At 43.4% G+C, this 113,974-nt stretch overlaps 3 protein-coding genes across 7 annotated transcripts; 2 read left to right on the forward strand and 1 right to left on the reverse strand.

Annotated features, from left to right (window-relative positions):
- Positions 1–374: 374 nt before the first annotated feature.
- CIB2 (calcium and integrin binding family member 2) lies at positions 375–43,959 on the forward strand. 5 transcript variants are annotated; one of them, XR_009758953.1, is made up of 7 exons: positions 375–548; positions 4,921–4,955; positions 26,241–26,352; positions 30,849–30,996; positions 35,663–35,858; positions 42,861–43,420; positions 43,643–43,959. XR_009758953.1 is itself a non-coding variant. In XM_061595159.1 (6 exons), exons 3-6 carry the CDS (start codon positions 26,275–26,277, stop codon positions 42,880–42,882), a joined length of 444 nt encoding a protein of 147 aa, XP_061451143.1. In that variant the 5' UTR covers positions 375–548; positions 4,921–4,955; positions 26,241–26,274; the 3' UTR covers positions 42,883–43,959. The 5 variants fall into 5 exon arrangements, 4 of the variants coding, with proteins under 4 accessions (XP_061451143.1, XP_061451146.1, XP_061451144.1 ...); XM_061595159.1 differs by having other exon boundaries at positions 42,861–43,959; XM_061595162.1 differs by lacking the exon at positions 4,921–4,955 and having other exon boundaries at positions 42,861–43,959.
- A 15,892-nt stretch (positions 43,960–59,851) lies between these two features.
- On the reverse strand, positions 59,852–72,957 carry SH2D7 (SH2 domain containing 7). The gene is given in 5 exon segments (XM_061595871.1): positions 59,852–60,805; positions 62,248–62,466; positions 65,030–65,204; positions 69,645–69,734; positions 72,782–72,957. Coding segments are annotated over 5 exon segments (1,614 nt in total).
- Positions 72,958–87,785: 14,828 nt separating this feature from the next.
- LOC133369706 (uncharacterized) lies at positions 87,786–103,988 on the forward strand. Its single transcript, XM_061595175.1, has 7 exons — positions 87,786–87,922; positions 92,133–92,495; positions 98,589–99,002; positions 100,460–100,564; positions 100,664–100,688; positions 100,796–100,827; positions 102,774–103,988. The coding sequence occupies exons 1-7, from the start codon at positions 87,874–87,876 to the stop codon at positions 102,968–102,970; spliced, it is 1,185 nt and encodes a 394-aa protein (XP_061451159.1). The 5' UTR covers positions 87,786–87,873; the 3' UTR covers positions 102,971–103,988.
- Positions 103,989–113,974: the final 9,986 nt, after the last annotated feature.

The raw sequence follows: 113,974 nt of genomic DNA on the forward strand, positions 1-113,974 counted from the left end.
AGAATATTATCAAAGGGAAAGAAAATTTTAGTGAAATTCTCAGGGGTGGTACGTGGGAGTTTTTTTTGGCCATGCTTTCCTTACTTCTAAGGTGGCTGAGGGATGTTTGTGATGATCCTTTCATTTATTCCACAGAGCATCTCACTGGTGGTGTGCACTATGCAGCCTCTCTGGCTTTCTGTGCTTCAGTTAAAGCCCAGGAGAAAATGTCCTGAGGTAGCTCCTCCCATGGGGCCTTTTGAGACCAGGAAGGCTGCAGAGTGCTGGATAAATATTTACAGGAAGGGGGGGGAAGCACCACCCTGGGCTACCTTGTAATTTGTAATGTAATGGACTGCCTTCAAGTCGATTCCGACTTATGGGCAACCCTATGAATAGGGTTTTCGTGGTAAGCGGTATTCAGAGGGGGTTTACCATTGCCTCCCTCTGAGGCTAAGAGGCAGTGACTGGCTCAAGGTCACCCAGTGAGCTTCATGGTTGTGTGGGGATTCGAACCCTGCTCTCCCAGGTCGTAGTTCAGCACCTTAACCAGTCCACCACACTGTAAGGTAAGACCATTATATACTAGGCAGGCACCTTCTCTATTGTCTTTTTGGCATCTGCTCAAGACGTTCCTCTTTCAACAAGCTTTCTAAAGGAGCTTTTAATCCCAGTTGTTATCTGTATTGGAGTTAATCAATTTAATATATGTTCTGTTGTTGTTTTAAACTTTTTTAAAAATTGCTTTTATATATGCAATTGTTTTAACTGTTTTTATATGTGTAACTGTTTGCTGTTTTTATTATATTGTAAATTGCTTCAGGATGCCTCATGGGAAGTGAGTCATAAAATAAATAAATAAATAAACTCAGAACTCCACATGTGCCAACATTCTAAAGAAATTCTCAAGAGCTCTGAAAATGAGGCAGAAAACCAGAAGCCCCATTTTCAGAATCAGGCACCCTCTGCATGCAAAGCAGGTGCTCTTCCACTGAGTTACAGCCCTTCCATTCAACACGGCAGGTGCTGACTCGAGAGAGAACTTTTTCAGTGATTCTGTGGCCAGCTTGTGTGATTCCCTCTCCGGGAAGCTGATGGCCATGGCTAACTTAGGCCCACTAATTTCAATGGGCAGGCCCAGTGCCAGTGGCTGGCCAGATCAGACACTTGTTGAGGGCCCTGTGGCTGGTCAAGGGCCCCTGCCGCTGGTCAAAGGCCCCTGCCACTGGGAGGGTGGACCTCTTGTTACATGATCCCCACCAGCATTGGGTTGCGGGTTGCAACTGAATAGCAGCACGGATTGCACAGCAGGAGCGCCACTCTCCCAGCCAACATCACTTGTGCATGTGCACCCAGCCGGCGGGCACTTAAATCCACCCGGTTGCTTCACCTTTTGTGTCAGTGCGCTGCCTACCATCACCCGAGATGGTGGTGGGGCCGACTTGGGTGATGGCAGGCATGTGTGCCTGTATGAGGTGAAGCAACAGGGTGTATTTAAGTGTGTGTGTGTATGCACATGGACAGGGAGTGCTGACCCTGTCAGTGGGCACTCTACTGCGAGTAAAACTTAGCTGGAGACAAGCCATTGTTTGGCTGCCCTATTGAACAAGTTTTTTTGTTCTCTCAATTCAGATTAATTTTAGTTACTGCCTTTTACCTAATTGCATTTTAATTGCATTTCTGGATTTGAACGGTATTTTGCATTTTTCTATTGTTTTGATTTGATACAAAGAGCTCTGCAAGTGTAAATGAAGGCAGATATATAAACCTCATAAAGAAACAATAACAATTATTTATAATTATCTCACGTCAGCCCAGTACCATCTAGATCAGTGGTTCCCAAACTCCCCCCCTCTCCACAGACCACTTGAGATTTGCTGGGGGCCTTGCCGGATCGTTTAATGATTTTTCTGCCTTATTGTAGCAATTCCGACGTGCTGTGCTTGATGCTGTATGATTTTTAATTGTATTTTTCTTGCTTCTTTTATGTCTTATACATTGTATTTTATTGGATTACAACTGGAATTCAAATTATAGTACATAAAATGCAAAAGAGATCAGAAACAAAAACAGCAATAAAAATACAATTAAAATCAATACAAACATTTAATGCATTGGATGTACCATCTCCTATCCTTAATCACAAATCCATAGGCAAGCCATGGACCTCCTGAATGAAGCTCGTGGTGGTCTGCGGACAACAGTTTGGGAACCCCTGATCTAGATGGAGAAATCATATGGATGGGGTGTATCACATTGTTGTCCTGAATGAAGCTCGTGGTGGTCTGCGGACAACAGTTTGGGAACCCCTGATCTAGATGGAGAAATCATATGGATGGGGTGTATCACATTGTTGTCCTGAATGAAGCTCGTGGTGGTCTGCGGACAACAGTTTGGGAACCCCTGATCTAGATGGAGAAATCATATGGATGGGGTGTATCACATTGTTGTCCTGAATGAAGCTCGTGGTGGTCTGCGGACAACAGTTTGGGAACCCCTGATCTAGATGGAGAAATCATATGGATGGGGTGTATCACATTGTTGTCCTGAATGAAGCTCGTGGTGGTCTGCGGACAACAGTTTGGGAACCCCTGATCTAGATGGAGAAATCATATGGATGGGGTGTATCACATTGTTGTCCTGAATGAAGCTCGTGGTGGTCTGCGGACAACAGTTTGGGAACCCCTGATCTAGATGGAGAAATCATATGGATGGGGTGTATCACATTGTTGTCCTGAATGAAGCTCGTGGTGGTCTGCGGACAACAGTTTGGGAACCCCTGATCTAGATGGAGAAATCATATGGATGGGGTGTATCACATTGTTGTCCTGAATGAAGCTCGTGGTGGTCTGCGGACAACAGTTTGGGAACCCCTGATCTAGATGGAGAAATCATATGGATGGGGTGTATCACATTGTTGCATCCCCCGCCCTCCTGTGGTGAGAGGTCTTGCTCACATCTGTTATTTGGTCTGTTTACCCAAGACAGCTGTTTAGTGGTTAGAGTGTTGGATTATGACCAGAGAGACATGGGTTTAAATCCCTACTCATCCAAGAAGCTCCCTGGGTGACCTTAGGCCAGTCAATCCTTCTCAGTCTAACCTACCTCACAGGTTTGTTGTGTGAATAAAAAGGAGGAGAGGGAAGAAGCACATATGCTGTCCTGAGCTCCTTGGATGGCTGGTGGGATGTAATAAATAAATAAAATATGGTGATATTCCCACTGGCGTACTTAATGGTGTTGTTGTAAAGAAGACTGAAATCACATTCATGAAGTACTTAGGACATTTTAAAGCAAAACATATGTATATACATCTGTAGATATTTTTATCTGTATGTGTGTATGCATGGTATAACCATGCTTATACTGGCTGAGTATGCCCAATATCCATGTGCTGGACAGTATGCTTACACAAGGGTCTATGCCAGAGGTGAGGAACATTTTTTCAGCCTGAGGGTTGCCTTCTAGAACCTTCTAGGGGCTACATGCTAGTGGTGGACAGGGCCAGAGGCAAAAGTGGGTGGAGGAACAACTGTTAATTGACTCACACACCCCTCTCTATCCTTCATCCAGGCAAGCAAGAAGCATTATCTGAATTCAAGGACATATTCCAGCCAGACGAGAACACTCAAAATGGGTGCAGAGCAGAGCTGATGAGGGGTGTGGCCTGGAGAGAGGGGGCATAGCTGAGAGGAAATGTGGCCTGGGGAGAGTCCCAATGGCCATATAGAGGCCTGGAGGGCTGCATTTGGTCCTGGCCTGAGGCTCCCCATCTCTGCCCTATACAAATCAGAGCTTGGAAAAGTTACTTTTTTGAACTACAGCTCCCATCAGCCTAATCCAGTGGCCATGTTGTCTAGGGCTGATGGGAGTTGTAGTTCAAAAAAGTAACTTTTCCAAGCTCTGATACAAATTTGTACTCTGCAAAATTGGACTGTACAGATCATAGGGCTGTATGCAGATAACTTTTACTCTTAGACCTGTTGAAATGTTAATTGCTGTAAACCGCCCGGAGAGCTTTGGCTATGGGGTGGTATATAAATAAAATAAATAAATAAAATAAAATAAAAAATGAAAGAACCTAAGTTGCCCATGACCATTAATTTCAGTGGGTCTGTTTTGAATCAACATTAATTGAATGCAACACCCACAGTTTGACCCCATACACATGTGCAAGTGCCAACACTCATGTGAGATTCAACACACATAGATGTTGGGTATTCCAAGGGGTCATGATGAGCCCAATTGCCCTGGCACATGATGGTGATCATGTAGGCTTAATGACAAAGCTCGTTTTCCCATAGCCCAATTCTGCTGCCTATTCCTTGTTGAGAAGAATTTTAGCATACCTTGACTTAGGGTTAGTTCTTGCTGGAGTGGTAAACTTGTGACTGTGCCCTACTACTTCAGGTGAGAACTTAAGTCATGGGTACCCAACATGGTGCCCTCCAGACATTGTGGGCTATAGCTCCCATAATCCATGAGCATTGGCCATGCTGGCTGTGGCTGATGGGACTTAGAATCCAACAACATCTGGAGGACACCACCTGACTTTTGTAACTGAATATTCATCCGTACAAACAGTTCCTTCCATGTGGAAAGCTAGATATTAGGGAGAGGGTTTCAAGTTTCCTAATCACAACTCTGCCAGGGTGGTTTTATAGACATAAGTAAGTTTTCCCCCACTGGGGGAGAATTCCCATCATGTGAACCCCTGCTGATAGTCTAAAGCGGTACTGTCCAAATGCAAGTTTACCACTTTAGGAGGACTAAGTGTTTGAGTGAAAAAGACACGGGGTCACTTAAACCAGATCTAATTTTGGACTGATACATGCTTATAGAAAGAAATCAACACTTATCTTACCACCTCCAGCAGCTTCTCTGCCCAAACTATCCCAATTAAAAAGGCTCATTTCCTTTCTCTTTTTGTCTCGTTTGCAGGATTGCACTTTCTTCACACGAAAGGAAATCCTTCGGTAAGCAGATCGCATTCCATTCTGCTGTGATCATTTGTACAGGGAGGGTCCAATCATGCCCAGTGGAGGGAATTCAGACAGTGTCCTTTCACTTTTTAGAGTAAAGAGCGTGTTAATCAGTTACAGAATGCCCTTTTTGTGTTGAGATGTAATGCATGGCGACAGGGAGGCCACCCAAGTGCCAATACATATCTGTTCAGTTTAAGAGGGAGGAGATGATCCCAACGGTGGCAAGCTACGACTCGCTGTTTTCTCTCAGGCTCTCTCCAAAATCAAACTGCAAATTACAAACTGCTTCTTTAGGTGTCTCTCTTTCTCTCCTCCAAACTCTGATAGGGTTCATAATCCAAAGTCTGGTGAGAGATTCCAGACCATTAAGGACAACTGTAGGACATAGGAAGCTACCATACTGAGTCAGGCCCATTGCTCCATCTAGCTCAGTACTGTCTACACTGACTGGCAGTAGGTCTGTGGGGTTTCAGACAGGATCCTCTTCCAGCTCTATCTGGAGATGCCCTGGACTGAATCTAGAACTTTTTGCATGCAAAACAGCTGCTCTACCACTAAGCTACAACCCTTCCCCAAATGCTCCTTTTGTTAAACCCCTGATCATCCCGTCATTGTTGGGCAGCAAAACTATCATGATAAGCCTATTCATAAAAACCAAGCAGCTAGACTTATAACAATACGTTAGGAAAAAAACCTGTTTCATCTTCAAGCAAACTTTCTTTACAGACCTCAAACTAAATAGAGTCTTCTCTATTTCTGAAGATCAGGGTGGGAGTGCCATTGCATATGTGGCCAAAACAGCCTCACCCATGCACAAGAGGAAAGTAACAGCAGGCTTGGGGGAGCCATGAAGTCTGCAGAAGCACAAAAACTCAGTAAGAAAAAACTCTAATGGGATAACTCCCCCCCCCCAATAGTACAAAATAGCCCAATGAAGACTGAGTGTCCTCAGTGGCCATGGAATGCTGACTTAGGCTGCATTCCAGTACACACCTACCTGGGAGTAAGTCCCATTGAACCCCATGGAACATACTTCTGAAGAGACATGCACTGGACTGCAGCCTTACTGTACAATCGAAACCCAAGATCTGCTGGGATAAGAGAGTTGGGTTTGGTGGATCTTGGGCTTTTGGTGCTGTGCTGTAGTTCTCACCCAGGATCCCTTAAGCTACTATAACTTCAGTATAGGTTAGGGCAGGTGGTGCATTGCCCCACCAACCTCAGTCTGCCCTATCCACCCCCCACCTGTCTGCCTTCTTACTTACAGTCAGTCCAGGAGGTGCAAGCACTCCCTGTCAGCTTCCTCTTCCTTAGAAGCAATATTGCCCTTGTAGAACTCAGCAGAGAGATGGGGACAAAGCTTGAATTAGTTGGCTCATCCTGTTACAGCAGAGTGTGCTGTCATTGGCTCTGCCTCTGCTTACAGTTCAGGCTCCCTGCATTTTGCCCCCTACCAGTCTTGATAGAAGTATCTCCCCCAAAGGGGTATTCCAGGGGCATGGTGGGGATGGGATGGGGCTGAGTTCTACAAGGGCAATATTGTGTCTAAGGAAGAGGAAGCTGACAGGGAGTGCTGCCACCTCCTGGACTGACTGGACTTAGGTGGATTTATATCTCACCCTTCCTCCCAGTAGGAGTCCAGGGCGGCAAACAAAAGCATTAAAAACACTTTAAAACATCATAAAAACAGATTTTAAAATATATTAAAACAAAACATATTTAAAAACATTTTTAAAAAGCTTTTAAAACATATTTTTTTAAAAAATGAAAAGGTTAAAAAACATATTAAAAAGCAATTCCAACACAAACACAGACTGGGATAAAGTCTCTACTTAAAGGCTTGTTGAAAGAGGAAAGTCTTCAGTAGGTGCCAAAAAGATTACAGAGATGGCACCTGTCTAATATTAAGGGGAGGGAGTTCCAAACAGTAGGTGCCACTACACTAAAGTTCTGTTTTCTAGGTTGTGCAGAATGGACCTCATAAGATGGTATCTGCAGGAGGCCGCCACCTGCACAGTGTAGTGACTGACTGGGTATATAAGGGGTAAGATGGTCTTTCAGGTATCCTGGTCCCAAGCTGTATAGGGCTTTTAACACCAAAACTAGAACGTTGGTAGCTAATAGGCAGCCAGTGCAATTCTTTCAGCAGCAGGTTGACATGTTGGCGATACCCTGCCCCCGTGAGCAGTCTTACTGCCGCATTTTGCACCAGCTGCAGCTGCAACCTCAAGGGCAGCCCCACATAGAGCTCATTACAGTAATCCAGCAATCTTTTGATTGTGCTATCAGCTTTATTAATGTAATCATTTCCTATATATCAGGGATGGGAAATCTGTGAGCCTTCAGTTGTTGTGGGGATCCAGCTCTCATCCGGCCAGACCATTGGCCATGCTGGATGTGATTTGGAGAATAGTAACATCTGGAGGGCCGTGGGTTCTCCTCCCGCATCATACATTCTGGAACAGATTTTATTTTCCAAAGCAGAGCATATGGCCAATTTAGTTGTCACTAGAAGATGCAATACAAGTGCCTGTGAACCTCTTGGTGCCACATGTTTAACATGATCCAAAAAACAAATCAGTGGGCAGACATATCATCAAATGCTGCTTCATACTTTGCCATATTCCTAAACTATAAAATTCTAATTCAGCAAGATGCTGATAAGGATCAGATCCTACCCACTCTGCTAAAAAATGAGCAACCATGTAGGAGGCATCATCTAATTGTTCTTTTTCTCTCCTCATGAATCCAAAGGCAAAAATTGCTGCCTACTCAGGTCACTAATTTGCAGAGCTCGGAAAAGTTACTTTTTTGAACTGCAACTCCCATCAGCCCAATCCAGTGGCCATGCTGGCTGGGGCTGATGGGAGTTGTAGTTTAAAAAAGTAACTTTTCCAAGCTCTGTAATCTGTTATAGCAAATATGTACTTTCACATTGCAAGGAGAAAATTGTGGGAATTTATGACACTCTTAGTCTTTTTGGTGTGGACAACTGTAGATTTCCCATGAGTAAAGCCATAAGATGCAGCGTTTCTGAAAAGAATGAAATGGACTGCCTTCAAGTCGATTCTGACTTATGGGCGACCCTATGAATAGGGTTTTCATGGTAAATTGAATTGAATTGAATTGAAACTTTATTTTTACCCCGCCCTTTTTCCAAACTGGAACTCAGGGCGGCTTACAAATAGAACTACATGTAGTTAAAAACATAGAAAAACATACAATTAAAATACAATTAAACTATGCACAACCTTAAAACCATAAAAGGCACTTAAAAATCTAAAAACAATTAAAAATAATACAAATAATAATATAAAACAATAAAACAAGCCTTGTAAAGCCCAATCCTAAACACCTTCTATCCCAAAAGCCTGTCAGAATAAAAAAATCTTTACTTGCCGACAGAAGGATGGCAAGGAGGGGGCCATTCATAAGGAAGGGAGTTCCAGAACATAGGAGCAGCCACCGAGAAGGCTCTATCTCACGTCCCCACCAATTGCACTTGTGAGGGTGTTGGGACTGAGAGAAGGGCCTCTCCTGAAGATCTCAGGGCCCGGGCAGGCTCGTACAGGGAGATACGGTCTGACAAATAGCCTGGACCTGGGCCATATAGGGCTTTAAAGGTCAAAACCAGCACTTTGAATTGTGACCGGAAACAAACTGGCAGCCAGTGGAGCTGTTGTAACAAGGGAGTTGTATGGTCCCTGTAACCAGCCCCTGTTAATACTCTGGCTGCAGCTCTTTGTACCAGTTTAAGTTTCCGAACAGTCTTCAAAGGCAGCCCCATGTAAAGCACATTACAGTAGTCTAAACGGGATGTAACTAAGGCATGCATCACCATAGTCAAATCAGGCATTTCCAGGAACGGGCGCAGCTGGTGTACTAGTCTTAACTGGGCAAAGGCACTCCTGGCCACTGCCGAGACCTGGGTCTCCAAGTTCAGAGCTGAGTCCAGGAGCACACCCAAACTGCGAACCTGTGTCTTCAGGGGGAGTGTAACCCCATCCACCACAGGCTGAATCCCTATTCCCTGATGTGTCCTTCAACTGACCAGGAGCACCTCTGTCTTGTCTGGATTTAGTTTCAATTTGTTCGCCCTCATCCAGTCCATCACTGATGCCAGGCACTGGTTCAGGACCAGGACAGCTTCCTTGGCTTTAGGTGGAAAGGAGAAGTAGAGTTGGGTGTCATCCGCATACTGATGGCACCGAACCCCAAACCCCCGGACAACCTCTCCCAGTGGTTTCATATAGATGTTACATAACATGGGGGACAAAACTGAACCCTGAGGGACCCCATAGGTCAACGGCCAAGGAGTCAAACAGGAGTCCCCCAGCACCACCTTCTGAGTTCGTCCCTCCAGAAAGGAATGGAGCCATCGTAACACGGTGCCCCCAAGTCCCATCCCAGCAAGGCGGTCCAGAAGAATACCATGGTCGATGGTATCGAAAACCGCTGAGAGGTCCAGTAAAACTAACAGGGACACACTCCCCCTGTCCAGCTCTCTGCGAAGGTCATCCACCAAGGCGACCAAAGCTGTCTCTGTCCCGTAACCAGGCCTGAAACCAGACTGAAATGGATCCAGATAATCCATTTCATCCAAGAATCTCTGGAGCTGGGCGGCCACCACACACTCTATTACCTTGCCCAAAAAGACTGGCCAATAATTTCCCATTAAGGAGGGATCCAGGGAGGGCTTTTTCAACAAAGGCCGTACAACTGCCTCTTTTAGGCATGATGGAATTCTGCCTTGTTGTAAAGAGGCATTAACCACTCCCCTCACCCACTCAGCCAGTCCCCCTCTGGCACTTTTGATGAGCCAGGAAGGGCAAGGATCCAGCAGACATGTGGCTCTCGCCTCTCCAAGGATCTTGTCCACATCCTCGTGCTGTACAAATTGAAAGGAATCCATTATTATTGGACAAGCAGGAGCCAAAGTTACATCCCCTGAGACTGTATCAATTTTAGCATCCAAGTCGGAGCGGATCTGAGCGACTTTATCTGCAAAGTGCTGTGCAAATTCTTGACAGCGGGTTGTTGAGTGGTCTATATTACCCTCCTGGGGCCAGAGTTTAAAAGACCCTTGACCACTCGAAACAGCTCCGCTAGATGGCTCCCAGCAGATGCAATGGTGGCAGAAAAGAAAAGTTTTTTCTTAGCCCGCACTGCCACAGAGTAGGCCTTCAGATAGGCTCTAGCCTGTGTTCGGTCAGACTCGCACCGAGTCTTCCACCAACGTCGCTCAAGTCCCCGTCTTATTCGTTTCATCGCCGCCAGCTCCACTCCGTAAGAGGGAATGCTCAGGAGCGATCGTGTCCACCGCCCTGGTCATTTCCCCATTCCAGAGGTTAACCAGGGCTTCGACAGAATCACCTGCCGCGGTCACAGGAAAATCTCCAAGAGTCATCAGAAAACCATCCGGATCCATCAGCCTCCTGGGGCGGACCATCCTAATCAGTCCCCCACCCCTGCAGAGGTTCTGAGTCCCAGTGAGTCTAAACCCAACCAGGTAAACAGTATTCAGAGGTGGTTTTACCATTGCCTTCCTCTGAGGCTGAGAGGCAGTGACTGGCCCAAGGTCACCAGGGAGCTTCATGGCTGTGTGGGGATTTGAACCCTGGTCTCTCAGGTCGTAGTCCAACACCTTAACTATTACACAGCATTCCTACACATGTATAAACACTGGGTTGTATCCAGTGCTAATCCTATTCACAGTAAACCCCTTGAAGTGAATGGACATGACCAAGGCTGCAATCCAATACTCACTTACCTGGGAGTATGTCCCATTGAACCCATGTATTGGATTGCAGCCTAACTGAGGTTCTTTAATTTCAAGCCACTGTTTCCCAGCATATGTAAGCACATGATTAATACACCTGCAGGAACATGTCACATTACAACTTTTATGCAGGATCTGCATTGTTCCCTGCAATGAAGCTAACTTTGTGTAAGAATTTGGTGGTGCGAGACAATGAACGTTTCTTCATGGGATGAATTAAGGGTATTTTTTTGCTTTTGGTTTCTGCTAAGATCACAGTGATCACCAGTGAAGAACAGTGCCTGCAAGACACTTTATCTCCCCAAAGTTAGTGACTTTTTTGTTAATTTATTTGAAAGGAAGGAAGAAGGGGAAAAAATCTGTGCTTTGCAACATGTTTTCTAGTGTAGACGTCCTAGGAATTATATGTATTTGTTTCAGCCCAAACAGAGGTGTTACTGCTGTTCAGTGTACCCAAAAGGTAAAATAAAACTGACTGATCATTCTCTGTCCAGCCAAGGCTATAGGACTTTCAGTTCCATCAAAGAACATAATACTTAGAGGAGAACAGAATGTGTCATGCAGGCACTGGAGTGCGGAACAAGGGGACTGTGCTAATGGATACAGATTTTTTGTTTTATGGATACTCTACCATGCTCACCCTTCCCCACAAATAGCTGCCCTTATGAAAAACCTATATTTTCTGTCTGCTGGTGTACTAGAACTACACATGGCTCAAACGATCTTCCCATTGTGCACAAGGCGTGCATGAATGCACACAGGTGTACTCCCAGACTGTGCTGTACCAAAACGTGTCCCCTAGTTTCTCAAAAGTGTTTGTTACCTGCAAAAGAGGCTTCAATTTTTCCCTTCCCTTTTGCATGGTTCTAGAATGTCTTTATACTTTTGCCAGCTGCAGGGTTGAACTTAATTTATCATTGCAAAGCAGTTCTTTCTTTTAAATGTTTAGGAGTATATTTTATTGATTTTCAAAACAAGAAATACAGGAACAATATGGATAAAATGAAATAACAAAGGATATAGGTAGGTAACCCCTCCTCCCTTTTCTGAGTAGAGGACTGCACTGTTAATCAGTAGATAAAATATTCCGTGGACCATGCTGTTCTGTGGACAATGCTGTCGGGCAATTGTCACCCCAGTTTTATTGATCTGTTCCAAGTAGTGTATTCAGTAGGTGTTTCTTGCATATTGGCATATTTGATTTTTTTTAAAGATTTTTCCCCACCACACTGTAGAGTTTTGGGCTTGAAGAATTGCCTAAGGCAGAGGTGAGGAACTCAGGCATGGGGGCCAAATGTGGCCCTCTCTGTTCTTCTGCTGACTTCCAGGCTACTTCCCCATTAGTATCTAATTGTTGTTCTAACACATTATACAAAAAAAATTGCCCTCTCCCCTGGGAAGGTGCCCCCATATTTGGCCTTTATTTGTCCATTTGGCCTTAAGGGACTTGGAAACTAATGCAGACTTAATACCCTGAAGCTAATGGAGGTTAAGGCACAATATAATGGTCAATGCAGGATGAGCAGATATTGCCCTCCTGGATGTTAGGGTGGAGGATGTGGCTCACTTTCCCGTAGAATGTCCTTTATATTCAGCAGACTCAAAAATGTCATGTCTTGCCCCCTTCATTGTTGGTTTCAGAGAAAATACCTTTTAAACAGATTTCTATGTGACTCACTGGGTTGCTGAATATGTTAAATTAGCACTAGAAAGGAGGAAAGTTGCTATTCTCTCTGGTGATAATCTATGTTCTGAGAGCCATTTTAATTGATCTACTGATTTAAATAATTAATTTGTGTGCTATTTTAGTATGTTTATAGAACTTATATCTTTTTAAAAATCTCTGTTATTAATCTGTCTTTTATGTATATGTTGGTTTTTCTGTATATGGAAAAAGCTGGTCGACTATTGCACGATAAACTGAACTGAACCTCCCCTTGGGACTCCTCTGAGGCTGTGCCCTTTCTTCAGGCACCACACCTTTGCAGGCCCTGCTCTGCACTCTCCTGGAATCCTTTTGCCTGTCTGGAATATCCCTTTGCACTCTGATTATGCCTCTTGCTTGCTTGGAGGGAGGACTGAGAGATGTATGGAGGTGGAGGCACAGAAACTCTTTCTTTTACATGGCTGGAATATAGCTGATTGCACAAAGGTAACAGTCACATCTGTGGCTCCACCCACTCTTGCCTCTGGCCACACCAACCACTGCCCCCCCCCCTGGTTGCCCATTAAGGAATGTGACACTCAGGGTGAAAACGTTTCCCCAACCCTGGTCTTAGGGGAGGGAGAAAATTTGACACTGCTCTGGAGTTCTGGGAAATGCTCTCTCCCTCCTTCCACCCACAAACAATTCTAAACATTTAGATTATTTTACTGGAAAAATGAAGCTGCAGCTAGGACATGATGAGACATGGGCTGGTCATGGCAGGCTCTCTGTCCTGCATTGGGACTTTATTAAAGTAAAACCCTATTAAAGAATCTATATCTGTTTCCTGTGGTTCTGCCATTAGGCAGAGTGTGGCAGTTGCCTCAGAAGACAGATGCTGGATGGGGTGGAGAAGGCAGCAGTGGCAGACTTTTGGCTGTTCCTCCTGAGCCCCCCCAGATGTTCCCCTCTTTTGGAGGGCCAGGCAGCCTGCCCTGCACCCCTTAGGCTAGCCTGCTGGCCCCAGGTATGGTAAAAGACACTGGTCACATCCACAGCCTACATTTAAATCATTATAATGCCACTGTAACAGTCATGGAGACTCCTGGGAACTGTAGTTTGTTAAGGGTGCTGAGAATGGTAGCCCTGTGAAGTCAGAACCCTTAACAAACTACAGTTCCCAGGATTCCCCATGACTGTTAGTGGTATAATAGTCCTTTAAATATATGCTATGGATGTGACCATTGTCCCATTGCCAGGGTTGAAGTGAGACTGATCTGCCTGTCCTTTGCCTCAGATAGCAAACTGTCTTGAGATGGCTCTGGATCCAGCTACATGTGTGCACAGATTCCAGGGCTGGGTCAGATTGGGCCTGGTCAGATTGCTGGCAATAGCACCAGGGGCAGTTTTGGGGCAGGAGTAGCTGTGTATTTGGCTGGTGGTGCTACTTCCATAATGCCTGCACTTAACGTTATGCTGGACTTGGTACTCACTGGGAGCCAGATTCAAAATCTAAGAACGGGTGAGGAACCTGTGGCCCTCCTGACAGTAGTAGTCAGTGGTGTGGCATGGGTGGGGCCACCTTGGTCTCCTGGCTTCCTAAGACAGTGAGTCACTGCCACTTACTGAGAGGGGAAGAGGTGAGGCGTGGGGGGCTCGGTGCATGGTGGCAGAGCCAATCTGCCGTTCCTGCCCCTGCCCACCACGCTGCACTCCCTGTGACTCACTCCTCCCCCTCTCGGTAAGCAGCAGCACCCTGTGGTGTTTGGAAGCCAAGAGAGTAAAGCAGCCTTACCCCGCTCCTCCCTGCTGTCCGTTACTGCCTCTAGATGTTTCTGGACTGCAACTCCCATCTCCCTGATCATTGGCTATGCTGGCTGAGGCTGATGGGTGTCAGGCTGCTTTCACACAGCACTTCATTCCATTATTCTGACAATTTCTTATGTGGTAATTTGCTCATTATAGTTGATCTTTCACATGACGTACAAGCTAGCTCTGGAATTCTAGTGCAAGTGTAGCACTAATTTTTGTGATAAATAATACCAGAAAGAATCTGTTCGAAAGCTTGGGAACCCAGAAAATTGTGGGAGTTTTTTGCTAGCTGTAACCACTCACATGACAGGCATCCCAGCATGTAGTGAGTTCCCACCCTTTAGACATGTGGGTTTTTTTGGGGGGGGGTTGCCTGACAAAAAAGTTACCAGTATTCCAGAGTAGTCGCAGGTACCAGCAGCATTTCCCACACCCCTGTGTCTATACTTACAACTAAAACAAATATGTCAAAGGGAGAGGGGTTGCATGGTGATGGGATGAGATCTTAGACCTCCTACACAGTGGGAGACTACAGTGTGCATGTGTATAATGGGTAAAGGACAAAAACAAGACATTCATTGTAGCCATGTGAAAGATGGATGCGCAAAATGCCAGTATATCGGCTGAAAAACCTACTGTTCCTTTATGCAACAGGTACTGCAGTGTGAAAGGAATTTTAGAAATTGGGACAGAAGAGCTGCCATTTTAATCTGTAAAACTAATACAATAAGCCCCATGTCTGAAAGCAGCTTCAGAGTCTGACAACATGTGGAGGACCAAAAGTTCCCCATCACTGCTTAAAAACATACAACAAGCCCTGCTAGATCAGACCAAGTGACCATCTAGTCCAACTTCCTGTTTCCCCCAGTGGTCAACTAGATGCCTCTGCGGAAAGCCCACAAGCAGCAACCCTTACTTGTCAATACTACTACTTTTCATTCATTGGCAATCATACGTGGCCGAGTAAGATTGTCTTCCAAGATAAGGTCTTTAAAGGTAGGTCCGTAAGTGACTGTGGAGGCCAATTCTGGATCCACACAGCCTCCCACAGTGAGGACATAGGTTTCCAGATGGAAGATGGTCACGCTGAGGATTTGCTTGACGTGCCTTCTGCTTAGCTCATTTGTCCCGTTCGCCCTGTATTCATGCTTCTTCGAAGTCCATAGCACCTTTGATAATGGCCAACTTCCATTTGGGACGTTCATGGGCCAAGACTCACCAGTTCTTGAAGCTCACGTTACATTTTTTTAGATTCGTTTTAAGAACATCTTTAAACCTCTTTTGCTATCCACCAGTATTCCATTTTCCATCCTTGTTGGGAGTAAAGTAGCTGCTTTGGAAGACAGTGATCAGGCATTCAAACAACATCACTGGTCCAGCGAAGTTGATGTTGAAGGATCATTGTTTCAACACTGGTAGTCTTTGCTTCTTCCAATACACTAACATTAGTCCGCCTATCTTCCCAAGTAATTTGCAGAATTTTCCGGAGGCAGCGTTGGTGGAATCTTTTAAGAAGTTGGGAGTGGCGTTTATAAATGGTCCATGTTTCACAGGCATACAGTAAGGTCGGTAGTACAATGGCTTTGTAAACAAGCATTTTGGTCTCCCTGTGAATATCCTGGTCCTCGAACACTCTACGGTTCATTCAGGAGAATGTGGCACTCGCAGAGCTCAGACGATGTTGAATTTCAGCATCGATGTCAGCTTTTACAGAGAGATGGCTGCCAAGATAAGAAAAGTTATCAACATTCTCCAGCGTCACCCCATTAAGCTGGATTGATGGTGCTACAGAGGGATTGGTTCGCACTTGCTGATGAAGCACTTTGGTTTTTTTGATGTTAAGCGAGAGGCCAAGCTTTTCCTATGCTTCTGCAAAGACATTTAGGATAGTTTGAAGATCTTTCTCTGAATGTGTGGAGACTACATTATCATCGGCATATTGAAGTTCTGTGACAGAAGTTGTAATTACCTTACATTTTGCTTTCGGCCTACTGAGATTAAAAAGCTTTCCATCTCTTCGATATGTGGTTTCCACTACAGTGGGAAGTTTCCCCTCAACAAGGTCTAGAATCATGGTGATGAAAATAGCAAATAAGGTCAGAGCAATGTCACATCCCTGACGCCTGATCCCACTTTGAATGGATCACTTTGAGAGCCATTGTTATCCAAAATTGTTGCCGTCATGTTGTCATGGAGGAGTCACAAGATATTCACAAATTTATCAGGGCATCCAATTTTCAGAAGGATGGTCCAGACAGCAGTTCGATTTACAGTATCAAAGGCCTTCGTCAAATCAATAAACACCATATACAGAGGTCGGTTTTGCTCCCTGCATTTTTCTTGAAGCTGTCGTGCAGTGAAGATCGTGTCCACTGTCCCCCTGGAAGGGCGGAAACCATTTTGGGATTCAGGGAGGATGTCTTTTGAGATAGATAGGAAGCAATTTGCAAGGATCCTTGCAAGGATTTTACCTGCGGTAGCAAGAAGACAGATGCCTCCGTAGTTCCCACAATCTGTTCTATCACTCTTCTTGAAAAGAGTGATAATTATGGCAACCCTAAAGTCTTTCGGGATCTCCTCCCTCATCCAGATTTTTTCGATGAGCTTATGAAGTTGTTGTGTAAGTTGAGGCCCACCTTCTTTAAAGACTTCAGCAGGAATCCCATCAGGTCCACTAGCTCTGTTATTCTTCATTTGATCAATGGCTTTACTGACTTCATCCAAATTAGGGGATACTGCAAGCTCATCTCTAATTTGTTGTTTTGGGATTTGCGAGAAGACATCACCAGCCACAATAGAGTTACGATTAAGGAGATTGTGGTAATGCTCTTTCCAACGCAGTGCAATAGACTCTTTGTCCTTTAGAAGTTTGGTACCATCTATTGAACGTAAGGGATTTGTACCATAATTTGTTGGTCCGTAGATGGCCTTTGTGGCATTAAAAAAGCCCCATGCACTGTGAGCATCTGCAAAATGCTGGATTTCTTGAGCTTTCTTTATCCACCAGGCCTTCTTAAGTTCTCTAGTTCCTGTTTGGACCTCAGCCTTTGCACTGGCATATATTTTTTTCTTAGCAGCACAGTTAATGTCTTTCTGCCATATCTGGAAAGCTTTCCTCTTCTTGTCGATGATATGTTCAATCTCGCTATCATTCTCATCAAACCAGTCCTGGTGTTTCTTAGTTTGGTGTCCAATAGTTTGTTCACATGCTGCAATAATGGAAGTCTTCAGTTTAATCCAGTGTTCCTCAACTACTACTACTGCTGCTACTACTACTTTTATTGGATTTCTTTATCTTTGGTGTCTTATATTGAAAGATATGTTGCCCCTAAAATTGGAGGTTCCATGTAGTCTCTATGATCAATAGCTGTCAATAGACCAGTTTTCCAACCATGTATCTTATCTTCTAATATCCAGTCCTTGGACTGCACAAATGGAAAAGTTATTTGAGAAAAGGGGCTAGCTGAGAAAGGAAGAGTGCCACAAATATGAAACTTACCTAAAGCCTTTCTGGTTCAGACCAAAGGTCCATCAAGCTTCCATTCAGCCTGCAAGGCCAGTTTGGTAAGGGTAGGTGGGTGTGGCCTGGCCAAAATGGCCTTGCAAGCCAAGTGGGCAGGCCTGGTGGGCCAAATAAGGCCTGTGGGCTGCAGGTTCCCCACCTCTGCCTTATATAATATCAGATATCAAAATGCATAGAATGAGCAAGATATTATGACTGGCCGATATTGTGTGATAGATCTTTACTTGTTCCGTTTCAGACTAATAGCTCAACAGTATCTTATGCAGCACTATTTAGTCAACAAAGAAAGTAGGTGATTATATGCACTCATACAAGTTCTCTCTAGTGCACTTTTTTCATGTTAGGCAAGGTTTCTTATATCCCATCCAGGCCCAGCGGCTGAATATAGTCTCCAGGCCTCTCCATCCAGCCCTCAAGACTGTCCCCAGGCCACATCCTTCACTGGCCCTGCTTCGGGCCTTCTGTGAGTGCTTATGCCAGTCTGGAATATGTCCTTGAAGTGTGATAATGCCTCTTGCTTCCCTGGATGGAAAGATGTGTGTGTGTGTGTGTGTGTTTGTACACCTCTGCCTTTTGTGTGGCTGGAATGCAGCCCACTGGACAGAGGGAAGAGTCACATCCGTTTGCCTCTGCCCACTTTCACCTCTGGTCTCACCTACTTTTTGCTTCTGGCCCCTCCACAATTGGAATGTGGCCCCTGGAAGGTTGCCCATGAGGAGAGGTGGCCCTTGTGCTGAAAAAGGATCCCCCACCCCCAAGTTAAATGGTTTCTCTCTTTCATTGCTGCTCCTCAGCGACTGGTATTCAGAACCTAGAGGTTATCTGCAGTCAATATGATGAGTAACGATCGATAGACTTTCACTCCAAGATTACATTTTTTGCCCTGTCTTGCTCTTCCTTGAAGGACCTCAGGTCAGTGTCCATGCTCCACCCCGCCCCTTATCCTTCCTAAAAATGTTCAAGACTGTGTAATAATTGAATCTGGGAGCCTGTCTCAGCTAATTGATTTTGTGGAAATCTGCCTGTCTTCTTTCTTCTTTTGATGCTAATTTGAAGAAAACTTTAATGAAGGAGGAGGATGTATGCTTGTCCATAGCAGAAAAATGTAATGTGATCTGAGATCCCATTAGCAATAACCCAAGAGTCAGTGGTAATGGATGGAGATAAAAAACAGACCTTCCAAGGAAGCTTAGCAGATGTATCAGTTGGAACAATGCTATGTGAAAGTTTATGTTGCACAATATCCACATGGTGTGGCTGCAGGAAACACTGGTGTTTGTCCAGAGTGCTGCTGCAGTTTAATTTTGGTAGGAGCAGCATTCTCCTACCACAGAATTCATGAAGGGGGTGGTTTTGCTTTCTCCTACTGAGTCAGATCATTGGTTCATTGTGTTGGGCTTAAATGAGATAGAAACAGTCTAGTAGTTCTGTCTCTTAGCAGAGTATCTTAGAAAAGCAGAATGAGAATTAACCAACCCACCTTCCCCTGATACAGACTAGCTGAATAAAAGCAACAGAGACAGTCTTGTTTGGTAAAAGTACTAAAATGTTTACTCATATATTCAGGAAACATAGGCTCTAGCTTGGACAGAAAATATAGAAGTAGGTAGCAGATTTTAGTCCATGATTGGGAAGTTCTGGGAGAGAACGCCTCTGAAGGCTCCTATCTCTTGTGTCTTAATTGAGATTATGCATATCAGGGAACAACAACTCTTAATAAAGAAGAGGAAGAGAAGGAGGAAATAACACGTGATTTACAGGAAGTCACATCACAGTAAACAAGCATAGAAGGGCTCCTTCACATAGAGACTTACTGTGAGATTGGTGCTACTTGCATCCCCTTTTAATTTGCATGGTTCACATGACGTTGCAGGCAATACAGCAGGCAATCAGCAGCCATCACAGTTTCCCTGTATCAAACCAATCCAATTCTAATCCAAAAAAGGAAGGAAAAAACGTCTCCACCTTGTATCTCTAGGGCTTGCAGATGCTTTGTTTAGGTGGGTGTGTCAGTTGTTCCCCTCTCCATGCCTCCTCCCTCCTCCTCCCTTTGTTCATGTCGTTTCCTGCTGGCTCCCATTCTGCAAGCGTGCTGCAAATGGTGCTTTATTTTTCTTTCCCCCCTAACTTGTGCAAAAAAGCATGACATTGTTCAAACAAATATTTGTATTTCAGCTGGATTGTGAAAATACAAATAATTGCACTTCAGTTTGTTTTTTTATGAAACTTACTCTGGAACAAACCAAGGTAATCAGAGGAAGTGAAATTTTGACCTTAAGAGGGCATGGTCATTAGGAAGCTGTGTGATTGATCCTTTCCTTTCAGTGTGAATGGAAAACAGTGGATTGGAAGGCAGGAATGTGAACCTTGAAAATCTGTTGCAATGGCAAAAGCTGCATCTTTTATCTGAAGTACAGCTCCAGTGTGAACCAGCCTGACAGTAGTAGTCAGTGGTGTGGCATGGGTGGGGCCACCTTGGTCTCCTGGCTTCCTAAGACTGTGAGTCACTGCCACTTACTGAGATACCAACCAGCCTGAAGTGTCCCAGTAGATACCAGTAAGATACCAACATGTGCACAATTATTTATTATTTATTATTATTTACTAAATTTATAAATCGCTTCCTATGAAGTGTCTCGAAGTGATTTCACAATATAATTTAAATCATACATAAAATAATTTTAATGTATAAAAACAATTAAAACAATTACATATATAAAATTGAAATTACATATGTAAAAATAATTGCATATATAAAACAATTTCAAATAAATTTAGATAGTGACTGGGATAAAAATCTCCACTTGGAAAGCTTGTCAAAAAAGGAAAGTCTCCAACAGGCACCGAAAAGATAATAGGTGCCTGTCTGATGTGTTATGGGAGAGAGGAAAGGTCCCACCACACTAAAGGCCCCGATTGCTATATTGTGCAGAACAGACCTCTTGATCAGATGGTATCTGCAGGGAGGCCGTCTCCTGTAGAATCCAGTGATGTATATAAGGTGTGAGATAATTTTTTAGGTATCCTGTTCCCAAGCTGTGTAGGGCTTTGTGTACCATATCAGCACCTTGAACTTAGCCTGGTAGCCAGTGCAATTCTTTCAGCAGTGGCATAAAATGGTGGTGATATTCCATGCCAGTGAGCAGCTGAGTTTAGAAATGCATCCATTACAATAAAATTCATATTTAAAGATGTATTTTGTGATCAAATGCATGTGATCAAATGCATTTATATCTGTAATTTTAATTTTTTTTGCAGATTAATGTGGAAATTTGACAAAATGGACTATTATTATTATTATTATTATTATTATTATTATCATGCCCTTCCTCCCAGTAGGAGCCCAGGGCAACTTGTAAATAAACATGTGCAAATCTGACACAGACTGGAAATAGACTGATCCATCCCCCGCACCTTGGGGCAGGTGGAAGGAAAGGCAGAGGCTGATGTGGTTTCAGGCGCAGTGGTTAAGGTGTTGGACTACAACCTGGGAGACCAGGGTTCGAATCCCCACACAGCCATGAAACTCACTGGGTGACCTTGGGCCAGTCACTGCCTCTCAGCCTCATGAAAATCCTATTCATAGGGTCGTCATAAGTCGGAATCGACTTGAAGGCAGTACATTTATATTGTTAAAGCTCCTGGCAGAGCATTGGTAGGAAGATCACATGCGGCATCACATCCCTGCCGGGGACACTGGCAGTCCAAGTTTCTAGTCCATGGCATGAAAAGACATATCCAAGAGCTCTCTAAAACCTGGAACTGGCACTAATGGGGAGGAAATAGGAGAAGACGGGGAGAACAGCACCAATAGAAAAGCCTCCTTTTATTTACCCAATCAATCACTGTGCTCTGCAGGTGAGGTCCTCTTGCAGACATCATCTTATCACCAGGGCTGTGCTGCACAATATAAGAATTGGGTCCTTAGTGTTGTGGCCAGTGGAGACTGGTGAATCCTATGTCAGTGTAGCTATGAATCCGTTCCGCATTTTCGTCTGGACTTTCAAGGAGCTGTCTAAGTTCAGGCTAAAACTCAGAGCAGATTCACAGCCCCACTGACATCAGAGCCACCAGTCACCACTGTTTGTGGCACCTACCCTTTGGACTTGACTCCCTTTAAATATTAGACAGGCACTTTCTCTGTTGTCTTTTCAGCACGTCTTTCAGATCTTCTTCCAACAAGCCTTTTAAGGAGAAATCTTTCCCAGTCAGAATTGGGACCGGAACTGCTTTTAGATGTTTTTGTTGTTTTATCCTTTGTGTTTCCCATTCTTGGCTCCTCTTGGGAGGAAGGGTGGGATAAAGGTTTAATAATCAATAAGCCCCCAAAGGAAAGAAGATCCTCTCCTTTCCTTAAAAAAGGGCAGTGACCCCATGAATTTGAGGAGAGGAGGCTGCTCTTTTTCTCGCATAAGGAGAGGTGAACCCCAAGTTGCTGAATATTGCTTTACTTGAAAAAAAAGAGAGAGTCTCTCGTATGGAAAATGAGAACATTTCATCGCCTCTCATGAAAAGCAGTTGAATAAAATTCATCGGGCACCAGAAAACATGCATGGGAGCACTTTTCAAATAAATATCATAAAGTGCCATTGGGTTTGCCTCTCCTTTTGGGGGTGTGTGTGTATGTGGGGGAAGGGGAGGGCCTTCCACAAATTCTAGGCTTTGGAAATGGTAAGTAATGTATTTTTTCTCTCTCCCCAGTGCAGGAAGGTATGCATATTCTTACATAAATAGTTTGCAATTGCTTCTTGGCATGCCAGCATTGACTGGCACTATTGTGGGCATTGTGGGACAGGTAATGAGATGTTTAGAATCTCTCAGGGCCTAATGGCCACTTAGGCCTTCCTAATCAATGAGCCATTAGCAGCTTTTATTGTTTGTTTCCAGAAGTTTGCCTTGCGGGAAACTTCATTGCACAGGCAGCCCAGGGCTGCACTGCTGGCTAGAATGCTATGTTGCCGCCTGGCAAGGACTGATAGGGCCAGGCTTAAAAAAGAAAACAAAAAGAGTTTGCCTTCTGCTTCAAAGCTAGCATCTCCCCAATGGGGTGGTTAGGGGGTGACCCATAGGCAAGGGCAGTGCCAGGCATGACTGGGTCCTTGGGCACCAGCCTGCTCTGGGCCCATGGCACCGTAGCCCAATACTCCCTCCCAATACAGGCATTATGGGGCTAATAAGCCTGTCTGTTTGCCCCACCTACCATTCGTTTCAATGTATATGATGTGCGCATGTAGTGCACATGCCCGCCATCTTCCAGGATGGTGGCAAGGGTGTCAACCCCTTAGGGAAGCCCATGCTGTCATCTTGAGTGATGGCAGGCATGCCCTCACAGCATGCATTGTGTGCACACTGACAGGAGAGGTAGGTGGGGCGCACAGGCAAGTTTATTGAAGCCTGCACTACCTGTAGGGGGGGGAGGGTGCCTGGAAGCTCCTGCCCTGCAATCTGCAACATGGAATGGGATCGACCCACCCTAAGGAAGTGCCCTTCAAAGACCCCTCTGGGCCACAGGGGCCCTTGGCCATGGCCCAACCTGCCTGCTCTCTGGTCCCGGGCCTGCCTATTGGGCCCAAATGCTAAAACCCCCTTTAAAAACTTTTTTCAAAAAAAAAACACCAAACCCACAACAGCTTTGCTTATAGCAGGCCAGCTGAGCTCACTGCTAAGCTTACATTTAGTTTATTTGACTGCAAACATCAGATACAGCAAAATGTTATCAAGACAACCATAGCAGAGAGAAAACACAATATACATGCACACAGACTGAGTCTTTTAAAATAAGAATGCCATGATCAGGAAGAAAATACTGACAATTCTGACTCAGAAGTCATCTTCCCTTTAACAATTGTGTCCTAGTTTTGATGTGTACAGCAAGGATATATTTTTATAAAACATAAAATTCACCCAAGTTCGCCAAGTGAGAAGAAAGTGCCATGGATACAAATCAGGATCTTATATCCCTAGAAAAATTACAATGTACAAGAACATGGGCTGGGAGAGCAACAGAGACCCAAAGGTGCTGTTACTGGCCAGTGGCCAAGATGCAAAGCAGCAATCGGGAAACTGGAGCAGGAGTTTAGGCCTTTCACTTATGAGCTGTTAGGACAGAGGCCAGGGTTTTATAGGGCCTGGTGGGCAGGGATTGGCTGGAGTATGTCAGCTGACAGAATGTTCAGGCAGGCTGGTATTTCAGCCTAGAGTGCGCCACCGAAGCAGAGAACTCAGTCTGCTGGGCTTGCAGAGTATTGTGATGTGTGGGTAGGAGATAGACAAGTACCACAAATAACAGAAATGGGCAGTGCTGCATGTGATTGATGATGGCATTTATGTAAAATTGGCAACATGGTCCACAGGGTAAAAAGAAAAAGAAAAATAGTTTCTCCCCCTTGAATTAACAGGAAATACAGCAAGAAATTCTAGTCCCTTTCTGAAATGGCCTCTGCTGCCAGTTCTCCATGTCTGAAGACGAATGCTGAACTAATATGTCTGTCTGAACTGATGGGGGCAGGGAATCATTCTTAACTGAGAAAAGCAACCCTCAGAGGCAGCCATCTGGGACAAGAAAACGAGAAGGAATGTGACAAAGGGAGGGAGGCCAAGAAGGTTCAGGAGTCATTTTGTCTACTTAGAGTTGCCTCCATAAAGCTGAGGAAGAGTTTGGCTGAAAGCCAATGGACTTTAGTTGTAGTTAACAGCATGTGAGTGCATTTAAGTAGATTATATGAGCTGATGCCTGGCCCAATAGCCACTGTGTGCATGACTCAGAGAGGAAAATAAACCTCTGTTTTCTGATTATGGAGTGCAGACAAACAAGCCCCTTACCCCTCCCATTCTGCATTGCTTCCTTTCTCTCCAGTTCTTCTTTGAGGTGCAATTTCTCACTTTTTTTCACGAAGTGTTTCCTAGCTCTTCTGAGACAACGAGGCCCCCTCCACTAGTCTGGCTGGGAGTATGGGACCAACTGCCTCCCAGTTAAGTCTCTTATCAGCAGACATCCCACCTGGCTGCATCAGAGGGAGAGGTGAGACAGCAAAGACCCCTCCATCAGCCTAGCTGGGACCAGCTGCATTGTTATGTTCTCTTCATCTGAAGGGCTGAAATGTGTATCCCCTTTAACTTCTGTGTCATTCAGGTGATGATGGTACCTATTAATATTCATTGTTCAATTCTTAACCTGACTCCCCCTTCTGATATATTTTAAAATCTCTATCACTTTAGTAAAGAACGGTGAATCTGGCTAGTCTGTTGCCTCAGGTAGGCAAAGAGTATTTTGCCACCAGCACACTGAAAAGCCGACCAAGGTGTGAAGTGAGGGGGAGCGGAGGAAGCAAAATAATTTGGTTAACTTCAAACAGGCTAACTGTAAGTTCAAGAACTCAGCAGACAGCAGCACTCAATGTGTAAAGATAAATTGGGCTCAGTTTCCAACTTTCAAAATTACATCACCCAACTGAGCGGGGGGGGGGGGAATCAGCTGCACAAGCCTCAATTAACTGTGTGTGGGGAAAAAAACTTTAATCTCCTCTCCTTGGACAGACAAGGACCCTCAGGCAAGATGCCTGGTTGATAAGCAATTACCTGGCTCATTGAGTTGTGAACTAAAAAAATGCAGGCTATTGTTGGAAAAAACAGAAACAATTACATTATTTTTCAGAAAAGGAAAAGATCAAAATGAAAAAAGCAGAAGATAACAAAGTGCTAATTACAGTGGATGGTAACTAGCTGCCAGTTCATCAAAATGACAATTGAACTGGCACCAAACTGTGAACTATATCTCTATTCCCTAACAACCCTTTCTCCCTATTTTATCATGCTCTATTAAATGGTAAATTATATTTTTAAGTGGTGAGCCCTCAGTGGCAAAGAGGCAGTTATAAACAGTCAATATATGGATATGGACTGCCTTCAAGTCGATTCCGACTTATGGGCAACCCTATGAATAGGGTTTTCATGGTAAGCAGTATTCAGAGGGGGTTTACCATTGCCTCCCTCTGAGGCTGAGAGGCCATGACTGGCTTAAAGTCACCCAGTGAGCTTCATGGCTGTGTTGGGGATTCGAACCCTGGTCGTAGTCCAGCATCTTAACCACTACACCACACTGGCTCTCAAACAGCCAATAAATACCTAAAAATGTATCCAAGGCAAACCTTGGTGCCATTCACATGGTGCCATTAATCAGTGTCCTACTTCTGATCTGGTTGCAAGAAAAGTGAGTACCTTGTGGAAGGGAAGAAGTGCTATTAAGAAGGTTATCCTAATTGGAACCGCTTGAGAATGTGTTCCTAATGTTCCTTTAGTTTTGCAAACAGCCCTTCAACACAGATGTTCGGGATAATTACGTGCCAGATCTTGGGTCATGCTTAAACACCTTTAAGAACAAGGCCTGGCTGCTCAATTCATGGATTATTTTGTTTGTAATAAAAAGGACTATAGAGCAGTATGTCCACCTGAGTTTGTCTACACTAAAGAATGGAAACAATTATAGACTTTTCTGTGTGTGTGTGTGCTTGTTTACAGGTTGCATGGCCGCTACCATGAACTGGCACCAAATATGGTACCCATGGACTATACAAGGAATCCAGATGTTAAACTACCTATGCAGCTCATAGTAAACATGCCAGAACTAAAGGTATTACTTTTCACAACTATAGTAAACATTCTGCCACTTGTTTGCAGCCCACACTCACAAAATGTTTGAACAGGGAGAGTGAATTTGGCTCTAAGCAGAGACCTTGCATGTCTTCCTTTTCATTACACTTCAGGTAGCAAGATAATCTATCACCATTCTTCCCTGATAGCTACTGTATATTCTGCCTTTCACTGTTGGATGCAAGATGCCTTTGAATACCACTTGCTGGGAATCGCAAAGGGGAAGAGTGCTATTGTGCCCACTCTTGCTTTTGGGCTTGTCATAGGCATAGGTTTGTGGGAAGAGATGGATATACAGGCTAGGATTCATAAGGCTGAAAGCATAACTTTCCCTCTCCACTGCTTGTGGGTAGATGTAACCAGCCTTTGCATTTTATTTACTTATTTATTAGATTTATATCGTGCCCTTCCTCCCAGTAGGAGCCCAGAAAGACCAAGAGTGACCCAAATTCTGTGCCGAAATTAGCAATTTCTGCACAAAAGTAGACTGATGACTGTTACCCCATCTCAATCAGAACATCATAGAATGGGAAAAGGTGCAGAAAAGGGCAAACAAAATGAATGGGGACTTGGTGTATCTATTCTACGAGGCATGGATAAACTAATGTAAACTTTTTTTCAGTTTAGATTGAAAAAGGTGACCAGGGTTGGGACAAACATGACAGAGGCTGGTAAAACTATGTACGGTGTGGAGAAAGTAAAGCTTTTCTCCCTCTCTGATGATGCTAGAATTCAGGACACTGATCAAACTGGCAGTAGATTTAGGATGGACAAGAAAAGTATTTCTTCCCACAAAGGAGTATCTATTTTTTTGTATTTTCCTATTTTGCTGTATGGGTACCTCCTGTTTTCCCTTTCTCCCCTGCTTCCATAAATTTGCAGGCCAGTCCCTGACTTCATCCAGAGCCTTTTCTCAAGCCACTGCAGCTTGGCTGCTTTGACCTGTTCTCAACCCTGAGGATTACTTTACATCATATCCATGGCCTTGTAACTTCATATATTCACAGGCAATTCACAGCTCAGGACAGTATACACCAGCGTTACCCAACCTTTTTTGACTCAACACCCCTTTGCAAAATCTTTTTGTGCCCAACGCCCCCCTCAGATTAAGTATATGCCAATGCTTCCTATTATACTTAATATACTTAATAACAAACTCATTCAGTTTACTGGCATTGTTTCATTAAACAAGTTCATTTAAACATCACAGAAACAACAGGTAGCGAGTGTGTCCCATTCCTGAAGAAAACCAGCAAATTACTGTCTGCATCACCTGTTTGCACACAGCACTCATCCGTTGGAAGAATGTGCCCTCCACCAATACACCCAGCTTATCAAACACTCTCTCATGATTGGTTCCAACATCCCTCAAGACAGCATCGGAACATTACCTAGTGCCGGGGCGTGGCTAATATCCCCATTCCTTGATATGACACTGGCTGCTATTCAGAATTTCTTTACTAAAGAGCACACACTATTTATATTGTTATTTCCATGAATTGAGACTATTAAATACATTCTAACTGGGGACAAAACAGTTTAAAAATTAATGATTTGTGTATTAAATAAAATTAAACTTAAATGCTTCAACTGTTGCATCAGACCGCCAAATGTCAACGCCCCCCTAAAGTTTGTAGTCACGCCAACGCCCCCCTGAAAGGCTGTAATGCCCCCCAGGGGGGCGCTAACGCCCACATTGGGAATCGCTGGTATACACAGAAGAGTAAATTCTTTGGCTGAGTCAACAGATGACATGGACAACAGACAAGAAGATAATTTTAACATTTTACAGGAAACTTTGGGATGATCAGTTACCGTATGCTATATTAATATGCTCAGTATGAAACAAAGAAAGGGGGAGGGAAGAAAAAGGGGCAAATTTAATCAGATTGCAGAATGGGAGAGCAGTATATGATAGGGACTCTAGAAAGCATGATGGTGGGCAGTGGCTCAAGCCAGTGTGCCATGAGGTTTTGATTGTAGGAACTGATGCCTCTGCATGGAAGATGGACTCACGGCTGCCATGATTTATGTCATAATGGCAGGTTGAAAAAGGGTTGCATGACTATGCATAGCACAATGGCCACCACATGGCCACCTCAGTTTGGAAGAAGGAGTTCATCATATGCAGCATCTCTATACAATTCTACCTGGCTCAGGAACACATCAAGTGGCCCACACACTGTTCTGTTCCAGGTGGAGGTCATAGCCTGATGATGGTTCACAGCATGAGTTCAAGTTCAAAGCAAGAGTTCAGGTTCAAGGTAGCACCCTGGACAGCTCCAAGTGGAACTCAGGTTGGCAGCTCCCACAAGCAGGCATGCACAATGCTTCAGCAGCAGACAACCCTCTACTGCAAAGGTAGCCAACATGATGCCCTCCAGATGTTGTTGGAGTAGAATTCCCACAACCCCTGATCATTGGCCATGCTAGCTGGGGAGGGTGCTAATGGGAGCTGGAGTCCAACAACAACTGGAGGTCACCACATTGGATATCTCTACTGAGAACAACAGATGCAGCTCAGTCTCAGTGGCTAGCTCCACCATTGGCTCCAACAGCATTGGGAAGACTCTGTCTCTGTCCTGGTCTCCATGCTGGAGTCCTTGGACTTGGAGAACAGTAGTGCAACCTCCTCAGGCTGGGAGATCGTAGTACAATGGGCTCTTCTTGTCCTGGAGTTTCTGGAGAAGTCAGGTCATCCATGGTCACCTGCCCCACTTTGTCACCTCTTCAGGATCCATGGCATCATCTTCTGAACACTTGTCTCCGAAGCCATTCTCCAAGCTCCTGGAGAGCAGGCTACACAAGTTCCCAGATGTATGAACTAGCCCTCCAAGCAGCCATTAGCCAAGGGCATTGTGTACACAAACCCCTTTAAATTCTCCAACTCTTGCCACTTTCAATTTTCTTTTTATATGAATGAAATTATAGGAATTTTTTTTACTGTATTTTGATACAAATTAAGTAGGGCCACCTGGGGCCAGATAAAATTGGTTTTCAGACGGGATGTCCTCTGTGCCACCCCTCGCCTTCCTGGTATAAGCATGCAGCAGTGATGTACAATCTAGTTCATTACCTGCTTCTGAATGTCCTTAATTCATCAGTTTGCGAACTGCAGTCACAGTAACTGGATCTAGTGGTAATGTACTCTCTTGTAAGAGAAACCAATTGGTAGCAGTGCAGGGACACAGAAAGAAGAGAGACTGTCGAAGCCCTGGTTTGTGTAGCAGGTTGTATCTGTGTACAGAAAATAACTGTTCAGATGGCTTTTGCTCATGTTCCCACCTGGGCATGGCTAGGATAGGGTGAAGTACGCCATGCTGCTGCTTGTTACAGAAATGCTTTGTATGCCAGTTCACTCCATCCTGGCCCATCAACCATATGGACTGGCAGAGGATGAGCATGGTCGGAAGGTAGTTGTACAGGGGGAGTGCAGGAAATAAAATATGCCCTGCATTGGATATCATAAGACCCATGGGGTTGTGCCCATAATAGAGGTGCCAACATAAGTTTAGGAGAAAGGCTGCAGCTCAGTGGTAGAAAACATACTTTGGATGCAGAATGTTTCAGGTTTGATCCCTGGTACTCCAGGTAGGGTTGCAAAAAGATGCCTTTCCTGAAATCCTGGAGAGCTGCTGCCAGTCATTGTAAACAGTATTGAGCTTATACTGCCTTATACTCTGACTCAGTATAAGGCAGCTTCCTGAATTTCTGTTTAAATCAGGCCTGCATTCAGAGCTATGAGGACTGGGATCTTACTTTATTTTTAACAGACGGACCAAACACAACTCAGCAGTAGAAAGATAGGGCACATGCAGAAGATCCCAAGTTGAATGCACCCTGTCTCCATGTAGGGCTGCAAAAAGACCCCTTCCTGAAACCTTGGAGAGCTGCTGCCAGACAGTGTTGAGCTACATGGACCAATGGTTTCACTCAGTGCAAGGCAGCTTTCTGTACAGCGGGAACAGGTTTACTTCTTAGGGAGGAATTATACTGAATTCTATCTGCATTTCACAGATTATCCTGTGGATTAGAACCCAAAATTATGGGAAGGAGCTCTGTTCTGTAACCAACTGAAGTTCTTGACAGTTGTTATAGTTTAATCTATTCAACTAGTAATTCCCAAGGAGTTACAATCCATCAATTATGCACAGGAGCTTGAGAAAGACTCATTATTGAAACATGCTTTTTCCCCGGTGATCTGTTGTGGGGATTCAAAATTCACTGGGATTTTGTATTTGGTTGTATACTTGTATTAGGTAATATACAGATACCATTTGGATATATACTTGGATCTTTTCATTTGTTGTGTAGATTATTACTGTGAGAACTTGTACAGTGTGTATTCAACTTGTAAGTCATTTAAAAACTTTTAGGAAAATTTTAAACAAGTGCTTTAACTAAAGTGATACCTGTTTTTTTTATTGAGATAAAAACCAAATCTGCAAGGAGCTCATGAGTTCTGTCTTTCTGCAGGAGAACCCCTTCAGGGAGAGGATTGTCCACTCTTTTGCTGAGGACGACGAGGGGAACCTCAGCTTTAACGACTTTGTTGACATGTTCTCCGTACTCAGCGAAACGGCTCCTCGAGAGCTAAAAGCAATCTATGCCTTTAAGATCTATGGTAAGGAGAGGAATGACATCAGATTAGGCACTGAGCTATGGTCCTTCATTCATGTGCTGCTCTGCTTAGCTACCATGTAGCCCAGTGTTGTCCACTCGGGCTGGTAGCTGCTGTCCAGGGATTTAGGCAATGGTCTTTCCTGCCCTCCTTGCTGAGATCCTGCAGACAGCTGGACATGGTGTCATGTTCAACAGCCTTGACCCATCTCAGGCTCAGAAGTTTCTGCGCCCTGCTGTTACAGGATTAACCCAGACTCATCCAATTCAGAGAAACCTGTTCCCAGTGCATTCCCATCAACCCTGTGTCTTAAGAACCAATGACTACTGAATTAGGCAATGGCCCTTTAAGATCCTAGGTAGCTAACAGCACTACCCTATCAGGCCAGCCAACCTTTAAAGCCCCAGAAGGCCTTTGCACACTGCTGCTAATTACAATATTGAAGGCAACAGGGAAGCCTTTACTTATGACGAGTTCCATGCATGTGTTGGAGCCTTCTGAATGCAGATCGGGGCTTCCGATTCAGGGTTATGCCCTGCAGTGTATGGAGAGGAATCTTGGTGATCCCATGAAGATAAGATTGCATCCAATGTAAGTCCTACTCAGAGCAGACCCACTGAAAGTAATAAACCTAAGAGAGTCATGGTCATTAACTTCAGTAGGTCTACTCTGAGTAGGACTAGGACTGGATACAACCCATGAAAATTTTCCATCCAGGCCTAGAAGCTACAAATGTGCCTTATGGAACCAATAACAATATTTTTTTTTACCTCTGTTGCTTCTCAGAAGCCCTTTATGAATGCCACAAAAATGCCATCAGCAGAGGCGTCACTGAGCATATAATTGATTTAGTATAACAGCTGGTCTCACATTTCACCAAAGCTTTTTTTTTGGGGGGGGGAGTGAGTATCAAGGCCAATATATTTTCTTTATTGCAGAATGACCCACCAGATGCCAGAGCGTTTGCAAATAAATCCATGCTGACTGTTTTACTGATGATTACCCAACATTCTAAATGTCATTTTGCAGCTTTATAATTAAATAGAGCTGATGCTAATCCTGCTTATTGAGCTAAAGACAATAAAACAAATGCTCACAATGGCCTTTTAATCGCCATTCTGTTATACATTTGCAAGATTAATCAGCAAGCACCTGATGAAGAGGAAAAAATAGGTCACCTTCGCCTGCTCTTTTGTAAACTGGAACAGGGTAGAGTTGCTGTGGTCATTTATTGTGCTGGTGGCTGCCTAGAAAAGTCAGCATTATAGCTCTGCCTTTGGGGAGAGATGATTACCTACAGCAGGGTTCCCAAACTGTGGCCTGTGGACCACCCATGGTCCACGAGTTTCATTCAGATGGTCCATAGCACGTCCACACTGAATATTCATATTTTTAATTGTATTTCTCTTGCTTCTTTTGTTTCTTATACTCTATTTCATTATATTACAATTTGAATTCTATGGAATGTAAATTGTCATACAATAAAATATTTATTATTTATTTTATTTATTAAATTTATACTATACTTGATTTTAGCCAAAAGGCTTATATCCCGCCATTCCTCCCAATAGGCACACAGGGTGGCAAACCAAAATACTAAAAGCACTCTGAAACATCTTAAAAACAGACTTTAAAATATATTTAAATAAAACATCTTTAAAAACAACTTTTAAAAAAAGCTTTAAAAACACCTTAAAAAGCAATTCCAACATAGATGCAGACTGGGATAAGGTTTGTACTTAAAAGGCTTGTTGAAACAGGAAGGTCTTCGGTAGGCGCCGAAAAGATAACAGAGATGGCGCCTGTCTGATGTTTAAGGGGAGGGAATTCCAAAAGATAGGTGCCACTACACTGCAGGTCTGTTTCCTATGTTGTGAGGAATGGACCTCCTGATAAGATGGTATCTGCAGGAGGCCCTCACCTGCACAGTGTAGTGACTGACTGGGCATATAAGGGGTAAGACGATCTTTCAGTTATCCTACTCCCAAGCTGTATAGGGCTTTGTACACCAAAACCAGAACTTTGAACTTGCCCCGGTAGCTCGGGCAGGCAGTGCAATTTTTTCAGCAGCAAGACATGTTGGCGATATGCTACCCCACTGAGCAGTCTCGCCACTGCATTTTGCACCAGCTGCAGCTTCTGGACTAACTTCAAAGGCAGCCACACATAGAGTAATCCAGCCTGGAGATTACCAGTGCATAGACAACAGTGGTCAGGCTATCCCAGAAACGGCTGCAGCTGTCTTATCAGCCAAAGCTGGTAAAAGGCATTCCTAGCCACAGAGGTCACCTGGGCCTCTAGCGACAAAGATGGATCCAGGAGCACCCCCAGACTACGGACCTGCTCTTTCAGAGGGAGTTGCCCATCCAAAGCAGGCAACTGACCTTATCCGAGCTCGGCTGCCACCAATCCACAGCACCTCTGCCTTGCTAGGATTCAGGGCAGTATAAGAAATAAAAGAAACAATAAAATTGCAATTAAAAATTATATAGCATCTAGCACAGCACATTACAATGGCTACAACAGGTAGAAAAATGATAATCATTGGGTAATCTGCCAGAAACCTCAGCAATTTTTTCATGGTTCATGGGAAAAAATGTTTGGGAACCACTGGCCTACAACATGGATGGGGAACCTCAGGCCTAGGCAGCAAATGCAGCCCTCCAGGCTTCTCTGTCTAGCCTCAGGACTTTCCCCAGGTCACAGCCCCTCCTTTTCAAGCCCACCCATGGTGGATCTTTTAAAGTCATCTTTTTTGCTGTCTGCTGGGGGAGACAACAATGAAGGCTTCATTAGGAGCTGCCAGAACTAGAACCAGGAAACTACATAACCACATAATGTGTTGTCAGCTCCACTCTTAATTTGGAAGTAAGCTCATGTTCTTTAACAAGTCTGGCTTGGAGTTATGCAAGATGTTACTGGAGCCGATTGTACCACAGGGAAGATGTGAATTCATATGTTCATCTGACTTTGAGTGATCCATTTATTTTCTCATGGCAAAAAATTGGATGTTGATAGACAAGAGGATTTTGCATGTTGATAGACAAGAGTCTGTTAGCCCTATCAAATTGTTCCTGCTCCCTTGTAGCCTTAGGATTTAATGTCACCTCTAGAAATGAATGTGCCCGTTATCTGTGTAAACTTTCTGCACCAAAATATAGGAGAGCATTCTTCCTGCCCAGGGACAACACCATGCCCTCTATGGTGATGGAAGGATGCTTTCAAGGTATACCCCATGACCAGAGAGTTTGTCAATGTGCCACAGGCGCAGTCGAGATTATAGCACACATGTTTTTGTATTGTGATTTTTATAAGGGTGCAGGGGCTAGATTGTTGCACCCCATTCTTGAATAGTTCCTGCTAGATCCAATGTAGCTCTCTGGGGCATGTATCTAAACAGTAATCGTCCTTTCGTTATTTGAAATGTTACCAAATTTTTAAATATTGTAATAAGGGCTAAAATGCTTGAAGATCATTAATTCATTGTGATCTCACTGCTATAATGCTTTTCTGATTGGTTGTAATGGTTGATGGATCAATAAACATATTTGATTTCATATCTGTGAGCTGTTGCCCCATGTTGTTGAGCCACCAGGGCCACAGATTTGAGCCTTCTCTTGGCAGTGAAGTAGATGAGGAGTGAAGGGAATAAGGATTCAGTAAAGTCATGGTTTATCCATTGCTCTTAACCATGATCAAATCCATGCTATGCATTTAAAGCACATGGAATCCCCCAAAGAATCCTTGTTTGGCTTGTTAAGGGTACTGGGAACTGTAGCTCTGTGAGGGGTAAACTACAGTTCCCTGTAGGGATGGGGGGAGAAATTCAATTCAGTTCACATTTAAAGTGAATCTATCAAATCCACACTTTCTGAAACAAGTTGAGAACCAAAATACAGCCATTCTTTGAAAAGCGCATGTATACAAATTTTGTGATGCAGTTCTCCACCCAACCAATCTTTTAAGAAATGGATGTATTAAGGGAAAATGTGCATAAAAATGAATATTTAGTGAAAATAACATATAAAATGCATTATATTAGGAGAAGCTCATAACAAACATGTACCTGTTAATTAAAACTGCATACAAAAATGTGTTTAAGAGAAAATCCCACTAAAATGCTGAAGAATTTTCATGCAGATTTTTTTGAAAACAAAAATAATAGCAAATTACTGCAGAACTGAATTTTAAGTTTGAAAAACATGAGAAACTGGGAGAAGTGAAATCAACAGATCCTCTCTAGCTCCAAAGATTCTGGGGGGGGGGGAAGCCATGTGCTTTAAAATGTGATTTAAATGTATGGTGTGGATGTAACCCATGATCGCTAAGAATGGAATCTTCATGTCTATCTCCGAATTCCAGTTACTGAGGGACAAATTTGGGGAAAGGCTGTTGCCTTCACAGTCCACTTGTGGGCTTTTCAGAGGCATCTGGTTGGCCATTGTGGAATGCAGGATTCTGGATAAATGGGCCTTTGGCCTAATCCAGCAGGGCTCTTTTAATGTTCTTGACTGAGACAGTGTGCACACATCCACAGGCCACAGAAAGAGGTGCCTTTAAGCATCTTTTAGTCATCTACCAATCTAGGGGTTGCCTTTTGGCTGAAGGCGACATTGGAGAAGAAGAGACATATTGACCACCTGTTTCTCCCCTGTCTTTGCATGCTTAGATTTTAACACGGACAACTTTATTTGCAAATCTGATCTGGAACAAACCCTCAACAAGTTGACAAAAGAAGAGCTCACTGAAGAAGAGGTTAGCCTGGTTTGCGAAAAAGTCATTGAAGAAGCTGATATGGATGGTGATGGGAAGCTTGGATTTTCTGATTTTGAAAACATGATTTCCAAAGCACCAGATTTTCTCAGGTATAAGAATGTGCACACACCCAGAATCGAAGAAAATCTTCCTTGCCTGGTGGGATGAGGGCATTACTGCTATAGGGTTGCCTGCGGATATGTGGCAAGGAGGAACAGAACATCAAAGAAAGGGCATTAGGATCCTGCAGATATTGGGTTGTATCCAATGTAGTGCTAAGTTAAAGTTACTTAGCAGAATACTTATTCAGTTGGCGAAATGTTTTGTCCCAGTAGAACGTTGTTGTGGAAGAGAATCCATAAGTTCTGGTAAGTTTGTCGTACAATAGATTGTACAGTCTGTTGCCTAATAAGTTTCCACCAACCCAACTGTTGGGTTGGATTCCTATGTTTTGCAACTATATTCATCTGCATGTGCTGTACCACTGAACTCCAACCTTACTCCCATGTTTAAAAGTGATTTAAATGTGCAGTGTAGACATAGGTTAATTCCACCTGGCTGCATTGGAAGGAGAGATGAGACAGTGAGGCATCCTCCATTGGCCAGGCTAGGACCTAATGCCACAATTCAAACCAGCAACTGTTCCACCTGGATTCATCACAGGGAGAGGCAAGTCCACTCCATAAGCCAGGACTAACTGTCCTTTCCCATAACTTTTCGGACTGGTCTCATGCAGCTGCCCTAATACCAGAACTCGCTTATTTTCTTCTTCCTGCTCTGCCCCGTTTGCATCATTCATTCCTATTAAATTAAATGGTTATCCCCAGTAGTGTAGTGGCAAATTCAAAAGTGCAGGGTCCTTTCATGATAGTCATACCATGCCCCCTCACAGGTACACCCCTCTCTCACTTGCCTGCTCTCGTTGTCATGTCCACACTCCTCAGTCCTTCCCGCACATGCTTTCTCCCGCAATGGCAGACACCCCTAGGAACCAATCAGCATGAAAAGGGAGTGTGTTAGCTACTTAGAAGAGTCTTCTCAGTGGCTGACTCATCTTCTTTCATTCTGATTGGCTCCAATCAGCATGTTAGAAGGTTCTTCTCAGTGGCTAATACAGTCCCCCTTCATGCTGATTGGCTCATATATAGGGACCTGGCTGGGAGCCTGCTCCAAAAAAGGGGTCTAAGACCCCCCGAGACCCCCTAGTTAGCCCTTATTTTAAACAAAACACCCTTGAATACATTGGCAGAAAGGCAGTATCTAAATGCACATAAAACAAATCATTAAGTAGGGATATGGGATGGGGGTGGGGACGGGGGAAAGAGAGCTATAACTCCTGAATTAGGTATCACCTACATTTCATTAATTTAAATTTCTTACCTGCCCTTCACAATAAGGTCCTAAGGCAAGTTACAACAGTACGGTATGTAGTTATAAAAACAGATAAAATGGCTACATTATATGCAGGAATGTTGGTTTGACTACATAAGGATGCACAGTCACCACTGGACTTTGGAAATAGAGGGAATAACTCATTTACATGGAAAACCAGCATGCCAGGGAGGAGAGTTATAGATCAGCCTTCTCTCTGACGTGCTAGTTTTCTATGTGCAGGGATTTTTTGGGCAGAGGTATGGATCAGCATTCAGTCATATCAGCCTCCCCACCCAACCACTTTGAAGTGATATAGCCCCGAGCCACGTTTACCACCCCATCAGCTTCTTGCGAAAAGTGGATGACCTTCTGGTGGATTAATTAATGGGCCAGCATTAGGACCCTGGATGGCAATCTGGGTAGAAAGCCTTGGAGGAGCTGATCAAATTGCAGATTGCAACCTGCAAGAAATTATCATTGGGGCTATATTCAGTGCTCATCTTTCTCAGAGTAGACCCACTGAAAATAATCTATTTAACTGGGTCATTTCCAATACCTTCAATAGGTCTACTCTGAGTAGGACGAGGATTGGATACAACCCTTGGTCTTTTGCATCCAAAATATTTGACTGGGCTTTATCACTTTTTTCTTCTGTTAAGTGCATTTGATCTCTGAGAAGGACAGCAATCTCAGAGCGGTTTCATATACTCCGTAAAATAGGAAGAGCTGGCGCCAGAGCAACCCACTCTCTTTGAGTTACTGTCTTGATGCTTCTGTATATTGTTACTTTCATTACTCCTTCTATTATCAGTCAGCTTCATCTCAGTGCATTTTGGTTGTCTCTGTTGATATTACACAGGGAATTTACCAGATCATTGCTACCTCTGTGTTTCCAGTTCTTGTGTGCATATTTTACACTGCATTTCACCACTTGAAATCTTGTATGGTTGTTCTCTGCCCCTCCTGCCTTAAAATAAAGATGCATAGAATTGTAAAGTTGGAGGGGGATCTTTTAGGTCATCTAGTCCAGCCCACAGAGTGCAGAAAATCCACAGCTAGAGCATCCCCAGCAGATGGCTGGCTGCAGGGCCATAGAAAACTGTCTTGTACTGAGTCAAACCATTGAACCATCTAGCTTAGTGTATTGTCTACGCCACTGTTCTTCAACCTTGCGGCCCCAGATGTTGTTGGGCTATGGCACCCATCAACACCAGCCAGCTTAGCCAATGGCCAAGGATGATGGGAGTTGTAATCCAATAACGTCTGGTTTACCCACGGCTGAAGAACAGTGGTCTACACTGACTGGCAGAGCTATCCAAGGTTTCAGATAGGGGACATTCCCAGCCCTACCTGGAGAAGCTGGGAATTGAACCTGGGACCTTCTGCATGCAAGTCAGATGCTCTACCGTTGAGCTATGGCCCTTCCCACTAAATGGGGAGGAAAGAAAACCTCAACAGCAAGCCATCTCTCTGCTCTAATAGCTGACCAGGACAGAGGAAATTGTCTGTGTTGGATAGAGTCCAGAAGTAGGAATAAGTTGTAAATGACCGAGGCAGTTGCTGGTTCAGAAAATTTGATCCCCATGGGTTTATTTCACTTTTTAAAAATGTTATCATTTTGAGGCTGCTTGTATTTTAATGGAACCATTAGCACTCAGAGCTGGCAGTCGCTAAGTGTTCTGTTCTACAAGACTGGTTACGTTTGCCACAGGAAATTGTTTTATAAATTATTGTGGAAGCTGAAAGTCTTTTTTTTTAAAAGAAAATACAACAGATCTGTACAGATGGTGCAGCAAGCATCCTCAAAAGAGGCAGACAGAGTGCCTTGGCCATAGTTATCCATGCACTGATATTATCCAGTCTTGATTACTGCCATGCATTGAATTTGTGGCTGCCCTTGAAAGCTATTTTTAGTTGGTTCAGAAAATGGTAGCCAGGTTATTGACTGGTACTGGCTGCTCAGAATGCATCTCTCCAATATTAAAATAATCTTTGCTGGTTTCCAATCTGCTTCCATTACAATTCAAGGTGCTGCCCCACCGCTGCCCTCAGGGACAATGCAAGTGTTTGAAAGGGGTGCTTGAAGATGTGAGCCCACTGTTCACATATTTGTGACCAATATTTAATCTGGTCCAGACCCATTTGAGTTTTGATTGGACTTAGCCCCTTCCCCCGCTGTCAGTCCTCCCCACTCCAGTATCACAAACAAAAGGAAAGGGATAGCCATTGGGGTAGCCATTGTCCATGTTGGCTGGGGCTGCTGGGGGTTCTAGTCCACAATGTCTGGAGGACACCACCTTAGCTACCCCTGGGCTATATGGCCAATGGTCTGACTCAGAGTAAGGCAACCTCATAAATTCATATAAGTGGTTTGGCAACCCCATTTTCACATACCGGACAGGCAGCTAAACGAGGAGTTTTGTTGCATCTTGGTGAGCCACCAGATACCGCTGCAGGGCTTGCAGCTCCTTCTGAATGATAATGCAGGAAGCCTCAGAAATGTGTATCCCCAGTGCAATTTGGCATCCTTGAATAGAATTAAGATTGCTCCTTGGTACAGCTTGATCAAATAGAAATAAACATGAATTTGAAGATTACTTGATCAAAATGCACAAATTCCTCTTGAGGAGAACTTTTACTATGTTCAGATTTCAATTAATGACTACCTTTGTCTTGAATGGGAAATATTCAGAATGTTACATAGAATTTACAGTTTTGCGTCTGTGGAAACAGTGAGGATCAGTTGCACTGTGCCATGGCCCTCTGCCTCGGGGACCCTGTGGCCCTCAAGATGATGTGGACTCCAGCTCCCATCAGCTGCAATCAGCATGATCAATGGTCAGGGATGGTGAGAGATGGAGTCCAGCAATATGCCAAGGCAACCATGTTGGTTACCTTGCAGAGTAACCTAGGATCTAGTCCAGTGGTGGCTAACCTGTGGCCCTGTTCTTGGAGTCCAACTTCCATTAGATCCAACATGGCCAACAGTCAGCGAAGATGGGACCAACATCTTCAACATGATTCAACAAGGTTGGAAGGCTGTAGGCTCCCCACACCTGGCATAAGTAATATAATATGTTTAATATTAAAATAATAATAATAAAGATTCATTAAATCTCAGAAAGAGATTTCTTGCTTGTCCGCAGATATATATGGCATTTGCTCAGAAAATGGTCTCATTCTGTAGAATAGAATGGAACCTTATGACTAGCCATCCAGGAGAAGAAGTACTTTCATTGCTCTACGCATAATTTACGGATGGGATTTGATGCCGCAGGCTTCTGTGGAAGGCAGGAGCCTAGATAGCTTTAAAAAGAGGCAAACTTATGAAGGACAGGCCTATCAGTAGCAATTGCCTGTGGTAGTGAAGAATAGGAGATCCACATCCAGAGAGTACCTTGTATATTGCCTAAGGCCATAGTACCCTGAACACGCCCGATCTCATCTGATCTCGGAAGCTAAGCAGGGTCAGGCCTGGATGGGAGACCACCTGGGAACATTGGGTGCTATAGGCTTAGAGGAAGGCAATGGTAAACCACCTCTGAATACCTCTTACCATGAAAACCCTATGAATATATATAAATTCATAGGGTTGCCATAAGTCGTAATCAACTTGAAGGCATATAACAACAACAACCTTGTATATCATGGGTAGCCAACATGGCGTCCTCCAAATGTGGTGGACTACAATTGCCATCAGCCCCAGCCAGCATGGCCAATGGCCAGAAGTGGTGGGAGCTGTAGTCCAATAATATCCAGAAGGCACCACATGGACTACTCTTGCTGCACAATAATACAAACTCATTTTCGTAGCCATCTTGGGTGATGACCTGAGCATGTTCAGTGACCACAGAATAGTTCAGGGTGAGGTAGGGAGCTGAACAGTATGGAGCTTTTCCCCCCCTATGTTGATTTAGTAGCATTGAAATTTCTGTATAACTGTGGGTATACCTAACGAAATACATTTCTGCAATTTGGTGCCAAAAGTTGTGGTGATAGCCAGGGTGATTACAGAGGGGGGGTACAAAGGGGGATTACAGAGATTAGATAAAGTGTCATCAAGAAGAAGAGGTCTAGCAATGACTAGTGGATAATATAACAAAATGGAAACTCCAGGATTCAAAGCAGTCTATCACTAAATAGCAGTTGCTTGGGAAGCACAGTGGGAGAGGCCTATTGCCTTTACTCTCTGCCTTGGGCTTCCTGGTGTCATCTGGTTGGCCACTGCAGGAAATAGGGTGATGGACCAGATCAGTGGTGGGCAACCTAATTTTGGCCAAGAGCCACTATCCCTGTCCTAGAGGATAATCTATTTGGGGCCATGTTTTGGCTGCAGGTAGAGCTGGAGAACCAAAAGTTCAGCTAGAGCGAAAGGTGGATGGGGCCATCCCTTCTCTCTCTCTCTCTCTCTCTCTCTCTCTCTCTCTCTCTCTTAAGAATGCAAACAGGCATTGTTTTCTGTTCTACCCTGTATTTTGTAGTAGGGATGGGGTTCGCTCCCTAGTTCCAATCTGCTTGTATTCCGATAGTCTGTTGTTTGATCCTGATCTGCCCTTTTTTTGTTCCCACTCGCTTTGACACTTGCCTATTCGATCTGCTGGGTGTTGGGTTTTTTTTTTTGTTTAGTTGCAAAAAAAATTGTGTAATTTTTAAAGCAAATGCTTATGTAAATGATCACAGTGTTCCACATGGTTTATTTTTTCCTATTTATCACACATACTGTTAACGAATGCATTAACGTAGAGGAAATGACAAAACTAATTACGTAAAATCGGAGGGGGGGATCGGGGGGGAAAATCCGTGCCAATTACAACCACAGCCTGCCACCAGAAATCAGTGCTGGTCCAAAAAGATAGCAAACTGTTGAATCCAGTCGGAATCCGGTACTAAGTCTGATGTAGTGGATATTCTCCCCTGTCCCTAATTTGTAGCATGCAGCACTGTTTCTGTTCCACTGCTGCTTGTTTTCCGCCCAAAACAATGTTATTCATCTCACTGTCTGCTGTGGCAAAATTAAATAACTTAGGTAATTAATTGTTTAAATTATGCAATCCCATTGTCATTATCAGCCTTTGGGTTGCCAGATGTGGTTGTCCTTGTCCTTTCATGCTGACTCTTCTCAGTAGCTAACACAGCCTCCCCTTTCATGTTGATTGGCTCCTAGGGACATCTGTTGTAGTGAAGTGTGGACTCGTGAGATTACAGGTAGAGCAAGGGAGATGAGGGAAAGTGGAAAGGGGGCGTGGCTGTGAGGGGGTGTGGTGTGATTATCATGAAGGGACCCTGCACTTCTGAATCTGCCACTACACTAGGAAATAAGAAAACTTTGGCGATTTCCACTCCATCAGGATTCTCAGGCATCCCTACATCTTTCTTTCTCTGTCTTCCACCTCTTTCTCTTCCCTTGTCCTTCCTTGCTACCCACATGAAATTAGGCCAAGGGTTGCATGAAGTTAGGCTGAGGGCCTTAAGGCCTCAGGCTGCCTATACTTTATGATTGGGAAAGAATGCTAAAGCAAAAGACTTTGTTAGATCTTGTAAGGCAGGGGTAGCTGATATGGTGCCCTCCAGATGTTGCTGGGCTACAGCTCCTATCAGCCCCGCCAGCATGCCCAATGGTCAGTGGCTATATAAGTTGTAGTTCCATCAACATTTGGAGGGCGCCATGTTGGCCACTCCTGTGAAGGCAATGCTTCTGCTGTTAAGTTATCTCATTTCTCTTTTATGTCTCTCTGCAGCACCTTCCATATACGAATCTGAAAATGTTGGGCTGAACCATTGGAAAGAATTGGACACCTCTCCTGCCTTTCAGAATCTCAGGCCCTGTGAGCATACGTCCTCCTCCTCCTCTGAATTCTGAAAGAAAGGACTCAAAGAATCTTGGACCATCATGGTGATGCTGAAGTACCACTGTTTTCCAAAACCTTTTTGGAATTATCCATGGAGGTGTTTGGCTTTTTAAAACCTTCGCCGTTGGTCAGCACTGTTGCAGGTGTGAAGTTGCTGGGTTGTTGTTTTTTTAACCAGACTTGATACTACTCAGTGTGCCTCCCTGTGATTTTTATATTTGTAAAGATTTGATATTATTGTCCCTCCAAGCAAAAACAAAACTAGACGAAGAGTGATCTAGAAGATATGCCGACTCTCCCAGAAGTTAACTGATTAAAAAACAAACAAACACTGGCCTTAACAGGAGCTGTCTCCATTGTTGCATAGCACAGCTGAAGGTCTGTCTGGAGCAGTAACCTGACGTTGATGGATATTGACTGCAATCATGTCTGTGCTTGCAGGGTGGAAGGTGATGTATATGCTGAATGTGCCATTGGGCTGGCTTTAGGTGCTTAAGCAATCAGTGTTGTGTGGATGCTCACATCCTTAATGAAACTTGAAACATTTCCCTTTTTAAAATGTCATGTGCATTAGCGAACAATTTCTTCTCCAAAGAGACTCTGAATTGTGTCGTTCAGCATCCAAGGAGGGTCTCGTTTATTCTCTTATCCTGATTCAATTATTCTGACAGGTTGCAAAAAACAAAAGATGAAGCCAAGAATATACCCAAGAAAAAATATCGAGGAAGCATATCACCAACAAGAAAGACATTTTCTGCTTTTTAAAAGAATGCCAGCTATGCAATCTTCCTCATCAAATGCATGACAGCAACTCTCCATTTTCACTCATGTACTCTCTCTTCAAAGCCAGCTTCATTAGTTTTGTTTTAAGTCCAGCTGAAAACTGGGACATGATGACAATCACACATGTACAATAACTGTTCTCTAACAGTCTTATAGAAGGGCTCTGATACATATTTGTGGCTTCTGTATCCAGATTATCCATGATTAAAACTTCCACTGATTTTGTTATTCTTGGTGGATTTTTGGCCCAAATTGAAAATTCAAGTCATTAAGAGCCCTTTTTCGTGTGTGCACTTGACGGATGTAGTTAATCTAAAATCTCTGCCGGGGGCGGAGGGTTAGAGAAGAAGAGAGATTGGATTAATTCAAATATCTGATTTCAAGCACCACTGTATGGTCTAATTCAGTCTTCTCCTACCTGGTGCTCTCCAGAGGTTTTGGATGCACTCTAATCAACCTTCTGCCAACATGACCAATGGTCAACAAATACAGTAGCTGTAATTCCACAACACCTAGAGGACATCAAATTGGGGAAGGCTATTGGTTAAGGCTAGCGGTTAAGGTGTTGGACTACGACCTGGGAGACCAGGGTTTGAATCCCCACATAGCCATGAAGCCAGAGCTTGGAAAAGTTACTTTTTTGAACTACAGCTCCCATCAGCCCCAGCCAGCATGGCCACTGGATTGGGCTGATGGGAGTTGTAGTTCAAAAAAGTAACTTTTCCAAGCTCTGCATGAAGCTCACTGGGTGACTTTGGGCCAGTCACTGCCTCTCAGCCTCATGAAAACCCTATTCATAGGGTCACCATAAGTCGGAATCGACTTGAAGGTGGTTTGTGTTAATTCATTTATTTAATTTCTATCCTGCCCTTCCTCCCAAAGGAACCCAGGGCAGCAAACAACAAGCAATAAAACAAAAAAACATGTTTAAAACAATTCCAGTTAAGATCTCTATTTAAAAGGCTTGTTGGAAGAGGAAGGTCTAGTAGTTGCTGAAAAGATGACAGCCTGTCTAATATTAAATGGGAGGGAATCCCAAAGGCCTGATTCTTATGTTCTGAGGAATAGACTTCCTGATGAGATGGTGTCTGCAGGAGGCCCTCACCTGCAGAGCACAGTGATCCATTGGGTATATAAAGTGTGAGACGATCTTTCAGATATCCTGGTCCCAAGCTGTATAGAGCTTTATACACCAAAACCAGCACCTTGAACTTAGCCTGGTAACTGATTGGCAGTCAGTGCAATTCTTTCAGCAGTGGGGTTACATGTTGGCAATATTCTGCACCAGTGAGCAGTAGAGCTGCTGTATTTCGCACCAGCTGAAGCTTCAGGACAGCCCCATATAGAGCACATTGCAGTAATCCAGTCTGGAGGTCACCAGTGCATGGATGACAATGGTCAGGTTATCCTGGTCCAGAAATGGCCGTAGCTACAGTATCTTATCAGCTGGAGCTGGTAAAAAGCACTGTTACCCACTATGGTCAACTGGGCCTCAAGCAACAAAATTAGACTCTGCTCCTGTGGAGAGTAGGGTTTGGAAAGCAAAAGGTGGTGGTGAGGTCGGTACCAACACCAATGTATCACCCAGGAGCCGGACCTGATTCAGAAGTTTGTATAAAGGCCAGAGAGTATCATCATCTCATCTCATCTGATCTTTTGGTGTGGTTTTCTGATGTGGCTGCAGTTCCCTACACTAGCCAGAGGAGGTGCGGGTGTGCAGAATGCATCCACATAAGAACCACCCTGCTGGATCAGGCGAAAGGTCCATCTGTGCCAGCTTCCTGTTTTCACAGTGGCCAGCCAGATGCCTAAAGGAAGCCCACAAGCAGGGTCTGAGTGCAACAGCACTCTCCTCACTTGTAATTCCCAGCAACTGATATTCAGAGGAACACTGTTTTTGACAGTTGAGGCAGAACATAGCCGTCATGACAAGTAGCCATTGATAGCCTTATTCTCCATAAACATGCCATTTTAAAGCCATCCAAGTTAGAAGCCATCACTGCCTCTTGTGGGAGCAAATTCCATAGTTTTTAACTATGTGCTGTGTGAAGAAGTATTTCCTTTTATCTGTCTTAAATTTCCCAACATTTCATTGGATGGCCCTGTTGTGAAAGAGGAAGAAAAACTTATCTCTATCCACTTTCTACACACAATTTTATACACCTCTGTCATGTCCACCCCCTTACTCATCTTTTCTCTAAAGTAAAATGTCCCAAATGTTGTAGCCTTTCCTCATAGGGGAGCTGCTCTAGCCCCATGATCATTTTTGTTGGCCTTTTCTGAAGTGTTTCCAGCCCTGCAATATCAGAATTCCAAGTGTGGTCTCACCATCAGTTTGTTTAATGGCATTAAGGACTTCCTGCAAGTTACTAGTTCAAGAGTAATGTGGATATGAGCCCTGAAGTATACTGAAGTTGTGGAAGGTTTTTTTTTTAAAGATGGTTTGTAATACTATACATTAGTATGGAGTAGGGATGGGGGAGATATTGAATACAGTTTGCATTTAAAGCTGAATTTATAAAATTAGCACTTTCTGAAACAATATGAGAACTGAAATGCAGCCATCCTTCGAAATTCGCACTTATCTAAATTTTGCGATGCGGCTCTCACCTAGTAATGCTTACAAAAATTCATATATTAGGGGGAGATGCGCACAGGATGAATATATTGGTGGAAATAACATACAAAAATGTATTAGGATAAATTGCTTGCAAAAATATGTACATTAGTCAAAACTGCATACAAAAATGTGTATTAGGAGAAATTCACACTAAAATGCTGAAGATTATATATATATGCATGTAATTGTGATTAACAAGACAGGTTTTTATTGTAATACCAAAATGTTTTGGCTCCTGCCTTCATCAGCTGTTAACATACAAATGCTGTTACCAAGGTGGCAGTTATAGAGCTTTGAGGATGGAATGCTCAGAGGGGCTTCATTTGCAGAAGCTAAGTAGTGGTGGTACTGTCTTCCAGGTTCAGGCCATGTGGTGCCAATGTGTCCAGAGAGTACAGTAGGGCCCTGCTTTACGGCGCTTCACTTTACAGTGATTCACTAATATAGCAGTCTCAATTAGACGCAAGCCCCATTCATACAGTGCTTGTTCCGCTTTTACGGCAGTTTTCAGGCATTGCAGCCATTCTATTCAATGAGTTCTGCTTTACAGCAGTTTTTGCTTTACAGTGGGGGTCTGGAACGGAACCCGCCGTATGAGAGGGGCCCTACTGTATATCCAAAAGTTCTCCCTTTTAGTCAATGTCCTGCCCAGAGCCTGAGACATGAGGAAGGCGAGGCTTGGTTTAATTCTCGTTTTATTAGTGTGATGGTTACATCCAAAGCAGTCTATTCTGACTCATTACTTGCCCTAACTAGTCTAGCTAAGCAGTCTCTGCAGCATGTGGGGAGAGTTGACTCAGCACTAGAGTCTGGGTGGGCACCTGCTTAAGTAGGGAAGGTCTTCGCCCTTAACCAACGGCTCCTCCACAGTTTCACCCTCTGAGAGTCCCGCTTCTCGTGCCTTCTCATGCGGGGTGAGGGGGGGCGAGCCTCTGATGCCCCATCCATCAGTGGGGGTTCACTAGGTGACAGCACGACCTCAGGGAGCAGGAAGCTGGTTGGCAGGGAAGCGTTTGAAGTGCCCGGCAGGGATTCTGGCGCGGGTGGAGTTGGTGCATGCAAAAGGTTGCTTCTGAATGGCTCAGAAGGGGAACTCGCAGACGGGGTGGGATCTGCCTCGACAGGAGGGATGGGTGAGGAAGTGTGCGGGCTGACAGAGCCCCCTCTCCTACAACATTGCCAGGGACCTCGTCCTCATCTGATTCCTCTTCCTGTTCTAACTCCCCTTGCACCTGGGGTGCAACAGTCAATGCTGCTGGATCTGTTGGCATCTCTATAGCTGTTATAGAAAAGTCCAACAGGCTGTGACCCTCAATGTTGAAATGTTTTTTTTTTAAGATTGCCGATTTGTGGTTTCTGAAGTGTGTGCTCTTGTCACAACCTGTTGGACTTTTCTGTAACAGCTATAGAGATGCCAACAGATCCAGCAGCATTGGCTAAAAGGGAGTTTTGGATATACTCTCTGGACACATTGGCACCACATGGCCTGAATCTGGAGGACAGTACAAACATTACTTAGCTTCTGCAAATGAAGCCCCTCTGAGCATTCTATCCTCAAAGCTCTATAACTGCCACCTTGGGAACAGTATTTGTATGTTAGCAGCTGATGAAGTCAGAAACCGAAACGTTTTGGTAATAAAATAAAAACCTCTGTTTTGTTAATCACATTTACATGCATACTTTTTGAGGTGATTAAAGGTATCCTTATAGGAATCCAGAGCAAACTTTGGTGTAGTTCTGTTTGTTGCTTTCAAAACTGTATTTATTTATTTATTTGATTTATATCCCACCCTTCCTCCCAGCAGAGCATGGAAGTAATTCATTACAAGTAATGAATTACTGGCAATTCATTACTTTTTTGAGGAACAAGTGGGTAATTGTAATAGGAGTAATTTTATTACTTTTGTGGAGTAATTGTAATGTTTCCAGCATTACTTTTGGGCATTGCTTGAGCGGGAGGGGGGGAAGCAGGGGAAGTCTTCTGCTCCTCTGATTTGTGGATGAAAATCATGTGCCTCAAACTGGGCTTCTGTGCAGCGTCACTCCTCCCTCATGCTCTGTGGGTGGGTAGGAGGCAATGGCGGAGGAGGTGGAGAGTGAGATGGCACGGAGTGGAGAAAACAATTGTTTAAAAAAATGGATGGTGGTGGTGAAGAATGGAGTGGAGGGAAAAAGGGGCCGGAGGGCAAGAACATGGATAAAGGAGGAGAAGGAGGCAGCAGCAGAATGGAGATAAAGAACTGTGGAGGTGAAAGATGGCAATGTGTGTGTGTGTGTGAATACTGTGTTTGCACTTGGCACACAAAGTGGCCTCCACCACCCTCTCTGGCTACTGTGCTGTATTTGCAGTATTTTATATTTTTGCATCTCAGGGGAAAATGTTTGCTTGGGTGAGTGTCCCTTAGTTGGTGGCAGTGCAGGGTCTGGGATGTGGTTAAGTGAGAGAGATTATGCTTGCTGACTGAGTGGGGGGGATGTTTGCACTTGGTTTGATGTGCAAAGATCTGAGTAGTGGCCTCTGACTCCCTTCCCACCTCCCATACCAGCAGAGAGACCACTGTTGCTATCTTATGGGAAAAAAAGAATTATTCTACTACCTCTGTATGTGTGTGTTTATTTTTAATCTACTTAAATGTGCAGCAGCCAAGGCCAGCACCTTGTAGGCAGTTTTTTAAAAAAGTAACTGAAATGTAACTGTAGTGATTACTTTTGAGAAAAAGTAATCAGTTACTTTCAGAGCAATTGTAATTGTAACGGTAATTACTACTTTTTTGGGCCATGTAATTGTAACTGTAATTTATTACTTTTTAAAAGTAGTCTTCCAAGCACTCCTAATGCTTTTTGTGCAGTGTTTTACACATACTCCAACACATTGATAAAAAACCACACAAAAAGAATCTTGATATAACTCTTGTGCAATCACACTATAATTGCTTTTGTGTGTATACATGCTGCAGCTTTTTTTTTTAAAATCAAATCAATGTCCACATGCACATTGGTGAGTGTGAGTAGAGGTGGGGGCAAGGAGGAGTTTTAAAAAATACCTGCTAATCACTCTGCATGCACAGCGCCTGATGCCACATTTGTAAAGAAACATATCAAAGGGGACAATGGAAGATCTGGAAATGTGTCCTGCTTTGGAAAGAAGAGCAGGTAATTCAGATCTCCAAAGCTAGGGGAGAAATTCAGGTGAGGAAAATTTTGGATGTCAAAGCACATCTGACCATAACAAGCATTCTCTGTCTAGCCTGTTACATTTGGAGGTAATTATCATGGCACTATCCCATCATACTGTGAATTTTCATGCTTCCCTCGAAGATCTGCCATCCCTGGAATGTCATATAACCTGCAATGTCATCTGAGAACTAACCATCTGAGAATTAACCAGGGTCAGATGATGTAGTCCAATAGTTTCAGGAGAGTACCACGCTGGCTACCCCTGCCCTACAACAAAAAGACTACAAAGTAAATTGGAGGGATGATCATGGTTTTATTGATGAAAATGTATAGCCTGAAGGATTGTACTTTGTCAGCTCAGGGAAATTGTCACGAGTCAATTGTGTCAAAATCTGAAGGACTGTAGAACTGGGAGCTTTTGAGTACTGTTAGCACACAGCAGGCAGTGGAATTAGATTTGATGATGAGAAGCAGTAGGTGTGCAAAGTCAACAAAAGCTAAGATTATTGGTGATGTCTGTATTTATTTATTTATTTATTTAATTTAATTTATATACCGCCCTAAGCCCAAGGGCTCTCTGGGCGGTGTACATAAAATAAAGCAATCAGGGATATATAAATACAATAAAACAATAGAATCAAACCAACAAAGGTAAACAAAAATAATCAAACAGTAGCAAAATACAACAATACATATAATAATACGCATTAAAATGCCTGGGAATATAAAAAGGTTTTCACCTGGCACCAAAAGGATAGCAGCGTCGGTGCCAGGCGCACCTCATCATAGGGACCATTCCATAGTTCGGGAGCCACAACCGAAAAGGCCCTATTTCTAGTCACCACCCTCCGAGCTTCTCGATGGGATGGTACTCGGAGGAGGGCCTTAGATGTTGAGCGCAGTGTACGGGTAGTTTCATATTGGGAGAGGCGCTCCACCAGGTATTGCGGTCCCATGCCGTGTAAGGCTTTATAGGTCAAAACCAGCACTTTGAATTTAGCCCGGAAACAAATAGGAAGCCAGTGCAGACGAGCCAGAACGGGTGTAATATGAGCGGACCTTCTTGTCCGCGTCAACAATCTGGCCGCTGCATTCTGGACTAACTGTAGTTTCCGAACTGTCTTCAAGGGCAGCCCAACGTAGAGCGCATTGCAGTAGTCCAATCTAGAAGTTACCAGAGCATGAACGACTGAGGCGAGGTCATCACTGTCCAGATAGGGACGTAGCTGGGCTACCAATCGGAGATGGTAGAAAGCATTCCTTGCCACTGAGGCTACCTGAGCCTCAAGAGACAAGGAAGAGTCGATAAGAACTCCCAAGCTACGAACCTGTTCTTTCAAGGGGAGTGTAACCCCATCCAGAACAGGGTGAACATCCACCATCTGGGCAGAGAAGGCACTCACTAACAGCGTCTCGGTCTTGTCTGGATTAAGCTTCAGTCTGTTAGCTCCCATCCAATCCATTATCGCGGCCAGGCAACGGTTTAGTACGTTAACAGCCTCACCTGAGGAAGATGAAAAGGAGAAATAGAGTTGCATGTCATCAGCGTACTGGTGACAACGCACTCCAAAACTCCTGATGACTGCACCCAGCGGCTTCATATAGATGTTGAAAAGCATGGGGGACAGTACCGATCCCTGTGGGACTCCACAATGGAGAGTCCAGGGTATCGAGCAGTGTTCCCCAAGCACTACCTTCTGTTGACGACCCACCAAGTAGGAGCGGAGCCACTGCCAAGCATTACCCCCAACTCCCAACTCCGTGAGCCTTCCCAGAAGGATACCATGGTCGATGGTATCAAAAGCAGCTGAGAGATCAAGGAGAATCAACAGGGTCACACTCCCCCTGTCCCTCTCCCGACAAAGGTCATCATACAGGGCGACCAAGGCTGTTTCGGTACCAAACCCAGGCCTAAAACCGGATTGAAACGGATCAAGATAATCAGTGTCATCCAAGAGCCCCTGGAGCTGGTCGGCCACCACCCGCTCCAGAACCTTGCCCAGGAACGGAACATTCGCCACAGGTCTATAGTTGTTCAAGTTATCTGGGTCCAAGGAGGGTTTCTTCAGGAGTGGTCTCACTACTGCCGCTTTTAGGCAGTCAGGAACCACTCCCTCTCGCAAAGAGGCATTGATTACCTCCTTGGCCCAGTCGGCGGTTCCGGTCCTACCAGCTTTCACCAGCCAAGAGGGGCAAGGATCCAGCACCGATGTAGAAATATGTCTGGGGCAGACATGAAAGGCGAAGCAAGTGGAAGCAAAAGCCTGCCTATTTCTGCCTGCCTCTATTCCTAACTACGTGAGTGTGCCCAGTATTTGTGATGATTTTGCCAGTTAGAAAGAGGAGCTCACCTTGGCTATAATTAAAAGGGTCATTGCTGTAGTAAATGCCTCCATAGGAATATAAAAAGAGCACCCCTGGATCTAGCCCATTTAATCCAGCTTCTTGTTCTCACAGTGGTCAACCAGATGCCTGTGGGAAGTACACAAGCAGAAGCTGAGGGCAACAGCACTCCCCCAATTGTGATTCCCAGAAACTGGCATTCAGAGGCTTTTTGCATCTGATACTGAAAGTAAAACATAGCCATTGTGGCTACTGGTAGCCTTTGATGGCCCTATTCTCCATGAAGTTGCCTAACCCTCCTTTAAAGCCATCCAGGGTGGTGACCATCACTACCTATTGTGGGAGTGAATTCCATCGTTTAGCTAGATGCTGTGTGAAGAAGGACTTTCTTTGTGTCTGTCCTGAATCTTCCAACATTCAGCACTGGATGTCCCTGAGTTTTGCTATTATGTGAAAGGGAAAAAGACTTCTCTGTGTCCACTTTCTCCACCCCAGGTTTTGCTCCTCTGGTATCTTTGTTAGGCCCCATCTGCATTATAATTTAAAGCAGCATCATACCACTTCTAACAGCCATGGCTCTCCCCCAAAGAATTCTGGGGACTGCTGAGAATTGTTAAGAGACCCCTATTCCTCCCACAGAGCTACAATTCTCAAAGTGGTTCAACAGTCAGTCCCTCTTCCCAGAGAACTCTGGGAATTGTAGCAATGCCCCAAACAAAGGACTTTTGTTTTGTTTACAGTTTTGTTGCTTACAATTCTGTTTACAATTACAAAGGAATTGAAGCGAAGAACTTCTTCAAGACAAAATATGCATAATTTGTGGAGTTCACCAGCATGAGATCCGATGATAGCCGCTAGATGTTAAAAGGGGCACTGGCACTAGGGATGGCCTTGGTGGGCACATGTACATGTACAGGTACCACGTTGGGGACTCCAGGAGTAGCAGCAGCAGCAATCCCTGGAGTTTATATAGGAGGAAGTAGGAGTGGATTGGTTCCTCCCGGGCACTTGACAGTGACTAGGAGAATTCCGCCTGTTGGGCCAGGGGTTACGAGCTGGTTCCCAAGCCTCTCAGTCTAAGCATGAAGGTGCTTGACCCCTTTAAGGGAAGTAGCATAACTTAGTGGCTGAGCAAATGGCTGGAACGTAGAAGATCCCAGGTATAGTGTCCAGTGATATCTTCAGTTAAAGGGGATTATTAATATTTTGCCTTCACCTTGATTGTTATTTTGTATACCGTTTTCAGATTTATGTTTTGTTTTGTTTTTGAGTTTTGTTTTCATATCTTTGTATTATATTTGATCCCCATTTTGTATATTGTCTTTGAGATTCCTCTATGTTGTATTTGATTTTTATATTTTATATTGTTTTTCTTTTTGGTATTGGTTTGTATTTTTGTACATGGTTTTGTTATTCTTTTGTATGGTGCTGAACCTTTATTCTGAGCAATGCTTTGAAATTATGTTCTATTGTATTTAATTTTTTTTTGTAATAAAACATTAAAGTAATCACATTATTATCCTTCTTGGACAAGCAACAGTGGCTGCACAGAAGCTAGCCACTTGGTTGTGACCTGTGGATTCTGAATATAAAGATTTTTTAGATTTTCTGAATATAAAACGATTAAGAAATGTACTACTAGTAGTAGTACTAGGCTAATTTTTGGAAGATGGATCTATCAATGGTTATTTGTCATAAAGGCTATATGGAACCCGCAGATTCAGAGGCTGAATCTGAGTAGGGATGATGGAGCTTTTTGATATAGTTTGCATTTGAATCTGGATGCCACAAAGGAAAAGGCCCTTTCCCAACCAGCTGCACTCCCATCCACCTCACCTCTAGTGGTGCAGGCACTCAGAGAAAGATCTCAGTAGGAGACCTTAATATGTGGGCAGGCTCACGTAGGAGCTGCCAGTCCTTAGGATATTTCAGCCCCAGACCCCTTGACAATATAGGAATAGGGCTTCCAAATGAGCTACCTGTTCTCTGAGTGGTCCTGCATGAGTGGGGACTCTAGGCTGCAAAACTGTAGCCCAATCCTAAGTGACCTTACTCAGAAGGAGGTCCAGCTGAGGTCAATGAGCTTTTATTCCTGGCTGAATGTTTAGATCAGCCTTCAGCAACTTGGTGCCTTCCAGGTGTTTTGGACTACAGCTCCCATCAGCCCCAGCCAGCACAGTCATGCTTCCATCATGTGACCCCTAAAATTATAAGGCAGTGCTGGCTAGGGCTGATGAGAGTTGTTGTCCAAAACATCTGGAGTGCACCAGGTTGGAGAAGGCTGCAATAGACTCTTTTTTTGGAGTAATCATAGATGGGCACAGACACACAAACACACTCTCCTGTTTTCATCATCTTGTGAGCCGCTTTGGGCGGATCAATGATAATAGTAATAAGCAGCCTTAAATGAAGAGGTGGGATATTTTCACAATCAAACAAGGAAGAGAATCTCTGAACTACTCTCACTCATCTCCTGCAGCTGCGGAAATGAATCAAGTCATTATGAAAAACATAAGTGACTCTTCCTGAATGGAGTTTTTCTTTTCTTTTTTCTTTTGCTGTTGAATAACTTCCATTTAACATCAGATAGGAGAGGGTGTCAGGGTAAACTGGGCAGGGCAGAACAGAGACAAGGACACACTTCCAGCTGCCATCTTCAGATTTATTCAGGCCCCTCACAGCACCTTTAATCACCTCTATGGTAACTGAGACAGTCAATTTCAGAGGTCTTTTGACCATTTAAAAAGTCATTATAAGTGTTGGCGGCTGCTGGCGGTGGAGGAGACTGTTCTAAAAAATATTATTTTTCATGATTTTTATATATATGTTATTTCATAACAAAAGATTTGCTTTTTTCATGCAAAACAGGATTGCTTTAAGTTATCCCACCCTTAACTGTCCCTATTCAGATTGAAAAATTATGCTTTTTGTTCATTTAGGTTTTACATTATTTTATTCAGGTTTGTATAAATTCATTTTATTTCATTTCACCCCATTGTATTTTAATAATTGTTAAAAGATGAGCAATCTTTCATTTTTAAAGGAGAATGCTGTGATCTACCAGGGCAATTCAGTAGTTTGAACCTGTTTACACTGTAGTTTATTTGGGTTCAAGTTAACTTCAACTGATGCAGTAGTAGAAGCAATTTTATTTCAGTCGCAGACGAGCAAATAGAAAACAGAAAACATCAGAAATGCCGTATACAGAAAGCAGAAGCAAAATAAAAGCTGATATACACACTTTAGAATAAAAAAATCATAGTAAAACATTAAAATAATCACATTATCATTCCTCGCTGAGAATGAATAGCAGCTGCACAGAAACTAGCTACCTTGGTTATGACCTGTGGATTCTGATCAGCTAGCAGACAATGTAAGTAAAATGCATCTGCACCCCCAGGAATTTTTTGGAGGATCAGAGTGATAAAAATATATTGAAGGTCATAATAGAAAGAGCAATACAATAGTACATGTCCTACTGTCTCCACCTCCCCGCATTTGCAAGGGCATATGCGCTCGCAGTAGTGAACCCTCTTAAATCTCCTTTCCAGAAGTGCAGAAGGTAAAAAATGAAACTTAGCTAACATAAATGCTTTTCTACATTTGGAACTGGTCAAATTTACCAGATAGTTTGCGGGTGCAAATACACTCCCACTATCCCTAAAATTAGGGTATGTTGCTGCCAAACCTAAGTGATTTTGTAATTCAGCATCCCTAATTGGCTGAGAAATGACGACTTCAGCCTTGGTATAACCTAGAGCTAAAATAACATTAGCTGAAAAGCCCAGATTTTGTAGTTTCTTGTTCACTGCCGGTTTCCATCTTGACTGAAAAACATCCATTCACTTCAGTGGAGCCATTCCTAAAGGGAAGAATACCATCTTCAACCAAACATTTAACTTGTGCATCCATGCATGGGATTCTGCAAGGATTTGCCCTGCCTTTGATCATAAGATTACATTGGTATACAGCTTGGGATACCAAATATGGTTCTCAGGAATTTAGTTTGGATAGTTTCCAGTGGGCTGTGAACCATATAGCATCTGGGCTATAACCATTGCTGTGAAAACCTGGATGGCTGAAGAAATATATTGTGCCTTCACACTCCTCTGAGCATTTGCAATAACACTGATTGTTTGTGCTCTCTAACAGCCAGAAGAGTTGAAAATTACTCCCAAAGTATTTGTAAGTTGTGACCTATTCAATTGGGTGTTCATCTATATACTAGGGGTGTTTAATCCCTTTCTGAGTGAGAACTAAAACCTTGGATTTGGCATAATTAATTACCAGTTATGCCAGCTCAGTTTATTGCGTGGCCATAGGCCATTGCATAACAAGCATCGGCAAACGCCTACAACCATTAGGCAGATACAATTAAAATTCACTAAAATATTAAAACATTTTTAAGAAAAAGAAAAACAGACCTATACGATCTATTACAATAGGAATAAAATATTCATAGGAAACCACCCTCTCAGCAATCAGTCCCCAGGTCAGAGACAACTCTAGCACATATTTTCCGGGCTGCCAGAGCGAAAAGAGAGACCCTGTATGTTATTGAAGGGTCTAAATCGGACATAAGGTAAAAGATGTTTTGCTCGAGAGTTGTTAAAAGCGGGTTAGCCAACAGGGTCTTCAGAAACTTATCCCGGGGGTGAGAATACAAAGGACAGAGTAGAAGATAATGGGGTAAATCCTCAGTTTCCTTGGAACCACAGATACAAACACGCTCACCCCATGGCGTTTGGGTGTAGCGGCCATCCATGACAGCATTTGGCGTAGTTTGGAATTGTAATGGCGTGAAGGCCTGTCTAAATTTTAATGGAAGTGACTGGGTCAAACAGGAAGCTTTGCGATTGTCTACTTTATAGAGCCTATACCATGGAGTAAATCTAGAATTATTAATAGCTAGCCTGTCTAAACTGGCGCTATATTGGAAGAATGTATCACGTAGCTTGGATCTTGAGTTTAGGGTCTTAGACTTCTGTGGAGAAACATGGTATAGGTGGAAAACACTTTCTATTCTGCCAGACCAATAATTACCCGCTTTAGCCAGTTCCAAACATGCCTTAACTATTGTTTTATAAGGGGCGGCTATCAGTAATTTCCAAAAACTTACTAGGGCAACATGGACTCGAGCTTTAATTGAAGGGAATAATTAATTACCAGCATTTCATTTTTTGCAGTAGGTGTCCATTCTTAAAAAATGCCACAGGCCAATACTCATCAGGGACAAAAGCACCGCATCATCTGCATAAAGGAGAATTGACAGGAATCTATTTGCCAATTTGGAGGGTGGGAGCTTATCTCCGCTAGACTTTTGACTAGGGAGTTAATGTAGAAGTTAAATAGGGTAGGAGCCCTGTTTTACTCCATTAAAGATTGAAATAGGACCAGTAAAATGTCTGGCATGATTGCCTTTTACCCTTAAGTGAGTGTTTTCATAAAGGCGACAGATGAGAGTCAGCAATCGTCTATTGATGTCAGTAGCCTCAAAGTTTCCCCACAGTCTGTCCTTTCAGATCAAATCAAAAACTGACTTGAAGTCAATAAAGCTGCATCTGGGAAAAAAAATCCATGTAGATGTATACTTTTTAACTAGATGTTGGAGAACAAATCCCTAATCAGCTGTAGAACGCCCCACCCTAACATCAGCCTGCTTATCTTCCAAGCTATTTTCTTCCTCCAACCAACTTAATTTCTCATGAAGATGACTGGCGTATAGCTTGCTAAAAATACTCAGCAAACTGATTGATCTGTAATTTCCAGGGTTGGATCTTCTCTTTTCTTTTTTTTAAAAATTGGAATTTGTGAGCAAGCCCCCAGTCCTCTGGAATGCACGCCGACTGGTCAATGCAAGTAAATAAGGCCACTTAGACCGAAGCCCACCATTCTGTATTGGCCTTAAGGAATTCAGGTGGTGCTTTACCTGATGCTGCCTTATCTTACTTCCATACTGTTAAACTTTGTTTTGTAATGGACAAGATATAAATAAATGAATCTGATCCGATCTGACGTTCGTGTGGCTGGAACGTAGCTTACTGTAAAAATCACATCCATTGCCCTGCCCCCTTTTCCTCTGGCTCCGCCCACACAGGCATGCCACCTCCATGGGCTGAAAAATCATCATTGGTTAAAACAGTAGAAAGGGAGGGAAACACTTGTAACACACTTTACAACTGTGTTTCTTAAACATTTTGAAGTGGGATCCACCTATAAGCTTACTAGGGATGGAAGGATCTGTCATTTTCTGTTCTTTCAGGCCCCATTTTTCCAATCTTAAATTCTGTTCTTCATGTTTCTGTTGCAATTTTGCCATTTTTTAAAAAGAAAAATACTCATGAAAATTCTTCAGCATTTTAGTGTGAATTTCTCCTAGTTTTGTGTGCTTCTCTGTTTTGACCAACGTACATATTTTTGAAAGCAGTTTCTTGGACAGCCCCTTCAAAGTTCAGATTAAGCCCACCATGGATCCCACTGCCCCACTGACATGGAGCCACCAATCGCCACTGCCAGGTGAGCACCGTGCAGGGTTGGTAGAGTGTGTGGTCTGGAGAGAATCCCAAGGGCGGGGAGAGAGGTCTGGAGTGCTGAATTCAGTTTCTGAGCCTGAGGCTTCTCACCCTTGGTTTAAAACCAGACAGGGCAAACAGGGCCAGAGCCTGTCATACCTTGATTTATGTTAATGCAAAGAACAATCTCAAAAAGAAAAAGATTTATGGTCCTAACAATATCTCTAAAACATGAGACCCAATATTTATATTCAGCAAAGGTCTGGGTGCATGGGACATTTCAAAAAACCAAGCCCATCTTGTGATGGGGGGACATGGCTTGCTTTAAAATGCAACAATAGAAGCCCAGAGTAGGAAACAATGATGTTTTGTAACATGGGGGAAGACATTTCTTATGACACAAAGCTGCCATTGGTTCTCATTCCATGATCTTCAGTACAAGTTGAAGTGTGGAGCAACATTTAAAACACCACACTCAGGATTTAGACTTCTTGTCTGGAAAGAGGAATCTTCTGGGCTTGTCACTCTGCCAGAGAAATGAATTACAAGATTTATTTCAGAAGGACAGAGAAAGTGTTCTTAGATAACCCACTGAGCAGTTCTGCACATGTGTCATTGAAAAAGCAAGGTTTTAACCCCCCAAAGTTCTTCTTCAACTTGATTTTAATCGGATACAAGAAAGAAATCAAGTTCTCTTTCCCCACTTCCCACTTTTCTCAAAGCCCCTCCCTCTCCCCCAACATATGTCATTGCTCATTTTCATTACTGCTCCAGCAGTGGCAGCTAGTGGCTCCATGTTAGTAGGACAGTGGAATCCACTCTGGCTTTTAATCCAAACTTTCAAGGAGCTGCCCAAGGTGTTTTGCTTAAGCCAAACTAAAACCCAGAGTGGATTCCACTGCCCCACTGACATGGAGCCACCAGCTGCTACTGTGCTCCAGTAAAGGCAAAAGGAAGAGATGGAATCTCTTTCCCCATTCTCTGGTCCGTTACATACTTCTATGCTGTGACCACCAGGAACACTGGGGAAATATAATTTTCCCAGTGTTTCCGACACTGCTAACTGCATTTCCCAGATGGGTGCCTAATTTGTAACTACAGTAGTTTGCTAGGCACCAGAAAGGCAAGGAGAAGGGAGAAGTACAACCTCTTCCACTGACCCCATTGGAGCAGCAAAACCAGATCAGTGGGTGGGAGGGAAAGAAGCAGATATTTATTTATTTATTTAAATAAGTTTTATTCCAAATCCCACTTTTCTTAAGAAATTTAACCCAAAATAGCAAATCCCAAAGGTGAGCAGTTGGGAAGGTTTTGGAATCTTATCGATGGAGAGGGTGGCCTGGGGAAAGGATTGGCCCTTGTTCTGCATTTGATGACATCATTGGGATGCAACAGGATTGGATTATATGAACTAAGCTATTTAATACAGGATGAGTATTCAACATTTACCTCACCTTTTGGTTTGGCTTGCCCTCTGTTTCTTTCCCAGGGGCAAAGGGAACTTGTTCATAGGTGTTCTTCAGAGTGGAGACATTCCTTATTGATGTTAAGCCTTTGGAGAAATTATCAGGGGGCTTTTTGTACAGATTTTTAGTATAGACCTGCATTTTGGAGGACCGTCCAGTCTTTGTAGAGATTTGATCATAAGTCTCTTGGGGCTTTATTGGTGAAGACTTGGGAAGCTTTCCTGAATCATGGTCATGGGTGATGCCCTTTGACCATCTAAAAGGAATCTGTTCATAAGTATCATTTGCATCATCATCACAGACAGGCACTGTGGATTTATGGAATTTCATCCTATTGATCTGCCCATACATGGTTTCCCTTGGTGAATCAGGCAAAATCTTGGGATGGTTTGGTTCTCGATGCTCGTTGTTAAGAACAAAAGAGGTTGCATGCATTGCAAATGGAGGTTGCAACGCCTGGAGTTCTGTGGAGGTTGTAGGTTTATTAGGTAACTTAGGAGACAGCTTTGGAGAAGTTGAAGTAGGAGAACTTAGCGTTGCTTTCTTTGGTGGAGTAAGAGAGGATTGACCAATCTGGGGCTCAGAGAAACAGCTCTTGCCTTGGTCTAAGCCAATTTCCGAATAAATTGTTTCTGGATGAGGGTTTTCTGTGACTTTTTTGCTGTATAATCTATCAGATTGCTTAGCTAGTGCAAACATGGTATTTATTTTTTTTCTGTAGGAAGAGGCATAAGCTTGGCCCAGTTCTTCAGACTTCTGTGGGTTCTCCATGAACACTCCGCATGTGTCTTTTGGCATCTCCAGGCTTCTGTTGTTTAAATGGTGTTTCTTCACTGCTGAATAAACGTTTGCTTCACTACCAAAATCTTCCTCCAAGGACTTCGCTATTAGCAAGTTGTTCCTGTCTGGTATTGGTGGGGCTGCGTCAGGGTCCTGAAGAGATGGAAAGATGCAAATAACAACAACAACAATAATAAATGAGATTTAACAGCCAGCTCTTAAACAATGATTTCAAAATGTAGGAGTATAATAGGAAAATTCCAACAAAGAAACCGGAGTGGAAATGGGCAAAGTTTTCTTATATATCCTACATACAGAACAAAAATCAATCCATCGAATATGATTGCTGTTCACTATTTTCAGTCCACAAACAATACATAATTGATTATGCCTTGTCCTTAATTGCTTTGCATTTCCTTTCCATTGAAATGAATGGAGTGGAATAAAGCAATGACAACGTAACTTATGTGATATATGTAATTTAAGTAATAATGATGTAAGTTATGTAAGTTATGTGATTTCACCACAGCAGGAGACAAACTACAGTGGCATGGAAGCAGTGGTGCATGCAAGGAATACTGGGTGGAATGAAAACAATGCCTTCTTACATCTCTAGAGTACATTGAACCATTCTAAGAATGCAAGAAGAGTCCTGCTGGGTCAGACCAAAGACCCATCCATTCCAGCACCTCTTCTCAGTGTTCAGCCAGATGCCTCTGGGAAGCCCACAAGCAGAACATGAGCACAACAGCACACTCCACACCTATGATCCCCAGCAACGGTATTCAGAGACATACTGGAGTTTATTAATAACCATCGTGACTAGTAGTCATTAACAGAGATTGCTTCTTTCAGAAATTGGTCTAATTTCCATTTAAAACAATCTACTTTCAACAATTGCTACATCCTGCAGTATCATAGAATCATATAACAGAATCACAGAATAGCGGAAGGGGTCTATAAGGCCAAGGAGTCCAACCCTGCTGCTCAATGCAGGAATCCAACTTAATGCATATCTGACAGGTGGCTGTCTAGCTGCCTCTTGAATGTCTCCAGTGTTGGAGAGCCCACTTACCTCCCTAGGTAAGTAGTTCATTCCATAGTTCAGGGGTGTGGAACCTCAAGGCTGGGGGCCAAATGTGGCCCTTGGAGCCTCTCTATCTGGCCCTCAGGATTCTTCCAAGGCCATGCCTCCTCTCCAGCCACAGCCCCTCTCCCCAGGACACATCTCTCACCCGCCTTGCTTTGCAGTGATTTTGGCCTGCCTGTGTGTCCTTGAACTCTGATCATGTTTCCTGCATGCTTGGATGGAGGGCAGAGAAGTGTACACGAGTGTATGTAAAAACTAGCCCAGTGTGCAAAGGTAAAAAATTATCATGTGTTGCTTCACCTGCTTTTGGCTCTGGGCACACCCACCACTGGGATGTAGTCCCTAGAAGACTGGCTCAAAGGGAAGGTGATCCTTGGACTGAAAAAAGTTCTTCACCCCTCATTTTAAATACAATGCAATAAATAACTGTGACTCCACTTCTTGCAAAACTAGCACCTTTTAAACTGTAGCCACTTGTCGTTCTCTTGTCTTTGTGAAAACCTACCTCTAGGCTCAGATTTTGCTTCTCCTTTGATAAAGACTTCTTCTGTTCTTGAAGCTTTTTCCGTGGTTCCACAGGCTGATGACTGCTGTTCTCCTTTGCCAGCCTGGTGGTTGATGAGCTGCCAGACTCTTGCCTGGTCAGCAATGGAGTGGCTGCTGCCTGTTTTGAAGCTCTTTGTTGCTGATCCAAAGAGATTTCATCGTATATGCTTTTTTCCTCCTATTATCAAGGTGGAGGGGAAAGGGTATGGAGAAGATTATAAAGCAGTCAATCTGTAAGCACCTTGAAAACAACACAGGGATTACTAGGAGCCAACATGGATTTATGAAGAACAAATCCTGCCAAACTAATCTTATCTCATTTTTTGACCGGGTAACCTCCCTTGTAGACTGTGGGAATGCTGTGAACATAATATATCTCGACTTCAGCAAAGCTTTTGACAAAGTATCTCATGATATTCTGATTAGGAAGCTAGCTAAATGTGGGCTGGATGGAACAACTATCAGGTGGATCCACAGTTGGCTCCAGAATCGTACTCAAACAGTGCTTATCAATGGTTCCTTCTCAAACTGGGTGGAAGTAACAAGTAGGGTACCACAAGGCTCGGTCCTGGGCCCAGTGCTGTTCAACATTTTTATTAACGACTTGGATGAGGAGGTACAAAGCATGCTTATCAAATTTGCAGATGTTACAAAATTGGGGGACACAGCTAATACAGTGGAAGACAGAAACAAAATTCAAAGGGACCTTGATAGGCTGGAGCATTGGGCTGAAAACAACAGTATGAAATTCAACAGGGATAAATGCAAAGTTCTACACTTAGGAAAAAGAAAGCAAATGCACAGTTATAAGATGGGGGATACTTGGCTCAGCAATACTACATGTGAGAAGGATCTTGGAATTGTCATTAATCACAAGCTGAATATGAGCCAGCAGTTTGAGTTGGCTGCAAAAAAGGCAAATGCTATATTAGGCTGCATTAACAGAAGTATAGTTTCCAAATCGTGTGAAGTACTAGTTCCTCTCTATTCAGCACTGGTTAGGCCTCATCTTGAGTACTGTGTCCAGTTCTGGTCTCTGCACTTCAAGAAGGATGCAGACAGGTTCAGAGGAGGGCAACAAGGATGATCAGGGGACTGGAAACAAAGCCCTGTGAGGAGAGACTGAAAGAACTGGGCATGTTTAGCCTAGAGAACACAAAACAGGGGAGATATGATAGCACTGTTCAAGTACATGAAAGGTTGTCACTTAGAGGAGGGCCGGGATCTCTTCTCGATCATCCCAGAGTGCAGGACACGGAATAATGGGCTCAAGTTGCAGGAAGCCAGATTTCGACTGGACATCAGGAAAAACTTCCTAACTGTTATTTATTTATTTTATTATACTTGTATACCGCCCCATAGCCGAAGCTCTCTGGGTGGTTTACAGTAACATATGTTAGAGCCATATGACAATGGAATCAATTACCTAGAGAGGTAGTGAGCTCACCGACACTGGAGCATGAGAATTGTAGTTAGCTTTGCAAAATTATTTGTGGGGGTGGAAATAGGGTGTTGACATAAGTGGGCCTTTGCTTTGCTCCAGTAGGGCCCTTCTAATGGGCAAACTGATGCAGCTGGTGCAAGCAAGGATGGCCAGCAGATGAAGTCCATGGATATTTGACTGTCCACTGCACCCAGCCCCCAAGTTATACCTAGCACTAATTCGCCCTCCCAGTTCTGTCTTGGCCCTTGGAAAAACAGTGGTATCCAATGGCTTAAGATATGGGCAGGTAGATTTTTGCAAGGAATTTCTCCTAATTGTTGAATGTTGTAGAGATGTGGCTCCACCAGAAGCCTGCCGGTGCTGCCGAGAGTCTGCCAGGGATGGCCAGCTCGGTGGATGGAGCCCGGTGGAAGCTGGCAGAAGCCCTGAAAATGGGGTGTTCCAGAGGTGCGGGGGGGGAGGAGTTGTGGGGAGGACTTACATGAGATCCTTCTCGCATTCAGACCCCTCCCCCGGGTCCAATTCCCTTGCAAATTGCCAGTCCAAAGGCTGCGGGAATATATTTTTTTTAAAAAAAATTCCATTCAGGCCTACAGGGAGTGCTTACTTCCCGGGAGGCTGTTTGCCAGAACCGGTGCTTCCTGGCCAGCTCATGTGCATGGCTCCTGATGGATCCCGCGTTCAGCTGAGCCAGTAGCTCCCAGGCGGGAGGAGGATCCCATGGAGCTCTGTCAGCTGCTCCTCTGCCAGCCCCCCTTCTGCTGGCTGCCCAGCAGTTGGATTGCTCTGTAAGTGCCTGGCACCCTTGCTAGCATGCTGGAAAAGAAATGAAAGCAATTGTAAATTCTCAGCACACATTTTTCAGATTGCTGCCCAGTATATCTTGTGTAGAAACTTTTCATGTGGTTTGCTTGTGCAGTTTTCTGGTTTTGTGCAAATCTGAGGGATCAAAAGAAAAAAAATTCTTGGAAATAGTTGCAAGCACAGCTGGAAAAGAAATGGAAGTGTCGAGGAAGTAGTAGGCATGGAAGGGGGTGTAGCAGAAAGTGACGATTGGTACACACCCCAAAATACCAAACATATTGTCTGCAATTCTGAGTGAAGTGGTTTGGAGCCAGATTTCCCCAAATTTATTGGATTATCTCCATATCAGTAAACCCAAATTTACAAGGGGAAAGCCTTTAGAATGATGTTGTTTGAGGGTAACATCATGTGGGCTATGCAAATTGAATATGAACGCAGACAACTGCAAACACACCATAAACTTTGGTGTGGAAAAGCCAAAAGTCTCTAATACTTATTTCACCTTTGAACAAGCTGAAGTAAGATTTTCTCCAAAAGGCTCGATTTTGGAAGTCTGGTAATAGCTTATGAGCTCAGCAAGGCTTTGGTGGGCAAGGGTGTCTCCTGATATGATGTAATGTCCATTCCGCTGACAACTGATAACAAAATGTCGGCATCGATCTTTCGCCCTGCATTGAAAAAGAAAAGTGTCCCTTTTAGGATTATATGAAGAATATCCTCTGATTTAGGAATGAAGACACCAGGGAGCAGAAATTCTGGATGTGTCGCTAGAGACAGGTAACGTACCCTCAGGTATCTACTAAACCTGCTTTAGGCCACACAGTTCATGTTATTTACTTTAACTGGGGCCATAGCTAGTTTATTTTCTTACATAGCCTTCAGACTGCAAACATGGTTCCAATATCCTCCTCATTTAAATTTCATCCTGGAGTGCCAAAATTTAAGAGTTCCAAATTATTTGATTTCTTTCTGATGTGGATCCAATGCATCAAAAGTCCTACATTGTTTTGTTTTTCTTTTTTTAAAAAAATCTGATTTTATACAGAATGCAATGTAAGTATCTTTTGCTGTGATGTGATCTTACATATGGTATGCCAAGGTTCTTTTTGAGTGGTGTTGTGCCAATGTTCAGGAGAGCACATGCACAAAGAGTCTGATTCAATTATTCTTATAGGACCACATCAAGACTGATGAGAAGACAGCAAAATAAGCAACAGGCATATTGCATCAGTAATGTAAAGAGAGGAAAAGACGCTGATGGAATACGCATGATCTGTTTTCCAGAGTATGTTTTAGAAATTGCCTATAAATAAAAGAGAATTCAGGAGGGGTGAGATACAAGGCAGAGCAAATAATAAAAAAGCTATTTGTACTACTACAAAAGGAGCTTACATACCTTCACACAGTTGCATATTCAATGGAATTCACTGTTAAAAGCACCCAAGGTGGTATTCATCACTAGTTCTTGTGGCAGTGAATTCCAGAGTATAACTATGTGTTGTGTGAAGGACTTCCTTTTGTCTGTCCTGAATCTCCCACCCATTAGCTTTTTTGGACGATCCTTGATTCCAGGATTGTGAAAAAGGGAGAAAAACATCTCCCTATCCACTTTCTCCACATCACGCATGATTTTGTGAACCTCTGTCATGTTTCCCTCTGCCCAAACTAAGAAGCTCCAAACAATTGCAGCCTTTCCTCATGGAAGAAGTGCTCCAGTCCCCTGATCATTTTGGCTGCCGTTTTCTGCACCTTCCCCATTTCTACAATAGCCTTTTTGGGAAGAGACGACCAGAACTGTGCACTTTTGCAAACTAGGTCAGTTGCTGTTTCTGAACTATTATAAAGGCAGCTCCATGCACACAGCATTGCAATAGTCCATTCTGGAAGTAACTGAAAGTAACAGAACCAGGGAACTCTACTAATCCTTAAGTTTTATTTGGTCTGTTGAAACCCCACTCCCCAAAGCATCACAAGAATTCCCAGAAAACCTTCCTGAGAGTCACTGGCTCCTGAACTGTTAGTTTCATTACAGGCATACCCCACTTTAACATACGCAATGGGACCGGAGTGTGTATGTAAAGTGAAAATGTACTTAAAGTGAAGCAATTATCTATGCATGTACTGTACTGCAATCGCCACTAGATGGCAGCGGCGTCATGCCATTAAGTATCCATAATTGCGAAGCACGCGTCCGTTAAGCGGGGTATGGTGGCGTATGGAGCATGTGCGTTATAGCGAGGCAACGTTAAGTGAAGCGACGTTAAGCGGGGTATGCCTGTATTTTAAACAGAGCAGTGCCAGAAGCCCTAATACTGACCTTTTGTATGAGAAGCAGCTCTTATTCATGGTAATTCACCACAGGTGCACTGGCTTCAGACATAACGTTGAAACATGAAGGAAGAAGTGACAGACAGAGCTATCATGAGGCTGTAGATGCATAATCAGTGCAGAACCACATGAAGCTGCCTTATATTGAGTCATACCATTGGTCCATCTAGCTCATTACTGTTGGTACTGACTAGCAGCCACCCTCCAGGGTTTCAGGCAGGGGTTTCTCCTAACCCTACCTGGAAACAGCAGGGATTGAACCGGAGACCTTCTGCATGTAAAGCAGAGTCTCTATCACTGAGCTGTAGTCCTTCCCCTAAATTTTTTGCATTTGGACAGAAATGAGCCAGCGATAGAGGTCATCATGCACAGACTCATCAAGAACTACACATTAACCAGTCTGAATTTGCATGACTTTCATTTTGTCATTTGTGGCATAGATCAATATTTGCCTAGCATCAGTATTTTATTTTCTCCAGATAATAGGCTGTACAAGGATGGAAGCTGTTGTTGTCATTATGTCATCACAGAAATCGATACTTTCCTTGGTGATCAAGCTCTGGCATAGGAATGGGGAACTGTGCCCACCCCCTAGTTGTTCTTTGACTACAACTCCCAGCATTCCTGACCAATGGGAGTTGGAGTCCAACTTCAGCTGAAGGGCCACAAGTTCCCCATCCCTGCACTTGACAAAATTGTTTTCCCCAAGCCTCAAAGGTCCCACAGTTGCAGAGTGCAGATGCCTGGGCACGCCTGGGGCATTGCATATGGAATTGAGAAAGGAGGAAGCGCTTCTTCACCAAGCACAGCCACACTAAATTCATTATCAGTAGGTAACTTAGATGAATATAAAAGGGAATTAGACAAATTCATGGCGAATAAGGCTCTCACTAGTCCACTAGTCACACTGATGGCTACAGGCTAAAACCTCCAGGTTGAGGGGCAATATATCTCTGATATACCAGTTGCTGAGGGGAGTCAACCACGGGAGAAGGCTGATGTCTTCATAGCTTGCTTTTGGACTTCCCAGAGGAAGGTTGGTCACCAGGGACAACTCCTTGAAATTTGGACTAAACCCCAGAGCTGATTCCATTGCCTCATTGACATGGAGCCACTAGCTGCCACTGCTTACATCCCTAGCAAGGGGACAGGGAGGTCAGCATACTGCAAAAACACCGAGAGCACCAATCCAGCACTCCTGGGTTTGTATTGTGCCAACCTCCCTTTGTCCCTCCCCCTTTCTCCTGGTAAGCAACAGCATCCCATCTGCCAGGAAGCTGGCATGATGGCTCACCTGGCCAGCCGTTTCTGTGCAGGGGGATCTGGCAATCTGCAACCCCAAGAAGCAGCAGGAGAGCGTCGAAACGTCCAGGCAATGCTGTAGCTTTATAAGGACTCGATTTGGGGGAAAGGGCTGCAGTGTTGGTTCATTGTATGAGAAAGGATACAGCCTCTGTGAAGGGATTATATGCTGGGGAAAAGTTATTCCCTTATCAAGTGTATATTTTTGACAGTCAGTTTTGCTGTTTATAGCCAATTACAATATGAACAAAGACACAATGTGTTTGTGTATGTATAAAAATGCACAAGGACAGTCAATTCAGCAAAATGGGGATAATGCACATGAACAAAATGTAAAACAATTCAATTAATTTTAAAGCTCCCCTTAACATTTGATGCTAATAGGCTCCCAAAAGATAAGAGCGGTCTTATCTTTATTGCAACTAATGCAAATAAAGCTACCCTACAGCTGACAAATTTATCCACATCAGCCAGCAACCATCTAATCTTAAAAACATCTCCTTCTAAGGAGGCCCCAAAATGGAGAAGAAACCCTTTTATATTTTATATAATTTCAAAACGTTTTCTGCATTTGGACACCCCATAAGATATTGCACCAAATGTTGCATGCTGGTTCCTGAGATCACACAGCAGGGATTCATTCTGTACAACTGGACACCACTTTGAATCAAGATGGCTGACTAAGCCTTTCAAACTGCTCTGATTTTAACCACTGATTTCAAAACTCTAGTGATTTTTTTGTTTCTAAGAATTCCCAAGCAATGTTGTGCATGAGGTTGCTAGTTTATAATAAAAGTTATTTTAACCAAGGTAATTTTGTAGACATCCAAACTCTCTTCTCAGAGTGCAGCTTTGGAGGGTGACCTTCCACCTGCCACAGTGGACTAGATTGACCTTTGGTCATGTGAGCCCCTAAACAGTTTGACCTGGAAGAAGGCAGCCTCATATCTTCATAGTTTAGGCAAAGGACCACAATTCAGTGGCAGAGCACATGGTTTGCATGAAGAAGGTCCCAGGCTCAGTCCCTGGTGGCATCTCCAGTTAAATGGTCTGGTAACAGGTGATGGGAAAGACCCTTAGACTCTAGAGAGTCACTGCTCGTCCAAATAGACAATACTGGCACAGATGGACTAATATGGTATAAGGCAGTTCCCTATGTTCTAGCAAGGGTGAGCAACCGGGTGAGCAACCTATTGTCCTACAGATATTCTGGACAACAATTACCATCCTGATGGTGAATAGCCAGGGATGATGGGAGCTGCAGTTCGACAATACCTGAAGGCCAATAGATTGCCTACCCCTTTCCTGTGGGTTCACATTTTGCTTATTGTGCAACCTCTGCTATCATTCACTCTAGCAGGGATGCAAGATTCTGTGGGCAGATATTCTTTCTGCTCAATGCCTGGAAAACGTATACAGCAAATTATAAATGGTGGCATTTTCCACCCAAAGGGAGATGCTAAAATTCGAAGGCTTACCTGTAGGAGAGGATGTAGCCAAATGATCTCTCATTTAATCGGATGAGAAAACAGCCAAAGCTTCTATCTTTCAGCAGCTCTTCAGTTTGTCTGTTAAAAAGAGAGCTTCTTTCACAATGTTACACAGCCTGATCTGCTGCATGAGTGGAGATGAGGAATGGGTAAATATGTCAGATTTGGTTTCTCTCAGTTTTGCATTTGTCTTATCTTAAATTTACTTCTCCACATTTCTGCATCAGTTTGTGATTTGTTTTTAAAGTCGTCATGAAAATGTATCAGCATTTCATTGAGAATGTGTCCTAATATATACATTTTTGTATGCAATTTTGTCTAATATACAGAGTGTACAAGCAATTTTTCCTAATCTAATGCATTTTGTTATGCGATTTTCACTAATTTTTGCATTTACATGCACATTTTACCCTAGTATCTGCATTTTTCTATACATTACTTAGCTGGAAAACTGCATTGCAAAAATTTGGAGAAGTGCACATTTTGAAAGATGGCTGTGTTCACATATTGTTTTGGAAAATGTGAATTTGGCAAGTTTGCCTTTACATGCGAACTGAATTGAATTTCTTCCCTATCCCTAGTGGAGGTAACAGAGAGAGCCAGCCTAGAACTATCCATGCTCTGGTAACATCCCATTTGGACTGCTGCAATGCAGTGTATGCAAGGATACCTTTGAGTAGGGTGGCACCTTCTCTGAAGGACCCTCAGGGCAGAGTTGCCATCCTTGTAACTGACCCTGCTTCAGATCTGAAGTGACTCACATTTCATGCAATCTTCCATTTTGCCATTCTGTTTTGGACAAAACATTTAGATCTAGAACATCAAAGCATGGAGAATATCGCTATTAATGTTGACTGATCATAATGGCTGTGTCCTGCCTCTAGTATAGGAGGAGGTATGCCTCTGAACCCCAGTTTCTGGGGATCACAAGTGGGGAGGGTGCTATTGCACTGAGTGGGAAAGATGGAAGCAGGCTCATTCCATCAGCTCTGCTGAAAGACAAGCTCCATCAGGTACCTCCTACCCAGGGGTATAGTGGTCCAGGTTCTCAGGGGGTCTTAGTCTCTTTCCTTTTTTGGGAGCAGGGTGTCACCAGGTCCCTATGTCTCCAGCATCCTATGAGCCAATCAGCATGAAAGCGGAGTGTGTTGGCCACTGAGAAGAGTTTTCTAACATGTCTCCTTGTCCTTTCTGCTGATTGGAGCCAATCAGAGTGAAAGGAGGCGAATCAGCCACTAAGAAGACTCTTCTCAGTAGCTAACACACTCCCCTTTCATGCTGATTGGCTCCTAGGGACATCTGTTGTCGTGGGAGAAGTTGTACATGGGAAGAACTGAGGAATGTGGAGATGATAATGGAGAGCAAGTGAGTGAGCGAGGGGGCGTGGCTGTGAGGGGACGTGGCATGACTATCATGAAGGGATCCTGCACTTCTGAATTTGTCACTACACTACTGCTCCTACCCCTGAAGTGTTTCTATAGCAGCTGGTCATTATTTAAGAAGTGCTTCTTGAGTTTTCTTTTTCCCTCTTTCCTCCCTGTCCCTTTCCCCCCTTTTTAAAAATAATTGTAAGCCTACAGGCAGGGACTGCCTTGTTTAAACTGATTGTATGTAAGCCAGTCTGGGAGCCTTTTTAGCTGAAGAGCGGGGTACAAATACTCTAAATCACTCACTCAATCACTCAGTCAATATTGTGCTCATGTCCTGTCTGTAGGTATCTGGTTGACCACTGTGAGAATAGGATGGGATGGGCCACGATCCAGCAGTAAGGATGGAAATTAACTGTCAGTTTTGGTTCTTTCTGTTTCTCATTTTTCTAATCTTAAATTTGGTTCTCCACATTTCTGTAGTGATTTTCTTTTTAAAAAATCCTCATGAAAATTCTTCAGCACTTTAGTGCGAATTTCATTTTTGTATGTGGTTTTGACTAATGTACGTTTTTTGCATGCAATTTATCCTGATGTAATGCATTTCTGTATGTTATTTTCACCAAGGATGGCTGTGTTTCATTTCTCAAATTGTTTCAGAAAGTATGAATTTGGTAAATTCGACTTTAAATGTGAACTGAAGTGAATTTATCCCCCACCCCTCTCCAGCAGCCGGTCTCTTCTTTTGTGCTTATTGAATTCTAATACTGAATGAGAGAATTCTGTCTTAAAATCCAAATTTTATTTATTAAAATATTTCATATGTGTTAACAAGGGAGTGCACAGCAAACAATAAAATTACAATTCAAAATAAAACAGTGGTCACTAGGTCAATGGGAAGTAAGTTAAAAAGAAGACAGTTGGTATTAGTGCCAGAAAAGGCCTCAGAAAATAAGTGAGTTTTGAAGAAGCGAAATTTGAGTGTTTCAGACTTGCAAACGTCTCATGATTGCTTTTTTTTAAAAAAAGACAGGCCTCAAACATAAGTAGCTGACTAGCAAATACTATATTCCATTGCCAGTCATCAAATACTGTTGGCTATAAAATATTATTGCATGTCACTTAGAAAACAGTGCTACTTATGCCTGAATATATGACCATCTATCCAATACCATCACATATCAAAGTCAAATGTAAAACAACTGAACTAAAATATAACCAGATTTCAAAGTATCTGAATGAATATTCAACATGAAAATTTGCAGAATGTTTGCAGCTCTACACTGCAGCTATGCTTTCGACCCAAACTGGACGGGATCAAAACTCCTTTGATTTTTCTTAAAGGTAAAACAACCTGTGTGTGTGTGAGTGAGTGTGTGCGAGAGAGATCAGGTTGGTGTGTGTGCGAGAGAGATGTCTCTTTCTCTTTCACTTGATGGCTTCACCCAAACAACATACAGAGCTACAATTTCCAGGACCCTCAACAAGCAACAATTCCTAAGATTCTTTGGGGGGAACCATGTGCTTTAAATGTGTGGGGTGGATATGACCCGACTGGGAATCTCCTCAATCCTATTCCAGTTCTCTATCCAGCGCCCCACACTAACCCTGTCACTGATTCTACTGTCAAGCTAATTTTGTTAAAACAACCTCAAAAAACTGGCACGAAGCCAACAGCCTCCCCTCAATCCTGAACTTTCTTATTCAGAAGACAGTTGCAATTAACTAAAATATTCATTTCAATGTTTTTATCCTTACTTCCTTGTAATGAATCCATGGAACCATTCTGGTAAGCTTCCATTTTGTAATACAAGAGGAGCCTGTGTCTGCAGAAACCATCTCAGCACCAGGTCTTTGAGCATCTCAAATGGCTGGTTGTCGGTTTTCAGGCTGAGTTCCATCCCTAAAACAAACTGCTGCTCTTTATTATCCATCCTGAGATGAAATAGTTGAAAGGTGGGTAGTGGTGGAAGGAAAGTGTTGTGTGCTGTGTATTGCAGCCTATGGGAGATCTCATTTGCTTATAACTTTCGCTGCCAAAGATTTAAATAAACAGAAGATCATGCTTCCTCATTAGGAGGGATGGCAAATTTTCCTTGGGGCAGCCACTGTGACTTAACAGTTGTCTGACAAGTCCTCAAACCTTAGTTAGTTAGAGGTACAGAAGCTCATCTCTCCCTCAGCTGCATTCCACTGTGCACATCAACCAGTAATTAAGAATGTAAGAGAATAGTAATAATGAAAAAAAACCCCTGCTGGATCAGACCAATGCCCCATCTAGTCCAGCATCCTGTCCTCACAGTGGCCAGCCAGATGTCTGTGGGAAGCCCACAAGCAGGACCTGAGTGCAACAGCACTCCCCCTCCTGCAGGTTCCAGCAACTGGCATTCGGAAGCATACTGCTGGTAACAGTAGAGGAAGACTATGGCCATCGCTAGTAGCCACTGACAGCCCTCTCTTCTGAGTGTAGCATGACCAAAACACAGAAATGCTGCAGTGTTCCCCATGACTATGATGGGACCTCATGCTTCCCAGCGGCCCTTGTTTACCAGGGATGGTCCTGATCCTCTGCAGATGAACACACCACCCCATGTTTGTTGGATGCCTGAAATAAAATGTGGACTGTCAGCTGCACTTATTTTTTCATTTCATAGAATTTATAAACTGCTTTTCATCAAAGATCCCAAAGCAGGACACAACAATAGTAAAATATTATAACTCTAAACATGACAATCAATTAAAAGCAAATTGATTGATTTTAATCAATTCATATCAAAGCTCAGTGGTAGAGCATGCGCTTTGCATGCAGAAGGCCCCAAGTTCAATCTTCAATATTTTCAATTAAAGTAAAAGGTAGCCATGTTGGCCCACAGAGGGAATTTTTTTTTTATTCATATTAAAGCAATTCCTTTGTTAGGCCAGCCAAAATGTCACCAAATAGCATGCAAGCTTTTGAGCTCCCCAGGAGTCTTTTCATCAGGCTAGATGGCAAACACAGCAAGGGGGAAAAAAGTTGGCTGGTTGTGAAGCCCTGGAGTCTGCATCTAGTCACAGTCTCAAAATGGAATCTGGGAGAAGGTAGCAGACTTTCCAAGGCAGCCCTGTTAGGTGCTGTGCAGGTTTCAGGTTGCCCCAAGGCCTGCTGGGAAGATGGAACATACAGTGGCAGATTTCCCCATCTCTGGAAATGTAAAATTGAACTGATGCCCAGTTCTTTCTCCATCTTGGTAGGTGGAAAATAGTTATTTAAGGTATACCCACCATCCTGTTCTCCTTTGCTATCTGATCAGTTCATCTCTGAGCTCCTCCCTTTCTTAAAACGGAAACAGGCAAAGCATTTGCCTTTGAAGAAGGCCTGTTACACTTTTTGCATGGTGTAACAGCTGCACCTTTGTCTTCATTCATTTGCAAAAGTGTTAAAAATAGGAACAAGCAAACTGGTGGGTGTTCTTTCTTCCTGCTGCTATGAAAATCCTTAATTTATGTAGCATTACCCCTAGCCATTAATGTTTTCTTTATCAGTTGCTTTCCTGATCAGATGAGGCAGTTTATAGTCAGCACTGTAGACTGATTCTGTGCGCAGTTCCTCAGAAGCAAACGCCTCAGACTGTTCAGTGGGTGTGATGGGAAGCAGGGCACATTCTATCAGCTCTGCTGAAAGAGCAGTTCCATCAGGCTGTGCCTGCTGCCCCTGAACTGTTTCCATTCCAGCTGGCCATTCTGTTTAGATTTAAGGATTGGTTTTCCTCTTCCCTCCCTGGCCCTTTTTCCTTTTGTGTCATATCTTCTGGATTGTAAGCCTTTGGCTGGGACTGCCTTATTTTAAATGACTGCATGTAGTAAGCTGCTCCGGGAGCCAAGAGTGGGAGACAAATGCTCTCAAGAAGTAAATGAATAAATAAAAGTCTCAGAGTGCAGCTAGGCTTCCTCTCAAGTGAAATGTGCATGAGGTGCATTTTGGATGTGAGGCAGTAGGAGAGCCATGAAGAAGATCTTTGCCCTGCTCTGTGGTGGGACAAGGCTCAACCAGCGTGTAGGATGGTGCAGTTCTGGGAGGACCCAAGGCAAGGTGGGGTTCAGGATGGATGTAGGGCAGGGGTACAAAGTAGGATACAAGGCAGTAACTGTCCTGCCTCAACTCAAAGAACTCAGACTCAGACACAGCTGTAGTTTTTCTTTTATTGAAGTAAGAGAAAGTTTCAGTTCAGTGCACTTCATGAATCTACCTACGACTTACTCAGAACTCAGCATCCCTCTCTAGCTAACTAGGCACAACTTGGCAGCAATAAGTCATTGACGCAGCAACTAACCCTTCCCCTGTGACCAGCGTAAGTAGGGCTGGGTGGGCTCCCTGCTTATGTGTGCCCCAAGTCACTGTTGGGTGCATGCGGGTAAGTGCAGACTCCTCCTCAGCTGGGATTGTTGAATCTTCTGCCACACATACCTTCAGGGCCGAGGTGAAGGCGGGGCCTTGGTCACTGTCCCATCCTCTTCCTCTGCTGGGTGAGGGCTGTCCGGCAGTGGTGTGGGTGCCGGGAGAGGAGCCTCATCAGGCTGAGGAATGACTGGCAGGTCTGGTGGTCTCTCCAGGGGGTATCTGGAACTGCTGGAAGTGACCCATCAACATCGCCGCTTCAGTGTCCCACCCCTCGCTCGGTCCTTCCCCGGCTAGAAGGTCCCACTCTAAGTCCTCCTCACCTGCCTCATCCTCGTCTGTTCACCCCCTGCTGGCATGGCTCATGATAGTAACCTTCTACTGTAATGAAGCACAAACTCCCCCATCTGTAGCTTCTGCAAGGGGGAAAATAGGTGCAACATCTGGATGCAAAATTTAAAATATTGCCTCATCCCCTTCATACCTAGTCGATCACTGTGCTCTACGAGAGAGGGCATTCTGCAGATACCATCTCATCATGAGGTCTGCTTTAATAGGGTTGCCAGGTTCAGGGCCTGAGGCTGATCCTGTATCTTTGGGAGAAGAGAGTCAGCCAAGTGTAGGTGTTTTTGCAACACTGTAATGGGAAAAACCACAAGGTGGAATTCTCCCTTCCCCCTGCACAACTTTTAAAGATACAGAAGACCTCTTGGAGGTCTGGCCTGGCAATTCCCTAAAAACAAAAGAACTTAAAATAAGCAGTGGTGGTTGACTCTTCAACAGTAAAAATCAAAAGTACTGCAAAACAAGAAGAATATCGAAATTGGGGGGTGGGGAGTCATCTTTAAGCAACACATCAGTTAGCGTGAGGCAAGAGACAGACTCAATGGGCGATTATCTGCCTAATTGATATGTAAATAGAAAAAAAGAAAAGGTGAAACATGCCTACAGCATAAGTATTTTCATAAGCATTTTTTTCACTGAAAAAAACCAGCAGATCGGCAATTGCAAACATGAACAAAAAAGAGGCGGATTGGCGCTGAAAGCTGGATGGAATTAAAATAGATAGGAACCTGCTAGCAAACCCCATCTCTAGATCCAACAGCCCCAATTTTGTTCAGTTCAACCTCCCAGGAAAGCTACAGCCAGCTGTAGCTTATTTCTTGACCATTTTAGACACTGCACAAGACTTACATAGCACTTAAGGCAGCCTAACAATTCTGAGTAAACAAAAGTACAAGTAGAAGGGTAAAAAAGCTGAATATATGTAGATTTTCTCATTTTAATGTAGGGGTAAGATGTGGGTCTGTAGCTTGGGTCTCTCCACCCACAATTTTATATGCATATATTTGCTATTGCCCTTGGCTCATGGTACAGCCTTGAGCTCTCATTAAAATCCTAGGAAATCCAGGCTTTCATTTTCTAAAAAGTAAGTACCTACCTCTTATGAGTGTAGAGCTATGTTTGAAAACAAGAGCAAAGATAAGGATTGGAAGCCAGTAAACCAATCAAAAGTCCAGATCCCCTGCGATGTCAGTTCTGCATTTTGATCTTTTTATTTATTTAGACCTGTTACCATCAGTTGAATGATGGCATTACCAGGTTAGACATCGCAGTGGAATGTTAGGCAAATAATTCCTTCAGTCCTCCGTAAGTTGCCACAGGAAAAATGCAAATTGTTCCTGTTAGAGGGACTATTGATATCATTAAAAAAACAAATTCAAAGCCAGTTGGAAAATATGTAAACGTTCAGTACTGCTCACAGTTCATTGCTTGAAAATGAACTGTGAGCAGTATTCAGTGTTTACATATTTCCCAGATGCAGCTCATGGTTGCTGGGTAGAACCACACAAAGTAACATTGATGACTTTGCCAAGAGGTGAAAAGATTTCTCACTCTTTGCTTGGATCAGAGATGGGAAATGTGTGGCCCTCTAAGATGTTGGACCAAATGACATCACTTCCATCAATTAAGGGCAATGGTCAGGGATGATGGGAGTTGTAGTCCAGAAACATTCCTTACTACAGCACAAGATCCATAATCCTGGGACAAAACTGATCTCAAGGGGTCCTCATCACACTTCATAGAACTGTTCCATCATCATCACATTTCTTCTGATAATCTCTATCAATACTATTGTTAATTCATGAATAGGCAAAAATCCTTGCGGTACGACCTGGGAGACCAGGGTTTGAATTCCCACATAGCCATGAATTGACTTGAAGGCAGTCCATTTCCATTTTTAAGAATGTACCTATAGCCAACAGATATTTCTATCAAACTTTAAAAAGCAGGGAAATTTGGCAGCTATAGTGAATGCACCAGGCGAGCAGGAGACCTGACCTCCTCTCTGAGATATTGTATTGCCCTACACATTTGTAAAAATGCAAACACAATTTGGGTTGGTCTTTCACCGTCCAGTCCACTTCTTGTGTAGCTTGGAGGAATTTGATAACATGTGCCTCTGAGCATATGGTGACTGGTGGCACCTGCCATCTCCAAAGATGGAGAATTACATTTTTGTATGTTTGTTGGTGTTCTTCTTACTTTGCTTCTTTTCTGTATTACCACTGTTTCTACAGAGAATCTAACCTAGAAAATGTTATTTCCCTCATTATTCATCCTAGAAACGTGTCAAACTTATTTTTATTAATTTCAAAGCCTTTTTATTGGTCAGTGTCATATGATGTGAAGACAGCTTTTTGTGTTTCAAACTGGAGTTTATGCTCTATTTCTATTTTGGGTGCATTAACAGTTGAATCTGAAACTGCAGTTTGATGTAAAATCAGATGGATTACAATATGTTGCTACTTAAGCAATGACTCTAGCTTTTGGAAAAAACAAACTTGGCCTGCCCAAGATACATGCTTTCAGCCTGCTATGCTTAAACTACTCCACTTAAGAAAAGGTCAGCATGGTCAATTAAAAACATAGAGCACACCTAGAATTTTGCTAGAATATATTTCACCTCCCACTGTTTTATCTTGTGCAAACTGAGACACTCCTGTTGCTGTACTTCACATATTCACAGAAACAGAAGCAAAAGAAAATGATTTACTATCGGAAACTTCACTAAAATTGCAAAGTAAATCAAACATATTTAGAGTGACTATTTGAACTATGTCAACTGTTTTAATATTGTTGCTTCCTCCCTGCTAAGACAAGATCAGCACAGCACATTTCTTGTTTCTACTTTTTGGGCTGATTGCAGGTGTTGCCACCACTCACCATATGCTCAGAGGCACATGTTACTAAATTCTTGCAAGCTACACAGCAAGTGGCTTGGACTGTGAAAGACCAACCCAAATTGTGTTTGCATTTTGACAAATTTGTAGGGCAGTCCAATATCTCAGAGAGGTGGTCAGGTCTCCTGCTCCTCTGGTGCATTCACTATAGCCGCCAAATTCCCTTGCTTTTTAAAGTTCAATAGAAATATCTGTTGGCTATAGGTACATTCTCAAACACCTTAGTGAATTTCTCTGCTTTTTAATCCAGGAGGTAAGAAATGAGATCCTGTGCAAGTTTGCTGAGAACGTATTGATCATTTGCCTGCTTATTGAGTTCAGTAGGATTTACTCCCCTGCAGTCATACTTAGGATAGGTGAAACTGACCACAGGGGATGGGGAGAGGAGGAGGGGGATAGGAGTAGGCATGAAGGGGAGGAGGAAGGGAGGTTTGATAATTTACATGGTTATTAAGTTCAGTGGGATTTATTCCTGTGCAATCATGCTTAGGATAGGTAAAGCTAACCATGGGGAGGGAGGCCTGGAGTGGGCAGGGGAGGAGGAAGAAGGGAGGAGGAAGGGAGAGGAGAGGGAAGGGAGGGGAAAGGCAGGTCTCATCATTTGCATGCTTATTGAGTTCAATGGGTTTTACTCCCATGCAATCATGGCTAGGGTAGGTAAAACTGACCAGGGAGGAGGAGGGGGCGAGAGTAGAAGGAAAGAGGAAGGGGGGCAGGGGAGCAGGAGGAGGGAGAAGGATGGAATTGGAAGGGGAGGGGAAGGAAGGAATTGGAAGGGGAGGAATGAAGGAAGGGCGAGGGAAGGGGCAAAAGAAAGGTGATGGGAGGGAGAGAGGAGGGGAGGGCAGGTTTGATCATTTGCATGCTTTTTGAGTTCAGTGGGATTTACTCCTGTAGAATGATGCTTAGGATAGGTTAAACTGACCTGGGGGAAGGGCAGGGAGGGGATGGGGAGGAAGGGGGGAGGGGGAGGAAGGGGGGAGGGGGAGAAGAGGATGGGTGGGCACTGGGCAGAGGGGAAGCCCCTTTCCTTTCCAAAAGGAAAACATTGTGAACAGTATCATTCTTTTTCAGGGTTTTCTCCACCTGTTTATTCTACAGCGGGCACATGTAGCCTCCCACCTAAATTTAAACCAACGCTGTCACTGGCCACATCCACACCAGACCTTTATTCCCCTTTAGATAGTCATGGCATCTCCCAAAGAATTCTGGGTAGTTAGTAAAGCATGCTGAGAGTCCTGGCCACTGGAGCTCTGTCAGTGGAATAGGAGTCTCCTCTTAGCAGCCTTAACAAACTATACTTTCCAGGATTCTTTGGGGGAAGCCATGCCTGTCTAAAGTAAATAAAGGTCTGGTGTGGGTGTGGCCCCCTGATTAAGCAAGTCCAGCAGCTGTGAGTCCGGCTTTTAGAACACTGACAGTTGGTTCTTACTGAGCATGCCTGACATTATAATCATCAATGCTAAATTTCTTAAATTAATTAAAAATCAGCCAGGCATTTTTAAACTTTTAAAGTGCAGAAGATGAAGGTCAGGGCAAGGTCAGTAATAGGATTACAGGTACTCTGTGAACATGCCTGATTTTTAATTAATTTCAACAGATTATGAGAACTCTGACAGAAAGATGTCCAAATGGAGTCTGCATTTTTTTTGCTGTTTTTGCACTTTGAACTCTCAATTCTCTCTGTTTTGTGTATCACCATGAAAATTTAGAGGACTGTTAAGCAAATGTTTCTGAGTTCAGGACTATAAGTTTTGTAAGGTTTTGTTTTGAAATGAGCTTATGGGAAGCATCAGAATGGACATGGGGGTATTTTCAATTTAACATTGCGGAATGCAAAAAATCCATGCTGACTATACAATTACTCTCATGGCTGTATAATATGGGCTTGGATCTGGAGTTCCCTTCACTAGAATTCTTTGGGAAGAGGGGCTGACTATTAAACTACTCAGGCCACTGGAGCTCTGTCAGGGGAATAGGAATCTCCTAACAACTCTCAGCACCCTTCTCAAACTACACTTTCCAGGATTCTTTAGGGAAAGCCATGACAATTTAAAGTGGAATACATGTCTGGCGTTGGGTGTGGTCCCCTGATTAGCCAAGCCAAACAGGTGTGAGTCTGGCTTTTAGAACAGTGACAATTAGTTTTTACTGAGCATGCCTACGCTTATCATAGACTCCATTGTTAACATTCTTAAATTAATTAAAAATCAGCCATGCAGTTTTAAACTGCAGAAGATGAAGGTCAGAGAATGGGGCAAGGTCATTAATAGGATTACAAGTACTCCGTGAACATGGCTGATTTTTAATTAATTTCAACAAATTATGAGACCACTGACAGAAAAAAGTCCAACAGGGGTCTGGATTTTTTTTACTCATGTTTTAGATTTTAAAGTCTGGATTCTCTCTGAGTGTTTTGTGTATTGCCATGAAAACTTAGAGGGTTGTTAAGCAAGTGTTTATGAGTTCAGGACTATAAATTTTGTAAGATTTTGTTTTGAAATGAATTTATGAGAAGCAGCAAAATAACATGGGGGAATTTTCAATTTAACATGGTAGAATGTAACAAATCCATGCCGGCTATAGTATACAGCCACTTTTATGGCTGTATTATGTCTGTCTGTCTGTCTGTCTGTCTAGAGAGAGAGAGTTTAAACTAGGAGTTGAAAATGTTTTTCAGGAAAAAATAGAGGGCAAAAGCCAACATGCTAGAAAAATAGGAATTTATTGTGTGTACAAACTCGACGCGTGTCAGCCTGTAGGTTTTCAGGCCTTCATCAGGGGCTATAAACAAATAAAACAGCAGGGACAAATTTACTTATATAAACATGTAAAATCATACATATAACATCTCTAAATCAGTCTATAACTTACATTGCAGGCTATCGAGAAGTTCAAATGAGCAGACCGCTTACAACAATATAAACGCGTCAAAGAACAGAATGTTAAGCATGTATATATATCACAGTAACCAGAAATAAGATGCAGGTGGAACCCCTTGAAATGTTTTTCAGCCTGAGGGCTGCATTCTCTTGTAGGCAACCTTTAGGGGGTTGTATGCCAGTGGTGGATTGGGCCAGAAGCAAAAGTAAGTGGAGTTACAGATGTGAGTCTTACTTTGCACCATAGCCACTCAAAATTCAGACGTTTATTTTATTTATTTATTTATTTATTGTATTTGTATACTGCCCCAAAGCCGAAGCTCTCTGGGCGGTTTACAGCAACTAAAAACATCAAAAATAAACATACAAATTTAAAACACATCTTTTTAAAAACAATTTAAAACACAATTTAAAATTTTTAAAACAATTTAAAAACACATGCTAAAATGCCTGGGAGAAGAGGAAAGTCTTGACCTGACGCCGAAAAGATAACAGTGTTGGCGCCAGGCACACCTCGTCAGGCAGATCATTCCATAATTTGGGGGCCACCACTGAGAAGGCCCTCTCCCTTGCTGCCACCCTCCGAGCTTCCCTTGGAGTAGGCACCCGGAAGAGGGCCTTAGATGTTGAGCGTAGTGTATGGGTGGGTTCGTATCGGGAGAGGTGTTCCATCAGGTATTGTGATCCTAAGCCGTGTAAGGCTTTATAGGTTAAAACCAGCACCTTGAATCAAGCTTGGAAACATACAGGCAGCCAATGCAAGCGGGCCAGAATTGGTTGCTATATACACCCTCCATTCTTTCAACTGGCAAGCAAAAGGCATTATCACAGTCTAAGGGCACATTCCAGCCAGGCAAAAGCACTCAGGCTGGCAAGGGCCATAAGCCAATGGTAGGTGTGGCCAGGGTCAAAAGTGGGTGGAGCAACAAATATGACTCTTAGCTTTGTATTGTACACTACATTACAGCCACACAAAAGTCAGAGGTTTCCACACACAAAAATACACCTCTGTCTCCATCCTTTATCCAGGCATGCAAGAGGCATTTTCACAGCTCACGGACACATTCCAACCAGGCAGAAGCAGTGAAGAATCTGTTGGGAATGCTCTGATTTGGATTCCTGCATTGAGCAGAGGGTTGGACTTGATGGCCTTATAGGCCCCTTCCAACTCTACTATTCTATGATTCTATGAAGCGCATAGAGCAGGCCCAGTGCGGCCGAGGGAGAGTTTCTGTTCTGCTCCAGGCGTGCCAGGAGTTAGGTCAGGGGGAAGAGTCAGATGAAGACAAGGTACTTTGGAGCGTTGAACGAAGGGAGAGTGCAGTCAGCCTACAGACTCCATCGGCCATCCCCCCCCCCCATCGAGGCAGTTCCCACTCCGCCTGCAAGCCCCCCACCTGAGCTGTTGGGAAGCAGCCTCTAGCGTGCACCAACCACGCCCCCACAGGAATCCCTGCCTGGCACTTGAAACGCTTCCCAGCCAACCAGCTTCCCACTTCCTGAGGTCGAGCCATCACCTATTGAAGCTCCGCTGTTAGATGGGCCAGCAGAGGCTTGCTCCCCCTCACCCCGCATGAGACAGCATGAGAAAAGTGCCCTTGAGAGGGTGGAACTTCAGAGGAGCTGTCGGTTACGGGCGAAGACCTTCCCTACTTAAGCAGGTGCCCGCCCAGGCTCCAGTGCTGATTCAACTTTCCCCACATGCTGCAGAGACTATCCAGGTAGCTTAGCTAATAGTGAGAGTAGACAGGTTTATGAAGCGCACTGCTTTGGACGTAAGCATCACCCTAATAAAACGAGAATTACATCAAGCCTTGTCTCCATCTCGTGTCTCGGGCTCTGGGCAGGGACAGTTCCAAGGGATGGATGGGGAGGTAGGCTTGGAGGGCGGCATTGACCTCCAGGAGCTGAAGTCAGGATGGAAAGATCTGCCCATTTCTGTTCTCTCAAGATCTCGTCTTTCCAGTCTTAAATTAAGTTCTCCACATTACTGTAGCAATCTGCTTAAAAAAAAATTCTCATGAATATTGTTCAGCATTTGAGTTGGAATTTCTCTTCACACACACATTTTGGTAAGCTGTTTTGACTAAGGCAGAGCTTGGAAAAGTTACTTTTTTGAACTACAACTCCCATCAGCCCCAGCCAGCATGGCGCTGGCTGGGGCTGATGGGAGTTGTAGTTCAAAAAGGTAACTTTTCCAAGCTCTGGACTAAGGTACATGTTTTGCAAGCCATTTCTCCTAATAGAACATATTTTTGTACGTTATTTTCATTAACATATTCCCCTAACATATGCCTTTCCCCCTAACATATGCATTTTTGTAAATATTGATTGGTAAGAGCAGTGCATTGCAAAATTTGGACTGCAAATGAGGGATGGCTGTGTTCTGGTTCTCATATTGCTTTGGAAAGAGTGACTTTGATAGATTTGGCCGCCCTGGGCTCCTGCTGGGAGGAAGGGTGGGATATAAATTGAATAATAAATAAATAAATAAATAAATAAATAAATAAATAAATAAATAAATAAATAAATAAATAAATAAATACATATATGCAAACTGAATCCAATTTCTCCCCCATCCCTAGCCTGAGGTCCAGGTTTATTTTTTTTTTAATGCACAGCCAGGGGCCTCACTGAAGCTACACTTAAGTACATCTTGCTTTTCAGTCTAATCTAATCTTCTAATCTACATGCTGGCCTTCATGCATTCTGCTCCCTCTCTCAATGTTTAGTAATAGTAAGATTGTCAGAGGAAGTGTTGCTACACCATCTCGTGGCTGATCATGGTAATGCTTAGAGAGCCCCAGAATGGGATGAATTACGCTGGTCAGTAATATTGATGTATGGATCTTAAAACAGTGATGAGTAAACCTGTGAGCTAATTTATGCTCACTCAGTGCAGTCAAGGTACACTAAGTTTCATCCGCTGAGGACTAAAATGAATTGTGGTGAAAGGAGAGGCAAGAAATGAATGCAGTCCTTGGAGATGTGCTGCAGCTCAGTGGTCGAGTGCCTGCTTTGTGTGCAAAAGGTCCCGAGTTCAATTCCTGGCATCTCCAGGTAAGCTTGGGAATGACCCCTGCCTGAAACCCAGGATAGCTGCTGCCAGTCAGTGGAGCTCGATGGACCAGTGGCTTAACTTCCTATCTCCCTATGTTAATTTAAGAACTGTGCTCACTTTAAGAAGACTGTAGACTGGAACAGGTTCCGGGAAGGGCAACGGAGGGCCAGTCTGATGAGGAAAGGTTGCAGGACCTGGGCAGGCTTAGCCTGGAGGAGACAACACTAAAGGGGGCATCATACTCTTCCAATCCCGGAAGGACTGCAAATAGAAGAGAGCAAAGACTCAGGTCACATCCACACTATACAGTTAAAGCACATTTATATCCCTTTAACAGTCATGGCTTTCCCCCAAAGAATCCTGGGAACTGTAGTTTGCTTCTCACAGATCGACAATTCCCAGCACCCATAACATACTATTTTTTTTTAAACAAATATTTCTATCCTGCCTTTCTACCCTATAATAGGGCACTCAGGGTGGCTTACAATAAAATCGCATACATACATAATAAAATTGTATACAATAAAGAACACAAAAACATTAAAATAAATTAAAATACATAAAATAAATTAAAATACATAAAATACCATATACATACACACACACACACACATGGGAGTGGTACTAAAGGGACTAGAAAGGTAAAAATTAAAATAAAAAGCATGAAAACAGTTCTAAAGTACTGCAGTTCCCAGGATTTTTGGGGGGAAGCTATGTGCTTTAAATATATGGTAAGGATGTGACCTGGGGTTCTCCATGTGGCCCGGTACATTTTTTCTTGAGAAGTCTTCCTGGGTCTGTGTTGGGTGGGATTCCACTGACTCACAGAGGAAGGCCACATTTGGCCCTGTATCTTTCCATAGCTGCCTTTCTTCCATGCATACCTGTGGAACTTCTAGCCACACTGAAAAGTTGACACACCTTAGCGAACACCTCCAGCGTTATGTTTTCTGATTGTTTTAGGGAGATCAATCACCTTATAAGGAACATGTCATGTTGCTGAGCCTGAGGTGGCTAACCAAGAGATTGGATGGGATGTCTGCTGTTAACAAATGCCACTAAGGACAGAAAAGCAAGAGTTTAAGGTCTGAGATATGCAGTAGTGCAGAAGGCAAAGGAACTTCCTGGTAGTCCTAGCCATACCCCTCCACTCTTTGCTTCCTGCTGGGTTTAGAATGAGATCCTTCTTAATGCCTTCTCCCACAACAACATATATCTTTAGGGGCCAAGAATCATGAAAGGGGAGTATGTTAGCTACTGAGAAGAGTCTTTACTCTGTTTGGCTCCAATCAGCAGGAAAGGACAAGGAAACACGTTAGAAAACTCTTCTCAGAGGCCAACATACTCCCTTTTCATGTTGATTGGCTCATAGAATGCGGGAGACATAGGGACCCTGCTGGGACCCTGCTCCCCAAAAGGTGAGGGGTCTAAGACCCCCCCCCAAGGCCCTGGATGACTACACCCCTGGAGATATGGGCAGAATCCAGCAAGAATCCTCTTGCAAAAGCTCCACTGAAAATAGTGGGAGTGGTGCTTGCTCAATACAACTTCCCAGCGGACGCTGCTCCATTTGGGCTAGTGAGATGATACCTCATCAACCTCAGTCCACTCTCAACCATCCCCTGCTTGCCTGTCGTCTTCTTTATTTATTTATTAAATTCATATCCTACCCTCCCTCCCAGGACTGCATTTACAAGCAGTCTTAACAAGTGGCTCTGCCTATCAGCTTTCCTCCTCTTTTGTCTCAACATTGCCCTTGTAGAATATAACAGGGAGAAGGGTGAGGACAAATGTAGAGTTAGGTTCGCCTGCCATTGGTTCTGGCTCCACCTACTGTCGGTCTCCCTGCTTTCTGCCCTATCAATCCCACCAGCCACCACTGGAACTTCCCAATTAGGTTGTCTCGCATGTTAATTACTGGTAAAAAGGAGAGGGGGGGGGACCCTCGAAGTGCCTTGCCAGTGGAAAGCCAAAGGTGGAAACAAAAGTGTTTTTATTTACTGCCCGACGCGTTTCGGGTGGAAATAGCCCTTTATCAAGGGCACTCTGTAAAAGCAAACATATACTCAGCATTAAAATCAATTATCAATCATACCATAAATGATAACCAATTTATACATTAATCTGTTAAAAATGAACAATTCCCTAATACACTAGACACTGGCTGCAAAAGCCCTAATCAGTAAACAAAAAAGGGACAACTAAGATAGAATATAATACAAAATAAAACTGAACTTAAAAACTTCACATGTGAATACATGACCCCAAATAGAAAATAGTAACACAACATCTCTCCCCAAAAATGAACCTGAACTGAGTGAAAAGGACAAACGAATACAAAGGTAAAATATCTATTCCATCACACACATTGGTATCAAAACAATATCTCAAGCTTAGTATGCGGAATGAGGCTGGCTTTAGGGGAAGAACAATTCAAAAAACCGAAAATGATAAGAAATTGAATAGACAAACAGCCAAAAATTTTACAAAGCTGCCTCTATTGCAAATGCACTAAAAACTGTAAAAGGAATCAGCATGCATGGTGCAAATTCCATACAACTGTCTCACTGGTGTACAAACATACAAAATACTAAGAGACAGCTGGGTCTTGGATATAGGAAGAAAATCAATAGCACATAAAGTGGGTGTGGCAATGTACAAATAGCAGAAGAATATGAAATTACTGAAAATATGTGCTACTGGTCTTGATGGAAGTAAGTTTTACTCAAAAATGCAAGCAAACATGCAAACATACAGCTATTGTCTGTCATGTAATTTGCACTAAGCTAACAGAAAAGAAAATTGCAATTAAACAAACAACCTGGAAAGTGCTAATGTTTCCAGTTCCTCCAGTACACCTTGAGCCTCGTAAGCCCAGGGGGAGATCTGGGACCAGTCTGAAATCAGGCTCTTCTGGAATCCTGTCTAGGATGAAGGAGCAGAGCCTTCATAAACTGTGGTTCTTAAGGTTAGGATTAGTTGTGCTCACAGTTTGCAGCACGTGCCTCAAAAACCAGAGCTTGGAAAAGTTACTTTTTTGAACTACAACTCCCATCAGCCCAGTCCATTGGCCATGCTGGCTGGGGCTGATGGGAGTTGTAGTTCAAAAAAATAACTTTTCTAAGCTCTGTCAAAAACAGAATGGAAAAGGCTTACAAATAGCTGTTTCTCAAGCAAGCTGCTTCCTGTAGGCTGTCTCTTCATAAGGGGCAACTTCTGCTTTCTTCCTCTCTTCATATGACGAGAACCACAGGAGAAAAGAGCATTTGCCCTTTTCTTGTCTTAAGATGATTATGATTTTTGTGCTGCTTTTTCCTTTTCTAAGAGAAATCACAGGTAAGCGATCACAAAGAGACCTTGCTGTCTTCTTTCATTGCTTTGGCTGTGTGCACACCATACGTTTAAAGCACATTATTTTCCCCAAGAATACATGTGCTTTAAATGTATTGTTTGTGTAAGCAGCCTTTCTTAGAGAGAGGAACTGTGAAGGTCCACCAAGGATCACCCTGGCCAGAGTGGCTCCTGCTACAACTCCCCCTTTCTCTAAAATGGCGGTGATGCTGTGGGAAGTTCCTGACGCTAGTGCAAAGCCCATCGTCACAACGTAAGAGTCCTGCTGGTTGGGATAAGAGTGAACTGTTTGGCAGATCTGAGTACTACTGAGCAATGATGGATGGACTGTTGTGGGTGGGGTGGAGAGGCTTGCTGTGGTCATCTGAGCAGAAGAGAGATGTTCACTAAGTCAGGATGGGGCAGTGCTTGGAACAGTCAGTAGCAGCAAAAAGTTTAACCACTGCTTCCTTTTTGCTGTGCGAGTGAAAGTGAAAGGCTAAATGTAAACAGCTTTCGGTGGAGATTAATAGAACCATACAGGCCCCATCTGCAATATACATTTAAAGCAGTGTCATGCCACTTTAAACAGCCATGACTTCTCCAAAGAATCCTGGGAAGTTTAGTTTGTGAAGGGTGCTGAGAGTTATTAGGAGACTCCTAATAACAGAACTACCCCAGAGTTGTTTAACATTCAGGGCCTCTTCCTGGGAAACTCTGGGAACTGCAGCTCTGTGAGGGGAAGACTGTTTAAAGTGCTATGATGCAGCTTTAAATGTATCCTGCTGATGAGACTACAGTTGGGAGAGACCTCAAAGGTCATGTAACCCAACCTGCAGCATCACCTATAGGTGGCCAGCCAGCATCTGCTTGAAAACCTTTAACAAAGAAGAGTCTACCGCCTTCTGAGGCACTGTGTTCTTTGAGTCCTCTGAGGAAAGGTTGAAGGAACCAGGTATGTTTAAGCTGGAGAAGACTGAAGAGGGACATGATGCTGCTCCTTCAAATATCTGAATGGCTGACACACAGGAGAGTCCTGTCAGAGGGCAGGACTAGATTGAATGTGGTTACATTACAGGGAGGTAGATTTTGGCACAAGACTAGGAGAATCTACTTGATGGTAAGAGCAATTCTAGATTGGAACCAATGACCTAGAGGGCGATTGTGGTTGCCTCTGCCTGGTTGCAGATCGTCAAGTAGAAGCCCAACAGCCATCTGTTGGGGAAGTTGTAGATCTGGATGCCCTGCATGGATTAGAAGGTTGGATTAGATGGCAAACCCAGAAAAGGGCAACCAAAACAATTGAGGGGCTGGAGAAACTCCCCTATGAGAAAAGGTTGCAACATTTGGGATTATTTAATTTAGGGAAATCAGGCGAGTGAGAGGAACATGATAGAGGTGTCTAAAATTCTGCATGATGTGGAGAAAAGAGTGAGACGTTTTTCTTTCTCTTTCGTAACCTGGGGTCGTCCAATGAATTTGAAGGATGGGAGATTCAGGATGGACTAAAAGGAAGGACTACTTTGCACAGTGCATACTTAAAACGATGAAATTTGCTTCCACAAGATATTGTGACAGCCACAAACTTGGATGGCTTTAAAAGGGGGTTAAACAAATTAATGGAGGATGAGGATATGAATGGCTAATAGTCAGGATGGCTGTGCACTACCTCCAGTATCGGAGGCCGTATGCCTCTGAGAAGCACAAGTGGGGAGAGTGCTGTTGCACTTAGGTCCTGCTCGTGGGCATCTGGTTGGCCACTACTATGAGGACAGGATGTTGGACTAGATGGGCCCTTAGTCTAATCCAGCAGGGCTGTTTTTCCATTCTGCAAACCCTTCTCCAGCTGGATGAATCTGTAAATGTTTGGGGAGCTGGTGACAGTTAACGTGTTGTGTCAGGGCCTCCCTCCTCCGTTGGTCCCATGTGTCATCAGAATCCTAGGGGTCTCTTACTTAAGAGATTGCTTGGTGAACTCCTTGCTTTTGTCAGCCTTGGTGTTCTGCTCCTCATGAATCCAGTCTGTTGTATATTCCCCCCAGTAAGTACTCCCCTTTACCCTCCCTTGTCCTCTCCTGAGCTTAGTTTCTCTGCCTTGTGAAATCCTTTCTCCACTCCCAGAAGCCCACCATTGGAGGTTCCTTGGCCTCCAGACTTTCCTTGCCAACTCCTGCTTCTTCTGTTCCTCTCTCTCTGGGGTAAAGCTTCCCACCAGCTTTCCCCTGTCCCTGCCTTCAATCCCCTGGTTTCCTTCTTCCTTTGCTTTTTCTCTTCCATCCCCAAAACTATCACCTCTACCTGCTTTCTGTCTCTCAGTTTGGAATCTCCCTTGAAATGCAGCCACCTGCCTCTTTATTCTTCACCTGCGTGCATTCCTCAGATGCTCTGACTGCATTGTTCACCCTTCCGATGAACTCACTGATTCTGCGGGCAGCTGCTGAACCAGCTCTTGACATGGGTTATGAACACACTAGTCGCCAGAGCAAAGCATCTCCATTAGTCACACCTGGAGGGGGAATGGGTTGATCTGCAAATCAGTTGCAGAATCTCTGTGAAGCTCATTTAAAAAAAAAAAAATGCACTCAAGCTGCTTCCACCAGAATTTACAGTAAAAAGGGGTGGGTTTTTTACTAGCATCATATGCCCCCATTTTCAGAAGAGGTGGAGACACACTGGAACTGGCACAACAGGTGTAGAAAACTTTTTTGACTAGCATAGAATAACTCAGGAGAGGGGCTACATTGCAACTTCCAAATGTTCAGGTTTGCCTAAAAGTGTTCTTCAGCCTTGGGTCCCCAGATTTTGATGGATTACAACTCTATGTGCTCTATGTGGGGCTGCCCTTGAGGTTGGTCTGGAAGCCATAGCTGGTACAAAATGCAGCGGTGCTATTGCCCACTGAGGCAGGGTATCGACAGCATGTCACCCTGCTTCTGAACAAATTGCACTGGCTACCTGTTAGCTACTGGGCTAACTTCAAGGTTCTAGTTTTGATGTGCAAGGTCCTATGCAGGTTAGGACCAGGATACCTGAAAGATCATCTTATCCCTTATATACCCAGTTGCTCACTGTGCTCTGCAGGTGAGGACCTCTTACAGATACCATCTTATCAGGAGGTCCATTCTGCACAACATAGGAAATGGACCTTTAGCATAGTGGCAGCTACCCTTTGGAATTCCCTCCCCTTAAATATTAGGCAGGCACCATCTCATCTTTTCAGTGCCTGCTGAAGACCTTATTCAATAAGCCATTTAAGTAGAGACCTTATCTCAGTCTGTGTCTATGTTAGAATTGCTTTTTAAGATGTTTTTAAAGATTTTTTTTTACAAAAGATGTTTTTAAATATGTTTTGTTTTAATATGCTATTACACAGTCATTAATCAAAATGGAGACAATAGTCAAGAAATCAGAAGAAGGCTAGGACTGGGGAGGGCAGCGATGAGAGAACTAGAAAAGGTCCTCAAATGCAAAGATGTATCACTGAACACTAAAGTTAGGATCATTCAGACCATGGTATTTCTGATCTCTATGTATGGATGTGAAAGTCGGACAGTGAAAAAAGTGGATAAGAGAAAAATCAACTCATTTGAAATGTGGTGTTGGAGGAGAGCTTTGCGCATACCATGGACTGTGAAAAAGACAAGTAATTGGGTGTTAGAACAAAGCAGAACTATCACTAGAAACTAAAATGATGAAAATGTTATCATACTTTGGACAGATAACGAGGAGAAATGATTCAGTAGAAAAGACAATAATGCTGGGAAAAACAGAAGGGAGTAGAAAAAGAGGAAGGCCAAACAAGAGATGGATTGATTCCATAAAGGAAGCCACAGACCTGAACTTCCAAGATCTGAGCAGGGTAGTTTACAACGGATGCTATTGGAGGTTGCTGATTCATAGGGTCGCCATAAGTTGAAATCAGCTTGAAGGCTCATAACAACAAGGATGCTTTGTTGTCATATATTTTAAAGAAGTATGTTTTTAGTGCTTTTGTTTGCTGCCCTGGGCTCCTACTGGGAGGAAGGGTGGGATATAAAACAAACAAACTCCCATAATCCCTGACCATTACCCATGCTGTCTGGGGATGATGGGAGATGCAGTCCAACAACATCTGAGGACCCAAGATTGAAGAACAGTGAACCAAATCAAGGATTTTTTTGTCCTGAAGTGCTGAATCCTACAATATCATTCATTAATTATTTCTTTTCCCCTCCAGGTGCCACCTTCTTTTACCATTATGAAAGCGCAGATCACTTGCTCAGCTGCTTGAATACATCAGCCAATCGAGATGAAACAAGATGGTGGCTTGGAGCTCCTTGGAGCTCCTTGCAAGTATTTTGTCCAATGCACTGTGACCAAAGTGGGAATCCCCTTAATTCTACAGGACAAGAGGATAGATGCAGCAGTTCTCCAAACTGTACTCAAAGGAATGTATCCATTGCTGCTTTCCCACATGGTGGAATATTTGCATGCTACACCTTGTCTGACAACATGTCAGATACACGCCCACTATTTAATTTTCGGGACAATTGCAACAATTTTAACTTCTTTATTGTAGCAATAATAAATAGCGCTGCAGGTGAGTGACCAAAAAAACAAACAGCATCGCCTAAAATTAAGGTCGTTTTGAGATGAATTAAGGAAGCATGAGAGTAAATCATGTGCTGGACAGAGGAATAGCAGCACAGGAAACATCCCTATACCCAATCAGACTATTGCTCCATTTAGCTCAGTACTGTCTACACTGACTGGCAGCATCATTCCATGGTTTCAGACGGGGTTCTCTCCCAGCTGCACTTGCAAATGCCAGGGATTGAACCTGGGATGTTCAGCATGGAAGGCGGGTGTCCTTCCACTGAGCTACAGTCTTTTCCCAAACAGGGTTGTCTGTTTCAGCTGGGCAGAGACCATGTTGGGCGTTGAACTATATCCAGGGAGACGTGACCAGGAGCAGAGCTCAATCAGAAGCAGAACACAGCATCTGGTCTTCTCATTGATGGGATAGAAAGAACTGCTACAATGGACGCCTTCGCACCATGGATTTATTCCGCTATTATTCTGCTTTTAACAGTCATGGCTTCCTCCAAAGCATCCCAGGAAGTATAGTTTGTGAAAGGTGCTGAGAGTTATTTCCCTCACAGAGCTACAATTCTGAGAGTGGTTTAACAGTCAATCCCTCTTCCCAGACAACTCTGGCAAGGGTAGCTCTATGAGGGGAATAGGGGGTCTCCTAACAACTCTTAGCACCCTTCATAAACTACACTTCCCAGGATTTTTGTGGGGAAGCCATAACTGTTTAAAGTGGAATAACAGTGGAATAAATCTATTGTGTGATTGTGGCCAGTGAATGAATGACTGCATGAGCAGGAGACAGTAGCATACAGGATGAATGGTAGCAGACTATTGGTCTGATGATGCAGGTGCAAGAACTGGGTGAGCAGTTCTAGTGGCAGCAAGAGCTGATCTGAAAAAAAGAATAATCCATAACTCAGTAGAGAGCCATTGCCAAAGCTCTATCCCAAGAGTGGTATAGCAAAGGATTTTTAAGAGGCAGCTTGGAGCTATAAATTCACACAATCATAGAATAGTAGAGTTGGAAGGGGCCTATAAGGCCATCAAGTCCAACCCCCTGCTCAATGCAGGAATCCAAATCAAAGCATTCCCGACAGATGGCTGTCCAGCTGCCTCTTGAATGCCTCCAGTGTCTGACAGCTCACTACCTCTCTAGGTAATTGATTCCATTGTCGTATGGCTCTAACAGTTAGGATGTTTTTCCTGATGTCCAGTCGAAATCTGGCTTCCTGCAACTTGAGCCCACTATTCCGTGTCCTGCACTCTGGGATGATTGAGAAGAGATCCCAGCCCTCCTCTATGTGACAACCTTCCATGTACTTGAAGAGTGCTATCATATCTCCCCTCAGTCTTTTCTTCTTCAGGCTAAACATGCCCAGTTCTTTCAGTCTCTCCTCATAGGGCTTTGTTTCCAGTCCTCTGATCATCCTTGTTGCCCTCCTCTGAACCTCTTGCAGTTTGTCTGCATCCTTCTTAAAGTACGGAGACCAGAACTGAACGCAGTACTCAAAATAGCGGGGAACTAATACTTCACGCGATTTGGAAACTATACTTCTGTTTATGCAGCCTAATATAGCATTTGCCTTTTTTGCAGCCAACTCACACTGTTGGCTCATATTCAGCTTGTGATCAATGACAATTCCAAGATCCTTCTCACATGTGGTATTGCTGAGCCAAGTATCCTCCATCTTATAACAGTGCATTTGGCTTCTTTTTCCTAAGTGTACAACTTTGCATTTATCCCTGTTGAATTTCATTCTGTTGTTTTCAGCCCAATGCTCCAGCTCCCTTTGAATTTTGTTTCTGTCTTCCACTGTATTACCTGTGCCCCCCAATTTTGTATCATCTGCAGATTTGATAAGCATGCTCTGTACTTCATCCAAGTCGTTAATAAAAATGTTGAAGAGCACTGGGCCCAGGACCGAGCCGTGTGGTACACCACTCATTTCTTCCGCCCAGTTTGAGAAAGAACCAATAATAAGCACTTTTTGAGTATGATTCTGAAGCCAACTGTGGATCTACCTGATAGTTGTTCCATCCAGCACACACTTATCTAGCTTGCTAATCAGAATATTGTGGGGCACTTTGTCAAAAACTTTGCTGAAATTGAGATATATGATGTCCACAGCATTCCCACAGTCTGCAAGGGAGGTTACCCAATCAAAAAAACAAGATAAGATTAGTTTGGCAGGATTTGTTCTGCTTAAATCCATGTTGGCTCCTAGTAATCACTGCATTGTTTTCAAATTGCTTACAGATTGACTGCTTTATAATCTGCTCCAGAGTTTTTCCAGGGATTGATGTTAGGCTGACTGGTCTGTAGTTCCCCGGTTCCTCCTTTTTGCCTTTTTTGAAGATAGGGACAACATTAGCTCTTCTCTAGTCATCCGGCACTTCACCAGTCCTCCATGATTTCGCAAAGATAATAGACAGCAGTTCTGAGAGTTCTTCAGCCAGTTCCTTCAATACTCTAGGATGCAATTTATTGGACCCTGCCGATTTGAACTTGTTCAAAGTGATCAGGTACTCCTTGACCTTTGTCTATCAATCTCAAGCTCCAATCCTGCCCCTTCTACTTCATGTTTCCTGTGAGGGTCATAGACCTTTTTTGGGAGAAGACTGAGCCAATGTAGGAATTGAGCACTTCTGCCTTGTCTTTGTCATCTGTTATCATTTTGCCATCCTCATTGAGTAGCTGTGCCGCCATTTCTTTTCTCTGTCTTTTACTATGGACGTACCTGAAGAAAGTTTTTTTTTTTTGCTTTTAGCATCTCTCGCTAACCTCAGCTCATTCTCAGCTTTAGCCTTCCTGACGCCATCCCTGCAATTCCGTGATACCTGCCTGTACTCTTCCTTTGTGGCCTGGCCTTCTTTCCACTTCCTGTATGTGTCCTTTTTTGTTTTCAGTTCATCTCTAAGCTTTTAGTGAAGCCACATTGGCTTCTTCTTCTGTTTCCCCCCTTTTTTCCTTGTTGGAATTGCTTACCTTTCCCTTTTAGAATTTCCTTTTTTAGAAACTCTCACCCATCTTGGACTCCTTTACTCATTAGGGTGGCTTGCCATGGAATTGTACTTACAATTGTTCAGGTGCGCGTATGGCTACTCAACTTTTCCTTCTGTTAAAATCACTTGCCCCATTAATTTTAAACCAGATACTCTCGGTGGAGCTACCAAGCTCATCTTCCTGTATTTCTGTGCAGGGATATATATTTTTAACATATAGCGTGGCTCTACCTCCCTTTTTATTCCTTCTGTTCTTTTTGAACAAGTTATATCCTTCAATTGCTGTATTCCAGTCATGGGAGTCATCCCACCAAGTTTCAGTTATACCTATCAAGTCGTAATAACCCTCATGTATTAAGAGTTCAAGTTTGTCCTGCTTGTTTCCCATGCTCTGTGCATTAGTATACAGACATTGAAGACCATGTGATTTATGGCTTGGTTTCCTCACTACATTTTTCTGAAGACTGTTACTGGGCCCTATTAGAGCCGATCTCTCTGTTCCCATTACTGTGCACAAGCTTTCATCAGTCGTTGCCACCAAGTTTACGTCTCCCTCCCCCTTAGGATTCAGGTTAAAGCCCTCCTGATGAACTTCTCCATGCTGTGGCCAAACACATTCTTCCCAGTCCTTGTGAGATGCAACCCATCACTTGCCAGCAGTCCATCTTCCAGGAAGCATAGCCCGTGGTCCCAGAATCCACATCTCTCATGTCTGCACCACCTTCGTAGCCATTCATTCACACTGAGTATTTTTCTTTCCCTTTCGACTCCTCTTCTAAGCACTGGAAGGATGGGTGAAAAAACTATCTGGGCCCCAAAGTCCTTGAGTTTCCTTCCTAGAGCTTCAAAGTCTGATGTGATTTCTTCATAGCTCCATTTGGCAGTATCATTTGTTCCCACAGGGATGAGGAGAAAGGGATACCTGTCAGTGGGCTTGATGAGTGATGGCAACCCTTCCGTCACATCTCGAATCCGTCCTCCTGGTAGACAGCATACCTGGCGAGTCCACGGATTTTTTCGGCATACTTGGGTTTTGATCCTATGCAGTAGGGAGTCTCCCACTATTAGTATTCTTCTCTTTTTGTTGTGGGGCATGGTTTCATTGCCACTGCTTGATTGAACTTCAGCCTCTTGCTCGTTGTCACACGGGATCTCCTGTAATTCTTCCACCACAGGCTGTCCTCCAGTCTCATCCTCAACTGGTTGAAAGTGGTTCCATAGTTCCACTGGTGAAGGGGGTCTTCTAGCTCTTCTGCTCCTTACTGTCATCCTTTCCCACAGAGTTTCCTCCACTTCCCCTCTGCCCTTCCTCCCATCCCTCCTCCTCCCCATCCCCTGTGGTCAGTAGTTTCAACTATGCTAAGCATGATTGCAGGGTAGTAAATCCCACTGAACTCAGTAAGCATGCAAATGATCGATATGTTCTTAGCAAACTTGCACAGGATCCTATCTCTTACCTCCCAGATTAAAAAGCAGAGAAATGTACTAATAGGCAAAAAAACCCTTGCGGTTTAAGAACGTACCTATAGCCAACAGATATTTCTGTCAAACTTCAAAAAGAAGGGAAATTGGGCAGCTATAGTGAATACATCGGGGGAGCAGGAGACCTGACCTTCTCTCTGAGGTATTGGAGTGCCCTACACATTTGTAAAAATGCAAACACAATTTGGATTGGTCTTTCACAGTCCAATCCACTTTCTGTGTAGCTTGAAGAATTTGGTAACATGTGCCTCTGAGCATATGATGAGTGGTGGCAACACCTGCAATCAGCCCAAAGAATAGAAACAAGATATGTGCTGTGCTGTGCTGATCTTGTTTAAGCAGGAAGGAAGCAACAATATTAAGACAGTTGATAATAGTTCAGACAGTCACTTTAAATATGTGCCTCTGAGAATATGGGGAGTGGTAGCAACACCTGCCATCTCCAAAGATGGAGAATTACATTTTTGTATGTTGTTGGTATTCTTCTTACTTTTCTTCTTTTCTGTGTTACTACTGTTTCTACAGAGAACCTAACCTAGAAAATTATATTTCTCTCATTATTCATCATAGAAATCTGTGTCAACTTTATTTTTATTAATTTCAAAGCCTTTTTATTGGTCATTGTCATATGATGGTGAAGACAGCCTTTTGTGTTTCAAACTGGAGTTTATGCTTTATCTCTATTTTGGGCACATTAACAGTTGAATCTGAAACTGCAGTTTGATGTACAATCAGACAGATTACAATATGTTGCTATTGAAGCAATGACTCTAGCTGTTGGAAAAAACAAACTTGGCCTGCCCAAGATGCATGTGGTCAGCCTGCTATGCTTAAACCACTCCACTTAAGGAAAGGTGGGCATGGTCAAGTAAAAACATAAAACACACCTAGCATTTTGCTAGAATATATCTCACACCCCACTGTTTTATCTTGTGCAAACTGAGACACTCCTCATGTCCTTTGGAAACTATTCTGCAGAATAGTCAGTGCCATTATTCCACAATTGTTTTTGGAGCTTTTTTTTTAGTGTTGCAAAGTGTTGCTATACTTCACATATTCACAGAAACAGAAGCAAAAGAAAATAATTTACTATGGAAACTTCACTAAAATTGCAAAGTAAATCAAACATATTTAAAGTGACTGTCTGAACTATATCAGCTGTTTTAATATTGTTGCCTCTTCCCTGCTAAAACAACATCAATAGCACATGTCAAGGTTTTTTTGCCTATTAGTGAATATACTGTATAGGGTTCCTTTGAGGTCTCCCATCCAGCCACTGACCAGAGACAAACCTGCTTAACTGCAGCAACATGGTCTTTACTTTGAATGGGAGACATGATGAACAGTAGTTCAATCAGATGCATGCAGGAGAGCTGCTTTTATGCTGCAATAATACAGGAATCCAAACTAACATTCAAAACCAACAATTTTGGAAAACAAAAATTGCCCATTTGACTTGAGGGTAAGTGACCTGAACATGTGATATTCCTTTTCAGTGAGGTACAAATAACCAGCAATAATCAGAGTGAAGTGTTTGCACATTCCTGGTGAATTGTATGTGATAATAAAATGTCCTGTTAATAATCTCCTGTGATTATGCTGTTCTGTATTGCAGAGGAAAAAATCAAAACTATTCCTGTGCTACCAGAGGAATCTAAGTCTGTAAAAGAACAATACAATTTCAGCCTTTCTTGCAAATTTGAGCTTGATGACTCCATTTTTGCTTTGTATTGGATTAAGGAGACTAATAGGACTACTTGCCTTTCTTCTGTTTCAAATGGAGACTTCTTTACAACTGGTGATTTTTCTAATGATGTGAATTGCTGTGTTGACACCAAGATCAAAAATTGGCAGGTCAACAATTTGACTGGCCCGGCGGAGCGACACCAAAGTCATGAGCTGACCGTTTTCAATGTCACCACTTCTGACACTGGAGTGTATTTCTGCCTGGTGGTTGCCTTCTCCCAGAAACATGTGTGGAAAGTTGTAAACAATGTGTCTGTAAAAGTGGAGAAACGCAACGGGATAGGTGAGTTTAGGACTGAACAGAAAATGTGCTGTGTTGGTTCAGATTAGCACAGGCCTGTAGACAGGCGCAGGGGCAAATGGGGGCGTGTCCCCAGAGCGATCTTTCCTCCCTCCTGGATTTTTTATTTTTGGGGGGGGAGTTGTCGTTTTAATTTGTGACATGACAGACAATGACAGCCTCCTTTTAAAGAGTGACAGCTTGTTGAAAGAACTGGAGCAATTGAAGAATAGGACCCTCTGAAAAATTTGGTGAGTAAATGGTAAATGCAGAACAAAAGCCTCATCTGAAAGAGCCCCTCAAAGTCTGCTTACTGAAGACTTTCCCTGACTGAGGGTGGATTTTTCTGCTCACAATCACCCTATAATTACTTAAGTGATCCTGAAAAAAACAGCTAGTGTAGCAACATGATCCTTGAATAGTTAAATATTAGTTTACATGTATTATAAGTTTACAAAAGGAAGTCTATTCTGCAGGTCATGTTTTACAAATTTAAGGACTCAATCTCATTGACTTCTACAAGAAAGTTATGCATATTGTTCTCAGCACCACTCTCCCTAAATGCTTGACTGCAGTTGCAATGTTATGTGCTCTTACTCTGTTTCTAAACCTGTTTTTTTATTAGTGTTGTCATGATATAAGATTAAAACTGATTTTTGGAGAAAACAAGCTCCACACTAGTTTGTAACTTCTTAGTTGCAGCAAAAACTGTTTTGTTTGTTTTATACCTTTTGGTATCCCCTTATTCACTGTATGCTTTACACCCTTTTTTCTTATGAAACAAAAACCTATGCCAGGCATTTTTTTCTGGTGTTCATGCTAAATTTTCTGTTGACTTGACTTTCACATAGTGAATTATCTAAGGTAATACACTCTCTGCATGGAGGAGGAGTGAAGGGGGGAAAGCTTTTCCCAGCCCCTGGCCTGGCTCTCACATCTTCTCTACCAGTGAGTGGGGGAGGGGATTGGCTGGTGCTATGCACCTGCCCCCCCAATGTCTCACCTAGAAATGTGCCTGCCCCACCTGAAAGGAAGGCTGGCTATAGGGCTGGATAAGTATACCCTCTAACATTTCGCTGATGATAATAGGGGCATTTTTTTGGACTTAGGGCTTCTCCAGATGTCATTTTTAATGTGCATTCATGATGATTTGTGTGCATGATGCTATTGGGGCAATTGCACACTATACTGTTTTCATCTGCAAAAGATTTGGGACAGTCACCCTGCTTCATTTCTGTTCAGTGTATATCTCATAACTTCCTGCTAAAATCCCACAACTTCTGATACCACAAATGTTCTGGTTTATTTTTATCAGTAGATCAATGTTCGTCATCCATTATCACCACTAACATTTCAGAGTGTTTAAATAATCTGAAAACAATGCTTTGTAAATAAGCCCATAGCTGTTAAACCGCTTTTCCTCCTCCTGATATGGATATTATCTTGGGCTCCCTTTCTAGTGCCTGTTTTTACAAATGAGCTACAGATCTCTTTGGGAGTGATAGGAGGAATTGCTCTCATCAGTGGGATAACATTGTTCCTTCGCTGGAGGAAGAATTCAAAAGGTAATGAAAGAAGAACAGGTTAGAGTGGAAATCAAAGGTGACTGTGTGATTTGCAAAAGGATTTGAAATGGCAACTTCACAATGCATACTTTGTTACAGGAAAACCATCTGAATTGCATCAAAGGTACCATATATATATATATATATATATATAACATTAAAGAATTGTCATCATGGTGTTTTTTTTCTTTGAACCATAGAAATGACTGTACATTTATCTCTTTTGCTTAGGGATTTGACCAACGCTGAAATGGAAGATGACTGTAAGCATGATTTCCTTTTTCAATAATGTAATAATAAACGGTGTTTCATGTAACAGATTTAAGAGACCACGGAAGAGGATATTGCAGAGATTGCATTTAACGAACATGGATCATTGTGTGAATTCAGATGGTTAACCATTATAAAATTAAAATCCTATATGTAACTTGTGCAAGTTAACCAATCCCCATGTGGCAGAAGACAGTGGTAGAATCCTAAAGTGGTGGTGTGGATGGTATCACTTCAAAATGTAGGGAGTGGAGGAGAGAACTAGGCCTTTGAATATAAAAAATCCCAGCAGAGAAAAAATATGCACATCAGAGAGAAAGGTGTTAGTTGTTCAGAATGCAGGGAAGCATTCAGGTACATGATCTCTTAGCTGCAGTCTGAAATGATAGACGTTTTACTGCCATAGGACTCTATGACCTCATTCTTATGTCATTCTGCTGCACACGTAGATGAGGACTTTCATCACTGCCATGGGTGGTGGAAAGCTTTATTTTCATGCTGTACACAGAGAATACAAAGTTCAATTCAGACATGCTTCTGAAAAGCCCTCAGAAACCACAGAGGTAGCTTCTGGTGGGAGTGCCACAGACGTGTCTAGCTGAGGTTTAACAGCCCACCTGGTGTACCTGCATTGGAAGTGAGCTCTTGATTAGATCTCAGCATTCTGACCTTCTGCATCTGGGGCATCTCACTCCCTCTAATATTTGCAATTCCTTCCCCTTAATAAATATTAGACCAGTGCTGACTCTGTTGTAAGGATGGGATCTGCATTTTGGTGCCAGTTCGATTTTCGCTCTATCGAACTTCCTTCTGGTACTGCTTTGTAAGGGATAAATGTTCGCTTTTTGGAATAAATACCGATTCATTTTTTCTGCAAAAACATTGCTTTTTCATAGATTTTTTTTAAAAAATATTGATATTATCCTCAAAATATCAATATCAATACTGATATTTTGAGGGAAATATTGATATTAATATCTATATGTTTGAGGCAGAAACCCGCTAGAAAAAAACCCAATCCGCAAGGACAAAACAAAGCAAATAAATAGGAAATTTTAATTTTGCAAAATTCGAGCACATCCCTACTTTTGTCTTTTCGGTGCCTGCTGAAGAGCTCCCATTTCAACAAGACTTCTAAGTAGAGACCTCATCCCGCTGTGAATCTGCATTAGAATTAGTTTTAAAGATGTTTTTAGATGGTTTTAAGATATTTAGTTTTAAAGATGTTTTTAGTGCTCCATCATCTGTTTGATGCCCTGGGCTCATTTTGGGAGGAAGGGTGCGATATAAATGTAATTCATCATCATCATCATCATCTCAGCTGATAAGTGCTGGCACAATTGGAGTCACTAAAAAAACATGCTTGGGGGGAGGAGGCTTGCAGAAATTCACATATAGCATCCTGAAGGATGACATGTCTGGGTGACTAGAATCCTGAAGAGGAACACTCCTTTTAGGAGACAAGACATTTTGTTGCAGGCCCCACTTATCTCTTCTAATAAACTTTAAATCAGTTCTTAAAAATTAACTGAATGTTGGGCTACACGTTCAGTAGCATCACTTGGCAGAGTACTTCTCTGAGTGAATCACGTCAGGCTGCGTGTGGGGGTAAATATTCCTCTAGATGCTGTCCTGGGTAAGAAAAATCTCAGTGCATGAAGGAAGCTGGCACACAGGGAGAGGTTAGGCTAGGGCATTTCTCCCCAGTGTGCTTGATTTCTATATACAGGGAGTTCCCCCTTTTAATTTTTTTGAAAATACAAGAGGGAGTTGTTTTTAATAGGGAAATACATTTGGTTGCTTACAGTATAAAGTTGTAGAATCCAGAAAGGACTCTATCACATGATTTTGGTGGATTCATAGTTTGGTTCTCCAGTGAAGAATCATTTTTATTTAACATAGGCCGGCGTGATTCAAAACTTGTCTTTCCCCCCCCCAGGCTCCCCATATGCAATATCCAGTCACAATGATATATGTGGAAATGAAGTTGTGTATTCCCTGGCCATGAGTCCTGGTGTGGACCCAGCTCCTCTCTATTGTTTGCCAGATAGCAAATCAGCTTCTGGAATGCAGCCTGGAGAGAACTTGCAAGACATTTATGCTGTGGTGAATAAAGAGAGAACTTTGGTAGTATAACAGTTGAGTGTTAACCCTACGATTACACACTGTCGATCAGGGTGGGGAATCTTTTTCAGCCCAAGGACTGCTGTGGGCAATCTTCTGGGGACTGCAAGCCACCCCCCCCACACCCCCACACACCCCCACACACCTTCATCTAGGCAAGCAAGAGGCATTATGGGGGCTCAATGACACATTCCATGTGAGGGGCATGCTCTGGGGAGAGGGAGTGTGGTCTGGGAAGTGTTTGTAGTTCACATGGGGAGGAGGGGGTGTGTATTCAGCCTTCAGACTTGAGGTTCCTCATCCCTGCTTCAGATTTACAACATGGCATATTTTTCCCCAGACAGTGATTTTTTTCAGTACTAGGAAAACCTATACAAATAATGAGGTAACCCTTCACCTCTGACAATAATATCAACCACAAAATCTTCCCCAGAGGTTACACTTTACAACTTCTGCTGGTTTTTCTAATAAGCTATGCTAAGCTTCAATACCTTTGTCTGAGAAAGAAGCCATGAATTTAACTAATATAGTACCTATTTGGATAATAAACCGAAGAGGTACGCCTGGCGCCTACACTTCTATCTTTTCGGCACCAGGTAAAGACCTTTTTATGCTCCCAGGCATTTTAATTTTCTTAACCATTTTAATCTTTTAATCCGTATTTTTAATTTTTGTCGTATTGTGTTTTTGTAGTTTTTTTGTTGTTTGTTTGTATATGTTTTTATGATTTTTATTATGATATATTGTATTTTATCTTGTTTGTTCACCGCCCTGAGAGCTATTCTGCTAAGGGCGGTATATAAATTGAAATAATAAATAAATAAATAATTTATTTATTTATTTTTAAAAAGGCAAAATTCTCCAAACCAACAATCATAAAGGTAGCTGGTTGGCTGGATTTCACTTCTGGACACTAGATGGCACCCTAACTCTTGCTATGAAGCAATTTTCGTTCTACAAGGGATGTTCAGTTTTCTGCACATCTGGAAATCCCAGGTGCGCATTGTGATGTTCCTGCTTATAGTGTAAATATGGTAAGTGCTGTTTATATAGAAGACATATGGTAAGTGGAGTGAAAGAGGAGGGGGGAGTACATGAGCAGTAGAATGCTGGATGATTGGCTGACCGTTTGAATGGCTGGGAGTATAAATGGAAGAATGACAGTTGAATCTGGGTGGATGTTGGGAGTGTGGAGAAAGAGGGAGTTGGAGTTCTGATTAATAATAAGTCAAGTACAAAACAGGAATAGATGAAACCATACGCTTGTGAAACATTCTAAAACTAATCTTGTTATTTCTGATATTTAATAAATACTTATTTGGTTTACCAAAGACCTGATCCTTGGCTGGGGGATATACATACCAGAAGGGAGGGCAAGGTAGTTACCAAGGCTGAACAGAAGCAGTATCTAATGGTGGCAGCGGTGAAGGGAGAAATAGTAACAAGTCAAGTATCCAGAGCAACCCAGAGTTGTATGCTTTATATATAAAGATACAAGGGGGTTGGGAACAGCATAAGCACGCAGTCACAAAAGTAACCAGCTAGAGAGAGACTCAGGCAAAGTCTCTGGGAGTATTGGTTATAGGACGTGACTGGTGGTGCTGCCTAGCAGGGGGATCTAGTGAGATCTGTGCTAGAGCGGAGTGAGAAACCATATAAAGGACGGTCTGGACTGGTGGTATCCCTGGTGGTGCCTAGTGAAAGGCAGTAGCCACAAGCAGGTGGGAACCTGACAGGGAGACCCAGGGGAGGACGTCACATGTGGTGGCTGTAGCGGTGGGATACGAACAATAGAGAGTCCCTAAAAGTGGTGTGGCTAAAAGAAATACTGCTTGTGGCTACTGCCTTTTACTAGGCACCACCAGGGATACCACCAGTCCGGACCGTCCTTTATATGGTTTCTCACTCCGCTCTAGCACAGATCTCACTAGATCCCACTGCTGGGCAGCACCACCAGTCACGTCCTATAACCAATACTCCCAGAGACTTTGCCCGAGTCTCTCTCTAGCTGGTTACTTTTGTTATCAGAAATAAAAGATTAGTTTTAGAATGTTTCACAAGCGTATGGTTTCATCTATTCCTGTTTTGTACTTGACTTACTATTAATCAGAACTCCAACTCCCTCTTTCTCCACACTCCTTACCTCCACCCTCAAACACCTCTTTCTCCACACTCCCAACATCCATCCAGATTCAACTGTCATTCTTCCATTTATACTCCCAGCCATTCAAATGCTCAGCCAATCATCCAGCATTCTACTGCTCATGTACTCCCCCCTCCTCTTTCACTCCACTTACCATATGTCTTCTATATAAACAACACTTACCATATTTACGCTATAAGCAGGAACATCACAGCCCCCACTTCATGGAATTCCCTCCCAAATGATCTCCGCCATGCCCCCTCTATGATGAGCTTCTGCCGGGCCTTGAAAACCTAGCTCTTCAGGCAGGCTTTTGGGGTGGGCTAGGTTTTATTATTGTTGTTGAGATTTTTAATGTTTTAATGTATTTGTATGTTTTTATTTTGTACGTCGCCCAGAGTGGCTGGACAACCAGCCAGATGGGTGACTAATAAATTTAATAAATAAATAAATAAATACTCCCCAGTAAGTGGGGCTCTGTGTGCTTACCTGGGAGTACATCCCATTGGCTTAGAGTAAGACTTACTTATAAGTAAATATGCATATTCTGCATTTATAAAGCACTCTGAGTATTCAAAGTTGTTCATTGTATCTTATCATAGTAATTATCTGTACTGGATGTAAAGTTGTTTTTATACATGTGGTTGTTTCATAGATCTTTTTATTATATTGTAAAATTGCTTCATGGTGCTTCATAGGCAGTGATTCATAAATGGAATAAATAAAATATGACTACTACTACTAATAATTCTTGCAATAACCCTGTAAGGCCAGTATTATTACCTTCACATTGCAGATGGAGGACTGAGAGTCCTCCACTTGCCCCAAACCAGGAGGTAAGTTAATGGAAGAGGCAACATTTGAACGGAGAACTTCTTGATCTGCAGCTCTGTTTCTTATAGCCACGGCTACACCAGACAAATCGTACTAGGTCTTGGAGATCCTTTTTCATTGAGGCAAAATGCCTATTTTGAGGTTTTAGCAATATGTGCTTTTAAAATATCTAAGCAAATAATAGATCAACAGATTTAAAAAGTGAAAAGGTTAGTGTAGTGAAGTCGTTAGAGTAGCAGACTAGGACCTTGGAGAGCAAGATTCAAACCCCTACTAACAGGGCTGGCACCTGACATGCCGGGGCCCTTGGGCACCAGCTTGCCCTGGGCCCTGGCACACATGTGCACACGCACACATACATGTTTGTGTGTGTGCCCAGGGCCAAACCCAAACACGCTGGAGCCCTTGGGCAAAAGCCTGCCCCAGGCCCCAGCGCTCCCCTTCCATGATTCGCGCATGGAGAGAGCTTTGGGACTCCGCCATTTCCTTGCTTACCTTGTTCTGCAGTTGCGCACACAGTGGTGCCCTTAAGAAAGATGGTGGCTGAGGTTTCCCTAAGGAGCTGAAGCCTCTGCTGCCATCTTGGTTCATGGCAGGGATGTGAGTGTGCAGCATGCATGCATGCCATCAGCCAAGCTGGCGGCAGAGGCTTCAGCCCCTTAGGAAAACCTCAGCTGCCATCTTTCTTAAGGGCACCGCTGCATGCGCAACCGCAGAACAAGGTAAGTTAAGCAAGGAAATGGCAGAGTCCTAAAGCTCTCGCTGTGCAATCTGTGGCAGCGATCCTGCTGCGAATTGCGGAAGGGGAGCAGAGGGGCCCCACCTGGCCGCTCCTTGGAACCGGCCCTGCCGACTAAGCTGTGGGTCAATAAATAGCAGCAGCTGCAGCAGCAGCAGCAGCAGCAGTAACATATCCCTCCCTTCCTCCCAGAAGGAGCCTAGTGCAGCAAACAAAAACACTAAAACCCCTCTAAAACATCTTAAAAATAGACTTTAAAATATAGTTAAACAAGACATTTTAAACGACACATTAAAACAAAACATCTTTAAAATTATCTTTTTAAAAAAAGCTTTAAAAACATCTTTAAAAGCAATTCCAGCACAGATGCATACTGGGATAAGGTCTCTACTGAAAAGGCTTGTTGAAAGAGGAAGATCTGCAGTAGGTGCTGAAAAAGTAACAGAGGTGGTGCCTGTCCAAAAGGGAGGGAATTCCAATGGGTAGGTGCCACTACACTAATGGTCCGTTTCCTGTGTTATGTGGAATGGACCTCATCATAAGATGGTATCTGCAGGAGGCCCTCACCTGCTGAGCACAGTGGTAGACTGGGTATATAAGGGGTAAGATGATATTTCAGGTATCCTGGTCCCAAGTTGTTATAGGGCTTTGTACACCAAAACCAGAACCTTGAACTTGGCCCAGTAGCAAATGGGCAGCCAGTGCAATTCTTTCAGCACCGGGGTGACATGTTGGCGATACCCTGCCCCAATGAGCAATAGCACTGCTGCATTTTGCACCAGGTGCAGTCTCCAGACCAACCTCAAGGGCAGCCCCACATAGAGCATATTACAGTAATCCAGCCTGGAGAGTGCCAGTGCATGGACAACAGTGGTCAGACTATCCTGATCCAGAAACAGCCGCAGCTAACTTACCAGCTGAAGCAGGTATTAATTAATTAATTAATTAATTAATTATTGTATTTGTATACCGCCCCATAGCCGAAGCTGCCTGGGCAGTTTATAGTAACTTAAAAACAAATATACAACTTTAAAACACATCTTTTAAAAACTATTTAAAAAATTTAAAACAAGTAAAAAAACACATGCTAAAATGCCTGGGAGAAGAGGAAAGTCTTGACCTGGCACCGAAAAGATAACAGTGATGGCGCCAGGCGCACCTCGTCAAACAGATCATTCCATAATTTGGGGGCCACCACTGAGAAGGCCCTCTCCTTTGTTGCCACCCTCCGAGCTTCCCTCAGAGTAGGCACCCGGAGGAGGGCCTTAGATGTTGAGCATAGTGTACAGGTGGGTTTGTATTGGGAGAGGTGTTCTATCAGGTATTGTGGTCCCAAGCCGTGTAAGGCTTTATAGGTTAAAACCAGCACTTTGAATTGAGCTCAGATACATACAGGCAGCCAATGCAAGTGGGCCAGAATTGGTTTTATATGTTTGGACCGTCTGGTCCCTGTTACCAATCTGTCCGCTGCATTTTGCACAAGCTGCAGTTTCCGAACCATCTTCAAAGGCAGCCCCACATAGAGTGCATTGCAGTAATCTAACTTGGAAGTTACCAGAGCATGGACAACTGAAGCCAAGTTATCCCTGTCCAGATAGGGGCACAGCTGGGCCACCAACTGAAGTGCCACCAAGGCTCCCTGAGCCTCAAGTGACAGAGATGGTTCTAGGAGAACCCCCAAGCTACAAACCTGCTCCTTCAGGGGGAGTGCAACCCCATCCAGAACAGGTTGGACATCCACCATCTGGTCAGAAGAACCACCCACTAGCAGCATCTCAGTCTTGTCTGGATTGAGCCTCAGTTTATTAGCCCTCATCCAGTCCATTGTCGCAGCCAGGCACCGGTTCAGCACGTTGACAGCCTCACCTGAAGAAGATGAAAAGGAGAAATAGAGCTGCGTGTCATCAGCATACTGATGGCAATGCACGCCAAAGCTCCGGATGACCGCACCCAATGTTTTCATGTAGATGTTGAACAGCATGGGGGACAGAACTGACCCCTGCAGAACCCCATACTGGAGAGTCCAGGGTGCCGAGCAATGTTCCCCAAGCACCACCTTCTGGAGCTGACCTGCCAAGTAGGAGCAGAACCACCCCCATGCAGTCCCTCCCACTCCCAACTCAGCTAGTCTCCCCAGGATACCATGGTCAATGGTATCGAAAGCCGCTGAGAGATCAAGAAGGATCAACAGCGTCACACCCCCCCCTGTCCCTCTCCCAACAAAGGTCATCATACAGGGCAACCAAGGCTGTTCCCGTGCCAAATCCAGGCCTGAAGTCTCATCCAAGAGTGTCTGGAGCTGGCCTGCAACCACTCCTACCCACTGAGGTCACCTGAGCCTCTAGCAACAAAGATGGATCCAGGAGCACCTCCAGACTATGAACCCGCTCTTTCAGAGGGAGTACAACCCCATCCAAAGCAGGTAACTGACCAATTATCCGAACTCGGAAACCACCAAGTCACAGTGCCTTCATCTTGCTAGGATTCAGACTCAGTTTATTAGCCCTCATCCAGTCCACTGGATGCATTCAGGCAGCGGTCCAGGACTTGCACAGCCTCTCCCAGTTCTGATGTTACAGAGAAACAGAGCTGGGTATCATCAGCATACGGCCGATACGTCGCCCCAAATCTCCAAATGACTGCTCCCAAGGGCTTCATATAGATGTTAAAGGGCATTGGAAACAGGATGGTACACTGCAGCATTCCACAGCACAACTTCTAAGGTGCCAAAAGACAATCACCCAATGCTATTCTCTGAAAATGACCCTGGAGGCAGGATCAGAACCACTGTAATACAGTGCTTCACTAAGTCGGCTCAGAAGGATACCATGGTCAATAGTATTAAAAGCCGCCGAGAGATCAAGTAAGAATAAGAGGGTGGCAACTCCTGTCCTCCTGATAAAGGTCATCCATCAGGGCGACCAAGGCCAATTCAGTCCCATAACCAGGCCTGAATCCAGATTGGAATTAGCCAAGACAATCTGTTTCATCCAAGAGTACTTGCAATTGCTGTGCCACAACCCTCTCAATCACCTTCCCTAAAAAGGGGGTGTTTAAGACTGGGCAGTAGTTGTCACAAACCAATGGTTCAGGGTGGGCTTTTCTGGAGCGATCAGATCACCGCTTCTTTCAGAGCAGCTGGGACCACGCCTTCCTGCAAAGACATATTGGCCACACCCTGGATCCACTCAGTCATATCTCCTTGGCAAGCTTTAATAAGCCAAGAAGGACAAGGGTTGAGAGGTCACGTTGTCACAAGCATCTCGTCCACATCATCAGGCAGCATCAACTGAAACCGTTCCCAAGAGGTCGCAGCAGATGTTGCACTGGACACCCACTGGGGACTACAGTAGATGTGGATGGGGCAACAATTGCATGGAGGTGAGCAACTTTACCCTCAAAGTGCCTTGCAAATCATTCACAGTGGGCCTCCAAAGGGCTAAAACGCCATTTCCTGTAGCTGATGTCAACAGACTCCTGACAATATGGAAAAGCGCCACTGGATGGCTACTTGAGAATGTGATGGCAGCATCTGATTGGCAGCAACTCTCCAGGATTTCAAACAGGGTTTTCTTCTAGCCCTACCTGGAGCTGCTGGGGATTGAATGTGGGACCTTCTGTACCACCTACGGCTAGGGATAGAATGATCTGTCAGTTCCGGTTCTCTCAGTTTCTCATTTTCCCAATCTTAAATTCAGTTCTCCATATTTCTGCAGCAATATGTGATTTTTTAAAAATCCTCATGACAATTCATCAGCATTTTAGTGCAAATTTCTCCTAATTAACACATTATTGTAGGCAGTTTTGACTAATGTGCACAATTTTGCAAGCAATCTCTCCTAATATAATAGCATTTTTGTATGCTATTTTCACTCTTTATTCATTCTTATGCACACTCTCTCTTAATACAGTATATGCTTTTTTGTAAACATTGTTGGTGAATTAATATTGCAACATTTCAATAAATGCGAATTTTCAAGGATGGCTGAGTTTTGGTTCTCATATTTTTTCAGAAAGAGCAAATTTGATAGATTCAGCTTGAAATGCAAATGGAATCACATTTCCTGCCCATCCCTAACTATGGCCCTCCCCCTAAACTACCTCACAACCTAACCTACTTTACAAGGTTGTTGTCAGGATAAACTGGAAGGGGGTGAGAAGTATATACACCACCTTGAGCTCCTTAGAGGAAAGACAGGATATAAATGTAGTAAAAATGTAGCAAATAATCAGAGTTGTGGTTTTTAAAATTTTAATTGGTTGATACAGCTAGAGTTGGATGAAACTATCAATTTTGGCTTCTCTCAGTTTCTCATTTTTCCAATCTCAAATTCAGTTTGCTACATTTCCACATCATTGCTTTTTAAAAAAGCTCCTCATGAAAATTCATCTACATTTTAGTTCACAGTTCAAATATATGCATGCTTGTATCCAGTTTTGCCTAATACTGTATACACATTTTCCCCAGACATTCTCCTTAGTGCATGTTTTGCCTGTTTTTAAAAAATAATATATGACAATGCACATTTTCCCCTAATATATGGGTGTTTTCTTTCCTATGTATTGTTTGTTTAGGGTATTGCACCACAGAATTCAGAGTAGTACATATTCTGAAGGGCAACTGCATTTTGGTCTGTGGATTGTTTCAGGTAGTCCTATTTAGGTAGTTTCATATTAAAATGAGACCCAAACCAGCTCTACAGAACCATTTGACAGGATCTGAACATATGGTTTATTCTGGTTGCTGATGGGTGACCCAAAGAACTGTTATAATATTGGAATTCTGATAATTTCATTGCTTTTCAAAACTTTTACTCATTGCAGTCTTCCAAAAGCTTCTTAAAGCTTCTGTTCAGGAACAATGAAGAAAAATAAATTCCTCTAAGCAACTGGCACCTCTCTTCTAAGGAATGTATACTAAAAATAAATTGATTAATTTGTGGAGTTTATATTCTAGCCCATATGAGCGCCTCCCATATCTGATTGTAACCTGTCATTAAGTGCCTTATTGTTGCCTCTGTTCTGCCACTTGTACATTATCGCCTTTAATGCAAACGCTGAACATGACTCTGCAAAACAGCAGAGATAGGCTAAAGAGGCTAAAGGGTCTTTAATAAAACACGCCAAAAAATTCATTAGGAACAACAGCTTTTGTTATCTGAATTCACTGATGAGAGCCACTAAATGCAAGAACATGGTTTTAATAAGGCAACTTATTCCCTCTCTCTGTCTCTTTCTTTGTGTATGTATGTGAAAAGGTGTCTGGTTTAGCACCACAAATCTCAAGAAATGCACAGCTGCCTTGCCTATGGAATCAAATCATTACATTCAGGTCTCTAGGTCTATGGATTGTTTTTTAAGTGAGATCTAAGAAATAGGGTGCTTATGTTCATTTGAATGGCTTGGAGTAACAAGTTCAAATTCTGACCAGTAACACAAAAGGACAGAGATGGGGTGAACATAAAAACATAACAGCCTGCTGGATCAGGCCAGTGTCTCATCTAGTCCAGCCTCCTGTTCTCACAGTGGCCAACCAGATGCCCATTATGGGAAGCCCACAAACAGGACGTGAGCGCAAGAGCACTCTCCCCTCGTAAGGAGCATAAGAAGAGTCCCCCGCTCAAAAAGTGGCCAGGCAGATGCTTCTGGGAAGCCCACAAGTAGGCTATGAAGACAACAGCCTTCCCTTGATGCTTGACCTGAGCACCTTGTATTTAGAGGGAAAAGGAGTGTAGGTCAGTGGCAGAGCACCTGCCTTGCATGCAGAAGGTCTCAGGTTCAATCCCTGCCATCTCTAGACAGGGCTGGGAGAGAACCTTGTCTGAAGCCCTGGAAGACAAGAAGGCCATTAGGTGAAGTCACAGAGTAAGCTAATTAATTTCAATGGGCCTACACTGAGTATGACTAAAATAGGATATTGCCCATTGGTCATTAAGGCATTCAGTGCCACAGAACACTGACTACCTGATTTTGGGGGGGGGGAGGAATGGAAGGTGTTAAAGGAGAATGGAACAGGGTATTCTAGAAGAAGGCACGGCTGATTGGATGGCAGGCTGATCACTGAAACATGATCACCACTGCAACATTGGGTAAAAAAAACTCATTTCCGTATTTTAAATGTATTTGTTGTGGTTAATTTTTGTGCTTCTTAGTCACTATGGCATCATCCACACAGACATTACCAGTTTTTAAAGCAAAGGGATACCTTCCATTATTTCACAGGTGTAAATTTGGGCATGCCTGTGGCACCCCTATATGCACATTTATTATTGTTATTGTTATTAATTACATTTGTATACCGCCCCATAGCCAAAACTCTCTGGGCGGTTTACAACAATTAAAAATATTAAAAACAAATATACAAATATACAAATTTAAAAACACTTAAAAAACGACAAGGATAACATAAGGATAATTTCATGAGGTCCATGCCTTCTACATATTATTGAAGACTCTTCACCGTCTGCCTGCATGCACTATGTTTTGTGCTTCATAGTCACCATGGCAATGTTACTAACATCCAAACAGACACTCCCATTTTAAGGATAACTTTGAGTTGCATCCCTTCCACTAATCATTGAAGATTCCTCATTATCTGGCTGCATGCACATATTCTGTAATACTCCCCACTGATTTAAAAGCCAAGATAGGAATGGTTCTTTTGGGGAAAAGATATACCAGAAAAGCATAAAATTGTCCTGCGGTTAGGGATGGGCAAGAAATTTAATTCAGTTCACACTGTTGCGTGCCTCCCCCAATCTCCGAGTGGTGATATTTCGGGGGTCCCTGCGCTCCTCCAGGGTTTGGTTTCCTTTGGGGAAGAAGGTCAGCAGAGACTGCAGTGTCTTTATGAAATATGGTTTATTTATTTACACACATTCAAACCTGAGCTTCAGAATGGAGGGGTTCAATGCATTAGCAGTCCAATATCCAGTCTTTCCATCTGGGTTGCAGGAGGCACCCCAAAGGCCATGGGGCAGAGAGCCAGTCTCTCTCTGCCTGCCTTCCAGCTCACAGCAATTCTCTAGCCACACCAAAAATGACAAGCACACTTCTGCTAGCTGCTAGGAGTGGGGGGGGGGGAGGCTCTCCTGCAGAGTTTCAATGACAAAAGGGTCTCCCTGGCCCATTCACCGTTGCTAGGCAACTGATCATCCCATTATCTTACCTGGCCAATCTAACTGGTTAACAAAAGACTCATTTGACCAGCAGAGAGTTCCTCATTCCAAGGCACAGGATTCCAAATCAGAGGCTGGAAAGGGGATCATCCATCCCAACCCCCATGCTCATAACAACACTT

Source organism: Rhineura floridana, chromosome 14, assembly GCF_030035675.1.
Source record: "Rhineura floridana isolate rRhiFlo1 chromosome 14, rRhiFlo1.hap2, whole genome shotgun sequence".
NCBI classification, from domain to species: domain Eukaryota; kingdom Metazoa; phylum Chordata; class Lepidosauria; order Squamata; family Rhineuridae; genus Rhineura; species Rhineura floridana.

What these genes read in the sequence shown, in the direction of transcription:
- CIB2 (XM_061595159.1), top strand. Translation starts at nt 26,275, where the DNA reads ATGGTACCCATGGACTATACAAGGAATCCAGATGTTAAACTACCTATG. An exon ending in CTATGCCTTTAAGATCTATG is followed by an intron (nt 30,997 to 35,662) that starts GTAAGGAGAGGA and finishes TTGCATGCTTAG; the next exon opens with ATTTTAACACGGACAACTTT. An exon ending in AAAGCACCAGATTTTCTCAG is followed by an intron (nt 35,859 to 42,860) that starts GTATAAGAATGT and finishes GTCTCTCTGCAG; the next exon opens with CACCTTCCATATACGAATCT.
- LOC133369706 (XM_061595175.1), top strand. Translation starts at nt 87,874, where the DNA reads ATGATTATGATTTTTGTGCTGCTTTTTCCTTTTCTAAGAGAAATCACA. An exon ending in CTGGAGGAAGAATTCAAAAG is followed by an intron (nt 100,565 to 100,663) that starts GTAATGAAAGAA and finishes ACTTTGTTACAG; the next exon opens with GAAAACCATCTGAATTGCAT. An exon ending in CGCTGAAATGGAAGATGACT is followed by an intron (nt 100,828 to 102,773) that starts GTAAGCATGATT and finishes TCCCCCCCCCAG; the next exon opens with GCTCCCCATATGCAATATCC.